The following is a 136813-nucleotide window of genomic DNA, read 5'->3' on the forward strand; positions in this document are numbered from 1 at the left end:
TCTCTCTGGTTTTCGGCGTTCGGGGAGAAGGCACGGCTGGGCTGGTGCTCCTGCTGGAGGATTTCACTGCAGTCCAGCCTTGGGAAATCTGCCATCATCTGCGCGCTCTGGAATTCTGAGCTTCTCTGCCTCCTTGCGAGAGCTGGGCCAGCCCTGCCCCGCCGTGATAGCTCCATCAGTGCTGCTCATCTCACTACACAGTGATCCTGCACCCCCTGCCCTGCTGGGACATTCTGCCACTCCACAGCTACCGAGACTTTTTTTCCACTGTTCCCAGCTTGGTGCTCTGAGGATCCTACAAAGGCACCGAGACCAAACTGCCCTGGGTTTTTGTGAAGCAAAGTCCTCGAAGTTCTTGGTACTGTTTTTGTTATCAATGCTGTAGTTGGGTTTTTTTCTGTTGTTGTTTGTTTGCTTGATACATACCAGTAAAGAACTGCTATTTCTATTTCCAAAATCTTTTGCCTAAAAGCTTTTAACTGAAAAAATTTTAATTGGAAAAGGGTGGTGGTGGTGGTTTACATTCTCCATTCCAAGGGAAGCTCCAGCTTTCCCTGGCAGATACCTGTCTTCCCAAAGCAAGACAATGTGCAATACTGCATGAACTTCTTTCGTTTACATAAAGGATCACTCATCTCTGAAATGTCTATTCATTTGTCTCTGCTTTGTTACTTCTGTGACACAGTTCCTGGGCTTTTTAATGGTTTGGAGTGGTTTCTTCTACAAACCTTGCCTTCATTTACTGCTTTCTTCTACAGTAAGATCAAAATCTCTTGGTTGTGATTTTTTGCCAAGATACTCAGTGTATTTCTTCCACCAAGTGTATCCTGAATACCACAGCTGGCTTGAGATACAGCTGGGATACAGGTCCATAGAAATAAGACAAGCCCTGAGGATCAGCTGTGTGTCACAGGTTCTCCTCGATAAAGGTCATTAATGGAGCCAGTCCTGTATCCAGGATGTGCTCCTCTGGGGCTGTGCTGCCAGCCTGGCCTGCCCCAGGGAGTGTCACCCATTGACCAGCTGCAGCAAGAATGAAACCAGCCTGGCATTCTCTGAGGCACTGAGCACAGAAGCAGTGAGAGGTCAGGTTGGGATTGCTTTGGGATTGCCTGGCCTTGGCAGCAGGATTACACCCTGACCAAGCCAGCGTGAGGAAGAAATGCTTCACCCTTCCCTTGCAGTTGGGATGGCAGAAGTAATCCAAGAATCACAAGCTGTAAAAAGAAAGTTTATTGTAAAACTTGGATCACGAGATCAGAGAACTGTGAACAAGAACAACACAGAGGCAGAGGAAATGAAACACTTTCAGTCAAACTTCTGCCTTTGGTAGGGATTTCCTTGCAGGTAGTTGCTCCTGAGTCCTGAGACTTCCAGTGGCTTTCTGGGTTTGATGGGGTTTGTGCAGTTCCACAGTGGCCCCAGGGTGGCTTCCCCTTCCCACCCCTCTGGTGCACAGCTGCTGCCTCTGCTGCCTGCTGAAGGCTCCAACTGAGGGCCAGTGGCTCCCAGGGAAAGAGGCTTTTCCCTGGGCCTGCCTTCAGGAGAGCCCACTTGATCCAAGGGAGCACATTCCAGCAGCTGGAATAGGAAAATAGAAGGGCAGAAATCTATAACACAACGTAGTCTTCTACCCTCTCCAGTAAAGTGAGTGCAAGCAAAGAGCCCTTCCAACTCAGATTCATTGTGGAATAACAGTGCAGATCCTGGGGTCTGACACTGAGATTGTCCTGCTGCAGCTCCATGTTCTTACTATGTTCTTTGGGGATTGAAAGTCAGGGAAAGAACTGCAAACACGTTTCAAAGCATCTTGATGTGAGCAGTCAGTGAGGAGGATGGCTGGTGTGGGGGATGTCAAAATGTACTTTCAAGTCAGAAAGTGACAGTTTTTCCTGTAGGATTCCATTTTCCCTTCCAATGGCCACAACATGCTGTGGTATAGATTTTTTTGATTGAGCAATTTTTTTTCCCAGTGGTAAACCAGGCTATCAGTGTCACTTACTCAAGGACTTCAGAGAGCCTTCTCCATCCTGCAGCTGAAGGAGAGAGCCATGAAAGGCACCAGTAAAGGAGGAATGATTCTGCCTGAAAGGACACAGCAAGAAGCATAAGTCACACAAGGCCCAGGGTCCCAAGAGCCACTGAAGCACATGGGCAGAGCTTTGGTGACATTCTCTGTTTCCTGATCACAGCTCTGTTTTCCTGGTGCTACCTGTTTCTGCTGCTGGCTTTAACTTTCCTGAGCAGGAAAAGCCCTTAGGCATAATTTCCTACTGTGATCAATCTCCAAGGAAAAGAGGCCAGGGCACGGTGTTGCCATTCCCTGCAGGTCACTCTCATACTTCTCACCAGCTCCTTCACAGGTGACTGTGGGTTTCATTGTTCTGTTTTCTGTCCAGCTCAGCTTCTGTGTGACTCTGTTTTTCAGACTTTTCTGGTCTCTGCTGGTCTCCATCCTGTGCCCTTCCCCAGCAGATCTTAAATGTGATGCTCCTTCCCTTCCCCACACAGGACTGTGGCTGATTTTATGCCCAGAGCTGTGCTGCTGTTGGATCCTTTCCCTTGGGCTGATTCCCATTTTCCCCTCACAGGCTCAGGGATCCCGTGTGCTCTTGGAAGTCTGGGACAGGGGAAGGTTTATCTACATCCACACCTGACTTTGTCCTGTCCATTCTGGCAAGGAGTGGGGTTGCCCTTCCCTAGCAGATCCCAACCAGAAATCTGTGCTGCCTTTCTCCTGTGGCTGCAGGCAAGGCCAGGCTGTGGCCAGGTGGGGAAGGGTCTCCTCATGCCTGGGCGGGGCTGGGAACAAAGGGTTGTGGATGGATGTGACTTGCAGAGTCAGGATCTGCTTGGGGTCACCCCTGGCTCCAGCTTGGGACAGTGCCTGCCTGGAAGTGCCACCTCTGGCATAAGACAGTCCCAGACTCCTCCTGTGTGCCAGTGCCAGCTCTTGCAGGGAGGATCCATCCAGGCTCAGACACAATCAGGGGTAGGCTGAGCTCAGCCACGAGTCTGGAGAGAAGCTGCAGGAGTCCTTGGGAGCAGAGATTGGGCAGCTGAAGAGAAATGAGATACATCCCATCCACATTTCCTACAGGAAGCTGAGGTGACATTCCTGCTTGTTTTTAGCTCTCCTTCTGATGCCTTTCTGACATTGTTGCATCTTTTTCACACATATTATGTGTTGTTGAGGATCCAAAACAAGGTGCAGTTGCTACTTCATCAAATCCAATGACCATGCAGTCATAGTCACTATAAGGTCTGGTTATACTGAACCTGATCAGGGGAAATAAAGTCAAATCTGATTACATTCCTGGCATGCAGTGAAAGGCAGAGTGGCACCTGGCTGCTAAGCTGTGTTACTGCCACTAGGACCAGGAACTGCCTTGCTGGAATCTCCCTCCCACTCCTCACTTTTTTTTCCCCACATCTCCACAAAAGTTTCTAGGCAATGCTTTCCCATCTAGACCTTCTCCTGCTTTGGTCCCTTCCAGCCAATGGTGCTGACATTACCCTTTCTCTTGTCCCGGCCTTCTGTCTACCTCCTTTCCCCAGGGAACTGCATCCAGTCAGATTCTCCCTTCCCCAGCAGAACTACAGCTGTGTCCTGTCTTGCCATCCTGATGGGACAGGCCTGTGTTCCCTGAAAGGCTCCCTTTCCTCGGCACAGGCACAGACATGTGCTGAAGCAGCTGGACCTCAAGGAATCAGGTTCCCCCAAACCACAGTCCCTGTTCTCCCTTGGGCTCTCTGCTCTTTGCTCTGGCTTTGGGACTTTCCTGTTCCCAGATATTGCATGGCAGGGACTTGCTGGAATGAGCTCACATGTCTGGGTCATGTTTCATGTTGTTGATCCACTTCCACTCCCGCTCCTTTTGAAAGTATGTGAGACCAAGTAAGTAGTACTTATATTTTGATTGTGAGAGAAGGTAACTCTGGAAAGGAAGCCAACAATGGGAATACATGAAAATGACATTTTCTTTACCAGAAGCACGGAAGGCTCAGTTCTAAACAGACTTCTAAAGAGTTCTAAACAGAGACTGGAGTGTGCATCCAGCCACAGCACTTCTGCCCAGAGCTCCAGAGGATTATTTTCTCCATTTTAGAGGCCCCTTATGAATATAACAAATGTAATAATATACCTGTGGAGCCATTATAGGTATAATTTGTAATTTAACAGGTGTGACTTGATACCTGGGGATGCTTTTCCCTTCTGATGGAGGTGACAAAGCCTCTTCAGGCTTTGCCAAACAATGGCTCTCACAAAGAAGTGTCTGTTCAACCTCCTTGGCCTGTGTACTAATTCCCTGTAAAACCTCAGCCAGTTGGGCAGGGAGTTTGCTCCTTCCCATGGGATCAGGCCTTGAGAGCTTCAGGGCACAGAAGCTTCCAAGCCCCAGGACACCCCTCCCTGTGCAGGGCTTTGCTCCCACTGCCAGGAGTGGGGTGTCCATGGCTGGCAGAAGGTCCCAGAGCCCAGGGACATACATTGTGACAGGAGCAGGCACAAGTGTCACTGCTCAGCCCTTGGCCAGGCAGCTCCAGTCCCCTGAGCAGCTGCCCCAGGGAGTTGGGTCTCACCAGCTCTTTCCTGCTGTCAATGACCACCAGGTCTGAGCCCATGGCAGCGCATTCTTCACGGAAGGCATTCCAGTCTTTCTCTTCTATCTCTGGAGAAAAGAAGTAGCATTTTCTCCCATGTTTTTTCCATGGCGGGGGGCAGCCTGCAGAAGGGAAGAAGAGATGTGGAAAATCCATGTTCACACCAACCAAAGGATGCCATGACAAAAGAGAGGTCAGAGAGGCAATTCCAGCCACAGAAATCCCTGTATGCTCCTGCTGAGAATTGTCACCAGAGCACTAGGGATTCTCCACTGGCTCTGGAGCTGATACCAGCTCAGAATCACCAGGCTGGAGCCATAAAGGGAGCAGCACAGCAAACATGATCCACCCTTTCCCATCTTCGCTCAGGGTGTACAGAGAAATGCTCGGGGCACAAAAGCAGCTCTCAGATTCCCAAAGTCTGGTTTGCCTGATGCAGAATTGGGCAGCAGAGGTGCTACTGAAAGCATCAACAATTGTGTGCATTGCCAGGCAGGGCAGTGGGAGGAGCAGAGAGGGAGAGCTGGAAAGAGGGATGGGATTCAGGGAGACAGGGCCTGCAGGTGACACTTTGGTTGGGGACCCAGCAGCTCCTGAAGAGTGGCATGGAATTGCACTGAGGTCAAAGGCTGGCAGTGGAGGGGCCTTGGGAAAGCAGCACAGGCACATTGCCCATCGTGCTCCCTGCAGGGCTAAGGTACCAGAGGGATTGTTCCTCCTGTCCCTTCAGCCTCAGACTGCTCTGCTCTGGCAGCAGAGAGGCATCAGTTCTTCCCTGTGGAACAGGAATGCAGAGCTGAGCCAGCAGTGGTTCCAAAGGAGGTGCAAATGCAAACCCTCCATGGGCTCCAGACCTCATCCTGGGAGTGTCCCGGGGTAAGGTTTGTATTCCTGACATGGCAGAGGGGTTGTTTGTTTTCCTTCTGAACAAAATCCCGATACAGCCCCTTTTCTGTCCCCCTTAAGAGTTAATCCAATAGGCTTCTGGCAACTCCCTTTGGAATGACAGAGGATTGCCTACCTAGTGCCTCCTCGGGGATGAGGGACAATGTTGTTGAGCCGTTTTGGCTGCCTGCAGTTGGACCATCTAGAAACAAGAACACAACTTCTGCTTGCAAGGAATGACCACTACATGCACTGTCAGAGCTCTGCTGGACCTCTCTGACCCCTCCTCACCCAACACAGAATGCAAACTCTCCCTCTCTTTGCTCATGATTTTACTATAAAAATCATTAAATGGTCATGTCACATTCCACTGAGTAAAAGGCAACACTTTGGTTCGTTTAAACAAGTTATATCTTAATAACAGTGTATTTGGCATAACAAGACCCTCTGGAAAACTCATACAAAATTAAAATAAAATCAAAATGCAACAGTTTTTATTTGGAGCACAAGTGAAACCTGTGTGCCCTTGAACTTAAAATCTACCTTAATTTCATTTCTCAAGTTTGAGCTAGATCTCAAGTTTCTTAGGAGTATTTCTTCAGGTCTGTAGCTGTTCTGAGCCAGTACTGAGCCCCACAAAGGAACTATAACTAAAGCCAGTCCTGGATCTAAGTCTAAGGACTCCTCTTTCCATGTTAAAGCTGTATTAAATGCAAATTACACTTTTTTATTTTGTACTGCTTTATTATTTGTTTTTAATTTGCCCCACCCTTTGCTGTTTGACATTTTATAAATGTCAGGGCACTGTCAGATATCAAACCTGAACTCTTTGCATTGAAAAAGAAGAATGAGTTGCCTCCCTCAGCTCTATTTTTTAAGTTGCAAGGATCAAAGGCTTTGCGATGTCTTCCCTGTGTGCATCTCTGAGCTAGTGGCAAACCCTGGGACTTGGGAGTGATTGGTTGTGGAAGCTTCTCAAGCTTTCTCAGCTATCAAAGGATGGAAATAAACAAGGAAAACAATCTGAAATTTAAAAATGGTTAATTGAAAACATTTAAAGGAAATACCAAATGGATCTATTAATTCTTCTTCTAATGGAAGTAAGATGTTTTCCCCTACAAAATATTATTTCTCTCTTTATGTCGCTCAAAATATGTTATGATCTTAAGCAAACTCCTTTAAGATGTGATCTAGTTGCCTCCTTCAAATGAACTTTAATTCCCAATTATTTTAAGGTTTTTGGTGTTATGGACATCTTAGTTTCATGATACAACCTCATCACCTTGTGGGATTCTCACAGTTAGCAATGATATTACTGGTAGGCATTATCAAATCTCAACTTGTTTATTCAAAACATTTGTATAATAAAGTCTTTGTCATTTGAATGTTGTCAGTTTTTCATTTGGACATTGGCTTTTTCATCTGTTGGAATTTTAGACTTTCAAACCACTCGACTCTTTTACAGATTTCCTCTTACAAGCCATGGTTGGCTAAAAACTGTTATCCTTTGCCTTCAGACCAAACTCCTGTCCCTACTGGCTTTATATGTCATGGCTTGGACATCAGTCAGTGGGAGAGAGACACAAATTAATTGCTGTTATGACAAGACAACAAGACAACAAAAGAACTTACATGTGATTATTAAATATACAGCCAGGACCAGTACAAGGATGATCACCACCAATATAGAAACACGTTTTCTGGAACAACAGCTTTTACCTACAGAGGGACAGAAAAAAAAATAAAGATTAGGACAACAGCTGGACAGAAGCACTTTTCCTCTGCATTCCAAGGTGCCCTTTTCAGGCTCACACTGGGAATCTGGGGCGTTCCAGATCTCCAGGCTGGAGCCAGGTTGAATGTCCTTGTGCTTCCCCACTAGCTCTAGTCACCTGTGCTCAGGGAAACTGAACAGATCCCAACCTGCCGTGGGTTTGAGGAGAGGTGAAAAGCAGGAGAATGCTAGCAATCAGTGCCCGCCCTCTGCTTCCTCATCTCCTTTGTTCACTTTTCACTACTGCTGGGGACAGGAGCCTGGGCTCGGGGGTGTCTGGCCATCATGTCCTTCTGTTCCTTTGCCAGGAAAGCCAACACGTGTTTAGGGGCACAGAATGCAACACCTCAGCTGCCCTTGCTCTGAGTGTGGAGAGCCTCCTCATGGTTTTGTGTCACTGCATGTTCTGGGCATTAGGATCAGCCCCTCTCCTCTTTTTGTTTAAATTCCCATCACTTTATCAGTCAGTTAAAACTCACCAGATGATTTGCAGTTTGCTGCAGCATTTGTGTCTTGGGATTTCGCTCTCACTTCTGCGTAGGTACAACCTGAGCCTGGGAACAAGAACAGAGCACAGAGAGAGCTGAGAATCAACTTAAATGAAACAAAAATTACTGAAATTGTGAGAAATGCTGAACACAGGACAGCAACTGGTTGATGTAACTGTGGTTAACTATGCACAAATTATATTTTTTCTCCATTATAGGCACTGATCTCTGTTCTGTGGTGACCAGGGTCAGGACCCGCGAGAATGGCTGGAGCTGTGTCAGGACAGGGTCAGGTTGGATAGCAGGGAAAGGTTCTTCCCCCAGAGGGTGCTGGGGCACTGAACAGGATCCCCAGGGGAAGGTCACAGCCCCGAGGCTGCCAGAGCTCAAGCAGCATTTGGATAATGCTCTTACAGATGCACAGGGTGGGATTGTTGGGGTGTCCTGAGCAGGGCCAGGAGTGGACTGGATGATCCTTGTGGATCCCTTCCAGCTCAGGATATTCTGATTCCATGGTCCATGGTGATATTTTTAATCTTGGAGTACTTGCTATAGGCAGGAACAGGTCTAGTTTCTCTTCAAGACAGACAATATCAGAGGGGACAGGGGCACACACTCGCATTGTCAATCTTGACAAAAGAGGAGGAAAATGCCAAGGGTGGCCTAAGGTTGTTCATCCAGACGGGAATGGTGAGAAAGACTAAAATATCAAAGCCTGAAAACTGCAGATTGTGCTAAATTTGGAGGTGTTTGAGATCATATCAAAATTAACAAGATAACATGGAGAATAGTGAAATCTATTCTATCATCTGTATATAATAAATACAAACCAGTGGGGAAGAAAACATACGGAGAGGAAAGAAAGATCAGAGGGAGATAAAAAGTGGGTAGAAGGTAAAAAATAGGATCATGCAATATTATAAATCTCAAAGTCATCGTGATATACAACACTGAGCTCCCTGGGTTCTGTCACTGTACAGAGCTAGGACAGAAGCCGGGGTTTTGAGCTCTTTTCAGAAGATGGAGACGACATCTGAGAAATCTTGTGCATAAATTCAGTGAACACATATAGAAGAGTTCTTAGAGGTTTCCCCGAAAGGCACAAACAGAGAAACATAAAAATGTTACTAGAAATCTATCAAAATTTTGAATAGGAATAACATGGAATAACATTTAACATGGGTTAAATTATAAGGAAAATGGAACTTGTAATCAAGTGGCATCTATTATGGTGAATTGAGCCCTGATTTCATCTGCTGAAAGGGGTTGTAAAATCCCATTTCCTGTGGTGTTAATAACTCCATCCATCTGAAAAGAGATGGAGAGGGTTCACTCTTTGTGCAAAAGACAAGCACCGGATGGCAAGAAATAATTTCTGTCAGAGTGAAAGGAGGGTGAGAAAGAAAGGAAAGAAAAAAGAAAATTAAATACAGAGACATGAAGTCTGTTAAATACAGACTGTACAAAGTCTGTTAATTTTTAGGATGTACTTTTATGCAGATATTGCAAAACCAGTTAAAACATTTATGTAAAAATTTTTAGTGCATTAAGGAAAGATAAATCATAGGTGAGAATTTTACAAAGTGTTTGATCCTAAATCAGACTAAACCTGTCCATGAAATATTTCACACTTGTGCATTAAACAAGGATTTTGTACAGCCAGAGCAGGGGAAGCCTCCAGGCAATGCCTGCTGTGCTGAGGGAGCAGGAACAGCTGTGCAGGAGACTGCTGCAAACACCAGCAACAGCAGCCATTCCATCCTAAGAAGTTTGCTACATTAATCTCAGTCTGCTGGGGGACAACAGGCCTAGGTCAGGAGTAGTGGATGTTCAGCTCTGGAATGGTCTCCAAAATGGATAAAAACTACTCTTAATATCACACCAGAGATGCTCCCTTACACTTGCACCTCAGCAAGAGAAAAGTAGATCTTATAACAACTTGCCTTTGCAAATATATCCAACACTATCTGGACAGTCCGGCTGCACATCTTCCCAGCACTGGTCGTCACGTTTCCCTTGTGCTCTTTGGGACTTTGGTGCTCCAAGGAATGCTCTTTTCATATGTGGGAGAGAGACTGGAGAATGCAAAGAAAGCTCAGTGCTCAGCATTGGACCTACCTTGGACATCAGGGACCATCAAGATTCTGGGTCTGGTTGATTCAGGCAAGTTCAAGTCAGCATAAAGGACATTTTCTTCCATTCTTGTTCTTGCTTCTTGTTTTTCCTTCTCTCGGCTGATCTGAGAGTGGTGCTCTGGGCTGGGTATGACTCAGAGGTCTCTCCTCTTCCTAAACTTCAGGAGGAAGTTCTTGACTCTTCCGTTCATACATAAACTTTTAATAAGAAAAGAAGTCTATTTCTACATCACCTTTTGATGGCACAAGGTTTTATGTCAGTAACATGAAGAAATATAAGCTATGGCCACTCTGAAGTCACCTGTGTTGGGAAGTGGCTCTGGCATTGGAAGAGTCTTGAGTTCCCAAAGCTTCACACACACACACACACACGCACACGCACATACCACTTTGCCCTGCTGTGTTCTGAGCACTGTGGGCTCTGTGCAGGTCACAGACATTGTCTGCTTCTCTACAAGGGAGTTCTGGGGGCAAATGGGGATTCAGAAAGGGGGATTGGTCCAGCCTGTTTTGGGAAGTGCAAAAGGTGCTTAATATGCAAAGGCAACAACTGGAACAGTGCAGCCTAGACAAAACAATCCCTTGGCTTTCCAGGTTTGTCATATCCCTCTGGCAGTTTGGGTCAGCTGTGTCCCTTCTCAACTCCTTGTTCACCCCTGGCCCCCCTCAGTGGTGGGGTGGGATGACAAACAGAGGACTCTCTCACTCTGTTTAGTCTCTGCTCAGCAAGAATTAAAACAACCCTGTGTTCTCAACTCTGTTCCAGAACAAATCCAAAATATAGCCCATACCAGTCACTATGATGGAAATTAACTCTATCTCAGCCAAAAGCAGCCTAGGGCCCTAGAATTTAAGAAGGATGTGAAGGTCCTTGAATGGAGGCTCAGAGGATGGGAACAAAGCTGGAGGAAGTGTTGGAAGGAATGTCCTGTGAGGAGCAACTGAGGAGTCCATGGTTTGTCCAGTTTGCAGAAAAGGAGACTGAGGGGTGACCTCTTTTCTCTCTGGAGTCCCAGCACAGAAAGGACATGGAACTGTTGGAGAGAGTCCAGATGAGGCCAACAAAGTCTTGAGACATCTGTCATGAGGAAAGTCTGAGACAATGACATTTTTTCAGTCTGGAGAACACAAGGCTTTGGGGTGACCTCATTGTGGCCTTCCGGTGCCTGAAGGGAGCTACAAGAAAGATAGAGAGAAACTCTTCACAAGGGCCTGGAGTGTCCAACAGGAGAGAATGGCTTCATACTGACAGAGAGTAAGTTTAAGTTGGATATTAGGAAGAAATTGTTCCCTGTGACTTTGGTGAGGCCCTGGCACATATTCCCCAAAGAACCTGTGGCTGCCCCCACGCCTGGAAGTGTCCAAGGTCAGGTTGGATGGAGCTCTGAGCAACCTGGGTAGTGAAAGGTGTCCCTGCCCATGATAGGGAAGGTAGAATGAGATGATCTTAATGTCCCTTCCAACCCAAACCATTCCATGATTCTATGCTTACTGTATTCCTGTCTTTACAGAACTGTAAGACATTGCTTTTCTGATTTAGAACCAACTATGGGAAAAAGCTGAGCAGTTTTTAATAAAATAAATGCTAATTCTGATTGAACCTATTTCTTCCACAGAGAGACAGTTTTCTATTGTGGAAATATTCTCTCAGGGCCATCAGATCTGGACACACACTCTGATGCCAGTGGTAATGACAGAGGCTTCTTCAAAGGGCCAGGGATGTGTTCTGGTATTCCGCGCCTTATGTCCATAATCAGAGGCCCACAGAAGCCAAGCAAACGCCAGCTGTGTGAGACAGGGAAAGGAAATGAAGTGGTTTCTGCGGTAGTTGATGACTCAGAAGTTTCTACTGCAGTCAAATGAAGGTTTCCAGTGGCCCTCAGACCTGACAGGGAGATGTGCCCAGAAATTGTGCTACAGGCAGCTGAAGTACTGAGGCTTAAACAACAGACCCTGACTGATGCCTGAACATCACGCCTTGAGCCAAAGTTGCCTCTAGATGAACCTTCAAACCAAATGTTTTCTATATATAAAAATATAAATATATAACCTAACTATTGTTGTATATGCTTGTTTATTGGCAAAACATGTGTTTACCTTTCCAGATCCAGGAACTGGATAAGGCCACATCTGGCCTAATTAGGGGGGTACATAATCAAAGACAACTCCCTTGGTTCCCCCTTGAGCCCTGGCCAGGCTTTGGGAGAAATCCAACAGAGGAATGATACCAGAAATTATGTCAGCTTGTTAGAGTTTAAAAGCTGGGCTATTATCACTACAAAGTCGGGAACCATTCCGCATCTCCTCTAAGATGGAATGGGTTGCAAAGAATCTTAAAGATCATCTTGTTCCAAACCCCTGCCATGGGCAGGGATACCTTCCACTATCCCAGGTTGCTTACAGCCCCATTCAGGCTGGCCTGGATGCTTCCAGGCCAGGATCAGCCATAGCTTCTTAGGAGAACCCAAAGTATTCTGTGATTTTTCAGCTCCACAAAGTCTTAAGACTTTTTTTTCATTCACTTTTTTTTTTTTTTTTTTTTTTTTTTCTACTAGGGAATTGCATTACTAACTTGCCAGTTGTAACATGGACTGAGTGTAGGAAACATCCATCGAGTTCAATCAACTTTTTTGCTTTTTATTACTGATTTTCCGGAGTGACAGGCACATGACAGCACCGATCCCACAAATTTTGCCATAAAAATAGTGCCCCTGTTTCCTGTGGAATATTGCCTACGCTGATCAGCAGGTTCTGCTGCATCTTGAGGGAGTGCTGACTGTGTGGGCCGCTGCTGTTTGAAGAAGGAAGGTGCAGTACCCCACTGAGTTGGTGATTTGAACTCCATTTGACAAGGATGGTGCACGTACCATGGGAGGGGGAAATTAAAAGGGGGCTCCAGCTCCCCTTGTAAATCATTTTATGTGATACTGAGGTGCTGCGTGACTTAATACTGGAGATAGCACACGGGGTAGTTTGTATTCTGTTTCTGAGCACTTAGCCACACTTTTCAGCATTTAAATGTATGCTTATTATTTCTCTGTGGTATTGCGTATTTCCAACAAAACTATGATGGGGAGCAGTAAATACCTTTAGTAAATTAGAGATATTTTATTGTGGGTCCATATGGGTGGGACAATGGCCCTGTAGGTCTGTTAATAATGTCTGAGATGTCTGTGTTAATAATTCTGCTGCAATTCATTAGCACCTGATGAATTTGGCTTCCTAAACTCTAGCTAAGGGCATGGGCAACATCTGACAGCATTTTCCTAACAAATAACCCCTTGCACTTACACTTCACTCCTACTCTTGCCAGCTCTATTTCCATGTTTCCAAAACCAGTCATGTCCATCTTTTGGCCTGTGCATCCCAGACTCAGTGTGGCCATGACCAAGAAAGACAGAAGGGGAGATTTTTAACATACCAGGCACTTGTCCAATATTTACATTGTGAAGCCTCAGGTCAGAGATGAAGAATCTTCTGGGGTCAGTTGAATCCAATGGGTCTCTGTACCTCATCAAGAAAATAGATTTGGTATAGATTTCATTATAAGATCCAAATTCAAATATAAGTAGTCTGCAAATCAGCCACTCTGAAACAGATAAAATATTTAAAATGAAATATGCATTATGAACGAGGAATGAAGTAAACACTTGGAAGACTAAGCCTCCTTTGTGAAAGCAAGCTGTTTGGGCTGGTTTTCACCCCTTGTCAGATAATGACTTCTTGGTTGAAGTAAAAAAGAAAATTAAAACAAAACCCAAGGGTATGAGAGAGGGAGGCTTAGAAGGAAGATCTCAAGTTGAAAACATCACTTAAATTCCACTTACAGTAAGTAAGATGTCTTTCCCTCAAACTATCTGTTCCTTGGGTCCAGTGGATGTGCTTGACAAAATCTGAGCAAATGTGGATTTTTCCGGATTTGATGTGCTTGCTTACTGTATCCAGACCTAAAACAATTGGGAGATATTTTCTGATATGTAAAAGATTTGAAAAAACCTCTAACTTTTGGTGGGACCAAAATTATTCTCTAATATAAACAGTTTCTGCTAGCAAGGAGGAAAACATCATTGTTAACCTTAAATATGTTTTCTGAAAATAATGGAATGTTTAATACTTTTGAATCAAGCATTTCAATTTTTCCTTTCAGGATGTTCTTTTAGGAGAAGTTAAATGCTTTGGATTTTTTTAAACAAATAAGAGGTTTTTCTTCTATTTTTTTCTGCAGTGATTCACAGCCAGAAGGTCCCTGTCTGGGTCACAGTGCAAAGAAGATTTAAAAAGTGGTTATGACAAGAAGCATTTTGTGACCAGCTGATGACCATAAGGAAGGCTGGGTACCTCACTCCCTCCAAAGTTCACCCATTTTTAGACAAATGTTGTGATATATTTTGTGCAAAATATATTTTACTGTTATATGAAAGAGGAACTGAAAACAGCTGAACAAAGTAAACCCACTGCAAACTGGCAAACACTTCCCTGGTATAAACTCTTTCTCTCTGTATGGATAAAATTAAGCTGCCTGTTTCTCTTTTATAATTAAGCAAAACAAACCAATAGCCTGGTTTTTATTTAGCAGCCTTGGTGGCATTTTTCCCTCTTGAAACTCCAGCTGCTTTAACATCAGGCCTCTATCCTTAGTGGTTGCCTGACAGTGGAAAAAAAACAAGAATTCCCAAGTATGTCCTATCCTATGCCTGACATATTTAAGTGTGTCAGGGCCTCACCACCCTCACAGGGAACAATTTCTTCCTTATGTCCAACCTAAACCTCCCCTCTGTCAGTGTGAAGCCTTTCCCCCTTGTCCTGTCACTCCAGGCCCTTGCCAAGAGTCTCTCTCCATCTTTCCTGTGGGCTCCTCTCAGGCACTGCAAGGCCACAATTAAGTGACCCCCAAAGTCATCTGTTTTCCAGGCTGAAAAAGTCTCAATTCTCTCAGCCTTTCCAGGCTGAAGATTCTCAATCCTCTTAGCCTTTCAATATACCTTTTTTTGACATACTTGGAGCATGACCCTTGGTAAAGGGAGATTGTGGTGGTTTAGCCTGAATGTGAAAAGGGGGAATCTGTTCGACTTAGAGAGAAGCAGATGATGCCATTTCGGAAGGCACCTCCAGACACAATGTCAGGTCCAGGCAGCTCTCCATGAGGGCTGAATCCAGATGCCACCCAGCCAGTTGTGTGGATGTGCAGCTCAACCCCATCAGCTCCTGTTCCTCGTGGTCCCAGCAGAGGTAGAACATGCTGGAAGAATCCAGGAAGGTGGGGAAATGCAGCAGTGGAGATGCAGACCGGCCAGAACAAAAGCATGGGAGGAACAAGAGGAAGAGCATTCTCTTGATTCCTGAGAAGAACATCACCCTCATCTCTGCAGTCTCTGAGTCTTGCTGATACCTGGGCAGTTATGAGAAGCCCAGTTTATATGGAAGTGTCACAGTGCTGGGCCTGTTGCCAGGAAGGAGGGCTGGAACCCAACTGTTCCACATACTCAATTTAAAATGTAGGAAAGATCAACACTTTACATAACATGCCCTGGCACCTTGCCTGAGTGAAACTGTACTAAGCCATCTCATATACATCTTTAAACATTTTTAACAGCTGTTTTGTACTAGAGAACCAAAACAAGGCAGCCAAGTGTTTACCTCCTACCCAGTACCCCTCAGGGTGGGTGAAATGTTGGCTCTCCTTGCCAAGGAAAAGGGGCTCTTCTGATGAACTTGTCTTGCCATTGCAGATTCTGAAATGAACCCTGATTGTGCCACTGTGGTGGGATGGTTATGGACAAATTTGTTGGAAAGAATCTAAGTCTTAATGCCATAGCTTATCAGAGGAAGCTGTTGTGGCACATGGAAAGGGCTCCTGTAATAAGCAATCTGGAAGAGCAGAATAAGAAAAATGCTTCTGTTCATTGTGCTGTACCTTGGTGGGAGTGAGTCAAAGGACAAAAGTCATCTCAAAGGAGAAAAACATCATCTCTTGTGCTGCCTGAGACCTTTCAGTGTAATGACATAAAACCAAAAACCCTCAGCAGGCTTCTGACCAGTTCTGCCAGGAAGTGCCTTGTTCATCATCTCCAATTTGCCCAATTGCATAATCCACTACAAAACTTATGCCAGATCTGTGCATTTTGGAGGACATGGTAGTTTATTCCTATTAACTTGCAGGGAAAATGTGGAAAAGCCATTTGTATTATTTTTCTGGGGCAAGCATTGGAAAAACAGATGAACAACAGAGAAGGAGAGTTATCTCTGATCTGATCCTCGGGGACAGAGTTTAAATACATCAAATTGCATACAGATTGCTTGAATCCCAGGTCATGTTGTTGACGGTCCTGCTTTAGACTGCAAGTGTATTTATGGTTTCTTATTTCAGTTCTCTAACCAAATGCTGACTTTTTTTACACTGTCTGCTCCAGAGAGGCTCAAGACTCTGTTTTTGGGGAGAACCAGGGCTGAGGGATACAGTAATGCAAATTGAGTATTTGAAGGTTAGGACAGCATGGGGATATCAAACCTGAGAGACTTTGGCCCCTCCAGAAGATGAACCAAAGACAGAATTAATCATGAAGTGGGGAGGGGAAAAGGCAAGGGAATCTGCATTTTGCAGAGCTGCCCACATGAGAAATTTTCATTATGGCTTGTTCTCTACTTTTAGGCAGAAAATCCCTTCCTCACATGGAGAAGAGTGTGATATTGGAGGATGCAACTGAGACACTGCTAGAATGTGCAACTCTCCTGGAATTACAGGGAAAAGTGGTGTAGCTGTGTGACAAGGATTGGAATTGCATGGTCTCTTGGGTGGAACAGGATGTGGTGGTGTTTGCATGGCACTGCTGAGGAGTGTGGGAGAGATGTGCAGGAGCAGGAAGATGACACAGATTGGCAGTGAGAAGTATGCCAAGGAAGACTTTAAAATTATAGATGACCTGAGAAGAGGGAGGAAGATAAAATCTGCTTCCTTTAAAAAACTAAATGCTCATACAGGAGCCAAATGTGAAAAGAAAGAGGAGAGTCAGAACCACAGGATGCAGTGGCACTTCTGAGTATCTGCCTCAGGCAACAGACAGAGACAGACGGGAGAGGAAAGCAGTGAAGTTTCCCTGAGTTTTCTCTCTGGGGTTATGATGATGTGCAACAAACTCAGGGGATGAAGAAGAAGGAAAATGCTATGCCCAGTATTCTCAAAACAGCCCTGATTGTTCCACTGCTGAAATCCTTTGTAGGCAGCATACACTCCCTGACTCACAGCCAGCTTCCACCCCACGCCTCCCCAACTCAGCAACTCCGTGTTGCGGTGCAGGAAGTAGCAGAATCCTGTTATATAGAGCCAGTTGAATTGTTGCAATCTTCACAATATTTGCATTCTGGGGAGGTTATTTAACACCTCTGTTCTTTTAGGACAAATTTTAACAAAAAAATTCAACTTAAAAAGAAATTTGGTTTAAAAATGTCTGAGGGCTGATTCCCAAATAGGTGTTTAACAGGGTGGTAACTTGAACCTGTTGTAACTAGGCTAAAAAATATCCTTACATTCAGTTGCTCTCTTCTTTGACAGTCTTCTTTCCCATATCTGAATCCATCCCAGATTCTCTTTATTTCAAAAACCTACAGCCCTTGTGGAAGATGGTGCCAAACTGACTCACCTTTTGCCACACATCTGCAGGGCTGCTTCTTCCAAATCCTATGGACCATATGGGAGCAGCAGAAGAGATGTAAAGCTCCTTGTTGAATAACACATGCAATCTTGATGGAAAGAGAGTTGCATAAGGGATTTTTTTTCACAAGCTGCCTCGTGAAAGGGCTTCACCTTTGCTTAATGTAATTTCTCAGATCTCTGGGCTTGTTTATCCATAGCTGTGTTGTACAAATCCTCCTGTTCCAGGAGTTGTCCCACGGCAGCTGTGAAAAGCCCTTTCCTTCTTCACAGCCTGAAAACCTGGATGCCCAAAAAACCTAAGGATAGAGGTGGAGATTCTCTTTATAATAAGTAATTTGCAAAGTGGGTTAGCAGGGACAGATACATCAGCATGTGAGGGATTATTTACTGAATGGGGAATTGTAGATTCTTTTTCCCCTTTCCCCTTTTCAAGCTTTAAAGGGACACCAAAAATACTGTTGAAGGCAGGGGCATCCCAGGTGATGGCTAAAGGGATTTTGGAGCAGATATAAACAGTGTCTATGCAGCCATTTCTTGGACAGACTTGTCACTTGAAAGCTCAGAGTACTGGGAGCACAAAGAGGGTCAAAGATGAGCAGTTCCCAGGCTGACAAATTAGCTTTACTTGTCTCACATAGCAAATAGGAGGACACAGGCACACCCAGACCTTCAGAAATTGATGCCTGCTGGTAAATCCTTGCATGGTAGACCAGGAATAATCAGGAGAGTCTCTGCTTTTGAAGGCCACCAATGTAGGCTCTGCAGTGACTGTGCATTTGAGATATTGCAGTTATACGCATGCAGCCTCCCAGGAGCAGTGAAGTGCAATTATGCAGAAAGCATTCATTGCCAGAAAGGTTGTTATTATTTACAGACAACAGTTTTGTAATGAGGTTTCAGAAGTGTTCTAACAGCTTGGTCACTAAGCCTTTGTGTCCTCACAGCTTGATCCCCTAAAGATCTCTATCAGACATCCTGTAAACATCCACTGCTGCAACAGTGCTGGTCCCTGCATATTCTCTTCAACTCAGTGATGTGCATTCCTAGAACTGCTCCATACTGTGATACCCCTCCCAGTTTTACACCCCAAATCACTTATGTGTGCTGTAAAAATGTCCAACAACTGGAAGACAGAATCATAGAACCATGGAATGGTTTGGATTGGAGGGGACCTCATCTCATTTCAACCCTCCTGCCATGGGCAGGGAGACCTTAGACCAGACAGACAGGCCAGTGTGCAGAGATGGACAAGAAAGCAGCCACCTCATTTTCCTGGCAAACGTGGTTAAAAAATGGCAATACTTAGAGAAACAAGACATGATGCACAGATTGGGTTTCTCAAGAAAGCAAATCATCAGTGCTTCTTTCCACTGTGAGTCTGCATCGTGAAAAGTCTGAGGGTGGCTCAAGCTGAGCATGAGTCAGAGGATTCTTCTCAGCATTTTGTAGGTTGTTCTCTTACACAGAGAATTTTTTATTATTTCCTTTCAAATGGCACAGACATGACAATGCTACCTGTGTCTGATGGATCTGAGATGGGAAACATATATGGCTATGAAAATTCAGAATTTTAGATGCATATAATAGGCTTAAGCAGGTGAAGGGGAAACAGAAATATATATGGTTTGTGTAATGGTTTTTGCAAAAGAACAACTTGTAACAGCATATAGAACATAACTTGTTACACAGGAAGAACCAGTAACAGTGCACGTAGGAATTCAGTTGCTAGGTAAAAACTATTAAGATAAGACGTATATTGTGAAAATTCAGTAGAGCAAGACTTGTGAAAAATTGATAAAGCAGAAAGCTATGACCTGAATCCAGCAAAATCGGGCTCCTAATCTTTGGCAAGAGCAAACTGACCTGAAAAATAGCCAAACCTGCACTGCACCTGCTCAGAAGTGAAGGTCAACCAGCAGACACCTGAAGAAGATGTCAGCCTTCCTCCCAAGACCCCAACTCACACCACCAGGAGGTGTGACAGCTAATTAGAATACCAAGTGAGAGAAGGCAGGGAGGTGTGGGTTTGTGGGATCAATGTGTATTTAAACCTGGGCCTTGTCTCAACCAGCTACACATATGTGGTGGAAATACCCCTCTTCGTGCCAGCTGGAATAAAACATACCTGCTTTACAATTCCTAATTGTAAAGTCTTTATTCCACAACACAGATCTACTTGTTTCTGCAGAGGAATGTGAAAGCAGTGATAATATCTTAGGGCTAGATATTTCCGCCAAGTAATTTCTATTTATTTCTGTCATCTCTGAAAAAAAATCCAATCGTTATCCAAAAGAGCCCTTATTAGGAAAGATTTTGAAGGTGAAGATCACCATAAAGGCTGCAGGAATTAAAACAGCAGGTCAGCAAGGAAGGGAAGACAGCAAATTGATGTCAGCTACAGTGAAATGCCACCCACCTTCTCTGTGGAAGCATGATCAAACTGAATTACAGGCTCAGATGACTTTGCCACTTTTCCCTCAACACTGAATACCTTGGAAAATCCATCAGCATATGCCTTGAGAAATAATATGATGATGCTTACTACAAAGAACTCCTGAAATATACTAACTGTCAAGAAAACATGGCTCCAGTACACAAGCCCATTTATCAAATGAGGCTTACACCTTCATTAGGGTGACATCCATTCCAGGCATCAGGGGCACTTCAGTATAATTGCTCCCAAATTTTGCCTGAGGTAGAGCAGACAACAGCCGAATGCAGAGTTTCAGAATCAGATATTGTAACTTGGGGTAGCCTAAGCAGTGAAGGGAATCTCACACAGCAGATGAAGAATGAGCAGCAACTGCACCAAACTTGTAAATTATAGTTCCAAGGGTCTAAGACATGTGATGAGGGCTCTGTCCACACTCTGCAGTGCATGCACCTTGGCTGTACTGTGCCATAACATGGTGCAGTACAGAACTCATTTTTCCCAGTACCTCATTCTGCTGACGAATGGGAATGGGAGCATTTTATGGTCTCCAGGAGGGTTCAGCTGCAAAGGAGTCTCTCTGAAACAAGAAGTACAATTAATTCTGGCACTGCAAGCTGGCCTGCTTGTCAAGAATATCTGCAGCACAGCAGGGTGGTATTTGTCTGCCAAAATACCCTTGTAATTCTCTGCTCAATTGCCCTCAATAATGGGCTATTCCCCTTCTTGGGTCACTCATTTTTCAGGTATTTCTTCAGGAGTCCCAGTATTTGCCTGAAGCTGAGGGGATGATCACAGCAGTCCATTTTTCATAAAGTGACTTCTACCATTAAGTGATTCAGCTGTACCTGTCAGGTGGCTTGTTTACTCCTGTAACACTGGAACTGTTTGAGGACCATTTCCATATTTCCATATCCTTTGGATTTTCCTTTTGCAAAAGAGCCCGTGGGAGTTTGCTGCTATAGTGACTCTAAACACCTCTGTCCCTTGGGGCTGCTGCAGTGTCACTGTTAAAGCAGCAGCTGCTTTTGGTAGGACAATTTTCTCATTATTCCTTTCCAACTGATTTTCTATCTATAAGCTCCAGTAAATGCAAGAGGTGTGATGAGATGGGTGCTTTACAAATGCAGTGAAAAGATAGCCTGTTGTTCAAAGAGCAAAATACCTAAATTAAACACATTAAACATGTAAGCCATAGGGATCACAGAAATTTGTTTGGGTTTTGTTGGATTTTTTTCAGAGTATTAAGTTAAACTTGCCATGAAGGACAATTTTCCCAAAATCAAACCAGCTTGCTTTAATACATTCTTCCTGTTGAGTCCCTGCAGAAATGGGCCCAGAATACCACCCTGCTTTGTTGTTGCTAGAGAGCTAAAGAGCATAATTTACATTTCTAAATCTGCTAGGAAGGTGTGACAATGGTTTCCATCTAGCAGCTTCACTATAAAAGAGGAAGATGGAAAAGGAGGAAAATGAGGATGCTGGGTTTGATTGCTCTTGGATTTTTTAATACATAAGTAAATCCAGTAATCTTACCCATGACTTATGCTGCTGTAAGTAAAGGAATTCAGATTCTTCAGTCAACACATCTGTTTTTAGATCCAGGAAAATATAAAATTCAAAAGTCTGTTATAACACCAAGAATAAGCCACTCTCCACCTCTACAGTCTCCATTTTATTGCTGCTGGTTGTGAAGAATCTCTGATGACAAGGATGTAGATGAGGAAAAGGAATGGTTCTCAAATTCTGTTTTGGTTGACTAGATGATTTCAGGGTAAAAAGAACATTAAATATACTTACAATGTGCACAGCCCATGAACAGACAGATATAGCTTATATTCCTGAGTACAAATAATACCTACAAAATATACTAGGTATGCAACTGAGCCAATCATAGCTTGTGCTCTGTGTTACTTAATTGGTGGGAAAAAAAGAGAAGTTTTTGGAAGAGCTCTTTCGCCACTGTCTTCTGCTTGATCATATCTAATAGGCTTTTCCATGTGGTTTTCAGAATATTTCTCTGGAATAGCATACTTCCTTGTGTTCTGCACATCACTTTCTGCTGTGCCTGTGAAGGGAGTCAGTCTGTCAGCCAATTCACTTCTCACTTTGTCAGCTGCATTTTTCCAGAGATTCTCTGCAACAATAAATCATTAAAATGAGAGGGTTAAGACTGCAGACTCTAAAGAGCAGGTGAAATACAGGATTGACACAAACTCCCAGCAAATCAGGTGGAACTTTTCCCAGGAATCTTACAACCCCCACTGCTGCATTCTTTTGCTCGGAAAGTGACATGCACTGTGGTGTGGTGTCAGATACTCTTTTGCTCTCAGCAGGGAAAAGGGCTTTCCATGTGAATCTTCAGCACTTTCAGACTTCTTGCAGGCAGCTGAACTAAAACATAAGGCAGGCAGCTCTACACAAGTGAGGAATGGTGCCTTTACCCATCCCATTTCAGTGCCCATCCATTACCTCCACACCTTCACCTCCCCTTACTCCAGGCAGAGGACACTAAACACCAAGAAACACCAAAACACTGATACAAATGCACTTAGTTCTGAGGCAGAACATGCTTACGAATAGTCTCTCTCCTATTTTCCAGTGCAGAGAATGAGCCATCACTCATCTTCCTTGGAGCCTGCACTTTCCGGAATATTTTTGGCTCCTGGATCCACGCGTGTTTCATTGCTTCATCAGGAGTCATGCGCAGGGAAGGCTCCCACCTTAAATCCACGGGAGATAAATCGTTACTCAACTGTTTCTATCTGAAAATTAGTACAAGGCAAAAGATTCAGCCTTTTCTTTGAAAGTCAGGTCACGAGGACTTGTTTTGAAACAAAATAATTTTATCTTTTTATCCCAAAGCCAAGGAAAAATCTTATGTGATCTTCTCCATCCTTCAAAACCTATTTACGTCAGCACTGTGCTGATCAAACCCTCTGCAGCATCAAACCATTTAATATATGCAGTTCCCGGTTCTATTAGGGTAGGGATCCAAAATTCCTTGTTTAAGGGTTGGTTTTTTCCTCCACTGAAATTATTTCCTGAAAATTCTGATTCAACCAGCAAACCAAAATGGATCAATGATTCATACAGACTTGGCAAACAGAGAACACTGAAAGCAACCTTCTTGTGAAACAGAGTGGGATGATTTTTTCTTCCCTCCCCATGTAACCACAAGTTAGCAGTTTCTTTAGAATTTCTTTAGGAAAGTGCCACTGAACTGCTAGAAAGAAATTTGAAGTCACTGCTGAGAAGACATAGTAAAGTGTCAATAATAATAGTTGTATAAATAATGCCATGTGAAAAACAAAGCCCCAAACACCCCACCAAAAAAACCCCAAAAAAGCCAAAACACATCAGATACAAAGATTTTAAAGGCACAAAGAAGGAAAGCAAAGTCAAAACTAGCTTGTTGCATATACTCTGAACTCACATTAAGCATCCTTTCAAAAAGTCCAAGAAACCAGCATCATGGGTGTTCAGCACTGTGCTTAGATCCTTGGAGTCTGGGCACCTCTTTTTCCCCTTGCTGTTAGTTACAGACTTAGGAAAACCTTTGGAATCTTAAAAAAAAAAAAAAAAAAAAAACCAAAAAACAAACAAACAAAAAAAAACAACCAGCCTCAAAAAATTTCATTAAAAACCTTCACTAAATACTTTAAAAAGTTGCATAAACAGTATCCATGTCCATCCCACTAACTCCAGTTTTGCCCTGTTGGATTGATAATCTGCCAGAACTGTGGCAAGGATTGGTTGCATCCTTGAGACTGCACACTACACTTTATTGGTTTGTTTGCTTTAAGCAATTTCCAAACCCAAATTATACAAAGAGAAATGACCAATGTAAATTAGTTCCCAGAGCCCACTGCATTCCTTTCAACAACACTATTTTTAAGGAGCAACTTCTCTATCACTTTGGCAATTAGAGATCCAATCCATAAGACATGAAGAGCAGAGCTCCAGCTTCATTTATAGGCCTCATTTTATCCTTTCGCTTTTTTCCATACCTCTTCCTGAAGTACTTTTATCAGCTAGGAATTAGCTAAAGATCTCTGTCCCTACTCTCTACCAGTGCTACTAATTAGTGATTAACTACCAGGGAGGGATCCAGCAAGGACAAATGATCAGAAGAAATTACCAAAGAATGTTCTCCTCCTTGATGCAGCCTGGATAAAATCAGCTGGTGGAAGACCCAATACCTTCATAAAAAATGAATTCATAGAGTTACTTCTAATTTCATAAAGATACGCAACAACCATCAGGTGAGATGTGCATTTTGACCTCTATATGAAAAGAAGCTGAATGTTGCAATTTACTGTGAAATGTCTGTAAAATACTTCCTCTTATTGCAGAGGGAATCAAGGGATTCTTTAGTGCTGCCTGTACACATCTTTGTATCAAAAATAGGCAGAACCAGGGCAGTGATTGTCCTTCTCTCCATGGCACTGGCGAGGCACAGCTCAAATCCCACGTCCAGTTCTGGCCCTGTCACTTCAGAAAGGACATTGAGGGGCTGGAGCATGTCCAAGGAAGGGGACAGAGCTGGGCAAGGGGCTGGAGCACAAGCCTGATGAGGGGAAGCTGAGGGAGCTGAGGGGCCTCAGCCTGGAGGAAAAGAGGCTCAGGGACTTCTGGCTCAAAGAGCCCATTTGGCTGCATTAAACCTCCCTCTGAAAGGCCAGGCTGTAGCAAATCATACTTCATTATTGCTGAAGTTTTCTCCCTGTTTCTGGTGGTGCAGTTTATCAAATGAATATGCAAACCAATCCCAAAGTTACCTCCATGAGGCAGGCAAGTTGGTCAGCTTCATTTTCCCCTGGGAACAGCGGGTAGCCTGTGTAAAGTTCTGCTATGATACAGCCCAAGCTCCACATATCCACAGCCATAGCATAAGGATGACCAAGAATCACCTCAGGGGAGCGATAAAAGCGGCTCTGAACATAGGTGTACACTGGATCAAAAATTAGACAAGCAGCAAAATATCACAGTTGGGACTGAAATGTCAACTGCAGATTTCACAGAAAAGTGGCATATGTTCAGGAATCAAAATCTGCCTATCCACGGATTGCTCACATAGGCTCTGGAAACATTTCTAATCCCATCCTGAAAGTAATGGGTGATACACTTTCCACTGTTCTATATAGAAATTGTTCTTCAACCAGTTTCACTGAAGGAAATTGTTCCGCTAATGTTGTGATTCAGTTTATCCATGCTCATTTTCCTATTCGAAGGTTTTTCCATTTGCATCAATCAACAATTCCTAAATTAAAAGCATCGTTCTCATTTCCCTCCCTGCGGTATTTATACAAAAAGTATCAACTATAATTTAGCCATCTCACAGAGAAAGGCTCTCTGGACCTGACAAACTTCTTGATAAATGAAATATTTGGATTATCCTCCTAAATTTGTTCCAGCTAACCACTCCTGAAAGTGCAATTCTGATTTCAACGGGAGTAGACGAGCTGATCAGGCTTGGGATAAAGAAAAAGAATGGTAATATCTTACTTGTCTCTACCAGTATTGCTCCACCACCAGTGGCTGAACAGTTCACCAGGTTCTAATTAGGGGCATAGGTCAATATATAAGCCCAATCCAAGAAATAGCTTTTCCACACTATTTAAAATTAAGAAAGCTTATTAAGAAAATTACATCAACTTGACTTTTCTGCAAACCTCTTTGGTCTTCATAGCAGCTTGATCCAAAATCAATAACTTGACTGAACCTTGGCCATTGTGGTATAATAGTATGTTCTCCTAAAAGAAAAAAAAAAAAATCACAGGAAAAAGAGGGGTTTAGTACCATATTAAGTTAGTGAACACTTGGGAAAATCAGAATGCAAATACATTTACACTTCTCTGCATAATGAGAGCTTCAAAATTCCACCTCTTTTGGAATGCATTTGCTAACACAAGGAGGCAGTCAATAATGTGCAATGTGCACAAACAGAGGAGGGATTTGGAAGATACCCAGGCTGCAGGTGAGCCACACAGGGCACCAGCAAGCTCCCCCAAAACTCAGGGTTGCTTATCTAGTAAAAGCCAAACTGCACTGACTTTGTGCTGTGCTGAATTAACCAGAACCACTCTTTGTAGGCAGAGAAAGCCCCTGGCCCAGGAAGGAGCCACCACTCCACAGTTCTTCCCTGCACTGCTTGCTCCAGACTCTGTGTCAGCTCACATCTCCCCACCTGTGTGATGCACAGGTCTCAAGGGAGGGAATAAATGAACAAGGCAGGGTCCAATGGATTCTTAGCTGGGTGCAGGTGGGTACAGGACTGGGTTCCTGCAATTCAGCTGGAGAAGTAATCCTTAAACAGCTAGCTCAGGGACATGGGCACTGATGAGCAAACACAGCCTTTGGCTGTCTTCTGCAGAGCTGAGTTTTATCCTCATTAAAAGTCTGCTAAATGAAGGATTTTCCTTCTCCACTCCTCAGGAGACACATGGTTACCTCTATCAACCAGTTTTACAGTGATTATATGTCAGGGGCTTTGAATGACTCAACACTTCCCTGAACTGAACAGGTGGATGCCAAATAATGATGAAGTGGTTTCCTGGTAATTAGCTCATAAGGAAATGCTTCATGTGCCAGGAAGAGAACTGCTACTGGTGAAAGTCAAGGCAAGGACCTGACTTCCACAATCCAGGTGCTCTTGGTTCTGCTAAGGGAGGCAGCATCCCCTCTCTGCAGCTCAATATCCCTTTGTGCTCATGGTAGGACTCTGTCTAATTCTGAATCACTCACAATGCAACAGAGCTGATCAAAGCTGGAAAACCAGGACTGACTGGAAAAACAGGTTTTGGAGGCAGTGATTACTTAGCATAAAGGCCAGAGAAACTCCATATTCTACCTTATGCTGAGAAATATCATAGGAGGCAGATGGGATAACAGATGTGAGTTTCAGGGCAACATAAATTCATGAAAATGTACAATTTTCATTGTACAAATGAGAACAAAATTGTCTTTTAGTTAACTCACTGCATTTTCACTAATATGTTGCTCTATTTACAATACAGACTACACTAATTGATGCTGCCAATGTCATTCCTTGTCAGTGGCTGCCTGGAAACAATTTCCCATTGGGTTAATGTTTTGATTCAAGATATTTGGGTTATCTTGCAAGCCTCTCCTCTCACTACAATTGGTCTGGCAAAGGTATTGGCAAGACAACGGGTACAGACAGTATGTGACTTCTCAGAATTCTAAATCGAGATATATTTAGCAAAGTGAGAACAGAATTTTATCCTTAGCATTTTTACCTGAGAACTTTATTTCTTTATTGGTTCATTTGCCCTTTTGAAAAGGAAATAAAGAGAAACTTTCACCTGAAGTGAAAATATAATTAAAATCCTTCAGAAATCTCAGAAAATTTAAATCTGTTTGACAGAATTCTTTTGCCATGTACTAGGCTACTTAATTTTATAGTTATGCCTAAGAAATTAAATAGACTTAACAGGATAACCTGAAACAGGCTGCCATATGAATACTCCTTGCATTAGAACATCCCTCAACTTGAAATACTTAATAATTTTACAATTACTTCCCTTTTTCTCTAAGAAAAAAAATTACCTGAATTTGATTCATATTTGCATACGTTTTGGCAACCAAATAATCTCATTTAATGCTCGGTGAATGAATTGAATCAATGGCAATAATCAGTTGACTGTAGCATGAACGTAATCTGAAATAAACTACAGCTTCTGTACAACATCATACTGGGTTTTAGGGTTTCTCCTAGACAGATCCTCTCAATCAATAAGAATGGGATAAGCTCATTTATTCTGTACAGAATACCAGGTGATGAAATGATTTTACTTTACAGGCTTCAGATCACAGTGAATGATTCTTTCCTGGTACAGCACTTGTCAACATCTCAGCACACACCGAGTGAAGTGGCGAATCAAAGACAGGCTGAAGCCTTGGAAATTGTTCTTTTTGATCAGTTCATACAATTTATTCTGTGGGGGAGGAAGAAGCAGCAGACAGAGAGCAATAAGAGATTGGGGAATTTATTTTTAAAGGTATGATTAGTTTCCAGTGCATTAAGAGCTTGTCTCCCACATGGAGGATTCATGCAGAGGAAAATAACAGCTATTCTCCTCCCTGAGAATGCTGCTCTGCATGTGATATTCACAAACACCTCCCAGATCTAAAGCAGATGTAAAATCACTGAGCTTCCTTGCTAAACTCTGCTGTTAAGCAGCTGTGCTGATTTTCATCAAGAACAATAATAATTCAGGAACCGAAATAAATTTTCTTCTGTCTCATTCTGCTGTCATTTCTCTTTGCTTTGGCATCTTGAGTAAATAACTTCTGTCTAAAGGTTTTTAACCAGCATTGAATATTTCTAGATAATCCCCCCATCAATTCAGGTCTCATTTGGTTTTTATATCTCTCCTGTGACCATCACATCTTAGCTCCTTCCAGTAGCCCTGCCCAGTAGCCTGGAGAAAAGGCAGCTCTAGAAGATCTCACTGCAGCTTTCCAGTGCCTTAGGGGGCCTATAAAAAGGAGGGAGAGATATTTTTGATAGTGATAGGACAAGAGGCAATGATTTCAAACTGAAAAAGGAGTAGGTTTAGATTGGATATTAGGAATAAAATCTTCCCTGTGAGAGGTCTCCTCAGCACATGTCTGCAAGGACATGACCAGCTGGAGCTTTCTGCCTTCCTCACTGCAGTGTCCACTGGTGACAGGCACAGCCACTTCCTTTGGAATTAAAGTTGCCAAGACTTAATGAAAAAGATCACAAATCAAAAGCTTTTCACTGTATTTTAAAAGCAATGGAAATTTTACCAGACAAACATTTTTCTATGACAACCAGTCTTCAACTCCTCTGTAAAGAGCTAAAGATAGTGGCTATCCCATTTCCTGTGTGTTTCCATAGCAGCTTTCAGGAAAGACTGGTCTGTGTCTTCTCTGGAGAGGAGTCACCTCTTAGCCTATGTGCCTGTAAGTGACAGACTCTCACGCAGCAACACAAGGGATTTAGGTTTCTTTGGGACCAAGCTGTCCATATGATGCTGAATCTTCAGCAGGGGCTTAGCACATGCAGCAATGGGGGTTTTACTCTAAGGCCTGGGGAAGTTTGGGTAGCCTGGATTATTCCAGTTTAATTCCCGTTTGATTCCCTGATTACAAGAAGGCTGATGAATAAAATGATCTGACTTCTCCAAAATTCCTCCTAAAATGCCCTGCAGCAAAGATTCATATAAAGCAAGATGCAGTTTTATTTTTAAATAATTTGATAGTATTCATATTTATATACCCTGAAGTTTACCAGTCCTGAATTTACTCTTTTCCTCACAGGTCTTTCGGGGAAGAAGACTTCAATACTCAGCACAGAAAATAAGGGTTGGATCATGTCATTGCCCATGTGAAGTCTGAACGTGGCCTTTTTCAGTTCACCTTGGGTGATCAAAGGCTCAGTTATGCAGTCTGTATTTAGACAGCGTTCCTTTCTAGCTGCCAATTCTTCTAAAGAAGACATAAAAATTAAATCTTGTAAGGCACAAGTTCCACAATTCTCCCCAAGGTGTGTGTAAAGGAAAATGTACTTTACCCCAGCAGTTCAAAGGAGATACAGAAGTGATTGCGAAAGTAGAAGTACTCCTTCATGTGGATGATATTGTGAGTATCATCTTTGTCTTTCTTCAGCAGAGCATCAAGGATCTTCACTTCTACCAAAGCCTGGCTGTGAAATCTGAAATACCACATGACACAGGGATGGTGACATCAACTCAGGGTAGCATTTGTATTTCTGCAAATGCTACAAACACCACAAGCTTACTGTAAGCTCAGCAGGTGCTGAGCATTATTAAAATGTTTCCTTCAACCCTGTTAACCACTGTAATTTCGATTCCTGATGGTTCATTCCTAATCTAAATACACTGGCCTTACATAACACTTCAGGGTACCTAATTTGACTTGTCTGAAAAAACCTTTAAATGAAAAGGTTTCCAGTGAGCATCCAGACTAAAATCCTGCTGCTCTCAAGTCTATAGGAGTGCTTCACTTTCCTTGAACAAGGCCATGTTTCACACCTACCACAGTCAGACAGTGGTTTTGAAAAGCATCTTTACACTTAGTGTTCACTGAGGGGGAAAACGGAACAGCTGAACATCTGTTCCACTGACTCTGCTTCAAACTTACAAATTTGTAACCAGCCACTTAACAGGAACAGGTTGCTTAGGACCACAGTGTAGAATTTTTCATGTTCAAGCAAGTGATGGGTGCCTTCCAGCATATTCCTGTGGTTTTGGAGCCTTGTGGGGATGCTGCCCACTCTCAGTCCTGCACAGCTGGTCACCTGCTTGTTCACATTGCCACAGTTTGCCTCTATATAACAGGGATGACTGTACTGGTTTAAAGTCAGCAGATCTCACCTTTTCTTATTCCTTATTATTTTCAATGCCACTAACTCATTGGTTTTGTGATCTAGGCATTTGGCCACCTGCCCAAACGACCCTTTCCCAATGACCTCCAAGACTTCGTAGCGGTAGGCAATGTGGTCATGTAAAACCTTCAAAAGAACACAGAGTTCAGAGTCAAAGAGTACAACAAATTCAAAGAGTACAACAAAAAACAGGCTTCCAAGTAGCCCAGGTGTGTGTGTGAGTCTGCTGTCCATGACAGATGGTGGGTTAGCTGCAAGTGAAGTCTACATCAAATATGGGTAATAAGGAAAATCCCAAGAGATGCTTCCATAGCCCACCTACCTTGCATCAACCCTGCATAACATGCAAAGTGAATTCTCCCCTGAGCTCTAAAAGGCATGTTTTCACTATGTGAATATTTATCTTCTAGAAACAACATTAATCTCACAGACAACACTTAAAGTTGGCATAAAATCACTACAGACTTACTGAGCTCAAAAGGAATACCATAATTTTTCCACTTACCTTTAAGTAGGAACCATGCTCATCATCATAACAATTATTATTCTGGGTTTCAGGCAAACCTTCAATCTTTTTAGCTTCCAGGCCAAGAAACCAGAGCTCTGTATAATTGAAAATTTCTTTTTGCTCATAGACTGTTAACTGGTTTCTAAAATTTTTCAAGGCTTCTAAATCAGAAAACAAGAACGTAAAACCAAAAATCAATAAAATGTCAGAAACCTGATGGCAAAGTGCTTTTACAACGGAACATTTCACAGTAGAGCACCACTTTGAGCAGGTTGCTGAGAAAAGCTGCTAGAGTTCCATTCCAACTAAGATTTCTCTGCTTCTACAATTTCATACAAATTTCTATTTTTTTTCTGTTGTGCAGTATTAAGATCAATACAGCATTCATCATCTGTCAGCAAGACTTTTAAGAGAGCTTAGGTAAAAATTATTTAATTGTGAGGGAAGTTATTATATAGATGTTTTTGAAAATCCCATCTGTTGTCTATCTGTTCCCTCAGGCTCCATAACTTACATGAAAAGTTACATTTTTATTAGTTTGACTGTCCTATTTATAAAATGTCAGTAATGTCTAGTTAACCAAAGCTTTCAAGTACTTGTTTTTCTGATAAAAATCATCAAGCTCAGATGCCTGAGGTTAGGAATTAAATGGAGCCCAAATCTGCTTTTCTCCTAGTTCTGATTCTTCCTGCATAGAATTTCAGCTGCCCTAACACCTCCACTCCCATCATTTAAATGTGGATATATATTCAGACAGGAGCATTATAAATCAATGTGTTGCATGCATATGTGGGTGTTTTGTTAAACAGTGGCAGATCTCATCCAGCAATGCAGGGATGCTAAATCATTTCAAAGCAAAAGGCCAGTACTTTTTTTTCTAGACTCCTTCTAGAAATAGATTAACTCTGTCAGAAACTTTCTAGACCTGAGAACACTCCCAAAATGCAATTTAGCCCACATCAATAAAATGGGACACAAGGAAGTGGGAAAGGGTTTTATCCCTGTAATAGAGTACTTCTGTCACCTACCCTGCCAAAGTCTTAGATTTGCTCCACCAAAAGAAATATACATTCTTTTTATACTGCATGTTTCTCTTCTGTATTTGTTAGTCAAATCATTCTCCTCTTAGGTACCTCCCCAAGCTGGATAATTAGAAATCATTGAGTCCCATCCATATTGCTGTGCTTTAAATTGTTAAATATTTCAGCAGCCATTTACATGGCACCTCTGGTCCCTGAGCGTGTCCTGACTGTACACACTCCTCATCTGTGCAAGCAACCTGTCACTCCAGTCCTTTCAGTTTATCCAGAGATATTCTACCTGAAGCTGTCATAGGCAGTTTGACCCCAATGCTGGTGCTCTCCAGTTCAGATGGTTCTGTATGGACTCTGGTATCACTCTCAGGAAGACTGTCTGGAAGGCTAAACTGGGGAAAATTGCCTTGAGTTCCATTTTCCTGCCAAGCACAAAAAAAATTAGAAATTAAAATCTGCTATATTCACAGACACAAAGCCACAATATATTCATTTTGGATTAGTTGAGTAATCTCTATGTCAATTTTGTGCTGAGACAGAACAAGCTTGGGCACCAGAAAACCCTGCTTATTCATACAGACATTCTGCCAAAAGCACTAAAGGTTGCTGGACCATAGAAAGATAAATCTCATTAAATGAGAGAAGGAAGTTTGTCTTCCAGATCATTTAGTATAGAGACTTTCTAGAAATGCTACCTTTACCAATGCTGGTCAGCTTTTGAGGGCTGTGGAACAATTCCTCTTGGAAACCATGCCAAATCAAATGAAAGACAGGATGCTGATTTGAAATAACCAATATAGATATGCCAACAAATGGTGTCTGAATGACTTGGTTGTCTTCTCTGATGGAGTGATTGGCTTGGCCAGTGGGAGAAAAGCAGTAGCGTCATGGACTTTGCCTTGAGCAGGGCCTGTGACACTGGAGCCCAGTGAGTGGGAGATGAATTGGATAAATGGATAATAATTTGAGCAGCCTGCTCCAAGTTTGCTTTGCTTGTAGTGAGAGGTTGGGCCAGATGTCCTTCAGAGGTCTCTTTCAACCTAAAAGACTCCTTAATTTATTTATTTATTTCTCATCCTTTGAGAAAGTCCTCATAAAAGTGAGGCTGGATGGAGACAAAAGAAGCTCAGTGTCTGTCAGTGTCAGAAGGGTACCAAAGCCATATTCAAAAACCAGCACACAGTTGCCAAGACAAGGAGAACCGGACAATGGGATATGGACTAACAAGTGGGCAAGCTACATCTACTATGTCCTTGCAAAAAGTCCTGACTGGTACCACTTCAATACAAGCATCTTGGTGCTCGGGGGTTTCAGTTAAGGATGTGTGCAAGTAAAAATGGGTTTTTCAAAATGAAGCATCTTTCCATACTTGTGTCTAATTCTGACACTTTTTCTTTCTTATCCCACACTCACACACTTGTGACAATTTGCCACTGACACACAGTGGTGCTCAGAGAGAGGCTGGTTCACCAGGCAAACGAGATGCCCAGGAGTTTTATAACTCACCTGAAAAGAGGGGATGACAGTCTGCAAGCTCTTATTTGCTATTTGAGACAGGCTGCTCTCAAAGGGGGGAGGGTTTGCAGTGTCTGCAGCCAGACCATGCTTCACTTGACCTTCCAGATGTGGGAGGGAAAGGACACGACTGACTCTCTAAATAGAAAGCACAAGGAAATGTCACGTAACGATCCAGCAAGTAGTTCTGTGACACACCTATGAACACCAGATGGATTTATGGAAAATGTGTGTGGTTTACTGTGACGGAGGGTCACACTTGCGGCTGCTGTTAGGAGCACGAAAGGAGAAGCAGGCAGCAGGAGGTCAAGCAGGAAAGCTTCTACTTTATTTTTCTGACTTCATATTATATACATTTTACAGACAGGTCAAGATTGGCTACACAGGTAGCCACTCTTTGACTTTGCTGGTGAACATCACCAATCATCTTTCTCCTCCTAGATAGGAAGAATGTAAACAATTCTAATAATATACATAGTTTACTTGAAGCTGCATGAGAACAAAATGCAAAGTGAAAAGCAGGCAAACTTGAGGCAACAGTTTACTTCTGACACCTAAAGGCAAAGGGGAAATGAGCGGATGCTAAGGCAGCTCCAGCTGTACTAATGGGCAGCAGGAGGTTGTCTGGGCAACCCAGCACAATTTAGGAAGGACATTCCTCACAGAACACTTCCATCCAGCATCAGAGCAGTGATTGCTTCACCTGCAAAGGGTGGTTGGGTTTGGAAGCCCAGCGCCATTCCAGGCAGGAGGACTCTCTCAAGTAGGGAAAATAAAGCCCACATGGGGTAATAAATAGGCATGAAGTGTCAATGACAGAAAATATCATTAACTATTCCCAGTGGCAGAAGAGGACTGCTGCCAAATACTAGGGGTGGAAACAGTGGGAAGTCTTCCCTGCACTGATTTATCCATATTTCCTACCCCCTCATTTCCTATCAAACTCCGTTTGACTGGGCCCCTTTGTTGCTCTCCTTATCAGTGAGGAAAGGCAAGCTCTCATCAAACTTTGCTTTAAAATAAATGCTTATGCTCATTTAAATAATCCAGGATTACTAGTCCTTCCTGACTTCTCCCATTTATTATTTGCAAAACACTTCTATATCATTCGTTAATTACAATCAGTCATTTAAGGGCGCAGTTTATGAATGTCTTGTGTTTTATCAATGTCTCGAATATGTCAAGTCAGAGAAGTCACACTCTTAGCAGCAAAGAAAAGTCTGCCAGGTAGACTATTTCTTTGGCAAATACTAAAAAATTACTTTAAATAGATCTGAAATAGATCAACTGCACACTGTGAAATGCAGAATGAGGTCCAGAGAGCTAAAGCTACACCCACATAATCCTGTGAAATTTTTCTCCTCGGGAAGCATAGAAACTATTTGACAAGCTTTTGACAAAGGTGAGGTTTGATATTTTCTCAAAAAGCAAAGAAGCAATGCTCTCGAGCCAATCAATTTCAGTGAGTAAGTCTTTTATTCCATAATGTGGAATAGCTTTAAAAGCTTAGAACTAGGATTCCAATGGACCTTTCCTGAAACTTCAAGAAAAAGGTGATGTGGCAGAAGAAATGCCTCAAATACTACTGAACACAGCAAACCAAAATACTTGCAGGCATTTGGGACAGTCATGCATCCACAGGGGAAATGGAAGAGGACAGGGAATAGAGGACTTGATTCTGCCCATATTCATTTATAATAAGAGATCACTTTAAAAACAAGCATTGAGGTATTTTTGAAGTCAGCTGAAGAGTCACATACCTGATGGAAGATTCTGTTAGAGCCCAGATGATCCCTCTCTTGAACAGTCAGCTGAGACTGAGAAAAAGCATCCACGTGGGAAGACTGCAAACATGAAGCAAGGCTTTAATAAAAATTATTTTGGAGGGGGAAAAAAATGGAATTCCTGCATGGTTTTTGTGTTTGCCTCCTTTTTAGCAATGTCTGTGCCAACACAGGGTGTGAGAGAGGGCCACAAAAGCTGCTGAAAATCCATTTGACTCTGGGAATACCTCCCTCAGCTGAGCAGCTGATTTGTGGGCTGGGGCAGAGACAGTTTGTTTTAATGCCTCTCAGATGCTTGGTGTGCCCCTGTGCTCAGCCAAGGGGAAGGGGCACCTCTGCCATCCCTAAATATGCACTTGGAAGCTGAGTAGTGAGTCTGCTTGGAAGGCAACTTTACACTGCCTCAGGAAGTAGATTGTGAGCCCATACATTGCTAAAAGCAGCATTAAACTGATCGGCTTGTAGTACAGATTTTATAAAAACAAAATCAGCATTTAAATTTACTGAAATATAGAAAAAACTTCATTGGCTCCAATGGCCAGAAAGTATTAGCAACAAATAGAAACGAAAACCCCATGGGGAAAGTGCTAAGCAGCTCACCATTTTAAAGAATTTGCTGGTGCTTTCAGCAGTTTTTAATAAACATGCTAAGTAGCATTGTACATTTCTGCCCAATAACAAACTGCAACGAAATGAAGAAATCTTTAGGATAATTTAGACCATGAAAGCCCCATGGCCAAAGCAGATTGGATCTCTGCTGTATAGGCTGGAGTGAACCCATTTGGTTTGGTCAAAGAGGCTCCTGAAAGAGTCTGTGGCCTGGAAGAAGCAAGGACAACCCAGATTAGATGCAGCACCTGTGCCAATACACTGCAGATATCCACGTATAGACACAGATATAGACAGAGATAAATGTAAATATATATAAGCTATAGTGGGTGAGGGATGCTTGCAAACTGATCCCATACATAGACTTGACCTTGATAAAGGTAGGGCACATTAGCATTGCTACAAACAGGGAGATCAAACTGAACATACCTTGACAATGGCTCTGGCACATCCTGCTCTGAACAGAATCACAGACTGGTTTGGGTTGGAAGGGACCTTAAAAACCAAGCAGTTCCAACCCTGCCATGGGCAGGGACACCTCTCACTATCTCAGGTTGCTCTGAGCTCCATCAAACCTGGCCTTGGACACTTCCAGGGATGGGGCAGCCACAGCTTCTCTGGAAAATCTGTGCCAGGACCTCACCACCCTCACAGGGAAGAGTTCTTCCTCATATCCGATCTAAACCTGCTCTCTGTCAGTGTGAAGCCATTCCGCTTGTCCTGTCACTCCAGGTTCTTGTCAAGAGTCTCTCTCCATCTTTCCTGTGGGCTCCCTTCAGGCACTGCAAGGCCACAGTGAGGTCACCCCAGGTCTCTTCCTCAGGCTGAACAATCCCAATTCCCTCAGCTTTTCCTCACAGCAGAGCTGTTCCATCCCTCTGATCATCTTGACGGCCTCCTCTCGACTGACTCCAGAAGCTGTGGCATATCCATCCTTGCATACACACTTAGATTAGAGACTCTAAAAGACTTTTCCAAACTAAATATGGATATAAAACTCTGTGTACAGATCTACCTGAGCACACGGAGGACATGCTGCCCTTTGACAGGTTCAGCTATCTCACATCAGCCAGGAAGGCACCACTCAAGCTGGGCAGACCAGCTGGAAACTGCCCTTGAGATAACTGTGCTCTGTGTATGCTCTTCCTGTTCACAAATATTAAACAAACCCCTCTCCAAGGGCAAACCTCAGATTTAGAACAGAAACAATTCTGGCTTGAGATGAAGGACCATGGGGGCTGCGAAGCACAGGAGAATGGCAGGAAAGGAGTAAGTACTAAAACCTGTCTTTGCTGGACACAGTAATTCCCATCTGTGGAACTGGAGATCACCTAGCCAGGGATAAGGGATAATATGCTCTAAATCCAAAATATTCCCAGTGCCAGCCTCAGCAAATACCACAGAAGAGGGCCAGTAGACTATTGCATCCTAAACAGGAGTGTCCTAGAGCACAACACAGTTTGCTCAGAGCACCGAATATCCTTGTATGAATCTCTTTAGATGATGATTCCATGGAAAACACTGCCAGAGTATTTTTACAGAATCTACAGACAATCTTCTCATGCAATTTACACATCTTGCTTTTCAAGGGACGATCACATTTTTTACAAAGGTGAATCTGGGATACACATTCAAAACTCTACTAATTATATCAGCCCAGCACTTAGTAAGACTGAATTTTAGTGCATGTTATAATTTTTCCTCACACTTCATCCATACTTCATTCCCAGCAAGCTATAATTTGCAATTTCTGGAGCTGATGAAAATACTACATTTCATTTAAAGGTAATTTCTTAACTGCTTCATGCTTTTCTAGCTACAAGTCAATACAAAGCCAGGATTTTACAGAGAAAAAGCTATCACTGAAAACCAAAGAAACAATGACTTCACGTACCTGTGCAGACTGCAGAATCTTCACTCCAAAATGGTATTTTATTTCTTAGCAATACTTTTAAAAAGCTAGGCAGTTTTGTCTATATTATTAAATTTTTTAGAAATAGACTTACCAACAGAGCATGAAACATTTTTAAAAGTCTTTAAAACTGAGCAAGAGCTAAGGAAAAAAGGTGAGTGAGCTCCAAGATGTGCCACCAGAATTTGGAAACCCTTTAATTTCCATTCAGTGGGGAAAGATTAACAAGATTTTAAGGTGGACATTTCTCCTTTACAGTAAAAAAGCAAAATCAGTCCATGCCTTTTTCTAACCATGGAAATCTGTGATCCTGATCTCTCTTTCTCAAAACCTACTTAGTAAGGATTTATTCCTCTTTAGGCAATTTATTCAAATAAAATCAGTAAGTGGCCAACCTTCATAAATTCCCCCAAATGGGTAAATAACAAACTTCTATTTGTAGAAAACCTGATTTGTGCCTATGCCAGTCCTTGTGGCTGAATGGGGAGCAGGTGGATTTATTGGACAATCCACACAGTGGCTTTATTGATGGTCTTGATTCAGATGACCCAGCAGAGCTGCTCTTGCAAAAGCCTGGAGTTGCTCTATGGGCTCTGCAGCTGAGCTGTTGTGGCTGGGTTCGCTCTGGCAGATGCACTCCAAAGAAAAACTGCAGCAACTGTTACTATTCCACTCCATTTCATTCCTAGTTTCCCTGCTCCTGTGGCACTCAGCCTTGTCCTACAGCTCCAATGCTGCAATCCCAGACTATTACCTCCTGCTATTCCAGCCCTTTAAATCCTGGAACACCTTGCTCATTCCAGTTACCACCAAAGAAACAGTATGAGGTCCTCACCCACCACCCAGCCCGCAGTCACAAAGTTTTAGTTTTACAGCATTCTGTAAAATCAAACATCATGACACACTTCCATAATTCTCAAAATATCAAGAGTCATTTTTCAGTACCACGTTAACCATAGAAATCAGAAATGCATTAAAATTCTGGAATTTTTTAAATACACAACTACATAAAATAAAGACCCCCATTGTCTCCTCATTCACATAGGCATTCTGTTCCCCCATTCTCAAAACTGAACAAAATCTGTAGAATACATGGAGAGAATACAACGCAGGTGCTAAATCATGCAATATATTAAAAAGCCATAGCAAATACACTCTCTCACCCAAAACACAGTAGGAACACAAACATTTTCCCCACCTTGTCAACTATTTCTGTCAGCATTACTGCAAGAGCTGTTAAGTGCAGGATAGGAGCTGTTTATTCCATTCAGCGAAGGCATTTCAGGAAGCCCACCTTCATCTAGTCAGAGCATAGCAGGAGCAGTTCCATGCACAGTGCCCTAAGCAGAAAAAAATGGATAATGCTTCTGCTTGGCTTCAGATTTAAATTTTTCTCCCGGAAATATGCCAGTGACTATTAGCTGCTCTAGTATTCTTTTGGTGGCCATCTGTTCCCTTTCTCAGCCTCCTTCTAGCCAAATATAATTTTCCATATTTATCATGGCAAGTCAGTAATAAGAAAGACAAATATAACAGGATTGGCTGTTCTCCTTGTCATCTCAGTCTGTTCTTTCTCACTGAGCTCATGTGCTTGCGAAACCAAAAAACACTTGAACTTGGATTTTGTCAAAATTTGTCACAGCGACCTTGCTATACAGTGAGCAAAATCTCTTCAGCAAGACTGACATACTGGAAAATGAAAATTAATTAATTCCTCAAGGGTTGGTTTCTCGTTGGGCATTATATGTCACTTAATGAGGACCAAACTGTGGCCCCTTGGTCTATGGTTCTTGAGGGCATTGGTACAGAGCTGCTCTGCCCTGTGGGATAATGAGTGTGTGGATAATGAGACAGAGTTTAGCTGCCCTCCTGTCTTTCCTCTTCCTCCTTTGGACACTGTACATGTGTGACAGGGCACTGATGGAGGTGTCCCTACTCCCCAGCTGTCTTAGGGGAATATCTAAAGCAAAAAAACCGTGTGGTCTCCTCCTTCATATAGCCAAAGAATGGCAGTTCCCTGCTGGTCTGAAATCTGTCAACAACCCAGAATAGTTCTACTTTCACTCAGAAACCAGGGTTTTCAGGGAGGAAATACATGCTCACCTACTGAAGGCTGCTGCTTTTACAGATGCTGCTGGAATGGTCTAAGGACAAACAGCCATTCTCTTTGCATCCATGGTGGTCTCTGCAAAGCCTTTCCTGATGTAATTGCTGGGCTGCATCTTCCTAAAAGGCACGTTTCCCCCACTTCCATCACTCCCAATTTTCCATTCATCCAGGCTTGGCAACCCTCTAAGCAACAAATCCTCCCCAGTATTATAAACCTCATGTGCAAGAGAATTTTTTCACCATATAATCACTCAGGCTGTCGTGCCAGCAGGGAAGGCATGTAGATCATGGAGTCCTAGAATGGCTGGGGTTGGAAGGGACCTTAAAGCCCATCTCGTTCCAACCCCCTACCATGGGCAGGGACACCTTCCACTATCCCAGGTTGCTCCAAGCCTTGTCCAACCTGGCCCTGAACACTGCCAGGGATGGGGCAGCCACAGCTTCTCTGGGCAACTTGTGCCAGGGCCTCACCCCTTTCACAGCAAAGAATTTCTTCCCAAAACCATCTAAAGCCTCAGTGGGAATCCATTCCCCCTTGTCCTGTCACTCCAGGCCCTTGTCAATAGTCTCTCTCCATTAGCAGCCCCAAGATAGCCTCCATAGAAAGAGTGGAATACAGATCTGCCATGTTTCAGCCATCCCCCATTTAGAAGAACATCTACTTTATTTTCTTTACTTCCTTCCTTTGCAATGTTTTCTCTCCTCCTCATTTTATTACATTCTTGTAAACATATTCAAATTTGCTGTGATAAGTCACACAGGAAAAACAACCTTCAGGATCATTCTTTTGTATTATCTGAAGAGGAAAAACTAATTTTTGATGACATAAAATATTGAATGTAGTTTTTCTCCTCCATTTCTCAACAATACTCTCAAAGCAAGAGAAACTTGCCAGGATTCTTACTAAATTTCAGTCCTGCTACACTGAAGTAAAAAGCAGTACATAAAATGTTTCAGCTATAAATTTCAAGGGAGCTTTTTTAAGTTTGAAGGAAAGATTTATGATCTTTGTAACTACTTTTTTAAATTACCCACTCCTGAAAAGACATTTAACTAATGGAGCTAAGTGCAATAGTACATAATTCCTTATGGATGTGATTGCTGCCTGTGATCATCACACACACAACATCTTTAACAAATTTGTACGTTTGGCAACATCTCCATGAAGTGGAATAGTATTAGTGGTAAAGGAAATCAAAGAGCTTTCCCTGCAAACAAAACTCCATGCATCATGGAGTGGGAAGAGGATTCATTCCATCTTAGCTAAACATTCAAGGTAAAAAATTTTTCTGTGGAAGCCCTCCCCATCTTTTTATTGCCTTGTCTTGAGAAGGAGCCTGTTCCAATAATGTAGACTAGATATCCCAAACTTTTACATCCCTAGAATTAGATTAGATTAATTCTACTCTTTATAGCATTTATTCTGCTACTCCTGCACTTCAGTCTTCCTGATCGAGTGAGGGCAAAAAGCACAGAGGAACAATGAACTGAGCCTTGTCTCAGTGCTGTGCTGTAGCACCAATCCAGGCTTGAGTAGTGCCACAGGGAACATCCAATGCTGCCACTGCAGGCTGAACCAGGGAAGATAAATACCAAATTCCCAATGTGAGTGGTATTGACAGAAAGCTTCTTAAACCACTCCTGCTCTATTTGCTCTAATAATGCATAGGAAGTATGCTTTTTGCCTTTTGCAAAATCAGTGCAAAGGGAATGGGTGATTTAAGGTTTTGCATACATATACTTGGGCAAAGAACCCACCAGATTAACCAATCAGTCCAAGTCTGATAGAAATAGAAAAGCCAGTCATGGGTTCTGGCTCCTTTAGAATGTTTCTTCCACCGAAGAGTGCACAAGCTTGGGATATTATAAACTCAAGATTGTAACATTTAAATAAATTGCTAGTAAATTAGCTCTTTAAAGTTTATTAACAATTCCTATCACAGTTAAGATCTGCTCCTTCTCCTAGAAAACAGAAAAAAAAATTACAATGCTGTTTGTTCTAAATGTGCTCAAAAGCTGGATAAGAATCATGAATTCAGTTTTACATAGGAGAGAATTACGGCACTGTGTTGCTAAGGACATAATCGCTAGAACCTTTTGAGATAATTCCTAACATCTGAGTAAGTGTACTTGACTGAATTCAAATAAAATTTGGGGACATGAGGATTTTCCAAACAGCTCTCTCACTGTATAAAGCCAAAAGGACCTCAGCAACATCATAATTTCTAGAAAACAGACTGGGCAAAGAAATGACAGCCCAGAAATCAGTGCTCCAACTGATTTCTCTAATGCATCAATCTGTTCTCAGGACTATTCCAAGAACAGAAAATATGGTTATTCCTGGACTCACAAACTGAAGAGGAATCACATGAGAAGCAGGAGTTGGACATGAACCAGATAAGTTGATTTAAATCAAGTGGGGTGCACAGAAGAATGTAGATCTAGATAAGTTGAAAATTCATAGGCACATAAAACCCCCAAATTTAATAGGTAAATCTATCATAGAATATCTTGAGCTGGAAGGCACCCACAAGAATCATCCAGCCCAACTCCTGGCCCTGCACAGATGTCCTAACAATCCCACCCTGTGCATCCCTGAGAGCGCCGTCCAAACATTCCTGGAGCTCTGGCAGCCTTGGGGCTGTGACCATTCCCTGGGGAGCCTGTTCAGAGCCCCAGCACCATCTGGGGAAGAACCTTTTCCTGATATCCACCCTAACCCTCCGCTGACACAGCTCCAGCCATTCCCTGAGGTCCTGTCCCTGGTCACACAGAGCATAGCTCAGGACCTGCCCCTCCTCTTCCCTCCTGAGGAAGCTGCATAACTGCTGTGAGCTCTGACCTCAGTTTCCTCTTCTCCAGCTGAACAGACCAAATGCCCGCAGCTGCTCCTTGTGTGGCTTCCCCTTCTGACCTTGACCATCTCCATGTCCCTCCTTTGGACACACTCTAGCAGCTTTACATCTTTCTTATTGTAGCACCCAAAACCACACACAGTATTCAAGGTGTGGACCCCCAGCCCAGAGCAGAGTGGGACAATCCCCTCTCTGGCCCTGGTAAGCTCATTATCACCATGGAAAAGGATTTTTGGCTTGTTTGTCAAGCTCTGAAAGCTTTGTAAAACTTCCCTTTAAGAAAGAGCTACATCTGTTTCTACCCATTTGCAGGTGAATGTTATCCCTGTGCTGCTGAAGTGGAAGCTGGAGGCGATATAGGAGACCAAGGCCTCCAGAGCTTGTGTAGCCCCTCCTATATCTCCTAAAAACCTCCCCAAATCCTATTGACATCACACATTCACCTGTCTATTCAGATATGCTTCCTAAATAATGCTTCTGAGGAGGAAAACCAGGGAAATCATTCCCCAGCCTCATCACTTCAGAGGGTTACACTGTATGAAATCAGTACCTCAGCAATGAGTGACCATTCATAGCGATTTTTCTCCAGAAAGTCACTTCAAACAAAAGCATCAAATGTCAGTTCTAAGCTTAGAAACACATTATAAAAAAAAAGGTAAGACATTTGGTTTCAGAGTAATGCAACTCACCGTAAGTATTTCTAAAGAGCATTTTTCCCCTCTAAAATGAAAAATAGACCAGCTGTCTATGATATACATATATTTATTAATATACTACAAGCCTTTCACTTAAACCTAGTTGTGAAAATCTTTTTCAGTTTGAAATCTTTTGCAGACCTCTATGTACTCTGAGATTCTATAAATTAATTATTTGCTTACTATTTATGAGAAATCTGTAAGATATCCCTGTAATTTAAAATTGTTAATTTCTTACCTTTGCAGCAATGGTAATGATACTGCTTTCATTAAAAATTGCCATCATAAAATCATAGATTCATAGAGCATCCTGAGCTGGAATGGACCCACAAGCATCACTGAAGCTCTGCACAGGACAGTCTCAAGAATCATACATCTTAATTCTACTTCTCCAAAGAAATTTAAATAATGGTTAATGGAATAAAACATCATATGGAATTGATGACAGATGATACAACAGACCAAACTATCTTCTTTCTACTTATTTCCAGTTCCTCACAACAGGTATGTCACAACCTAATACAAACATTTGTACATCAAACAATAAAAAATGCCAACCATTATTACCTTAGGCTGGACTCTTTTATTTCTTCTCACTTGTAAACAAGAGTTACTGAAGAAACTGAAATCACAGCAGCTTTCATTGCTCCTTTCCTGCTTTTCCCACAACGACAAAGCCCTGTGTTTTAAATCTGTCTCCATTAAATAGTTCTCTTTGTGATTTAAACCTGACACTGCAGTTAATCTGATCCAACCTGTGCCCCTCTGTGAATAAAAACCTGGTCTGATTGATGATTTTTAGGGTGAGCTGGTTGGAATCAAGTCCCAGGTTTTTATCGTGTTCCCTAGCAATGACACAAACCGATTTTAGCTGAACTGAGAAGCTGATGCTCTATGAAATCTTTGAGGACTTTACACCCAGCACAACATGTTTGTCAATTAGGCTGAGCAGCATTGCAAACTCATCCCTTGGGGTGCCTCATCTGCTTTTCTTCCTTCCTTCTGTTTTATCTTGTGTCAAAGGCACAGCTGCAACTTAGTCATCTGATCTGAATGTGGAACGAGTCTATGAGGCAAACAAGGTAATTCCCAGTGAGAATCTCAGCTGTGCCCTTTGGCACCACAACTTCCTCTTAGCACTGAACCCTTGACAATGTTGAAATGAGCATTTCTAGGTAGTCCTGTCTCTGCATCTAATCCTCTATAGACTCCTTAGATATTCCAGCAGCAAAATGCTTGCAGCTGGAGCAGCCTCAGCTTGGAATATTAAAGGAACTGACCTCGGCTGTCTTTTATTCAAGTATTCCTGACAGACTCCATGGGGAAGTATCTAATGCTTAGTCTCAGTTCCTTATTTTCTTTACTCTTCTTATGAGAATGATAAAGCAATTAATATTAAAAAATAGACAAAATTGCAGACACAAATTCTACTAAAGTGAAAAAAACCCCCACAGAGTTTAAAAAAAAAAAGAGGCGCAATGCCAGCCTTGAAACAATAAAGCCACAGTGGATTTGGAATTAAAAAAGCAAACAAGCAAACAACAAACAAAAACAAAAAACAGAAATAAACACATAAAAGAAATCTTTAAATCAGCTTTTCTTTTTTAATCATGGCATGTAGATTGGCCTGGGTTGGAAGGGACCGTAAAAGATCATCTACTCCACCCCTCTGACATGGGCAGGGACACCTGCCACTATCCCAGGTTGCTTCAAGCCCCATCCAACCTGGCCTTGAACTCTTTCAGGGATAGAGCAGCCACAGCTCCTCTGGGCACCCTGTGCCAGGCCTCACCACCTTCACAGGGGACAATTTCTTCCTCATATCCAATCTAAATCTGCTCTCTGTCAGTGTGAAGCCTTTCCCCTTGTCCTGTCACTCCAGGCCCTTGTCAAGAGTCTCTCTCCATCTTTCCTGCAGGCTCCCTTCAGGCACTGCAAGGCCACAATGAGGTCACTCCAAAGCCTTCTCCTCTCCAGGCTGAGCAATCCCAATTCCCTCAGCTTTTCCCCACAGGAGGAAAACCAGTTTGATGTGAAAGTGCCAGTGAACCATCTAATAGAAAAGGCATATGACAAATGTAGTCAGGACAAGTGGATAAATACAGGAATGAACTTCAGGTCTGTAAGTGAACTGTCTAATTGTTACCAGAAAAAAGGGGAAAAAAAATCAACCAAACAACACAATAACAACAACTGAAAAAAGATGTAAGCCTGTGGCTTCCCAGCATTTTGTGGCTCATGAAAGAAATCACCTCTCTCTCCAAACCTCACTTCACTTATAACCTCAGGCATTACAATGGCAATTACATGGCTCCTACTAAAAATATATATAAGGACAGTACCATCCATAGGTTTTTGAACAGAATTAAACCCAAATCTATTTATTACATGGAAACATGAAAAGACAAGATGCAGCTTCCAGAGCTATCCCTGTGAAGCTTTCCTCTATACCAGCTCTAAGTGTTTTGAATGGTTCTGCTCTTGCAAGGGCTGTATGTGAAGCCCAGGGATTTTGTTTAGGGAGGTTGGATGGCCTTCTGCTGGAATCTACTTTTAGCTCTTGCAAGATGTACATTTAGCTGTACAGGACAAAAGCCAGTTTTCAGGAATGCTGCAGGCTGTTGAGCATTTCAGGAATGCAGGTGCATGACTGGTGCAGTGACTCACTGCTGTCCACTTCTTCCCACCCCCAACCAGAGGAGAGTATTGGAAACCCCAAGGATTCAGCTGCTGTCTGCATTTCACATGCTGTGTGCTCAGATATGTATTGAATAACATGCTTGGCTTCCTTCTCTCCAGGCTAAACACTCCCAGCCACCCCACAGGACTCACTCTTTAGGTATCTATCTCAGTATCTGCATACACTGAATTTTAATATGGAAATCTCAATATATTGACAATAAATGGGCCAAGAAGTCCATGCCTGGCACACGTGTATTGCCGTCATTAATTAAATAGTAGATTTCAACTACATATTATGCCTCACTTTCTCTTTGGGGAGGAGGAATTTGTCAGAAATCATCCCTCAGTGGTGTTTCATGAAAAATATATATTTATTAAAAGAACTTTCCTATTATTTGTAGAAAATTTTAATAGTACTCTGCTAATATGCATTATAAATTCTCAGAATATCAGGGAGACTCCAAAGGAGAACTGCTTCATACACATTATTGTACAAAGAATAATTAAAGTAGAGGATCTGAAGCAGTGGCTTCAAATCTAAACAATTCTGTGACAATGATATTGCAGTGTCACTCTCACCATACCGACCCTGTGTTTTCAGGTATGTTACCACAGCCTCATCTCACTCTTTGCATAACAATACTCACTTTACATCCTGTGTAAGACCTCCCTGCAAACTAATGTCATCATCAGGACAGTAATCAAACATATCACATGTTAAAAAATGCAAAATTTGATCATAAATCAATTTTTTCCTCTGTAGACTCTTCATTTCTTCTGTGTAGAGGAGCTACTGCAGTATGTGCTGGGTAATGTGTCTCTGGAAGATATGGATGAAAATTTGGGAGTTAGGCAGTGTTCCCACTTACGAACAGGCTGTGATGTGTGGAGGACAGAATGCTTCCCATCAACTTCAATAACACACTTCCCCACTCTTTTGGGAGCAGCTGGAAAAATCTGCCTCCAAATTTCTTTGGCAAGAAAGATGAATCGAAGCAAATGAGGAAAGGGGAAGGAGGAGCAGATCTCAGACAAGCTCCAAAGGGGACATGGCTCAACAGGGAATGTGTTCTCTATTATCATTTATTATTGCAACCTCACTGGGGCTAATGAAGGTACAGAGCACAAAGGTGATGGATGAGGAGAATCAGACTGTTTTCCATACAACACCCCCACTACAGCAGAGGTGGAAAAAACATCTCCTACTGGCCATGATTCTTCTTAAAACAATCACTCCCAAACTATTCAGTGTTACGTATCTTTCTTGCTGGTTGAATGTTCCCAGGATCTTCGGCAGCTCTCCACATTTGCAGCAGCTCTGCAGGTAGCCTAACTGCAGCCAACTCTGGGTAAATATATCTCATCTGCCTTTGATTTATGGGCAAGATTGAACCTTCCTAGAATAGGCTTTGTGCAGGTGGAAGTGCAGGTGGAATGGGTGGGAGCACCAGAACCCATCCACGTGGCAGGAAAATGAGCTTAAAAGGGTTTCACTTATGATCTTTCCCTCAAGCAAAGCAGCTGGCCTGCCTTCCCAAAACCTGTAGCTTCATGGCTACATCTCCACAGCCAAGGGAACATTTTTTACAAGGGAATTGAGTTCTACCTAAAATCATTGCAGGACTTCTATATATGATCAGATCATTTACAAGAACATGGAGTGACAGGACAAGTGGGAAAGGCTTAAAATTGAAAGGGAGGAGGTTTAGATTGCATATTATAAAGAAAATCTTTCCTGTGTGGATGGTGCTGGGTACTAAAATGCTGTATCCATGTGTGAGAACACAGAAGGTTCATCATAACACTCATAGAAGGGTTTGGGCTGAAGGGGTCCTTAAATATCATCCAGTTCTACTCCCCCACCATGGGCAGGGACACCTGCCACTATCCCAGATTCCTCAGGCCCTGCCCCAGCCTGGCCTTGGACACTTCAAGGGATGGGGCAGCCACAGCTTCTCTGGGAAACCTGTGCCAGGGCCTCACCACCACTCACAGAGACAGTGACTCCACCACCTTCCTGCACAGCCCTTTCCAATGTCCAATCACTCTTTCTGTGAATAAGTTCTTCCTGAAAACTGGCCAACTGCTGCCTATCTGCAATACAATTCAATATGAAAGCACCACAGCATTCTAAGTTACTGGGAAAGTTCCATTTCTGCCTCCATCTTCTGGGATCTATGTAGTTCTTCTAATTTTTGTTGTCCTAAATGCACTACTTTTCCTGACTTAGATATGCTGGGCAAATGACAGAAAAAAAGGATAAGGCTAGAAGGGACCACCTTGTCACACCCTGTTTCAGCAGGGTCATCCCAGCACAGGATTGTGCCCACACAGTTCAGGAATATCCCCAGTGAGGAGACTCCATCCTCTCTGGACAATCTGTTCAGCTCGGTCACTGCCCAGGACAGAAGTTCTGCCCCATGTCCAGGTGGAACCTCCTGGGCTCAGTCCCTGCCCGTTCCTCTGGTGCCATTGCTGGCCCCCGGAGCAGAGCCTGGGCCCTGCTCGGAGCCCTCCCTGCTCACAGGGACACCCAGGGCTGAGGGCCCCTCTCAGCTGGGGCTCCTCTCGAGGCTGGACAGCCCCAGCTCCCTCAGCCTTTCCCTGTCAGAGATGCTGCGGGCCCTAAATCATCTCTGCAGCCTGCGCTGGCCCCGCTCCAGGAGCTCCCTGTCCCTCCTGTGCTGAGGAGCCCAGGGCTGGACACAGCTCTCCAGATGTGCCTCCCAGGGCTGTATAAGATTTGCTCATTCTTACATTATTTTGACTTACAGGCAACTCTGTTCCTATGAAATAGTGACAGAGACTCTGAACCCCACTCACAAACTGAGTGAAAAAAAATCAACATTTTTTACCCAGGGAAGGGCTAACTTACGCAAGAAAAATTATAGCAAACATCTGGAAAAGAACTGTATGTTAAAGCTTATAACTGAATTAAATAATGCAAAAAATACCTACTAACATTATAAGTCACTGACCTGTGAAAATGCATTAGAGTGAGGCTGTGTTGTTGATAGTACTTGATAAAAGTTAAGAAGGTTAAGGCTTATTAAATTCCTTTCTGTTTTTCTATTTTTTGATATTTTGCTCACACTTATCATCTGACCCTTTGATATGCAAACACGAGTGATAGCCACATAGCTCTACTGCACTGGAATAATAACTTGATGTTATTATGCCCCCTAATGTCGACTTCGTACATAGCTACATGTTGCAGCAGTCCTCTTGTTAGAAGGCAGCAACGAGCCAAGACACAGGCTTCTTGTTTATCACAGCATGGAAAGGGTCCTGGTTTATTTCCCCTTTACAGCTCAGCCATCCTGACTCCAACTATTCCCAGACTCTGGCTGCACCAAGCTCCTCCTGTAGGTTTCCTTTGCAGCCTCTGACTGCTGGTGATTCCCTGCTGAACTATGACTGCAGGTATGAGTTTGCAGACTCTGATGCAGGCTTTTACCCAGCTAGACTGTGACTGCAGGATCCAACAACAGGCTCTAACTGCAGACCCAGACTGACCTCACAGCAATGATTCTCTCCCCTCAGGATCCTTCTTCTTCATCCTCACATTCACAATCTTCCATGATGATTCTCCTCTCAGCAGCTAACCTAGTCCCTTTTATCACACTTATCTTTATTGGATAGCTGTGACTCATCAGGGGTGAGGCTGTATTGGATAATTAACATAGCTGTTACTCATCAGGGACAAGGTCACCTGCATTCCCTTCTCCTACAGCTACAGACTTCTAACATTCTAAAAAATATGCACCTATCTACTAACCTTTATGCTGGGATAGGCTTCACAAGGTATTTCGGAAAGAACTGCCTGATTTTAAACACCCTTTAGAATCTTCACCTTAATAAATCCTACAAAGATAATAAAATGAAAGCAGATTTACACAGACTTACTGGAGGTAAAAAAAAAAATAAAACACCCAAGTAATCCTCAATCTGTTCAAGGAGGCAAACAGAATCTGTCATCTTTGGCTTCTATATATGGTCTATCACCAAGCAGATAATATCATCTGGGTTTCAATCAGTTCTATTCCCATGATTTCTTTTTACATTGGAGTATTGTAAGAGTCCCCAAGGGCTGAAAAAGAATGAAAAGTATGAAGAAGAATTTGGTGAAGGCATTGAGATGCCTGAGCATTCAACAGAGCTTTAATACACTAAGGACCATGTAGACTCTTCTACACTCAAGGCCAGTTAAGGTCTTTCCATTGCTCTTTCCCAGCTGAGGCTAGAAAAAACTAACCTTTAATTTTTGAGTTACATTCAACCACAACAACAAAACAAACAAACAAACAAAAAAAACACCAAAAACCCAAACAACAACCAAACAACAACAACAACAAAAAAAAACAACAAAAAAAAACCCCCCACAAAACAATGCTCCAAGTCTTCATTTAAATGTACACAAGTGTTGTATATTGGGGGTGTGAGGACAGATTCAGCACAACAGAAACAGCCTCGACCAACAAAAAGTTCTTTTTTTTTATCACAGCTTTTGGCTTCCTCTCAAGACAACAATATCACACCTGAGTGGAGACAGACCAGAAATTCATTGTAAGCAGCAGGACAAAGTGTTTTTAAATGCAAAGAACAGGGTTTTGTACAGAGGGTCACCAGAAGTGGTAACATCCTGTTTTCATCTTTGTGGCTTGCACTGATACGCTTCAAGTCGGCTGGTTAATTAAAGCTGGCACAAGAAAAGTGATTTGACATGAAAGGCAGAATAAATTTATCTTCCTAGAGCAAATTACCCTCAAGCCCCTCTGTTGGAAATTAAAAGCATTTTATGGAATTCCTGCTGCAGCTGATCTCAGGAAATGGCATTTTGGGCATTTTTGTTTCTATTAGAAAAAGAAAAGGAAAGATTTGTTTTCCTTATTAAATCCCATGTCGCTGAATAAGCATTAAGATACATCTTTATTATTTAGCCACTTTAAAATACAGATTTTTATATTAACAGGAATATCTGAGAATAACCATATATGGCTTGGGAAATTAAGGTTTTGGACCTTTTGAATTACAGAAGGAAAATATCACACCCTTAGGAGTTCTGAATCAAAACTAAATTCTATTTTCTTCAGAAATAATGAAAGCTGGAGCAGTGATCTTTGCCTTACAATAACCTGATTGATAATGCATCAAGAAGCAAACAGACAACCAATCTGCAAAAGAATCAGTGGAACCATTAACAGAAGGTTTGCAAAGGTTAAGGTACCACCCGAAAGATGAGACGTTCCAGAGGGCCCTGGACAGGCTCTAGAAGTGGCCCATGGGATCTCATGGGGTTTAACAAAACTGCGTGCTGGTGCTGCAACCTGGATCAGAACAGCCCCTGGGTCAATCCAGGCTGGGGATAAACAGATCCAGAGCAGCCCTGGCAGGACTTGGGAGTGCTGTGGGTGAGAGCCGGCCCTGCCCAGCCGAGTGTGCCCAGAGCCCAGGGCAGCAGGGAGAGGGGATTCTGCCCCTCTGCCCCACTCTGCTGAGACCCCCCTGCAGGGCTGCATCCAGCCCTGGGCCAGCACAGGAAGGACAGGGAGCTGCTGGAGCCAGCCCAGAGCAGGGACACCAGGGCATCACAGGGATGGAGCAGCTCTGCTGGGAGGAAAGGCTGAGGGAATTGGGATTGCTCAGCCTGGAGAGGAGAAGGCTTTGGGGTGACCTCATTGTGGCCGTGCAGTGCCTGAAGGGGAAGCCACAGGAAAAGAGGCGAGAAGAGACTTGACAAGGCGCCTTGGAGTGACAGGACAAGGGGGAATGGTTCGTCATACGGACAAGAGGAAGGTTTAGATTGGACATGAGAAGAAATTGTCCCCTGTGAGGGGTGGTGAGGCCCTGCACAGGTTGTCCAGAGCAGCTGTGGGCTGCCCCATCCCTGGCAGTGTCCAAGGCCAGGCTGAATGGGGCTCTGAGGATCTCACATAGTGGAAGGTGTCCCTGCCCATAGCAGAGGGCTGGAACTTGATCAGCTTTAAGATCCCTTCCAACTCAGCCATTCCATGAGTCTATATACTCCTTTGTTAATGCATCCCTGATTCATGAGTAATTACATGAGAAATGGATCTGCTGCCATCCTCTGTAATCAATAGGTTTAGATAGGAAATTACCAACACTGTGGATTAGTAAAAGCTCAGTTTTCACTAATCAGTAACAATCACTGCATTGCTTTACAAAACTCCCTACCTTAGCATGGTATCATGCTCCTCAGTGAAGCCCCAGGAGCTCCGAGGAAATTCTTCATTTTCTGAGCCTGACTAATTCCAGTAAGAGCATACACAGCCAAAAGTATCTGCCAGACTGCAACCAACAATTAAAGTGACCTTCAAAATTAATATATTCAAGGAATACAGTGAGATATTACAAGAGTTTTATTTTAGGGTTTTTTTTAAAAACACAACATTCTAAAAAACATTTCCCTGGTTATCCATATTGCCATAGTGCTATATAGACTATGTTAATGCCAGGAGTTTAGATATTAAAGAATTAAAATTATCAAGAACAACATCTCTAAATATAATACATCAAAAAGCTGGTGGCCCAGATGCCACTTTGGTTAAATAACATTATTATTCAGTAGCAATTAAAGATGCCTAGCAAGTAGCAGAATAAAAACTAACATCAGACACATCCATAACAAGAGTCCTCCAAAATGGATGATTCCAGGATGCTGCCCACCTTCTGTTTATCAGCAAAGCCCTTTCCACAGTCTTTTCCTCTGTGTGGCACTTTGTCATTGACCATTACCTGCTAGTAGCACTGGGATGGAGAGGTTTGACTCTTGCCAGCCTGGAGAGGCCAAGGTCTAAGGCAGTGAGTAGGTGACTTAACAGGAACACGTTTCGCAGAGGCATTACTGCTTCCTGATGGAGCTGGGGATGATTTTAAAACAAAAAGAAGGTATTAGAAGTTTAAAGGGAAAAACATATCATATGACTCTTGTCTTCTAGTAATTTTCCTAGCAGGACAAAAGAAGCATTCTGAAAAGAGTGAAAAAGGTCTGAATCACAGAGGCACATAGAAATCCCTCCCCAAGGATTCCTCCCTCTGGGAGCCAGTGCAGCAGGAATGGTGCACAGGTTAATTACCCAGTCACCACTGCAGCTGCACTGGGCAACTGTTCCCAGTGTCCTGGGCGTTTTCAGGCACGTCCACAGAGAAACACTGAACACAGCTGTAATGGGGAAGCTAGGACTTGAGGGAAAGGAGCCAAACAGAGAAAGACCCCATGTACAGAAAAGAAGAGTACATATGAAGAGAAATCAAAATAATCAGGAAGTCAAGGCAGCAACATACGTCAACTCCTTGAGAAAATAAAGCTTTTAAGCATTTGCTTTATTAGAGTAGCTAAATACTCCAGATTTTTTTAGTATTTTTTGTTAGAATGGATAATAATTAGCACATACCAGAGATAAGAAAGCTCTAAATAAGAGAGAATGGACACGAAAGGATCTTTTCATTAAGCTCTGTCCACAGTGTGGAAAATATTTTATAAGCCCACGCAGATAAAGGAATTAAGGATAATGCTATAAAAGAAGCATAGATATAGCTTTTCTTCCTTTCTCTCTTTTTAAGTCTCTCTGAAGAAAATCTTTATAAAATGTATATAAAGGCAAGCATTTTCCTGGAATAGTTTATCTTTTTGCTTGCTTTTAGGAAAGACTGCTAAAGTTTAAGTCAGCTTAAGTCATGTGTCTATAGCTGCAGCCTCAGCCATACCTGGTGGTGTCCATTTAGGCTTTCTGTCTGTGACAGGACTTGATGCATGCAGAGGCCTCCCAGCTGCTTCTGAGGGACTGGACATCACCTTCTGCCTTGGCTCAGAGTTGTGTTCCCTTATCCAGGAAGGAGAAACTATAGGTGATGCTGAGATGGGAAAAAAATTACTTTAGAAAGATGCTCTTTAGCAGAGAATCCTCACTTAAGATGACAGATCACTGCACAGCAGAAATAATGAGGATGGTACTAGACTGTCCCATTTTGAACCAGTAAATATTTACCCAGACACCTTGCCTGTTAGGGAATGACAGACATGGATGCAGCTTGCTCTTCCAAAAGACGACAGTCACAGGAAGGAAAGAAGAGAGCTACTTGCTTTTTAAAATAAGCTAAAACAAAGCCAACAGTGAAAGCTCCAACACCTCATACTACTCCAGAGTCACTGTTTTCACACAAACTCCAGAAAACAATTGGAAAAATGAACAGATGATCTTTAAAGAGATTAAACCTTCCCCGACAACAAGGGCAGAAGGAATTTCTCCTGACATACAAATGTAGAGAAGCAGTGACATTTTGCTGGTTTGGGAGTGAGTAAGTTCCAGTGTGTAAATTTAGTGTGAAAGTGCAAATGAGATGTCATGAGTATGAGGAGATAATGCTTCAGTAAGGGGTGAGTAAGGGAAAATGCAGAAAAAGCAGCAAAAATTTCACTAAAAATCCAAACTAAATGTAAGGCATTACATCCAAAGCATATCTAAAGAGAGTTTTAGTAGAGAACTTACTGGGTACAGACTCTGGCTCAGAATCAATTTCATGGGCTCTGTCATCACTGGCAACCACCAATGACTTGTGCTGTGCTGGAGCTCTGGTTGCTGCTGTTCTTTGCCTTCCATCACCCTCAGGTACATCATCATCCATAACCTGATTGACACCTACAAAACAGAAAGTGGTTCAATCAGCTCAAATTCACAGTAAATCCATTCTCTTCCTCTAAAATAATTTGGTATTTGAGTCCCCAGAGTTCATTTTGGTGATATGAAGTTATCCTATTCAGAAACATACCACTGGCACTTGTTTTCATGTGCTTCTCATTGTATTTTCTCATTGTCAAATTTATCAACATTTATCTGTAATCAGGCTAACAAAAAGAAGACCGAAAATTCAACAATCCACAGGTTTGCTCATTTTAAGACTGGACCAAATTTTTAATGAACGAATTGACACATCCTTCAACCTTTATTTAAGATTTTTTTTTCCATATCAACAACAAAATAAGAAACCAATGGAAACAAAGAAGAGATAAGCTACTTAAATGCTTTCTGTGAAAAGACTGTGAGAACAACTTACCTAAAAGTTCACTGTCTACACTGCAGCTGGAAAAAGGGGATCTCCTCTGTGTATTTTCTGATTCATTATTCTTACCTGTTTTCAGACCCAGGAAAAAATGTAATATTACTATACAAAAACACATTATAAAAAGTAAAAAATATTAAGAAATTAAAATAGCTGAAGTTTTTTATCTGTCTCTAATCCAAGTATACACTCGTAAGATCTTATAGAAGAGTTACTTCTCTTACAGAAAAAAAAAAAACAACCCAAGAACATAAGAAAACAGGCAATACCTAGAAACTCTCTCTTGTTATGACATCTTGAAATAAAATATGATTTTCAACCTATTTCAGTGTAAAGAAAATTGCCATGTTCAAATTCACTGCATATAAATAGTGTTGAATGGAACTGTAAAGCAACCTTGTTCTTCTGAATTTTGCACTTCTTGAGGATTTGCAGATTTTTCTTTGACAGATAAGGCTAAGGCAACTTCCAAATCTCTTTTATAAAGTTTGTCATCCAAGGATAACCTGGGGAAAAAATGCCAACATGTTAAATAATAAAACAATTATATGAGTGTTATAGAACTATTCCTGGCTCAGTAAACTCTTTAAAATTGAGATACTTGTGAAGAGATTAAGATTTCAATACATTATTTATAACATATTGTATAACAAATATTACATTTTGAAATTATTTAGACGAAACACACTAATTTTTAAAGTACTCTATACTTTAAAGCATCATGATTGCAAACAGTGTGTATGTGCATATATGTAGATACATATATCTATATATGAGCTATTAACTGACATTACTACAGGAAAAAACAGTGATTGCCTTTGCTTGAAATGACACACCAAAACGTAATATTTAGACACAACTGCTAATAAAAATTAGATTTCTCTTTTGCATTGACATTCAATCTTCATATCTTCCTTTAAATATGTTCTTTTGGAAGGAATCAAACTTGTCTTTATATTTCTCTGGTTTAGGAGTCTCTAAGAAACTCAGAATTTTTCGAGTTATTTGAAGGTGCATCAATCAGTAAGGCTTAAAATCTTTATTACAGTCATGTATTAGTTGTTTGTTCTCAGCTTAAAATTCTAGGGGAAAACAAACCCAAATATTCTCATTGAAATCCAGTTTTACACAGAGTTTACCACAACATTTCTTACCTCTTATTAAGTGTCTGTGCCTGTGATGGAGTCACTTCTTTAGGCTTTTTTGGCTTCTCTTTTTTCTCTTTCTTTGACTCCTTGAGCTGTGTTCTGGATTTTTTGCTTGAAGGTGCAAAGTCTTCATCTGTTGGGAAACAGCAACAAGCTCTCATGAGATTTCCTACATTCTTAAATTTCGCAATTTTGATTGCACACTGAAAATATATCAACATAACCTTTCCTGGAAATCAATCCTATTTTGAAAGAACACAACTATAACTACACTGTCCTTAAATGTATTTAAAAGGAAAATTCAACAGACCCTCTTTTACATGTGCTTTTATGTAAGACGCAGTGATTTCAAATTCTTGATGTACAAGAATATCCCACTTACCATCATCTTCCAAATCCCCAAACTGAGAATAATCAACCACTTTCTTGTTCCTGTGGGAAAAAAAAACCAAAACAAAAAACCCCCACGATTAATCCCTCCTGACTGAGCATCTTGATTTGGTAACAGTTTTGGGTAAATAGTGTTTTACAAGGGAAAAAACAATGTATGTTCAGGTGGACAGAACCACAGAATCGTGGATTTTCCATGAGTTGGAAGGAATCCACAAGGATCATCCTGTTCAGCTCCTGGCGCTGCTCAGGACACCCCACCAATCCCACCCTGTGCATCCCTGAGAGTGCTGTCCAAACGCTCCTGAAGCTCTGACAGCCTTGGGGCCATGTCCATTCCCTGCTCCAGTGCTCCACCACACTCTGGGATAAGAATCTTTTCCTGATGTCCAATCTAACCCTCCCAGGGCACAGCTCCAGCCATTCCCTGGGTACAGAGAGCAGAGATAAACCTATAACCAGTGCAACTGTACACAATGGATTATTAGGAATAGGCTGTAGAGTTTTTTTCAAAAAGACTTCACACTCTCTCTGGACAATCTGTTCAGGGCTCGGTCACTGCCCAGGACAGAAGTTCTGCCCCATGTCCAGGTGGAACCTCCTGGGCTCAGTCCCTGCCCGTTCCTCTGGTGCCATTGCTGGGCCCCCGGAGCAGAGCCTGGGCCCTGCTCGGAGCCCTCCCTGCTCACAGGGACACCCAGGGCTGAGGGCCCCTCTCAGCTGGGGCTCCTCTCGAGGCTGGACAGCCCCAGCTCCCTCAGCCTTTCCCTGTCAGAGATGCTCCGGGCCCTAAATCATCTCTGCAGCCTGCGCTGGCCCCGCTCCAGGAGCTCCCTGTCCCTCCTGTGCTGAGGAGCCCAGGGCTGGACACAGCTCTCCAGATGTGCCTCCCAGGGCTGGGCAGAGGGGCAGGATCACTCCCTGACCTGCTGGCACTGCTCTTCCCAGTGCACCCCAGGATTCCATTGGCCTTCCTGTCCCCCAGGGCACTGCTGGCTCATGGAGAGCCTGTTGTCCACCAGGACACCCAGGTCCTTCTCAGCAGAGCTGCTGGCCAGCAGGTCACCCCCAGCCCGTGCTGGTGCATGGGGCTATGCCTTCCCATGTTCAGAATGCTGCACTGGCTTTCGTTGAATTTTAGACACTTCCTCTCTGCTCATCTCTGCAACCCGACCTAGGTTCCTCTGGAGGGCTGCACAGCACTCTGGGGTATCTATCGGCCACTCCTCCCAGCTTTGTGTCATCTGTGAACTGCTGATAAGACACCGATCCCTTTACCCAAGCCACGGATGTGCAATTTAAACAACACTGGGCCCAGTGTTACCCCCCTGCAGGACTGCCTCCAGCTCTAGGATCCCAGCACGAGGACAGGGAGCTGCTGGAGCCAGCCCAGAGCAGGGACACCAAGGGCATCACAGGGATGGAGCAGCTCTGCTGGGAGGAAAGGCTGAGGGAATTGGGATTGCTCAGCCTGGAGAGGAGAAGGCTTTGGGGTGACCTCATTGTGGCCTTGCAGTGCCTGAGGGGAGCCCACAGGAAAGATGGAGAGAGACTCTGGACAAGGGCCTGGAGTGACAGGACAAGGGGCAGTGGCTTCACACTGACAGACAGCAGGTTTAGACTGGATTAGGAAACAGTTAGGAAAAAATTCTTCTCTGTGAGGATGTAGAAGCCCTGGCACAGGTTTTCCAGAGCAGCTGTGGCTGCCCCATCCCTGGCAGTGTGCAAGGCCTAAGCTGGATGGGCTCCCAGCAACCCGGAGAGTGGAAAGCGTCCCTGTCCATAGCAGGGGGTTAGAACTGGATGGTTTTGAAAGTCCCAACCCAAACCATTCTACGACAGAACTCCGGGGAACATCACTACTGCCAGGCCTCTAACACGGCGCCGTGGCCGCTGATCACGACCGCTCCGCTGGAAGGGAAAGGGGCCACCCTGGAATCCCCGAGAGGCCCGAGGGGATCGGGGAGCCGCCGGCCCCTCAGCCCCGGCACACGCACCTCCTGGCCGGCCGCGCCATCCCCGCCGCCGCCGGCGCCGCCCGGCGCGATGGCCACGGAGCAGCGCCGAAAGTGCCGCCGCGGACGCGCAGCTGCGATGACGGGCCGGGGTGGGCGGAACATCCCGGCTCCCGCTTCCCGGGGCCCGCTTAACCCGCGGCTGCCCGCCCGGAGCCAGGTGAGTGCGGACGGGGCCGGCCGGCTCCCGGTGCCCCCGGGCGCTGCCCTTCCGGCGGAGGGAATGCGGACACCGGGAGCTCCCCGCGGCGGGGAGAGGGCGGATGGGTCCCGCAGGCCGTGTCCTGCCGGCTTTGAGCCTGCGATTTCAGGAGCGGGACGCCTCTTTGGAACAGGGATTCGTCCCTCGCTCCCTCTCCGCCAGCTTCCTCCCCACCTCCTCGCCGCGTCGGGCAGCCGTAGAAAGAGCGTGGTCCGGTTTGTGTTTCCCAGGATTTCCCTTCCAATCCCACTCCCAGAGAGGCCGGGACACCGCCTCGCATCAATATTGGTCGTCCTGTGATGTTTGTTTTGAAACGGACTTGTTTCATTCCGTGTCTAACACGTATGTTTGTTCACAGAAAAACCCACCCCAAAACACCCATACACCCCCTTAACCCGTGAATTCTGCTGTAGAAATTTTTATCTTTCTTGTTTTTTCTTCTCCTCGGGGTGTGGTTTTTAGCACTGGGAGGGTTCGGCTGGAGCAATGTGTCCAGCTTTGCAGGTGATGTTCACAACAGAGGGATGTGAATGAGCAGAGGAGCCCCGTGGAGGGTAAAAATACCAGCACAGTTACCCCTGCCTGTATTTTCACTCTGTGCACAGCCTCCTCCTTGCATCTCTTTTGGCTAATTTTTAATGCAGGTTAAAGAAAGACAAAATCAGTTCTTTCTAAAAATTGTTGCAAACATCTGCTCCCCCACCGCCCAGGCCTTGCACCTGCAGAAAGGAGGAAATAAAAACTCTATGCACTCTGCAGGATTTCAGCTTTTGAGGCATCCGTGACAGAAGTCAGGGTGTTTCTGTTAATTTTCTGTTTATCAGGATGCCCCTCTGCCCTGGTTTTGCTTTTAAGTCAGGAGATTTGGGCTGTAATTTTTAAGAGCAATTACCCAAATGTATATATTGACACACTCAAATGCATTTTACAAGCACTTCATATTTTGGAAACTGGTATTTATGCTTCAATTCCAGATGCATGTATTTGGAACTCAAAACTGAGTATCTATGAAAATTTGGGGGGTTAAGTATTTTTGTCTGTTAATTATTAGCAAAACTATGGCTTTTCATTACCAATTTTTACTTCTGAGTTTACAGAAATAATTCTTTTTACTTCCTTGTTACTTTCATTTCTGTTGCAGAAAACAAACTCAAGAGGATGAAGCCCAATAAAGGAAAAACTTTCACTAGAGAGAGAGACTATGTCTACAAATTCAGTGCTGGAAATGAACATTTGGTGCTTACCGTGCCTCTCAAATTCCCCGTGCAAGAGAATATCAGTCATTTGCATGGACGTCTGATGGTTCTGCACAACCTGCCATGCTTTATAGAAAATGGTATTAATTGATTTCTTAAATTAATCTCATGTATCCTTGTCCACAAGTCTCTTGAAGCTTGCTCTAAGAAACCAAAATAAGAGTGTTTACTGGAACAGTGTTTACAAAATTGGTTTTTAAATACCAAAACATCAGAGAAAATTACCGTCAGGGCGAGCAAGTGCTAGCAAGGAAAAGGCTTTCAGGTGAAAAACTTTACTTACAGGTTTCCTCGGTGATTACTGTGTTCTGTTGATGGAGCATTTTTTTTTTCTTGTTGTAATAGACTTGAAGCAATCTCTTCATAAATTTGTAGAAGAGGAAACTATTAAAGATTATGACAGAGAAGCTGAAGTGGCTCTGGAAGCAGTGAAATCAGGAAAAGTAGACATCAACCAGCTGGCAGATACTTGGGCTAAAGCTTATAAAGAGGTAAGATTAAGGCTGGAAGGTTAATATTCCTTTGTGAGAGTATGTGTGTGTGTGTGTGTGCAATCACAGTTGTGGGCATGAAATGTTACACTAAATTTCACTGCAATTCTTGCAGTTTTCTCTTTTTATCTGAAAGTGAGCATCAGGTCTTCATCCTAGAAGTTCTTAGTCAGACTTTTCTTGAATTTAATAGAGTAAAAAGATAGAAAACAGAGAGGCAAACTGTTCATTTAACTGTTGATACTCAAACAAAAAATAGGCATAAGGCTTATAGTGGCATAGAATTAAAGCAAGAAATAATGAAGTGACACTCCTATCCTAAATCTCAGTAACAGCAATTAAGGCTAGAAGAAGAAAGTGTACAATTGAGAGAGACTTTTCAGTTCATTTTTTGAGTTCATATGACTATTTCTTATTATTTAGGAAGGATGAGGCTTTAATTGGAATAATGTCTCCAGTTTGACGTGGGATCTTAAAAATAGTGAAGTGCAAAAGAACTGGAGGAGTCCTAATGAAGAGAAAAAAAGGAATGACAAACCTGCATTCTTTGAGGAAAAGTTTATAGGAATTTAATTTGCTTCTCATGAAATACAGAAAAATGTGAAAAATTCCATAAAAAGCTTGCAAAACTGGCATTCATGGGCCATTCTTTGTTCAATAAAAATAGCTTTCCATATATCAGTGTTGTTGATTAAATTCTTAGTGACATCAGAGGTTAGTCATCCTTACTAGCAAAGCATTTTTGTTTGCACAGCTGGTGTTTTGGGCCTGATCTACAATTCATCAGATGCAAATATTATTATGGATATTGCTATTCTTTCCAAGCTGGTATTGTGTGAAAACTGGTAATTCCTCGCTGTAGTCCAAACCTTAATGATTCTGACTTTAGTTGCTTTGAAAGTGAAAAAATAGTAGAGGAGAAAATTGAGAGCTAAGGAAGAATGCAGAAAGGTTAAATTAGGGAAGATAACTTATGTATGGTAAAGGCTGTGTGTGGGCCCCCATGGTTTTACCTCACCATTATAAGGGATCTTTATATGTCCGAAGAGGTATCTTTATCCTCTAAAATCTCTTTCATTTTCTTTAGACAACATTAGAACATGCCAAACCTGAAGAAACCAGCTGGGATGAAGATTTTGCAGATGTTTATCATGATCTAATCCATTCTCCAGCTTCTGAAATGCTGTTAAACCTGGAACACAATTATTTTGTTAGCATCTCAGAATTAATAAGTGAAAGGGACGTGGAACTGAAAAAGCTACGTGAAAGGTATTACATTTCTAATTTTTAGGTTTTCCTCTCTCTTGTTCAATAGGAATACCTGCCACTGGGTGTATTAACTCATAGGACAACATATGTAGCTTGAATTTGTCTGTGTAAACCCAAAGTCATTAAACACTGGCTAGCACAAGAGTATGTAGAGATTGGGCAAGGGGGAATGGAGTTAAACTGACAGAGAGGAGGTTTAGATTGGATATTGGGAAAAAATTCATTACTCAGGGTGTGGTGAGGCCCTGGCACAGGTTGCCCAGAGAAGCTGTGGCTGCCTCATCCCTGGAAGTGTCCAAGGCCAGGTTGGATGGGGATCTGAGCAACTTGGTCTGGGGAAAGGTGTCCCTGCCCATGGCAGGGGGTTGGAATGAAATGAACATTCAGGTCCTTTCCAGCCCAAAACATTCCAGAATTCTAGGATGTCATTAGGGTCAGCTACCTTATGTTGATGGCCTTCTATTATTTTCAGTGACTGAGGAGAATATAAGTCTTGACTTCCAGAAAGTGTTGAGTTTGTGTCTTGAGTTCTGGAGTAAGCTTGTGTAGCAGCAGGTGACTCCTTTATCCACAAGAGGGAACACGTTGAACGTGGATTTTTCTTTTTGTGCCACAGTAATTTCAGTAGGTCTGGTTTAGCATTCTGAGTGGCAATATTCCTCTTGAGCTGTATATGTTTAAGCTCACATTGGACAGTTCATACTGTGATTTCTTCTGGACTGAATTGTACATATTTCTAGTTTGAGGGTCAATGCTGCCAGTAAGGTATTAGCAAATCTTTTTGCTGCTCATTGCCTCTTCTCAAGTGTGGATACAGAGGAAAGAGCAGTATTGTTGTATAGCTCAGGTGCAATGTAGCTGTGTATTGGCTCTGCTGGAATTTATGTATCTGTTGGAATTTATCACATCTCTATGTTGGTGGCAGCTGAGACTGTCCCAGATGAGGGTAAGTGGTGCTCTGTTTACACAGAAGTTGACTTGAATGCCTGACCCTTAACTCCAATTTGTTTTGTGGATTTTCATTGCTAAATCTGTGGCTGTTTATTCTGTCAGTGACAAACACCAAGTTTATTGTTGTATCACAGCAAAGGATGTTCTGCTGGCCAGTCTTCTGAAATCTGCGTTTGCTTCTCTTTCAGGCAAGGAGCTGAAATGGATAAGGTGATGCAGGAGCTTGGAAAGTCACTGACTGACCAGGATGTGAATTCCTTAGCAGCTCAGCATTTTGAGTCTCAGCAGGTAACTAGAATATGTCATGCACGTAATCACCTTAAAAAGAACACCCACACCACTCAGATTATCACTTCTGTCCTGTCAGGATTTGGAGAACAAATGGACCAATGAATTAAAACAGACTACTGCTATCCAGAAGCAGGAATATCAGGAGTGGGTGATAAAGCTTCATCAGGACCTAAAGAATCCCAACAACAGCTCAGTCAGGTATTTAATTCTTCTGTGATGCTTAATTCCTCTGTGATGCTTAATTCCAGCTGAAATAGTTCAAATGATTTGCATTTTACATAATCTTTTAAATAGGACATTGTAGTCGTATTTATTATTATATGATCATATCTATAAATAATTTACATTGGATAATCAAAGCATATCAAAGGCAAATAGACCATCATAAACAAATATGTGTAATTTTAGGAGTTCATTGTGTGATGCTACAACCTCTCTGTACCAGAGTGTTGTAATGCTGTCAAGTACAGCTTGACGTGAGTGGAATTTCCTCCTATTTTGCCTTTCTTTCCTATGTCTGTCTTTAACACTGTTTTACAAGGCTTTTTGTTACCACCCAAGCATGTTCTGGAGAATAATGGTACTTGAAAAAAATGGTAAGAATGGTTCAAATTAACAAGCCTCTTTTCCTATGTGTATGTCACTGGATAGCTGAAAAATGGTATTCTTTTAGTGCGAACACTTGTGGAGAGAGTTGAATGAGAAGCTTTCCTCTGTTTGAGGAAATGGCGGGGAAATTAGAATTTGTAAATTGGGTGGGGTCCTTACTCTTTATCACTAGTACATTGCTACTTGGCAGTTGAAGTCAGTAGAACTGCTTGCAAGTTTATAAAAGATTTTTGGAGGTGAGGCACTTTGAAAACAGAGAAACTTTTCACTAATGCAGAAACAAACTGGAGAGATGCTGATGTATTAGGAACAGTACTTGTATCACTACCAGACAGCTGAATTTAGGGAAAAAAAAACAACTGATACCTGAAATGTTTCCTGGTAGTTTGAACACTGTGGAACATTTGATAAGGTGGTTTTTAATCTTCCATTTAGTGTGAGAAGGAGAAAAGAAGCACTTTATCTAATAACCTCATAAATAAGGTTTTGTTGTAAAGAGGCTGAGGAGAATTCTTTTTGTTTTCCTTTTATTCCTGCATTCTTACTATGCTATAACTAGGTACTGTGACTTATTTTTATTTCTCAGTCTTGGAATGCTTTACAAATGGGCCAAGTAGTGTAAATCTAGCAGTGGAGTCTCTTCTTCCTGCTGCCAGGAAGGCAAAGGTGAAACCTCACGTGTGGAGCTCATGCTCATAGGTTTGGTCTGGCTTCCACAGGCCAGCAGAGAAAACTTGGGATAACTTTCCCAAAGTTGATGGTCTTGAATAAAAATTAGGATTGACTTTTTGGTACTTTTCTCATTATTTTAGTGATGAAATTAAAGTTCAGCCCAGCCAGCTGAGGGAATCTGTGGATGGAAATGGGAGAATCTATGAAGAGCAAAGGCTGTTAGAAGAAAGCTTTACTATTCACTTAGGTAAGTGGAGTAAAGCAAAAATCAGGTGGTAATAAATAATGTATCCAGTTACACATTTAACTCTCAATGTGTATAATGCATAGTTTGGAATTGTTTTGTGTTTGTTCTTTACACATGAAAGAGAACAACATAAACTGTATCAAGCAATGTCTGAAGAAGGTGGAAATCTTAATGGAAAACATTCTAAAAGCAAATTTTTATCCACTTTGGTTGAGTGACTCATGTAAAAAAGCATAGCAACAGCAAAACATATTGCCTAAAAAAGATGCTTTGGCTTTTCTTACATTTGGTAGAAAAATGTGTTTACGAAGTTCGCTTCCCATGATCAGTTGACAGCAGAATAGATACTTGAAATTTGTATTTTCGTTTGTGCAGTGGAATCTTCTTGTGTTGTTTTGACCATGTTATGTTATTGCAGGAGTGGTTTAGGTCACTTAAAAAATCACCAGCAAAGGCACCAGCCAAAGCAGGTTTGATACAAATTTGCAAAAGAGCAAAAAAGTTCAAAGGCAAGGTTCACTCTATCACTGTATAGATAAAACACAGAGAAGAAAATTGGATTACAACCAAATCAAAAATGATTTAGGCAGAGATGGGCAGCAACAATCCTCCCTGTATCACAAACTTGGGAGTTTGCAGGCTCTGAGAGGCATCTCTGTCAGGGAGATGCTGGTGCAGCTTGCTGTGGTGCAGGAAAGCTCCAAGTATATCCCTTAGGACCACTGTCCATAGGGTCATAAGATGATTGCCTTGAGTCATTTGGGAAATGTTCATCCTCAGGTTGAATTGCTGGAGTTTCCAAAACTCCAGCAGCAATGGTGCTGTTCCCCTCAGGCCATGGGTCAGGTAGGGGATGTTTCCAGGGGCTGATTGATGATCCCTTCCCCTCCATGCAGCTTCCACTTCAGCCATGCAACAGTTCCTGGGATGCCTCAGCACCCAGCTCATTGCTAAGGCCTAAGCAGGAGTTCCTGGGCTTGTGGAGTGGTTCTGAGGAGGGTGGGGAAGGATATGCCAACACACATCATTATTTCATCCCTAGCCCTGCAGTATTCCCCAGAATATTCACAGAAAGGGTTGGAAGGGGCTGCCCTGGGAGGTTTGGAGTCCCCATCCCACTGAGTGCCTGGACGTGGCACTCAGTGCTCTGGACTGGTGACGGTGGGGACTGGGCATAGGTTGGACTTGATTCTGGAAGTCTTTTCCAACCTTAATAATTCTGTGATTCTGCAGTGGGAATAAGGCTCATTTCAGGCACAGACAAGCCTCACTTTGTGAAAATACTGTGTTTTCATTGCTACTTTGCAAATTGCTGATGTGTCTGTAAAACTGAATGTGTGGCTAAGAACTTCCTCTGGGTGTTACTGGTTACAGCTCCCTTACAGATCTTTAGGGAAGCACTTTGTGCTCTTGCGTTTCAATCCCAGTCCAGAGTTTAGTCTTCCACTGGGATTAAGCCACGTGTGCTCTGTGCAGGAGCTCAGCTGAAGACCATGCACAACCTGAGGCTGCTGAGAGCTGATATGTTGGATTTCTGCAAACACAAGCGCAATCACCGCAGTGGGGTGAAGCTGCACAGGCTTCAGACTGCAATGTCCCTCTACTCAACTTCCCTCTGTGGCCTGGTGTTACTGGTGGATAACAGGATCAGCTCATACAGCGGCATCAAAAGAGGTGAGCGTTCTAATGGGAGGTGTCATGTCAGTAAAAATGAGTAAAATAATGAATTAGAATCAAATCTTGTCTTCTTTCACAGAAAAATATTCTTTGTAAAGTTAAAATTCAGTGGAGGCCCTCATGTTTTGGATATGGTACTGCAAAAGGGTAACAAATGCAAAAAGAGACATGGATGAAGATGGGGGATAGTGTTGTGGTGTTCTCTCTCATCTCTTCCCTACATTTTGTGTCTGAGTAACAAAAATCAATACTGGAGAGGACCCTTCGATACTGATTTAGACAAATTCATTATAGGAGTTTCTAACTCTTTAATACCAGATTATCACACTGAACCTATCTGCAAAAATGAAAAAGAAATATGCCCAGATTTAAAAGTGATAGGAAAATATATAAAAACACCATGTGCTTTTGATACTGTGAACTCCATTAAAATGAACAATAGGAATATGACTCCCTGGCTCCTGGAAAGTTGGATTAATAGGCATTTTAAGTGCATATCTTTTGAGTAAGTGGGTACTATGATGGTGTTTTCTGTCTAGGTTAACCAATGAAACTTCTTATTCCTGTTTGACTTTTCCTCCTTCATCTTGAAGTTTAATGCCAAAATACTCACAGTTGGAATGTTGTTTTTTTTTACTATTACTTGTCATTATTCTTGCATGCCATTAAAAAATTTACTGTGGTGGCTGATATTACCTGGAAGCTGTTGGAATCAGGCTTGTAGCAAGTAGGAAAGGGAAGTATACCAGGAAAAACTGCAGTTGCATTTGTGGTGTTGATGGTTTCCAAGTTGTTTAATTTTAACAGTATTATTTTGCACTTGTATTTATTTTGCAGGTAGTTTTTAAAATGTTTAAATATTTAAATGAATAACAAAAGGAGAAGATTTGGGTTTATGCTAAATTTTAGGTAATGAGAGAAGTCAGACATTTAAATAATGCCATTTAACCCAAAATTGCATCTTCTGGCCACCAACTAGATTCTGCAGCCACAGTAGAGGGGAAAGTATGGGACCATGTCACAATTTGTCAAATATAATCTCAATAAATTTTGGAAGAGGAGTCCAGTAGGGCTTTATCTGCTTTTGGAGAGTTTGCCTTTATAGCTGGATTTACTTGATCAGTAGAGTAGAATTACATAATGTTACTGAGCACAACCTCAGGACATGCATTTCAATCTTATTTTTTTCCTAGATTTCGCAACCGTTTGCCAAGAATGCACGGATTTCCATTTTCCTGGAATCCAAGAACAACTTGAAATTGTCCAGAAGGTTGTACTTAAGGCCAGAGCACAGCGTAGCAGCAAGACAAAAAGACACCACGGTCAGTGACAACCAAAATTACGCTCCTTGAAATAGAACAGTGGTCAGCTGCATGTTTGTGGGCAGGGCAGAGTAGATGCCACTCTTCTGCAGTTGTTTCATCTGTAAAATGGAGTGTTTGGGTTCATGAAGAAACTCAGTGAAATTCACAGGGAGAACATGATGTTCAGGTGGTATCTTTGCTGCTCCTTTATAATGAATCCACATATAAAAGTCATATTTTAACAGCATGGGAAGTACATCAGGCCATTCTGCTTTCCTAAACTGCAGCAGCACAAACTTCATCTGTCTTTACCTTTTTAATGCCATTTACACTTAAATCTTTAAACGTTGCAGAAAAGGAGTTTTGACGTTTCCCCCTTTCTTTATAGTGAATGCTGAAAACCAAATAGCAAATTGCCTAAATGTGTATTTAGCTTTTTAGTGCTGACCAAAGCTTTGGGAATGGTTTTCCTTACAGTTGTGTTTGCAGATGGCTGGGAAATACTCTGACCACATGGTATTTAGGACATCATGAAACTTTGTTTTCCCTGCAAAGAGCTACTTACGTGATTTAAGTGCATCAGGAACAAATGAGTACACAGAAAAACAAGTTCCCTTAAGAATGTGCGTATTGCTGCATCTCAAGGGTGACAGCTGGTTTTGTGCTGCTGATTTATGCAAATCTCTTAGGAACAAATTTGTTTTATTTTATTACATTACTGAAAGAGTAACAGCAAGATACTGTGTGGTTGTGGGGGCAATTTCCAAAGTTTCATTTTATGTCTGAGAATATAATGTTTGCTTTTGTCCAAATGAAGAAATATCATAGGATGGTAAGTGAGAAGGGCAGTGATTTGAGGTAGGATTCAGTTTGGGGTGTGTTAAAGACAGCAAAAACACTTTTACCCATCCCCCTTGCATTTTGAGGACTCTATGGTAACTTCATGGTCAAAATTCAAGCCAGATATCAGTACATGAAGCTTTTCATGCGCAAGTGTAATTAATAGAGGATATGATTAATATTTTTTCCATGTGTTCATACACAGAAAACAAAATCAATGGGAATGAAGATAAATTGAAGAATATCGAACGAAACCAGTCGAACATTTTGCCGGGTGAGTTGTGTAGCACTGACCCCCTCTTCCTGAAGCAAATGGTGTTTCATACATCCACATTTTTAGCTCTAGAGTCAGAACATAAATTATAAACTGAACCCGAGCTGACCTCAGTCAGAGGAGAAGGATGTTCCTGTGGCTGAGGCAGAGAACTGGGTGTCAGGACATCTGGTTTCTATTCCCAGCTTCACCACTGCATCACATCTTTTTGCCTAAAATTTTTTTTGGAATTTGAGGGTGAAAAAAAAATATCTTTGAGCATCCTGGGGAAAAGGTGAAACTTCAATACTATCAGCTAATTTTATTTTTGAAAATGGATATAAGTATATCACTGTTATAGTACAGAAAAGGATTTTTGAGTGGATTTTTTAACTTTGATAAATTCCTCTCTCAGGGAGAATATCTTCTGTGTATGTTGTGGTGTTTAGTAAGGAAAGCTGCTGTGGAATTTGAAGATGAATATGCCGTTGGAGGGGGTAGGAATTAAGTCCATACAACCCGTGGTTGAGTGAGGACTTTCGAAAGTTGATTTCATGAGTGCCTTAAATTTTGTTAGTGGGAGCGGATTATAAATCAGCTTGGATCAGATAAATCCAGGTGTGTCTTGCAGCAGTGGCCTGTTACTGCTTGTAGATAGTCACTGCTGGGGATTCCTGCCTCTTTAGCAGTCATCCAGAAAGAGTACAGACCCATTCTGCAGCTGTTCCAGTTCAAAGAAAGGATCTTAACTTCAGTGGTCAGTGGGAATAGGTTTGAAGGAAGATGTTTATTTGTTGACTGAAACAGTGGGGCATTGCACAGCTGCTTTTCCCTTGACTGTACTGTAGACTTTACATCTCCAGTGCAAAGGAATGATAGAGAGACATGGATTTCACAGCCTCTCACCTTTGATAAATTAATGCGAAGTCTAAAAATACGCCCAACAAGATGTCTTGGTTACTTTTTTCAAACAACAAAGTAACTCACCTTCTCACTACTCTGAATTATTTTAAATTCTAATGGTCACTGATCCCTTTGTGTTCTAGTGCCCTATCTCAGTTGTTATATAACCCACTATCTTTTTCCACAGGCTCTGTGCATCCTTTATTTGAGCCCATCCTTTTTTGGCCTTTCCGCCTCCCACATCTGTCTGCAATTCCATGCTTGCATTGTGTATTTTGAGTATTGCACCTCCTCTGGGTTTGTTTTTCTGTTTTGTGCTATATAGAGGTCATATCCTGTACTGGCACTGTTATGGTTTATTACACCATGTGGCCATGATGCCAGTGGAACCCATCAAAGCAGTGGAGGGAGTGTGGGATGGATGTGTAACAGTGACAGTCCAAGAGATTTTAGATCTCCTCTGTATGTCCCCATTTCTGCTGTACATTTGTATTTACCTCTTATCTTTCTTACATTGCCAAACAGTTGGATTTCAGCACAGATCACTACCATGATTTCTTGCCTTCCTGGTTTGCCTTATTGTGCAGGAGAGTTCTACATCACACGGCACTCCAACCTGTCAGAAATCCACGTTGCCTTTCATCTGTGCGTGGATGACAACATCAGGTCTGTGAACGTCACCGCTCGGGACCCGGCCATCATGGGGCTCAGGAACATCCTCAAGGTCTGCTGCACACACGACATCACCACCATCAGCATTCCCCTCCTGCTGGTGCATGAGATGTCAGAAGTAAGTGGATGGAAACATTTGGGCTGGTTTTATATCCTTGGATTTTTGCAAAGGGGGTGTTTCATGCTGATTTAGGCCAAGTGGGATGGTTTTCCTCACTCACAGGCTTTTGCCACACCACATGGCACTTGTATTCACATGGTGCCCCAAATTAAGGAGCTGGACCAATTGAAAACATCTCAGCCAGCTGAATCACTCGAAGTTTTTATTCCCACCCATCCTTTTGGACAATTCACTTCCTGGCTCCAGCTCACTGCAGGTGTACAAGTATTAATAAAAGATGGGACTACACAACTGGAAGCTGTTGCTTAGAAATTCTACCTTCAGAGTTGCTGATGCAGTAGTGATACCAGATCCCCACTTTTAATTATCAGTAGCTGTAAAACATTAAAACTAAGTTTTGGGACCAGCAGAACTGGAAAAGCTTGGCCTAGAATTCTGTAAATCTAAACACCACCTTTACCTTCTGTAAATGTTCTACCACCTCAGCTGTACACAGGAGCAACCTTCACTTTGAACTGTCTCCTCCTTCACTGCCCAATTTCTGTCCCTGTTTCCTCTCTAAGTCCCCTCAAATACTGGCTGGTCAAGAGGCAGCATATTGCTGATGCTCTTTATGTTCTTACTTACTGTGCTGAGTTTTGTATTTTCTTCTGTAGAGGGACTCTGATGTAGGGCTTGTCTCTCAATCAGCTGTAACATTTCTCAGTGCACAGCAATTTAAAACTATTAGCAGCCTCTTTTCTCTGTCACAACTGGCTCACAGAGAAGAAAATAGGTGGGAAGGCAGGGAAAGAAGCAATGGGCAGGGAGTACAGCCCAATGCCTCATATCCTGAAGAGCTTGAAAGTCTGTAAACTTAAAGAAATGAGAAAAAGAAGATAATTCGTTCATCCATGCAAGGATATCAGTAACAATTAGTCTATTGGAGGAATTTATTTTAAATAACCCTTTGATTTTTCAGTTGTGAAAAATCTAGGGTTATTTAAAATAAATTCTAGGATGAATTTATTTAATTAATACATCTAGAATCTAGGATGTATTTCCATACGTAAAAGTAGACTTTTAGGAACAGATGAGATTATTTCTGAAATTTTTCATCTCTTGTACTGGGACATTTTTTTCCACACAAATACAAGTAATCAATGTGCACGACAGCAGCCTGGGTGACTCATGGGAACCAGTTGGTATGTTTCAGAAATTTATTAAATATATTGACCTTTTTCTTAATCAGGGTGCCACCTGATTATATTCTTCTTCTTTGTTTCCTTTAAACATGGTCAGTTTTAGCTTCTGTTTGCATATCTGTATTTTAAACTTCAAATAAAACACACGATCAAGCATTCAACATGCTTTGAGATGTGTGAAACTGAAGAACTATCGTCTTGTGTAGTGCTGGATTCTTAAAAGGTCCTGGTTAAACAATTTACCTTTTGTATTAAGCTGTAAGTCTTTGCAGAAGGGCAACTCGATGGTGTGTGTTTAGGCACAACGGCTTTGTATGACTTGCATTAGCAGCTTGCTTATTACAGTGCTTGGCAGCTGGCTGACCTGATTTGAAACACACAAATCTGTAGCTCCTTGTTGAGGGAAGAGTGAGTAATGACAGATTTCTGAAAGTTACCCTGAACTCAGTGCCTTTGGCAGCCACAGTTCTGACTCTGCATTTACCACCTACAGAGGAACATTTTTGTGAGGTGGTTAACCAGGAGCCCAGCTGCAGAGATGTTTCCCTGCTTCCCTGGGACAGGCATTCATTAGCAGTGTTCTCTGTGCTTTTCCCAAAGGTTTTCTCCTAATGCAGATGGAAGAGTGGTGTTTATAACCTCACAGAAGTAATCACAGTATCACAGACTGCTTTGGGTTGGAAGAGACCTTAAAGCTCATCCTGTCCCATCACCTGCCTTGGGCAGGGACACCTTCCACTATCCCAGGTTGCTCCAAGCCCCATCCAGCCTTTCCTGGAATATTTCCAAGGATGGAGCGGCCACAGCTTCTCTGGGCAGCCTGTGCCAGGGCCTCCCCACCCTCACACAGAACAATTTCTTCCTCATATCCCATCTAAACCTCCTCTGTGTCAATTTGACTGTATTGATCTCAATAAAGCCATTAGATTTTATTATTATTTCTATGAAAAAAAATCAAGAATTCTGTTTTCTTTTGTTTTTCCTATTGCAAGAACAACCAAAACAGATCTCTCTGGTCTGATCATTAAGTTAAATGAAGGAAATAAACTGGATTTGAACCTGAGAGAGGCAAAAGCAGGCAAGTTTGATTTCAGGGCAAGTGAGGTGTTACTGTTTGATCACTGGAATCTGCCATAAACTGGGGAATGAAATGGCTCTTACAGCAAGGCATTGCTAAAAATGCCAGAGCTAGCACCCTCCCTTGGTAGTTTCAATATTGCTGTTATCCACACAGCAACAGTGACAAAAATGTGCGTCTTCAGTCATCTCAGTCCAGTTGTCTCTATTACCATAATTTTAAAAAAAAATTAAAAAGTAGAAATGTAAGGAGTGTAAGCTGTGTAACAAATATTTATGAACACAGTTTATGTCCATAGAGAGGTTACTGATGGGTGTATTGAACTAAGATGTTTCTCATCTGAGTTTCCTGCCTTTAAATTTTTATCTGCTCATCCAGTGTTTAGAATTTGCACAGATCCACTGTGATTTAAACACCTTCCTAATTCTTGCTGAAATTACCCATTGAAATTTGGTTTGAAATATTTTTCCCACATGATGATGTATGTGGACTTTGCTGTTTTAATTACCTGATTATGACATGGTTCTGCGAAGGCCAAAGCCTTAAGCAGCCCCATGTAGTAAGCCTGTCACAAATAAAATGAAAATAAAATCAAAAGGGTTGCAGCATATCTTTCTAATCAGTGAAACTGGTCTCCCCACCTCCCTTTTTTTTTTTTCTAAATGAATAGAAGAAATCTTAATTTGACATAATGATTGCATCCTAAAAAGTGTTGAAGTATCTCTGCTAGTGAAAAACACTCAAAGTTCCAGGTGTTTTTTTTTTAAACTTTCTTGAATTCTGTTATCCAAAACTCCTTCTAAAGAGGTTGGCTATTTGCTTTTCTGCTTTCTTATGTCCTTCTCTGTGTTTTGAACCGGTGCTTAGCTGATCCTCCATCATTTCCACACCAGAGAAAATGCCTGGTAACATGGTGAATTCATGGGTTTGTGAGGATGGATTAGAATTGAATCACTACTTTGTCATTTTCAGTTATTGTGGCTTACATGGAGCAACATTCTGTTATTTCCCTAAGTGCCCACAAAATTTAACTTCTCTGTTCCTCTAAAATAGTCCAAGGAATGGTGTCATATCCTGCTGTGTTGATCAGTCCTTTTTAGGCTCAGTTCCCATTACTGATTGCTCAAGGTGCTCCTAAGAGAGAACTTCTCTTCTGAGTCACTTGCTTTTTACTAAGCCAGAGCAGTGATCAAAACCAACAATAAACCTTACTTGTGACAGAAAGCACACATGGGAAGATGAGTTATAATAAATACCAAGTGTTGTTTCCAGAATGCTTAAAAATTTAGAAAGTCAAAAAGCAACCACAACAAAAAAACTTACAAACCCAAGCTTGTCCAGCACTGGTGTGTCTGATTAATGTGGTGTATACCCTAAAAGCAGCATGTAGGGTTGCAGGGATTTACATAATGAAAGCTTCATGAAAAAATATTTCAAACTTACCCTGTTTTTAACATACAGTGTATTTTGGGGGAATGGCAGGAGATCCTCCCACCTAAGGAAGAATTTCGGCTTTCAGCAGTTGTTTAATGAAGCCACACATTCAGTTTATCAGTTGTGTTATCACTGGGCATTCTTAGATCACCTTGCCTCTCAAATAACTTTCTTTAATCCTGGAATTAGGCTTTCTGATAAGATCAGATTGCACTGTGTTTAACATTGCAAAACAGAGGCTGACTTTAGTGAATAGAAAGCTATGTAAAGCTTAAGTTTGAAAAGGGACTTAGAATGCTAAATTGGTTTCCATGTCTATATTCTTGTATTCAGAGTAGAGGGTGCTTATCTTCATGTTGAAGAGTACAGCAGAAAGAAACAGATATTGTTTTCTTCTTTCTGAGAAGTGTTTGCAGTGAGTCATTCTGTCTCTGATAGAATTACATCATCATGGTGTAATTGGCTTTGTAGCATACAGCCAAAAAACATTTCATGAACTTTAAACTTAAATTATTTAGCCCAGTGCTTGTAGCCATATCTTAAACCACTGTGGTTTTTATGTCCTGTTTTGCTATTTAACTTCAGGTAAGGATTTGCTGTTGGTACCTGAAACTCCTTTATCAGATGAAGATAAATTTCGTTTGTTCTCACTCTGACCATAAATGCATCTTAAGGGAGAAGGGCTTCTTCCAGTTCCAGTATTAGAGAGAAGGTTTTACTGAAGGTTGTGGGCATGCCAAGAAACCTTAAACAAAATCAAGAACAGATAGGAGTCATCATTGTGTTACTAAGATGTGGTCAGAGCCTGCCTTTGATTTGCTGAAGCATGAACCAGACAATTATCAGTTGGATAGTAGACTTTTTCTGGAGCTCCACAGGGGAATTGAACAGCCCAGTTTCCAGTGGGTTCAGCAGCATTTTTATTCAACATCTCAGCTTAAAAATGTGTGCTATTGTTCTGACACTGGCTCTCCTAGCAAGCAGTAAGGAGTGGTAGTGCTTTTATGGTCACCTGTAAGACATGTACACCTGCCTAGAATGTTCTGAAAACAAGGTCCCAAATGCTGCTTAAAAATTATATTTTAGGGCAAAAAAATTATTGCTTTTAATAATTTCATTGCTATTCTTGCTGGTTAGATCTGTGGGGCATTGAGGCTTTTTATTTCTTCATTTTAGGAGATGACCATTCCATGGTGCCTGAAGAGGGCAGAGCTCGTGTTCAAGTGTGTCAAAGGTATGGGAGTGGAGCTCCAGTGGGATCTGGGGACCCAGTCCAGAGCAGGGACGTGAACTCATTAAAGGGCTGCAGCAGCTCTGCTGGGAGGAAAGGCTGAGGGAATTGGGATTGCTCAGCCTGGAGAGGAGAAGGCTTTGGGGTGACCTCACTGTGGCCTTGCAGTGCCTGAAGGGAGCCCACAGGAAAGATGGAGAGAGACTCTTGACAAGGGCCTGGAGTGACAGGACAAGGGGGAATGGCTTCACACTGACAGCAGGTTTAGGTTGGATATTAGGAAAAAATAGTCCTCATGACTCAGCATAGTTTTCTGTCTTTTTAAGTGATGTTTTTACTTTTTGCATTTTTGTATGCTGCACTTAAATAGTTGAACCAGTCACTTTCTTTTAACCACCTGCTTGAGGAGGCTCTTCTTATAGTAGTTGACCTTTAGTAGTTCACAATGGATATGTCATCCACTTCTATTAAACAAGTGTTTTTCTGAGCATCCTTATTTGCCACGAGAGGATTTCTGTGGCCTTTGGTAGTTCATCACTTGAGCAATAAATGAGTTCTGAGATTTTTCCCTGTAGAATCATCATAGAATCATAGAATGGTTTTAGTTGGAAGGCACCTTGAAGAATCCAACCTCCTGCCATGGGCAGGGACACCTGCCACTGTCCCAGGCTGCTCAGAGCCCCATCCAGCCTGGCCTTGAACACTGCCAGGAATCCTGGAATATTTTCAAGGATGGAGTAGCCACAGCTTCTCTAGAAAACCTGTGCCAGGGCCTCAGCATTATCACAGGAAACAATTTCTTCCTCATATCCATCTAAACCTCCTCTGTCAGTGTGAAACCATTCCCTTATGTCCTGACACTCCAGGCCCTTGTCAAGAGTCCCTCTCCATCTTTCCTGTGGGCTGCCTTCAGATGCTGGGAGGCCAAAGTGAGGCTCACGCCTGTTTCTCAGTGAAAGGAAGCCATAGAAGGAACTCCTGACACACTGGAGCAATTCTCACTTCTGCTGTGTATCACTGTGCTGCACAGTAGGACTGATTATTCTGTCCTCAGTATAGGTATTCTGCAGAACTCCTCATTAGATTTGTCTACATTTGATTCAGATTGCCCAAGTCTGATTTAAAGGCAGTTGAGAACATCCCTAATTAAGGTAGTTCAAACCCTACTTGTGTGTGAAAACTCCCTCACTGCCTGGTCATGCTGTAACTGCTGGGGGGTATTGCACAGTAATCCAGTGTCAATGCTGGTTTTTTAGGTTTCATGATGGAAATGGCCTCATGGGATGGAGGAATTTCTCGGACTGTACAATTCCTGGTACCACAGGTAGGTGAAGCCAAAGTCATATCTAACCTAGGAGACTCCTGGTAGAAAAAAGTCACCAGTGTCAGCAGATCTAGTTGTGATATTTTTGCTATTGCCTGCCCCTCTTGAGTGAGTTTAAATTAATCAATCTGGTTTCATTTCCTTGCCTATAAAAGAGGAATAAGGGTGGGTTTATATTTTTGAATATCCAGTAGTATTTTCTGAGAGGATGCTAAAATTTCAAACTGGGAAGTTCACCTTTACAGTGATGAACCTTTGAAAAAGATAATTTTTGCTGTTAATTACTCTGATGGGCTAACCTTTTGTTACATAACTTGAGTTGTTTATTAGTCATATTGTCTGACAACATGGAAAGCTGCAAAGCAGAAAGCTCATCATGCTTCCACAAAAACATTAATTTCTCCAGGTATTTTAAGGTAGTTCTAATTTAGATTCTGAAAGTATTTAATTTGGAATTCTAGCTGATCTTCAGAAAGAGGAATTTATCCTAAGATGGCCAGCACAAAGCTTGCTCTAAAAAGCAGTAAAAGTAGAGGTATGTTAGGAGAGGAGTAACATGTATTTCTTGACAAAGTGGAAAGCTGCTGAGCAAGGAGGAAGCCACAAATAAATTTCAAAGTTGAATCTAGTCCTGAAATGCAGAGAGCAGGAGTCCTATAAATAAGCAGCACTGTCCTGTTTATGTTTGGCAGAAATGATCAATCCCTGGAATGAGAAATCTACTGGAAATGGACATGTGGATATGTCAAATAAATATACAGCCAGTATTTTTGGGTCAATCTTTTAGCTGGATTCAGTAGAATTATAAGACACAGTTTGAAAATTATTTTAGTTGTCTTCTGAACAGCAGCAATCATCTTAAATACCAAGAAACAAAGTTGAGAGAGACTTAATTCTTCCAAACTACAAAAATCCAAAGCTTACCCATGTATTGGTTTATTTTCCAGACAATTTCTGAGGAAATGTTTTACCAGCTGAGTAACATGCTGCCACAGATCTTCAGAGTATCCTCCACACTGACTCTCACCTCCAAGCACTGATTTCTGTGGGGCACTAACCTGTATCCTGCTGGCAGAGGATGATATTAAGGAGATTCTGGACTAGGATGTCTCTTTCCTGTGGACTGATGACCCCAAGGTGGCATTTGTTGCAATTTCAAGAATCATGTTGTAATAAAAGATAAATGTTGTCTGTAATTGGCTGGTAGCAGCTGATTTTTGCCTCTTGCTTTGTTTCTACACAGGATTGATGATAAATTCCTCACCTTTATCTGAAAGACATTCAATATAACTTGTATGAAATCTACAGAAATATGTAGATAGTTGTCATACATAGGTAGTACCAATAAGAGCTTATGCTAGAAATGGGTTCTACAAACATTTTCTAAATTCTCTCATTGACTTTTAAAATAATATGGAGCACATCAGGTGTTTCCTTAGAATAACCAATGAAATTGTTATAGTGACCACAGTGATTTTACTGCTACAGAATGAAAGACTTGAATCAAACATTTACCCTGTTACATTTTGTAGATTGTGGAAGTGTTAAAAAAATCTAGGTAATATACACTTGTGACAATAATTAGAAATTTTAAAGTATTATTTCTTCCTTTTTTTAACCATGTTTGCTTTTTGCTTTATTTCCAAACTTCACATTGACAGGTTTATCATATGACCAACCTCATAGGAACACTAAAGTGTTCTGGACTCTGTTATACAGATAAAAATTGCTGCTTATTGATTATTAACATTTTATGACTAATCAGAAATGCCAGGGAGACTACTCAAGATGCAGCTATGAAATTTCTTGGGAAAAACTTAAATTCAGTCAAAAAAAATCTAACCAAACCACCTGTGCATCCCAGTGATGGGGGATAAGGGGGACATTGGGAACTGCTTTTCCCTCATCATGGACAATCTTGGAACTCAGCTGTGGACCCAGGAGCTGGAAGCAGCCCTTCCATGGCCACAGGGAAAGTTCTGTCTGGAACTGGGATTCTTGGGGTTGCCAGAACCACTGAGCTCACAGCAAAGCAGCTGTGGGGGTAAGGGTTCCATGTAGTAGGATTTCCAAATCCACAGCTCTGGTATGTGGGAATCATGGGGTTCCTGGCAGACCTGGCTTTGAATCAGAAGCCTCTTCCTATGTACTGCTGAAATTGTGCACTGGAAACTGGAGAACCTGGAAGCCAATTAAAACCCAATTTATTTTCTGTCTTCATAGTGATTTTAAAAAAAATGGTTTTTAGCTTAATCAATGCAAAGATTGGAAAGTTCTGTTTTGGGGAAGCTGCATAATTTTAAGTTCTCACGGAGAACCAAAGAAATATTCACCACTTCATGATGATTATAAAGTCACTGTGTAAATAACAGACTCAGCTTAGTATTTTTATCAAGTCTTGCATGCTGCAGGAAGCCGTGTAAATGACCCAGCAAACATCTCTTGCTGAACTGTCAAATACTTTCTTTTCCACTGCCAACAGCTTCTAAAGAAGAACCATGCAAGTAATGTGACCTAATTTGGTGTTCTAGAAAAGAAGGATGTAAATTCCTCTAGAAGGATCTGGATTAATCCTGTTACAGCTCATTTTACATTGCTGGCCTTAAACTGAAATCAAACTCTGATCCCAGAAAAGCAAGTGCTCTAACACTATTCTATCTGGGAAAGGTGTGGTGGCAGAACTATTCCTTTTTAGAAGTCATAAGGTTTATCTGTGTGTGAAAAAGATCTTTGTTACCTAGTTATATTAGTTTATATTTTCCTTCAGTCAGTAAATCTACCAACAAGGAACACCAACAGTTCTTGAGCAAATATCTTGCTTATACTTCTAGACTCTTTGGTAATAAAAATTATGTCTGGTATTTTTGCCAAAGCATGAAGGCTCCATTTAATTTAGTAGCACTTGAGTAAAACTGCCACTAATTTCTAGGAAAATAACTCAGCTTATTGCCTTTTATTTTTGAAATGTTTGTTCTCAGTCCTCAGCAGATTGCAACTTAACTTGTCATTAGAAGAACCAGTTGGTCTTTGATACTGAAATGAACAAACCAGCACTAGTGATGAGGTTTTGGGAAGTCAAAGTGGAAGGAATGATACGGGAAAACTATTCTGCTTGCTAAAGTGTGAGCCTTGTAAATGCTGAATATGCCTGCCAAAGGGAATCTTTGTCTGGAGGAGCCATGACACAGCATTTAATATTCCCATTTTTCATACCTGTTCTCAAGGAAGTGGTGCTAACAGCAGATTTTTAGCTGTCTTTGGAGAAAAGCAGAATACAGAGATGGGCTGACCTAAACTGTACTTTCTGTTTGGTCTGTGCCTGGCAGCTGTAGAATACAAGCTGCAGTTTATGGCTGTAAAGCCACCTTAGAAATTCTGTTTCAGTCATGAAAAGCTATGCAAGATTAAGAGGAAAATGACTTAATAGCCATGAGGTTTTCTATTTGTATATGCAGTGCAGATTCCTTGGAAGGGTGACAGTATTTAATGCCTTGAAAATGTCGTGTAAAATTATACGCATGGCTTGAATCAAATAAAAAATTCTTGCCACTGGGAGAGATGAGGATCAAATGCCATTATTTAGCTTTTTTAACTTGCTCATGGTGACTACTGTAAACTGCAGGTGCCCCTTTACAGAGTCTGAACTGAGGTTATTACAAGAAAAAATGCCAAGAGACTGAATTTGTCATGGATACAACTTAGTGCCCTTCACCTCTTGTCACCTGCTCTGCAACCTGTGTCTGTTTGCTTCTATGGGAGCTGGTGACAAACAGGAGGAGAATGCAGGCAATTAAACACATACACAGACCTTGTCCTGGCCAGGTGCCTCTACACTGCTGCCATGCCAGAAATGTCACTGTTAGAAGGTGGCACTGCCCAGACAGCTGGGAGTTGTACCCGAGGTCCTTTCTTCTGCAGTAGTTCACTCTGGACAGCAAAATCTTAATGATGAAAGAATTATTTTATAACTTGTCCTGTTGTATGAGAGGTGAATGAAGCCACAAGAAGGTGATTATGGAGAGGGATATGTTTGGGAGGAAATTATCACAGAATGGTTTGGGTTGGAAGGGGGCTTTAAAGAACATCCAGTTCCATCTGAGAGGATTGAGATTGCACATTCTAACCCATTTCTGGTATTTCTATGAGCTTAAAAGTTGATGAGTTTATTGCATTTGAACCTCATTTTCCCCTCATTAGAGGAAAGTTTAATTTATGCTTGTGTAGTATTTTGAGCATTAGTCTTTCATGCCTCATTTACTGTTATTTTTTGCCAGTGCTATACCCAAAAATACAGAGCTATTCCCTGGTATTCACACCAGGTCAGCTGTGTAAAGAGATGCCTGTCCTCTTCTTGTATCTTTGCCTCATGGAGCTCTCAGGACTGACCATGAGTGCTGCATAAAAATAAATTTATTACTTCATACTATATACTGGATGGATAGAAGTCAGTAGCAACCACAGGACTGTTGTCCTATGGGACCACAGAATTAAAAGAATATGTTATTATTATGTATAAGGACAAACAGTTTTATTTCTAGTTGCATAAGTTGAAGGGCTTGATTTTATGATATCATAGCATTTAAACACCAAGGTGTAATCTTACCCCAACATTTAGAAGCAAGTTCTTTTAAAGATTATTTCTTCAAGATCAGGCAGGATTCTGGTTAAAGAATGGTGATTTCTAGTTCTTTATTTCCTTTCCCACTTCTGTCAGAATGACCTGCAACGAGAATAAAACAATGTTCACCCTTTTTAATAAAGGTTCCAAAAGAGAAAAGCCATGGAAATGAATCAACTAGGATGTGAAGTCAGTGTTGCAAGCTCTGCCAAGTGCAGCTTGGAGAAGATGAGACAGCTTGATCTAGCAAAACTTCCTCTGGGCACCCACTTTCCACATGATGTATGTTTTTAATTTGTGGACTTCAGTTCGTGATGCTCAGTTCTGGTCTCACTGGTGAGTTTCTCTGCTTTCAGAACAGACATACAGCAGTATTTTCAACCAGCCCTGTGAAGGGCTGAGAAAAGGTGGAGAAATATTCTCTGCTGGAGTAATTATCTATGCCAGCTGGTGGATGGGGTCCGCCGCTTGGGACCCAGAGAGCCACAGCCACCCCAAAGGATGTTGCGCTAGAAACAGCTCTTTGGGGGATCAGGGCGCTCCTCAGCTGGGTAGAGGGGCTTCTCAGCATCGGGCAGAGCAGTGATTTTTCAGCTCAGTGATTTCAGCTTTCAGTGATTTCAGCTCAGTGCTCTTAGCTTATGCCTCAATATCCTTCCCTGAACAAAACAAGGTTATTGTGTCGTGTTTGTAACACACGCAGAAATATGAAGTATCTAGTATCAAATATTCTAAGTAACACAGGAAAACCTCCTAAGATCAGTGTTAAATCATGCAAGCACTCTGCATGGACCAGCACACAATGATGTGCTATATCTCACTTCTCAGAGGAGCCATGGTTGGTATTGGCATCTTCCTGATGGCTGTTGCAGTTCATAATTTCTTCTAAATCTTCACTCCAGTCACTGAGAATGCAGCAAAAAATACCACAATAGAAAAGGCACCAACCTTGTGCAGTCTGTGGCCCGCAGGATGTGATGTTAGTTTTGATTGTCATCCTGTTTTTTATTTTGGCATTCACCTTCTGCTCTGTGTGTTGCTTGTGTCAATTCCATGTTTCGTGTCAAAATCAAGTTTGCTGAGTTACTCCAAAATTACAGAGATGTTAACTAAGAGCAGAATTTGGCCTTGTGTGCCCTTCCAAGGGTGCTAAGTTTGAAGAGATACACACAGAGCAACACTGGCTAAATGGCAACTGAAGGCGAATATGAAAACCATCTGTAAATATTTAAAGGATGCAAAGACTAAAGAGGAGGCGGGTTTGGACTGCATGTTCCAGTAAGAGTTTCAACTTAACTAACAGGGATAAAACTAACAATGGAAAAGGGGGAAGATTTAGAGAAGCAGTATTTCTGAAAACTTAGAAATCAGTCTCACAGTGTACAAATATTTCTCTTGAGAATGGAGTGATAGCCACTGTGTCATTTCCAAGATAACAGGAGGATACAGCTATGCCTTTGTGGTGTAAAGTACTCTTAAGCTGCCCGGGAGATGGCAGACAGGGCGTCATGTCTGCCTTTCTGTTTGTTCAGCAGAAACGGGTTGATTTCTCCCTCCCTCTCTTCCATCTTTGGGAAGCATGTGGATGACCATCTGGGTCCAGACAGACGTGCTTCATCTCCTGTTGGCTTAATAAATTGATTGATTTTAAATCTGCCGAAAGGAGGATCCCATGGACAAAAACTCAACATTCCTCCAAGAGGTACCTTCCATGAAAGACAAAGCCTTGGGGGAAGAAATCCTTAAGTTAAATTAATTCAGGTTGAGATGAAGGGTAAAGAGAATCATATGCTCCAAGGCACTATCAGCTCTTTCCTAATGGGCATTTCTAAAGGCTCACTCTTAACAGTGCCAAATACCATCAGAGCATCTTTGAGATCCAGTGGTTTCAACAGGAGTTCAAGGCCCTTGGCTCTAGGCAGGAACAGACCCCGTAGATATCAATTTAGGAGTATCTTGAACTGGGGAGTTACCAGAGTTGAAGCTGGTTTGGTTGTCTCCCAAAAGTCTTATTTTAAGCTCCTTAAACTGAACCATAACAGCTCCTGCCTGGCATAAATTATAATCCTCCAAAATGCTCTGTACTCTCTCATGAAAGTAATTTATAGTGACTGCTTCAACTCTGTTCCAAAGAGCAGTTTTAAATCCCAGCAAAAATAGCCTTAACCCAAAAACAGGGTCTGCTTCCTTCCGCCACTCCTTGTGTGTGCAGCACCCAAGTTATCAGAGTGCTCCAAGCCTATTCCCACAGCGGAAATTCTACCAGCACAGGCCAACCAAGCCTCCCTTTTTGAGAAATGAATCTCTCTCCCTGCTCAGCAATCAAAGATGGAAATTGCAGCGGGTCATTGGCAGAGCTTGGCCACAAGCTGGACCAGCTACACAAGAGGATGTGAGTGCTTCTGTTGAGTAGTTGTTTGGAAACCGCTGCCTGACCACCCGTTGTTATCTTGGATGTGTTTTTAGCCATTTTAGGCACTTCTCTCTTCCCATTGGAAGTGGTTCTTTCTTTCAAGCAGTCCATAAATTATGAGAAAGTCATGCAAACTGATGTTGTTACATGCAAAATGGCACACACCACATTTATATCTTACTTTTGCTTACAGTGGGAAATCTCTTGCTGCAAGACAACAACAACATTTTCTAGTTTTTCTTCTCCCCGCGATTATTTTACAGCGGGTAGGTATTTATGGATGAGGACAATCAGCCGCTTTGCCTGGGTGTGAGACCCAGCAGATGAGTCAGTATCTCCTGATGGCTGAGAAGTGGTGTCGCCCAGGGGTCTGTAATGGGACCAAGTCATTTTCGATGTCTTCATCAATGACATGGACAGTGGGAATGATTACACACCCATCAAGTTCGCAGATGAAGCCAAGCTTTGGCTTTGGAGGGTGCAGTGACACACCTGAAGGACAGGATGCCATCCAGAGGGATCTGGACAAGCTCAAGAAGTGGCCCAGCTCTGGGGGCCCAGCACAGAAAGGACATGGAGCTGCTGCAGTCAGTGCAGAGGAGGGACACCAAGGGGATCAGAGGTTGCCCAGAGAGGCACAGGTTGCCCAGAGAGGTGGAGGATGCCCCATCTCTGGAAACATTCAAGGTCAGGCTGGGCAGGGCTCTGAGCAACCTGATATGTTGAAGTTCTCCCTGCTCACTGCAAGGGGGTTGGGCTATGTGGCCTTTAAAGGTCACTTCCAGCCCAAACGATTTTATGATTCCATGAAAAAGGCATCAAGAATTTGGAAGGGCAGGCTCTGTACAATACATAGTGGAGCCATGTCTTTCTTGTATTTTCTTCTTTTTACTCGTGATGCTCTCACAAGTAGCTCTTTAGAGAAACATTGCACCCATTAATAACTGGCCTGCTGGATCACCTACTTCTGCCAAATCCATCTTAATTTTTATAGTGGAGTCATACACAGCCAGACCTGACAGACACTTACAGAAACAAAGGGCAGAAAATATAAAGCAATCAAAGCGAGGTAAAAATGGGCCAAGCAGGAGTGGTGTAAGACCCTTTAACTTCCTGTTTGTGTCAGGAAGACTTTAATATAAAGTACAGCAACCTAGAACCTATTAACATGTTTCCTGCAGCCAGTCCTTAAACTGGGTCCTCGAGGTAGAGATTACTGTGTCATGAGCGCCATTAATTTTCACAACGTTATTTCCATGAGAGGTTATTACACATTAAATTACAACATTCCCATGAATCCAGGCTTCTTGTAACAGTAGGAGAAATGGTGGGCTGGAGAAGACAGCTGGGTTTGCACGTGGTCTATGTCAGTTTACTTAAGCAGAACAATTTTACTGCTGCTGGGGGAATGTAGCAAAAGGTCAGTGCTGAAACTCCACTAAAGTAAGCTGAGCACACATTCCATCTGCCAACATATGCTCACTCCTTGCTTGATCAAAAAGGAAATTTCAGAGCTCTGCTGCATGCTTGCCTTGACCCTGCTCCACACCGCCTGTCCAGTGGGCATCAGACAAACCATTCTCTAATCCTGTGTGGAATACGCGTTCTGCTGAAAGGATGCTTGGAATAGCAGCAGAGCAGCAGCAGCAGCGTAATCCTAAACTGGGCCTGTGCACAGGGAGAAGTGCAGGACAGCATGGAGAGGGATGTCAGGAGAAGTGTTACATGAATGCATGAAATGTGTGGGTTTATTTCCTACTCCTGTGCAACCATCACAACCTGACCCTGTCCAGATGAGACTCATCTTTGCAGGGGAAAAATAAACTCAACATAGTCATTCAGCTCTTGCATTTTCTTTGCCTGTCTTCTTCAAATGTTTCATCTTCTGGAGTCTGCCTGATCTGGTCAATGTCAGAGGAAGAAATTTGTACTAACAACATGCACGAGGAGCTGCACTAACTTAACTGGACTGTTAAAAACTGCAGAAGTGAAGCTCTTATAGCTGCAAGAGCTTTTAGCTGATTTAGAGCATGCCCTCATAACATCACTTGATAAAAATAAGACTTGGGCTTTTTAATAGAACAAATTACTTACACTTTATATTTAACCTTGGTCACTGTTAGAGCTATAACTGGTTTTCAGAATATTTTAGGAATCTGATCTTGATCTTCCATATGTTAAAAACCATCACAACAAATACCTTACACTGTGGTTCCTCACAAAGAAATAGCAAGGTGGCTGCAGCCTTAAACACAAAAAGTGTGCTTTGGACTCAGATTTGCTACTGTTCAGAGTGACTACTGGAAATTATCATTTCAAGGCAAAGAGGGAGACAGCCTTGAACCACAGAAACTCACAAACCTGCATGACTTTTGTACAGAGGGTACTGATGTTCTAGTTACTCATAGCTGGCTCTTCAACAGATCCCAGACTCCAGGGGGAAAAATGGTACCAACTCACTGGAAGCAGAGGATATTTTGACACAGAGATATGGGCTCCTTTCTGAAAACAGGACTTGCAGTCTTTAAAAATAATATGGAATGACCATTGCAATCAACCAGATTAGAGCTGCATTTACTCATCTCCCATTGTCTTTGGGATGTGCCTTGGGAGCAAGATTCAAGTCCATTTAAGTGTATTGTATAGTCATGGATTATGAGGAAAACATCTAAAATCCCACACAGAAAAACGTGTGTAAAAAGATGAGGCTAAAGAGAAGAAACCAAATCCACTTTTTTAATACTGTATTTTACCATTGTATTTCACCATGTGTGATGACCACAAAGAACCAAATCACAATGAACAATAATTTGGAGAGTGGAAACAACATCCTGCATGAATGTGGCAGGCATTTGAAGAAGAATCCATCACTACCCCCATATTAATTTATGTTCCCTAACCTGCAAGTCTGCAGCTGACAACAATAAATTGTAGGAAAAGCTGATACAATGAGGGTAGGGCTGGCATCCAGCTGGCCTCTCAGAAGCTGGAATAATGTCAGGATTCTTGTGCAGCCTGGCATTAAGAAATGCAGAGCCTTGACCCTGGGAATACATTATTGCTGGCAGTAGTCCAGGCTGGGCACTGATTGACTGGGGAGCAGTTTTGCTTTGAGAAGAGGCTGGGGATCCTGATGCAGAGAGCTGAACCCAGCTGTGCTAAGTTGTGGTAAGGCAAGACTGTTGCCTCAAGTTTGCCTGCTTTTCACTGTTTGCATTTGTTTCTACACAGCTTCAAGTAAACGATTTATATTTTTAGAATTTATCTATTGTTTACATATTTCTCCTCTGGGAGGAGAAAGATGATTGATGGTGATGTTCACCAGCAAGGTCAAAGAGATGGCTACCTGTGTAGCCAATCTTCGGCCTGCTTGACAGAAGTATTTAAGACGGAGTCAGAAAAATAAAAGAGAGCTTTCCTGCTTGACCTCCTGCTGCCTGCTTTGTTCTTTCGTGTCCCTAACAGCGACACAGACTGGGCTGTATTAGCCCAGAGGAGGCCAGGAGGTCAAGGAGTGAGAGAAGGGGTTATTTCCTGTCACTGGCACATCTGGTGTGCTGTGGTCAGTTTAGGGCATCCTAGCACAGGACAGAAGTCAACAGATTGGAGGAAGCCCAGTAGAGAGCCCCAAGGATGCACAGGGAGCATGCTGAAGGTGTTCAAGCAGAGGCTGAAGGTGTTCTCAGCACCTTCTGAAGGATCAAGAGCTGTTGATCTAAGCTGTTTGGAGCATTTTTGACTGAAGGAGAAAAAAGCTTCTGTTTGCATTGTAAAGATGCCTTATGAATGAGATCCTGCCTATCATCAGGGATGCAATTCTGTCATCCTTCTTTGGAAAATTCAGAACATTGTGTCATGAATGCATCCCTTCTTCAAGCACAGATGATGCCAACAGGGTGCAACCCTAACAGCTCTGTGCAGGAACAGTGCAGGTCTCGTAGAATGAACAGCGTGCAGTGGGAACGGGAAGAGGGTGGCAGAAGAGGAAAGGAGGAGATGCCCAAACCACAATCCTTTCTGTGGAAATTATACTACAAATCTCAACTGCTTGAATGATGAATTACAAGCTTTAGACCTTCAGGTGTTGCCTGCCACACGGGAAAAAACCCCAACAAACTAAACCAAAAAAACACTTGAAAAACACAGGAAAAAGTTCAGATGACTGCACAAAAGGCTTCAGAATTCTTTGAAATATGAGAGGATCCAGACTAATGGATGAAGAACTGACAAGCAAGAGAGAGTCCTCAATTAAGCTAATGGTGCACAACACAAGGAAGACACAATTAACTTGCAAATGACAGAAATTGCCTTTATCCTTCTATGGGCATTACATAATTTGATCTGAATAGTTCTATGGTCAGGAATCACACAGAGGTCAGCTGGGCCACTGGACAGAATCTCATCACCAACAACAGTAAAAGCAAGGGGTTTTTAAACTTTCCTGCTCAAAATGGTGCTTGAATGTGGCATTTAGCATCCCCGTTACTGCAGTAATGAGAAAACTGTGCACAAAACAAACAAACCAAGTTAAACATGTCCCTTGTCATTCATCTCTTCTAATAAATAACACCAGGCAGATCACTGTGGGGGTGGTGGCTGTCACTTCTGTTTTCTTCAGCTCAGCCTTTTACCCTTGGACTGCCTGTCCTTGTGGAGTGGGAACAGCTGAGGAGGTGATGAGAGAAGCAGTGTGGGCTGGTGGGCACATTACCAGGTGGGAAGTCACAGGTTTGCTGTGGAGTCACCACTCTGTTTTCTGACAGTCATTCCCATTTCTGTGGGACATGGAGAGGGAGGCCTGGCCAGCCCTGGAGACAAAGAAGGGCATATTTGACTGTCTCTGTGCTTGACATACCCTCTCCAGAGAATGAGTTCAGCATGTATAAGCAGTAAACCAAGATCTTTTTCCAAGCAAACTAGGATCCACCTAGTCCTAAATACTCCAGAATTTCCTGTGGAAGCAGATCCTTTTTCCCACCTCCCTCCAAAAAGAAAATTGCAGGAAGCTGTTCGGTGATTTGTGCTTGCCTGTAAGAAATTGGCCTGTGAAATCTCAATGAGAGATTTCCCCGTAGAGAAATGGGAAGAGAATTATTTGAGATGACTGTAAGTTGTTAAATTTACACACTCCCCTACCCAGGTGTGTCTGAGTAACCTAACCTGGACCTCCTGGTGTGTGACAAAATGGAGGTTCCTTGTTAATATTTTGGCTTCCTCATGACTTTTGATGACAAACTATGTCTGAGCTGGTCTTGTACATGCTTTAGGAGTCAGCAGCTGCAATGAGGGGATAGTTTTGGGTCAGAAGTTTGCTTGCTTCAGCCTCCAAGAGCTCATCAGCTGCCAAGGCTCTTAACCAAGATTGCTGTACGTTCTCCTGTTTATTCATTCTGGGGATCAGTGTGACAACAAATCTGCCTCTCTGTTGGGTAATGGGAAGATAAATAACAAATACAGTGTTCTATAACTTTTGTCATCCTCCTGTTACCAGAGCTCACATTTTCTGCTGATTAATCATCTATTCTGTGGTCCTGTCCAAATTAGCCTTGATGCCAACAACACCCTCTTCAGTGTTACCAGTTCTACAGTTTGGTGGGATCCTTGGGTGTTAATACATCTCTGCAACCCTTGCTCTGTTTTTGTTTTTTTTCTGATGCTTTCAGGTTGTGATTTCATAAAAGTCCTGGTATCTGTGTTACAAATCTCTCCACGCTGGCCAGTGAGCCCCATTAACCTAAAGATGATCAGATGGGGCTCCATGGTTATACTTGGGCTTACAGATTTTTATGCAACTTGTCCAGAGTCTGCAACACCTGCCCTGCCATAACAGGCAGATTTATCACCTGGAAATCTCCCTTCTTCACTGTCTACCACCAGCTTGGGTCTTTGCAGGCAAAGTCCATCCTTCTGTGTTTGAATGAAAGATTGCTGTTTCCAGGGCCTTAAAATAGGGAGGGACTTCTAACAGGTTTGAAAATGTAACTTAGTACCCTAAGTCATCACACGTTTTTTGAAAGACGTGCTCTGCATCCATATCATGTTACTGCTCAGCTGCAGGACTTTTCTTAGACTATCTGAAAGTGGATCTGAACTGCTGTGCTCCAAAGAGGGGTTATTTTAATATTGTGCTGAAATACTGACAATGAAAACTTGTTGCTTTAGTTAGGCAGTGAGCACTGTCACTCTGGGTCTTAAGAGTTCAAGTAAGCAGAGTTTGATTGCTGAAGTAAATTTTTACCATTTTGGAGTTCCCAGGGCTTATTTTACTGCAGATGCTATTGGTGTCTCCCAAATTTCACCGGGCACATGAAGCCAGGACAACATGCTACCTGCAAATCAGAAGGTTATACTGTGTTTTCTGGAAACAGTCACTTCATGGGCCAAGAGGACAATTTTAAGCAGTATGAAAAACCTTTTAGAGCAAACAAGGCTTGCCTAATTGAATCAGAAGCTCAAGAATTTACATGGCAGTTCAGATGGCAATATACAGAAACTCAGCAACCTGCTGGCCACAGATCCAGCTGGAGAATGCTTCAAGACTCATTTCAACTCTGCTGCAGGATTGCTGAGCAGTACAAGACTGCAGAATGCACTTCATCTCCCAGCTGCACATACTTGGTTTGGGGCCAGACACCAGGACTTCTGGTCTTGAGAGGACCAGGTGTCCCAGTGAAATCACAAATTTTAGCTATTTTGTTTGGTTTACAGATCAGGCAAGAAAAGTCATGAATTTTTGCAAACAGGTGATCTGTGCACCCTTTCCATACAAAATGCTGTCAGATGGACTTGCTCAGCAGGAAACTGCTGGAGCAAGGCTTGTCCCCTGGGTCACCACAGCCTTCAGCAGTCACTTTCCAGCTGAACTGACTAAAAGACAGGGCAATGCATCCCACAGACTTGTCAGGAATTATCTTTTTTTTTTTTGTTTGCTTGTTTTGTGTTTGACCACTTGGTTTTACTGCTAGGATCAAAGATACTGGGATGAGACACAGTGCACCCCACAAAGTGTTTCTTGAATGTGTGCCATCAGGACACCTTGTGGGGAATCTGCAGTGGCAGACATGCCAGCAAAAGTTAGAGGAGCTCATTTAGCCCATTTAGCCCATTTGCTCTGAGAAGCCTGATGAATGACACATAAAGATGCGAAGGTGATTAAAGCTGAGGATGGAAATTCAGCTCTGTATCCATTACACTTGAAAAGTTCTCTAGGGGGAAAAATAAACAGGAAAGAAAATATTACAAAGCCTGTTTTTACAGACAGTGATGGCTCTGAGATCAGGCAGTGTTGCCAGGAGTCACATGCATTGGGAATGGACAGGTTTCAGACTGCAACACAAGGAAAACCGGGAGATCAGTGCTCCATGCCTGTAACAGCGACCCTGGGCTTTGTTTCCCAGTGATGCTGGCCTCTCATGAAGACTGCAGCTGTGATAAGAGGGTGTAAAACACTAGAATTATTTATTCCTAAAAATAATATATGTGTTTTGCATAAATAAAAAATCATCAGATAAAGTAGAAAGCAGGAGAAAAAAAGATGTGAGGATTTTCTTTGTCAGCAAAAGATATCCTTCTTTTGGCCACCACCCCAAGCCTGCCAGAATTCAGGGAGTGTTTGGACAGGGCTCTAAGGCACAGGGTGGGATTGTTGGGATGTCCTGTGCAGAGCCAGGTGTTGGACTTGCATGATCCTAATGGGTCCATTCTAGCTCAGGTTATTCTGTGATTCTGTGATAGTCAAAGTTCAGCTTCAGCAAAGGCACAGAGACCTTGAAGTGTCACTTGGCACAAGTCAGGGCCCAGCCCTGTGGTTCCCAATTATTTTATAGCTACGCCTGTCTCCTGAGAGCAATCAATATTCACATATATCACTGACTCTGACTGTTCACCTGCCTCAGGGCTGCCAGGGGCTCCCCTTCACCTCATGGGGCTCATGCTGGGGAGCTGCAGTGTCCCAGCCCTCTGTATTACACCTCTGCCAATGTGAAACTCTGTCACGCTGGGTGTGCTCGGTTTAATTATGCTTCCAGGTACTCTCCTCATTAGCAGATGATACAGAACATTCAAGGCCTATGCTATGAGAGGCTGACAGACATATTGACAAAAGTATTTGTATAAATCTCAGCCATTTTCCTCTGACTTATGCCTGGGTAAGTTCTGTGCAACTAAGTGAGATAAAAGCCCAAGCTGTCCAACTCCAAAGGAGCTGAAAGAGCATTAGTGGAAAATGAAGGGAAACAATTAAGACAGTCTGAGCAAATGGAAGGGGAGGCAAATTAAGATGGTCATAAGTTATAAAAATAGTGAGTATTTGGGCTTGAGGAAATGAGACAGTGAAACACTGGGAAGCTGTGGCCATCTCACTTTTAACACGCCACCGAAGTCCTTGTCTTGCTCCGACAATTACAATTGCTCCCCTGCAGGAGGAACGCACCCTCCCCAGGTAAATGTGATTACTTGGAAGTCACCTCAGTGAAAAATAGGAAGGCCTAATGTTCCCAGTTACATGTCACTGCAAGATCAATGCTCAGCCTGTGTGCCCTGCTCAGCGGAATTCCGGCTGGGATAAAACCAGTGGGAGCTGGGGCTTCTGTCCCTGCTGCATGGCTTACCTCTCCTTCAGCCAGCCAGGAGTACTCCCTGCAGACGTACAGACAGGAGTTAGCAGGTGGGTTGCTCAGTAAGAGGTGCCTTGGCTTTGCAGGGTGTGCACAAAGAGAGCTGAGGCCACCTCAAGCTGATTGTCCCCGAGTATTGAGGTGCCCTGACAAGAGTATCGAGGTGCCCCGACAAGCACCCGCCGATCGTGCCACCAAGGAAGTGGCTGCAAACCTCTCATTGCTCACTGATGAGCTCCAGAACTGTTTTTACACCTTCCTCTCTAAATAAGGAAGCTGCCTGTGAGGCCTCTGACTCCCCGACCAATTTGACTCCTTTGCTTCCCACAGCCAATGAAATCGCACTCCTGCCTCCAGTCTTGGGTGACAGCACTCCAACCGCAGCAGGCAGGGAGGATGGCAGGTTTGTGTTACAGTCCTGGCAGCCTCACCTTGGGCAGGCTGTTGATGTCAGAGTGATGATGTGGGCAGGGACAGCCCCTGCACTATAAAGATGGCTCAATCAAATATAACGGAGGCTGCCCAGCGGGAAGCAGGATCTACAAACCATGGTCCCCACCAGTTGGACTCCTGCTGGCCTGTCTCTGCTCCCAACCCAACTGCTATCAGGCTTTAGTTTCAGGTCAGCAAGCTCTATTTGCTTTCCAAAAATAAGCCTCTGCCACCATGCTGAAGGGAGAAAAACAAGAAGGGCGGTATTTTTAGGGCCATTAATTCTGACCACGTGCCCAGGAGGTGAACCGGATGGCCACGGCACAAAGACTTCTCATCACTATGTCCTGCGACGCCAGCGCTCAGCGGACGTTGCCGGCGTTCCTTCTCCTGGGTTTGCTAGCCGGGATTGCTGCCACGCACCCAGCTGTAAGCAGAACTAATGGCACATTGCTGGAGAGAGGATGGCAATCTCTGCTGTCCAGGTCCATGGCTGGGATGTCAGGGGAGAAGGCAGATGTGAACTGGGAGAGTGACTATTTGCTAGGAATCAAGAGGCAGCGGAGGCTTTACTGCAACGTTGGCATCGGGTTTCACCTTCAAATCCTCCCAGACGGAAGGATAAGCGGAGTTCACAATGAAAACCAATACAGTGAGTTGCATCCAGAAATGAAATAGAATAGATGTCACTTAATTTTCTGTGAACTCTAGTAACTACCCTTCACAGAGTGCAAATGTTATGACTTGATATTATTAACCTGTGCTGCATCTGTTGCCCTTTAAAAGTCTCTGGGATCAATAAACATGAGAACTCTTCAGGCTGAAATGTGGCACAAAATACTTAGAAAAATTTAGATAGAATTTATTTTTACCTGCTGTGCTGCACAGATGAGAAAAGACAAACCAGGTCGAAAACTGACTCTCTGCTGCATTTTCTTGCTCTCATCTTCTCATTTGCCTTTTGAATCCAGGAGGTTTTTGCTGAGTCCAAAGGGCCAAAGTATTGTTCTTGAATCCCAGCTGACCAGTATTTTTGGGACACTCAGTGTGTCCCATGGAAGGGGTTTGCTGGTCCTGGTTTGCTCATGCTTGTGGGTGCTGTTCTGTTGCCCTAAGAATTAAGGAAAGCATTAGTCATGTGGATTTGAATTTCCTGTAGAGGGCAGTTGCTAAAATCTTTTGCAGCAGATGTCATGAGGGACCTCAAAATGCAAGCCACACTTTTTAAGGCTCAGTAAAAAAACCTTTTGTTAGTATAGCATATAACTATTACCATTTCTGGCATAGCATAAAAATAATTTTTAATTGAAAAGGTCCAGAGTTTGGCAAATCAAAATAGTCTGATAGAGCAAAAGGCTTATACAGAATGTGATTCTAATTCTAGAATAATTATTTGCAAATCCTGTGACATGTAGGAAAACCCAAGATCTTCTCTGTGCATATTTATTTTGCTGCATTAGGGATATAATTCTTATAAAGAATATATGACAAGTTTGTTAGGGTTTAAAAAAATATATATCTGAATTGCCTTCCATTAGCTGTAGATTCTGTGATAACACTCCCGTTAAACTTCATGTTTTTCAGGTCTCTTTGAAATATCCACTGTAGAAAGAGGTGTTGTAAGTCTGCTTGGTGTGAAAAGTGCTCTCTTCATTGCAATGAACAGCAAGGGCAGGTTGTATGGCACGGTAAGTACAAGTAGAAGTAGTTTTTCAGTTTAAACAAAAAAGGTTTTGATGTGGTTTGTATTGGTTTAGTGTTTTGCTTTGTTTGTTTGGGTTTAGTTTGTTTTGGTTTTGTTTGTTTCAGTCTTTTCCTTATGGAAATCTCTGATTACAAGCAGAGAAAATAGCCCTGGTGTTACAGGGAGCCTGCCCAGCCTGCTGTCATCAGTGCTATTTAATGCAACGAGCAGAGAGGCTGTTTCGGGGCTTGGATTTTAAAGCTTTCCTGTAAGACTGTACAGGGGACACCTTGCAGAACATATTCTGCAAGCAGTACAGATTAATTAGATAGCTTCTTCTAAGGTCACAGGGCTGCAAACACATTGTAGCAAAGCTGAGCCTGGTTGATTCCATCCTGCATTGCACTGTGTGTAGGAGAGACACAATTATAGCTATTTCCAACAGCTACTCTTAGTAAAATAATGACCACATGCTCCCTCCTACCAAAAACAACCACACCATCAAGAATAAATAGGATGTCTACCCTACAAGGTCAACATGTGTGGCTGGGGTTATTTTAATGATCAGTTATGTGGGATCACTTGCAAAGGGTGAGAAAATAATAACTATTAACAATGGTATGCAAATCATACTGAAACACCATCATCCTCATCTAGATGATTTGCTATCTAAATGCAGTTTAACCTCTGAGATGTGAGCAACACATCTCCAGTCCCAACATCTAGCAGAAAAAAGTGCTTGTTAGGACGTAGGTGCATTTGAAAGAGGCTGGCTCTGGGCAATAGGCAAAATCAGCCCATCTCAAAGCAATGAATGGCACTGGTTGTATCAGTCTCTTTTGCCAAGGAACAGCAGAGTCCTTTCCTTGGAATAGCTGTAACTTCAACAAAGCATTGCAGCTGTTTAAAAGAATGCCAAATGTTGTGAGGAACCTGTGGCCATTACTAACCTGACTGATTCCTTCTCACACTCATAATGACAGTAGGACACTTAAAGGTCCCACTTCAGGAATATTCTTTCAATCACAAGTGATCAAAAGCACCTGAAAAGTGCCACAAGTCCAACTGCTTTACTTAGCTGGGTCTTCCTAAAGGAGCGCAGGGTCTGGCTTAAGAAATCCCTTTGATTTTTCCCCCCACTTTCAATACAGTTTTGTTTATCTTCAAAGACACTTTCAAAAGCTGTAAGAGATGTGCATTTTCCCTTGCATAGCACAATGCTTTAAGGTAAACTCTTATCACACAGATGCCCAAATAGAACTGCATTGGTGGCATTTCATGTGCCAGACATTTGAAGTCAGAGAATTATTCTGCTTTCTCTTTTAATTTCCTCTGCATTTGTCTCGTGCTTGTCCTTGCACCACCTCTCCAGATAACTCCCTCTCTTTGAATTTTCACGTTTTGACATGGAGAGAAATAAAACTATTTTCCCAGCTTAGAACCGGCGGCATAGTTAAATATTGCTAATGGTTTAAGAAAGAAAAGATTTAATGCTAACCAAATCTCTTATTCAAGCAAGCAGATGTCCCTGGACACTGCTGTTTGGAAAAGCTCTGAAGGTTTCGACAGCCAGCTTATCACTTTGTTTTATAAATGACAGAACTTCTGGCAGAGGGGAGATCTTAAATAAAACTGTTGTTTGGGCGAGAGGGTGAGATGCTGACAGAAATCATTACTTGCAAATAAAATGAAGAAATCCATGATTTATAATGAATTAACTCGATCTGCCACAGGAAATACACAGTCCATTATCTGGACAGGTGGCATCTGAGTTCATCTGACACCAAATTAGCACCGAGGAGGGAGATTTATTGTTGGCCGCAGTGGCTGCGGCACCACCTGTCGCACACTGCAACGAGCCCTGGTGTAAAAACGTGAGGAAGAAAAATGACCTGCGCCTCGGTGGAGTATTGATTGTACCTGATTTGTATCCCCACCCCTTCCTCTTGCTGTTTTCCTTAGTCTGTTTTCCAAGACGAGTGCAAATTCAAGGAAACCTTGCTGCCCAATAACTACAACGCGTATGAATCCAACGTTCACCGCGGCGCTTACATAGCCCTGAGCAAACACGGCAGGGTGAAGAGAGGAAACAAGGTTTCTCCTGCCATGACAGTGACCCACTTCTTACCAAGAATATGAGCACCAGCAAAACAGAAGATTAAATCCCAGGACAAACTCTTTCATTTTGCACATGGGGAATAATCTCCCAGGTAAAGTATTTATACTGGTCATTCAAAAAACAAAAAGAAATCTCTATATGTATGTGTATATTTGGATAAAAATATTTGTATTAGATTAATCATATAGCACATGTAATACGATGTTGCTGCTCTTCTACTCGGTACAAATTTTACATGGCTTTGTGCCTCTTTTGGTGCTGTACAGAGAAAAATGCAAGCTGGAGTGCAAAGGAAGTGTTCAGAAGATGTGGAATGGCTGTGGGCAACCATCTAATCAATCATAGGTGATCTACTAAATATTATTTACCTCAGATAATAACCTCTTAGTAGTGCGCTGTTTACATATCATGGGCCAAATCACCCAATGATTTTGCTTCACCAGAGCTTCAGGCAGTTCACTCCATCTGAATATCTGCCTGCACCCCCTCTACTGACTGTGTCCTGTCCTGTAAAGTCCTCAACCTGTTTTGATCATTAAGTGCCAATTCCACAACTGTTTTTACACAAGCAAACTGTCTATTCCCGGACCCCCTCTGTCTCTGAGGGGATTCTCCAGGGTCTCCTCACATGGACTGGTTGGCAAATGAAGACCTACAATCAATTTCCCATGGGAAGTGCCACAGGATAAATCACAGATGGGTACCAAATGCAAAACTGATTTGGAGCTGAGGATTTTGACTGGCATTTTGTGAGCTTAGTTTAGACTTACCTCCAATATAGATGTGTACATCTTTAATATTAATATTTGTATATATATATATATAGACATGGGATGACTGAGTGTGCATCTATGTAATTACATACTTTTAATGAATGAATCATCCCAGTCTCCTGATGCCCAGGTGCCTTTATATAAAAGAAAAGAAATATTTAAAGACACTCTATTTCATTTACCCTGAATGTTGTTAATCTCTAGGAACTAGAATTGGTCTGTGGGGTGCATTTTATAAAATATAAGAAATTCATGGAAGCTTCCAGTGAAGGGTTATTTTAGAAAACTCTGTGTTTAATTTTCACTGTCTTAAGTATATTTGATTCTTCTCTATCATACCTCCCTGAGGTATGAAGGACAGAGAAAGAAGGAGGCTACACAAGCATACCTTCCCATGTTGGGAGACAGGAATTCATGCCATAATTCCAATTTCTGTCACTTGCAAAGCATCAGTTTCAAAGACAACACTACAAGCTGTATGAAACACTCTTCAAAGCTCTCCTAGAAGCTGTACAAATGGCACATAACCTTGCTATTTTGACAACCCTTTTCGAGATCACCAATGAAGCTGCATTCTCCATGCCTTTGAAAGAGTATTTTAAGAGGCCCTAAGTCAATAGTCACTATAAATGTCAGTTACCAGAAGCCTTGGGATTCCTGCATTGGTGGCGTGCTCCTAAATTTGAAACTAGATTCGATGCAATGTCAGAGCATGAGCATTTTCAGCATAGATGGACCATGCTGCTGCAGAAGTGAATATCTGAGTGCAAGATTATCTCCCACGTCCAGCCAAAATGGGGCTATGTCCAGCCTTGACATGCCATTCTATTTGCAGGGGCTGTCTATTCGTGATGAATTTGAGCCTTCTGACATGCATGAGAGACACTGTCAGGGCCAGATCCTCAGCTGGAGTAAATCAGCCCAGGAAAACTAGCAGTTTATAGCTGCAGAAGATTTGGCCCAAAGAACACACCCACAAGGATATACCCACCACCACCATTCCCAAGAAGCTGTCAAGGGAATCATTCTGCAAACAAGATATCGTTTTCCAGCATCTCTAGTGTGACTTCTACTTGAATTTATCTGGTTCAAATGTAAGTGATGATCACAGTGTAAATGAAAAGCAAAAAAAAGTGGAATGCTGCTCACAGTACAGGAATGGGATGCTTTGGAAGGAAAGGAATTGAAAGGAATTGTTCTTCATTTTCTGGTCTTGCTGTATTTCAGAGAGAAGCCAAGATGACACACTTTGTTCACCCACAACGTGTGCAGCAGTTTGTTTTGGGAAAATGTGCATTTGAAATGAAAAACAGGATGTTTTGAGTGGGGAAAGAGTGGGTGAAAGAAAAGTTTGGAGGGTATCAGGCAGTACATTGGCCTAGAATCCCTTAAGGTACAGAGAGTTGTGCTGAAATACATTACCTGGCAACCTGTATCCTGGTGTTATATTCCTAATTGTCTTTGAAAGGAGTATGGAAGAGTCCAGGGATGTAGAAGGAAACAGAGTTCAAATGCTGGCACACGTTTGTTTCTGATCACAGCTTAATCCAGCATCCTTATGAGAAGATAAAGTCTGTTCCCTCTGAAACCAGGGCAGCCTAGAGAAAGTGATTGTTGCCAGGACTGGTAAGCATTGGGACAGTGGGCACAGAACGTGTGAATCAGACTCACTGGCTCCATTTTGCACACACTGGTCAAGTGAGGACAGGTCACAAGAAGTCAGGATGAGGAAATGGCCTCAAGCTGTGCCAGGGGAGGTTCAGGAAGGATTTCTTCACTGAAGGAGTGGTCAGGAATTGGAACAGGCTGCCAAGAGAGGTGGTGGACTCACCATCCCTGGAAGTGTTCAGGAAATGACTGGCTCTGCTCTGGTTGACAAGGTGGGGATTTATCAGAGGTTGGACTTGATGATCCTGGAGGTGTTTTCTGACCTCAGTCATTCTGATTCTATAAATCTGTTTAGTCACAGCCTGCTAGGCTGAGACTGTTCCAGACCCTTCTGGATGCAGTTTTGGTGGGCATATGGAAAGCCCCATCAGTCACTCTACTGAGTTACTCTTGACATCACTGCTTTTTTTCCTCATTACACCTCAATGCTGGCATTGATCAACCTGGAAATCACCACTGAAATCAAAGAAGGGTATGTGACTATGTAAAAAAAGCTCATGAAACTAAAGGGATTTCCCAAATCAGGGCCAAGTTAGGAACTTCAAAACATATCTCATCTCAAGTATGAATTAACAGGGCTTATGTCATGGGTTATGAGCTTTGAAAGCATTGCTGTGAATGCGCCACACCAGCCTGTCATGCCCACATTCTGCACATGGGACTCTCCTGTGGAGTTGATGCCTATTTTTACAGTTTCTCCTTCCTTAGGCAAACCTCATAACATTATTAATCCATTTAATCCACCCCTGCTAAAAAGCAGATTTGGCTGGAACTGAATCATGTTCTTAAATAAATGTATTTTTCCCAGGCATGCAGACATAGACACACACACAGTGGAAAAGCAGAGTAATATTTGTATACCTCACTAACTATTTCAATTCCAAGATTTTATTTTGCACAGTAAAATGGTGCCAAAGTTCTCAGATTACTTTTTTTTCTCTAAAATATACCTCATGTTCTGACTCGATATGGACTCACAATTGAGACTGTAAATTTGCAAGAAACACAAAACTGTCCAATCAATTGTTTGTGAAATTGCTTCTATTTTTATATGTATGTGCTGCGCACAATAGTTTAATGTATTCGTAAAATAAAATTTTATACATTTTTGGTAGTGTTTTGACTCTAAATCCCTCTTAACATTTCATTTTCCCTTGATTCAGAAATGCTGTGGTAACTCCTCCAAATCTAGTTTTTGTTCACCTCTAGAACCAGAGTATGTGTTGGTACACTTCAAATTTTTGTAGACTTTACTGTAATTCAGATTTCTTGCCTGGGAAGTGTCCAGCATCCTGGGAGGCATGGGCACTTCCCATGCTCCCTTCCCACTCTGTGCTCTCAGCTTGGGGGATGAAAAATCGCCCAGAAATTTTGGGGGCAAGAGATGGTGGATAAGCCTCACACCTCAAAAAGAATAGGAAACATTTTGCTGCATTTACCTCATTTTCTGCTTCCTCGCAGGTAATTTGAAACTTAATAATGTCTCTGTTTCTATGGAAGTATTTAGATGGGAAAGGACTGTTGAAGGGCTTGAATCCAGATTCATAGATGAGTGCAGGACCAGCTTCAACGCTAGGGGAAGATGTATCAGGAAGAATCCCATCTACCCATCTCCGGCAACAAGCCCCTGCAACAGCTTCATGATTCATTAAGCTGTGGTTGAAACTCTGGATAGCAATTCAAAGGGGATCAAACACACACAGATGTCTCAAAAGGGTCACCAGAGCAGCCCATGCTTTGCTGAAAGAGTCTAAGAGGGGTTGGCATCTTCTCTCAGGTCCTGACACAAGACACATCAGTCCTGTGCATTGACAGAAAGCATCCCTCCTGCTGGAGATAGCTCTTACCAACACAAATGCCTGCAGAAATCTAAAGGATTCAGTACCATGAAGGGAAAGGAAAAAAAAAAACGGAAAACAGAAGGCTTTCTGATAGCTCACACGTACAGGATAAGCTCAGGTGCAGATACACAAAGCTTGGTGGGAGACACAGGTCCATGAACTGTGTGGCTTCAGTGCAGGCTGAGACCACATCCAGAGCAAGGGGCAGCACCAGTGCCAGTACTGGGACCCAGAACACCCCCTGTGCTGGGCTGAGCCCCCAGTGTGGGCAGCAGGGGAGGGGGGATTCTGCCCCTCTGCTCTGCTGAGACCCCCCTGCAGGGCTGCATCCAGCCCTGGGCCAGCACAGGAAGGACAGGGAGCTGCTGGAGCCAGCCCAGAGCAGGGACACCAAGGGCATCACAGGGATGGAGCAGCTCTGCTGGGAGGAAAGGCTGAGGGAATTGGGATTGCTCAGCCTGGAGAGGAGAAGGCTTTGGGGTGACCTCACTGTGGCCTTGCAGTGCCTGAGGGGAGCCCACAGGAAAGATGGAGAGAGACTCTTGACAAGGGCTTGGAGTGTCAGGACAAGGGGCAATGACTTCACACTGACAGAGAGAAGGTTTAGATTGGTTATGAGGAAGAAATTCTTCCCTGTGAGGGTGGTGAGGCCCTGGCACAGGTTGCTCAGAGAACCTGTGGCTGCCCCATCCCTGGCAGTGTCCAAGGCCAGGTTGGATGGGGATCTGAGCAACCTGGGGTGAGTATTGGCAATTTAATTAAAGATATACTTATAAAAGGAAATAAACAGCCCCACATCTCTTTTGCATTGGTTTCTGAGGCGCAGGGGAGTTGTTTGTTTTACTGTTGGCATTTGCTGAAGACACCCTGCTCTGCATCAATTTGAGCAACGAAGGAGACAATTAGGTCCCAGGTATTTAACTACAGGTGACTTTATTCCTTCAAAAGATGGCCTGACTGCAAACTCTTGTGCTCCATGTTGGAATCACAACGACTTGCAGAAGCTAAGAGGACATTTGGTTTCCTTGTCAGAACCCAAGATTAAAGGAGGAAGTAAGAATCTCTTCCAGCTGCTGGATGACCAAGGAGACCCAGGCTAAGATAAGACTCATAAAACTGGGAACCTCAAGGTTTAATATTTGTAATGCAAACTGGAATTGCAGTGAACTGCAGTGAGCAATCCTGGCTAAGGAAATAGCTGTCATTGGAGAAAAAAAATTATAAAAACAAACAACCAAGTATGCAGCCACAAGCAGAGATTTCTTTTTTCTCTGCAGCCAAGCTCTGCATCCAGCTCAGTCCAAAAGCATGTTTGTTTTGGAAGCCATAGGCTGCTGAAAAGTGTTTGGCCAAAATCCAAGGGGCCAATAAGTCCAGATGAGCTGAACAAGCTGTGTCCTTGGATCATGAGATTTGAACATATTATTCAGTCCTGGATCTCATGAGCACATATAATTCTTAGTTATTTTTTTGTCACAGGGTGTGGACCAAAATGCCTTGATTAGGCCTAATTTTTTTCCCCCTCACAATTAACTGTTTACAACTCACAATTTTATTGTATATTTTCATGAACCATAGCTGACGGATCTGGAATAGCTTCTCCAAGGACAATGAGACCACACCAACTTACGTCAAACAAGAAATCATTAGAGATGATATCGAAAACAACACAGTTTATAATTATATTTGTTTCAGGGCACTCTGGAGAAGAGCTTCCTTTCCTTTTTTTTTCCAAATGAGAAATGATCCATCCTGACTCATTCCAGGTAGCTGGAGCCTCACTTTTTTCCTAGAGTTACTTTGCCTATGACCCAAGCCCAGGACTCACCGGTCTGACACAAATCTTCCAAAACCCCAAATTATGCAAAAACCAAAAGAAGGGAATTAATGCTAATCAGCACAGGTGTCACTCAGTGAAATCAGGAGCACTTTAACTATCTCAGTTATCCACTGAGGGACAAGCCAGCTTACATCTAACCCAGGGTCAAAACACAGGTGGAATGTCTTCAAAGTCACAGAGAGGAGGGTTTGATTGGATATGAGGAAGAAAATCTTCCCTGTGAGGGTGCTGAGGCCCTGGCACAGGTTGCCCAGAGAAGCTGTGGCTGCCCCATCCCTGGCAGTGTCCAAGGTCAGGCAGGATGGGGCTCTAAGCAGCCTGGGCTAGTGGCAGATGTCCCTGCCCATGGCAGTGGAGTTGGAGTGAGATGGGATGTGAAGTCCTTTCCAACCCAAGCCACTCTATGATGACAGTGATTTTGCAAAGGCAAATGTCTACAGAAATAGAAGCTGTAGGAAAGTGGATATGTATGGAGCATGTCTGGGTGTCACTTTCTGTAAATCTTGAGTAAATCTGCACACCAACTTGCAGATTTCAAAATAAAAAAGCTCATCTCCAATGGGATTTTTTCCTATACCCCTGTAACAATCAACATGCAGGTCCACAGGCCACCTGGGTGACTGGAATTTCTTGTGTATGACATTTCTTATGTATGTTTGCATTCTCCACAACCTCAGTTCATTCTGAGATGGTCACTAACTTGTCATGAAGGTGCTACCTTGAATTCATTTCCATTCTTCCACCAGAAGTGGACACTGCAGGAGGAATCAACCATGGAGCAAAAGGTCAAGAAGTGACACCAGTGTTAGAGAGACATACTCATGTTGAAGGTAGGCAGATGGGCTAACCAGCCTTCAGCATGAAAGAAAGTTCATTTGGCATAATGGAAAGGATAATAAAGAAGATTCTTTTAAAGTTAAAAAAATAATTAAGTTGCATCTCTAAATTTTGAAAAAATTGTCAGCAAAGAAATCTTTGCTTTTGGGGAACTGAGCAGTTTGATGGGAGTCCAGAACTTCAGTAAAGATAAGAAGAACAGCCTGATTGACTTATTTGAAAGAGAATGCATTTCCCAACCAGCCCTGGCACGGCAACAGCTTGTGACAGCTGTGAAAATGGCCAAAGATCATTAGGGCCCAGGTGCAGGATCAGTGTCCCAGCAGCTGATGAACCTTTGCACAATGTGACTCTCAAGTTCCTCCTTGCCAGCAATGTGGCAGGCTGAGAAAGCAACATGAAGAACTATTGTGTCTACACTGAAAACAAAAAAATTGTAGCTGCACATCTACCTGAAAAGACAGTTTGTGAAGGAAAACCTGAATCAGGGACAGAGTTCAAGACATATTTTTTCCATATTTCTGTTCAGTCTCATAAATCCTCCTCAATGTGCTCTCTGTCACAGAAATACCTCAGAAAACAGAACCCAGCTTCTGAGCAAAGATGAGCTAACAGAGTTTAGCTGAAAAAATTAAGCCACTGTTACTTGTCTTGCCCTGCTTCTTACAAACTTTGATCTCCATGTTTCTTTAAAGCACTCCAGAATCATAAACTGATCTTGCAGTGGCTTAGGGAATCTTTCCGTTTTCCTTGCATTAGAAACACTAAGGACAAGGACAATGTTCGGTCATGACTTTCTTCACTTATTATTTAGGCTTTTGTGTTAAAAAAAACCGATTACTCTTAAAACTTATAGAGAGCAAAGATTTCTCCAATGAAGTTTTAGTTTCAAAAACATCCCACAAAAAAATAAGTCTCAGAGCTAAAGAGCAACATCTGCAATTGCACTGAGGCAGCTCAAACCATATCAGTCATATGTTCTGCTATTACTGTCCCACAGTAAAAGTGCCCTTGGCTGATGATGATGTCTGCATATTTTGTCTTCTTGCTTCACTTCATCCCCCTCTCCTTCTTTTCATTTTCCATTCCTAATTTCTTTAGCCTAAGACTTTTTTATCTCATCTTCAAGGAGACAGATCTGAGTGAAACATGTGAAACCAAGAGATTGGAGTAAGTCTAAAATCAGATTACAACGAAGTTGATTATTGATCCTTGTCTTCTGCCTAACAAGGGAAAAAAAAACATTTAGTTTATTGGAAACTGTCAATGAATGTATTGGCAGATGTTCTTGAATCCTAGAAATACTTAGATCAGAAGGGGCTCCTGGATGTTTCTAGTCCCAGCTGAGATAACAATGTTGGGAAATAGGCAACTTTACATAAACCAAAGAGTTTTCCCAAAATTAAACCATCAGTCTGCTTTTAGGCACTTTGAAGTGTATTACAATAGGAGATGCATGACTGAAGTGACTTTCTTGTTGAGGCTGTGTATCTGTGTCCCCAGGATTCCTTAGCACCTGGAAGCAAGCACACAAGAAGAAAGAAGACACTTTCTCAGGCAAGACACACAGCTTGGGCAGGCAGGTCAGCAGGACTGGGTGTGCACGGGGCAGATTTCAGAATCCAGACAAACTTCAGGCCTTCCAAGCCTCAACACCAAACCAGAACATTTTTCTTCCAGACCTGAGGGAAGCCCGCAGGAAAGATGGAGAGACACTCTTGGCAAGGGCCTGGAGTGACAGGACAAGAGGCAATGGCTTCACACTGACAGAAGTGCAGGGTTACATGGGATATTAGGAAGAAATTGTTCCCTATGAGGGTGCTGAAGCCCTGGCACAGGTTTTCCAGAGAAGCTGTGGCTGCCCAATCCCTGGCAGTGTCCAAGGCCAGGCTGGATGGGGCTCTGAGCAGCCTGGGATAGTGGCAGGTGTCCCTGCCCAGGCAGTGGGGTTGGAATGAAATTATCTTTAAGATCCCTTCCAATCAGGCCATTCTGTGATTCTATGATTTTTTTTGAAACTGAAGGTATCAGCAGCTCTCACCACAAATTGCACCCATCCTCTCTCCCACAACACCTAAGAAAACTCAGACCCCCTTAAAACTACAGAAACACTCTCTGTTCAGAAAACAAAACCTTTTAGGGACTCGTTCTGCTTTGCCTGGGAGCTGTGCCAAGGATTTCAGCTGGAGGAGGAATGAGGCCCTTCATTTCAGTTCATTAGAGCAGGCACACTGCAGAAACTGCTGGTACATGCTGCGGTCCCGAACCCAGTGGGTTGTGCTTACCTCATCTTTTTCACGTAGGTGAGCTGAGCCAGGATGTTTTCTTTAGTCGTGGGCAGTGTGACAAGAATGGGGCCTCCAAATAAGGTCACTCAGGATGTGTTTAACAACACCGGGTGAAGTCTGTGGCAAAGGCATCTGCACACATACACACACACATACAGAGCATCCACTGTACATTCCCTAGGCTCAGTGCGTCAGTATTCCTAGAATAACTGCTGGAGAGGCACTCCACCCTTGTGCTTCCAACACTGGGGGTGTGATCGTCCCAGAGCCACTTGTAACAGTGATTTTAAGGAAAGGGAGGCAGAGGGACAGGCCCTTGATTTCCATGACCTCTTCTGAAGGGATGGAGTGCAAAGGAAATTATTAAGAGCAGAGGTGGTTTTGAATCTGCCAACCCAAACTCCCGTGTGAGCTGAGCAGCAGAGCAAGAGGCTTCCTGAGGCCAGCACAGGCACTCAGATGGCACAGAATGCTGCAAAAGGGCAAGCCACCCACCTGTTTAAATATAAGTCAATATGCTTTATTAGGCAAGAGTGCTACAGGTGCTGCTACGTGATGAAAGGAACTCCAGCACTATGAGGGGACGTGTAGTTTTACTCGTAGGAGAATCTTGGAGGGCAAATCCATTAGACTGAGTAGAAATAAAAAATTTAACCTGCAGATTTCTGATGGTCCACAAAGCCCTTCCAAAAAATAACTGCAAGTCACTTGTAGTAACTTAAAGTCTGTTGTAAAAAGAAGCTTGACTTTACCTTGTGAGTCCTCTCCAGAACTGAGGGGATAAGCAGTAAAAGAAAGCAGCACAAGGGATGACATTTAGCTGCTGAGGATTTTACAGAGTTGGGATTGCAAAATGACCTAAAGCTGAAACTCAAAGCAGTCAAAAAGGGGGAAAGTCAGACATCAATCTGCTCCTGTGACCCTCAGTTCCTTTTATGTACACTTTTGTAGTTAAATGATGATACCAGGGAGGCCTAAATGTCATCTGTGTTCCAGCTGAGGCTCCTGGCCCAGGTGAGTGCCCAGAATACCTGGCTAAAGCTGAGCTGAGCTGCCTTTGGAGCAAGGAGCAGGAGGCAGCAGGAGCAGGCCTAGGACAAAGACATGGTAGGCAGGGAGGGAAGTGAGACTCACTAAGGGCTGGAGATCAATCACAGAGTTACAGAATGGTTTGGGTTGAAAACGACCACAAAAATCATCTTGTTTCAAGCCCCTGCCATGGGCAAGGACACTTTCCCCCTAGACCAGGTTGCTCGACGACTATCTCGAATAAATTTCATCCTGAAAGCTGTGCTCTGTCTTATCCATCTTTTCCTTTAATCTTTTGCTCTGGAGTGAGGATTTCCTCACTTTACCTTGCTTCCTGATGTTCACAATAGGTGGTAGCTCCTCCAGTCTGTCTCCCAGTTCCTTTTCCAGGATATGTCTAAGGAGTGCCCTGCATCACTCTGGCACCTCACACTGGCTGTGTAGCACCCCTGCAGTGGGAAGTGAAAAATGTGGCAATGTGAAATGGTTGTGATCTTTAAATTTAGTTCCATTTTTTCCTTTTATTTCTCCCTATAACAAGCAATTTCTGTAAATTATCAGCAATTTCTTAGCTGAGAACTGAGAGAAAACATCTCACAGATGAAACCACAGAGCAATATAGAAACCTGAAAAATCAATACCAACTCCTGTGGTAAAAATTGCAGAAATATTGTTATGGCTGATGCATCAGCATAACATGCAAGACAAGAAAGGTTGTCATAATTTCTATTATAACAGACTTGGCTGAAGGAATAAAGCAGCTTGCACACACCTGGCTACCCCATCAACAGGTGGATGGGTAGAGGATAAGTGAAATACCCACAGAACGAATAAATGGATCAGCATGAAATAAAAAAGACATGGACTCTAAAAAAACCCAAAAACTCACAAACCCCCACGTTTATGGGTTTATAGCAAAAAATTTTATAAAAAGCAGAATTTGTATTACCATTCTCACAAGCAGGGACTTAAAAAATTCACTTTTAGCCCAGCAGATTAAGCAGAACTTAGTTAAGTCTGTATTTTTCCTGACGCTGTGGGAAACTTTAGAAAATGCCAAGCAATTTAAGCTTGTAAAAGTAATCTTTGCTTCTCTGACTATTATAAAAAGAGAAACAGATGCTCACAACTGGCATGTGCTTAAATGAGGTTGAAGAAATTTTTCAGACATCTGAGAATGTTTTCTGTGCCATCAAGGCACTGGAGAAAGATCAGATCAGTGCATGCTGGCAAGCACAGCAAAATGTCATGGTGAATATGAAAGATCAAATAAAAAAAACCTGCAGTCACAAAAGAATGACAGAATATTCCAAGAGGGTACATTTCCTCTGTGAGACACTTTTGCAACTGAGGTATCAATATCCACATTTCCATAGGAGACTAATCAAGGAGGCAAAGAAAAAAAACAGAACAACCAACCAACCCAAACATTTGTTCTAAGACCACAATGAAAAATACGGGTGGATAATTTCAACAGTAAATATAGATATTAAAAAAAAAAAAAAGAGAGAGAGAGCAAGAGAGAGAAGAAAAATTAACTCTGCTTTTCTTCTAAGCTGCCTTTTAATTTAAAGCATTTCAGATGTTATAACCAGTAAAACATCTGAGACCTGGATTGTCTTTCAGCACAGCCAGCTTTACCAGGCCTGATCAGTTTAAGATCTGACCCTTATACACTTTGGCTAAAAAATGCTGTCATTTACACAGGTGAATATACTCTGACGCAAGTCTCTGGATTTACACAGGTGTGGCAGAAGAATTTGGCATGATTTTACTAATTTTAAACAATAAAAAACCAAAATCAGATCCACTTTTGCAGTGAGTTACAATTGTATCAGTCCATTAATGTTATCAACCCATTATATGGTGATGGTACAGCTCCACATGTTGTTAATAAAACTAGGAATTATTTATGCTGTGTCCAGCTAGAGACTGAAACTGAAACTAGCACTGCTACAGTTAAAATGCTCGGGTTTCATTAAAGAAATATTCATTTATTGTTTGGTACTTTTGTCAAGTTTATATTAAATTTTGCAAGAAGCCTTAACACAGTCTAGTTTTGGAAACTGTCACTCCTATCATTGATTCACCCACATAAAGTGTCCCACTAGTACAGCATTTTCATGTAATAAATGGAATCATCTTTTTTTTTTTTAATCAGAAAATTTGTTTGTAAAGACCCACAACATTGGCAGAACACCTGAGAAGCAAGTCTTGTATCTTTTTTTTACAAACTGCCAGCCAGATGTCCAATACAAGAGCAAATATTCAGCTTTTAAATGTTTTACACATTATTTTCAGCTGGCTTTGGCCAACTTTAGATTATTTATGTGACTCAGAAGGAAACAGGAGAAATAAAAGGGACAGTTTATTTGAAGTAGGCTCTGCTCATATCAAGTTCCCTTCACTTAAATGGAGTGACACAAACATCAGCCCAACAGGCTTGTTCTGAAACTTAGACCATAATAAAGGGGAATCAGGCTCAGGACAACTTAATATTAACTTTTGGTACATTTGCAACAGAATTTTAGCTGTATTTGATGCTTCCTGTAAATCAGAATGCAGCTTGAAAACGGTGAGGGGAGGTAGGAGTCTGAATAAACACATCTGGCAAAAAAGAAAGATAATTCAGGTCCGAAGGGTCATTCCCTTCAGTTCAAGTGCAGTAGATTGCCCTTCCTGGATCTAACAGTAGGGGCGTGGGAAGCTTTCAGATGTCACAGGGTTGTAGATAACATTTGAACATATGATTAGCTTTCGTGAGCTGTCTTTAGAAACCTTACATTTTTCCCCCACACACCTTAGCCGGAGATCCTTCCCTTGAGGTTTCGGGACACTTAAAATGTTGCTTTGCCAAAAATCAAGGATGTGGAGAAGGTTTTCCTGTGTGATGTCATGTTGCTGCCCTTTATAAGCCTCTGCAGAGAAGAGGGGATCTTGTCTGAGGATTCACACTCCACACACGAGTGGAGGTGAGGAGCAGAAGCTGACCCACCATGGAACGGCGAGCCATTGCCCAGGGCATTCCCTGCAGCTCCCTGCTCCTGCTGCTCTGCAGCCTGAAGGTTTCACTTGCCTTTCCCAACTCCTCTCCGCTGCTGAGTCCCAGCTGGGGCAATGGAGACCACCTGATGCATCTCTACACTGACACGGAGAGGAGCAGCTTCCACCTCCAAATCAACGCTGATGGCTACATTGATGGCACTCCCCACCAAACCATCTACAGTAAGTGGCTTCCTACAGACCTCCATGGGAGCAGGGGAGGGACAACAAGATTTTTTGCTTCCTCACCATCTATAGACAATCCGCTCTTCTCATTAGGCAGGCAGGCAGAGGAGCACAGCCATGGGATGGAAAATACACATCATTATAATTCTCCTTTTGTTTAACAAATAAAATCGTTCTAAAGAAATCTAGTGGATAGGGAATTTCATTCCTTGCCTAGGACAAATAAAGTCCTATGGTTCCTGTAATACCCTGCAAGGAAAAACCACCTGAATTATCCTTCACTTCATGATTTTACCCCAGTTTCTGGTGGAAGTTCCTATTAGAGGTTGGTAATGATATCCCTCAAATGACTACTTCCTACTGATGGTGCTACCAAAGGAACTACACTGAAGGAACTCACCAGAGCATCAGAGAAAACTGATGGCATCCATAAAATCTGTATTTTAGGGTGGAGGGCTGAAAACTACTAAAAGTTTCAATGGGCACAGAACATGGGCATGCAAAAATCAGTTAAAAAGGAGGAAACTATGAAAAAATAGACTGGCATAAAAGAAGTGTTGAGCCTTTGGGGCTCATGAAAAGAAACTATGCCTTAGTATCACTAAAAGGTTCTCAGTTTGTGTCTTCACAGTTTATTATATATTTCATTATTATATTTCAACAGAGAATAGCTTCTTCTTCTTCCTTTGCTAAATGCTTGGCCCAAACTCTTTAGTTAGTAGACAAATGTGGGGAGGTTTAAGACTTAGGGCTCTTTTATCGCTTTTCAAAAATACTTCCATCTTAGTAGCATTCAAATTACAAGTAACTATGTATCATAAAATCAGGTTGTTGTTGTTGTTATTATTACTATTACTATTATTAGTATTATTATTACATCTATTTTAAACACACGGTTAAAAGTCTAAGCCTAGGTAACACAGCTTTTACATAAGTAAAGGATTTTTTAAGTTATAATTTAATTAATGAGGAAAAAGGATCTTATTCTGCTGTTTTTTTAAAGAATTTTTAATAAAACACAGAAATGCTGGCACTGTCTAGTTATTCTTCCTAGATATTTAAAGATTTTATAAAACTCATTTTGGGTGTGTTGGTCAAGAACACACCTAAGGGATTTTAGAGAACAGACAGCAAAATATCACATTTTCCCATATCTGCCATGAAACAAGCATAGAAGACTTTGGAATGGTGGAGCAGGAAAGATAGAAATCAGACAATAAAAGGGGTATTGACAGTGAGGGTGACTGATTTGCTGCCACTGAGCCACCAGACAATGGGATGTGCCAAGTTCTGCACCAGGGTGGCATGGCCTGAGTATGCACAGATCTCCTGGGTGGGACAAGGCAACAGGCACTGAATCAAATGCAAGGAACAGGTCAAGGAAAATTGTAATTCCCACTTTTCCTGGCACCAGTGACATCGCTTTTGGAGCACTACAGCAACCCCAGTTCAAGCTGGATGAATAGAAGGTATTGCTGGTCTAGCACAGGGTTTTCAGGGGCCCTTGATCATGATCTATTGTGGTTTTAGTCCAGCAAAAAGGAGATGTTAAGGGCAATGTAACAACAGAATCACAGACTGGTTGAGGTTGGCAGGCACCACAGGGGGTCACCTGCTCCCACCTCTCTGCTCCAGCAGGGCCATCCCAGAGCACAGGGCACAGGATTGTGTCCAGCAGGTTCTGGAATATCCTCAGTGAGGAGACTCCACAGCCTCTGTGGACAATCTGTTCAGACCCTGCCCAGGACAGAAGTTCTACCTCCTGTCCAGGTGGAACTTCCTGGGTATCAGTTCCTGCCCATTCCTCTGGTGGCACTGCTGGGCACCACTGAAAAAATGCCATAGGGCAGTCACAAAGATGAGGGGGACAAACTCCCCCTGGATGTGGGCAGTGGCAGAACTGAGGGAAACGTCCTCAGACCTCAGATTTGGGACTTCAAAGGGGAAAAAAATTGTCTTTGGGATGTTAGTGCCATATTGGAACAGGGCACCTGGAGAGGTGCCCTCCATCTGGGAGTCTTCCAAAGCCACAGCAAACCTGATTTAGGATGGGCAACAGTCCCAGGTCATGTGGGAGGTTGGTTTGGACTCCCAGAGGTCACTTCCAGCCAGATCATCTGTGGATCTGTAAATGCAGTGTTGAAACGGATTTTGGATTTGATGTTTTTTTTGTTCTGAACAGGTGCCCTAATGATCAAGTCTGAGGGTGCTGGCTCAGTAATAATCACAGGTGTGAAGAGTGGACGCTACCTGTGTATGGACATGAAAGGAAACATATTTGGCTCGGTGAGTGACCTTTCCCTAAGCCTTGAGGCTACTGCATTCTGCTGCTGTGGTGCCCATTTCCCCAGCCAGGGTAAGCCTGGGTAGCTGCAGGTGGAGGACGAAGTGTTAGAGAAGATCTGATACTTAGGTCAGGCTTTGCTTTCTCCTTTGATTGTATTAAGTTGTAGAGCTGACAAAAATCATTTGAGGTCCTGCTTGGGTAAATGAGGAAGGAATTAGATCCAGTGAGGGGCCAATCTGTAGCACAGAGCCATGGGTGGGGACTCTCTGGGAGAAAACAAGGTTTATCATTGAAATTCCTTTGCTGTAAGCATGGACATGCAACTCTGATCTACATATGGGACAGACACAGACCTGGGAGATTAGAAAAACGCCTACTGCAAGATCTCATCCCTCTTTCCCTCTTTAACCAGTGTTTGTAATTCACCAGACTCCTCTGCTCACAGGTGTCCTATTTTTTCCCCTCAGCATTACTTCAGCCAAGAGGACTGTGTGTTCAACCACAGGACACTAGAGAATGGGTACGATGTGTACCAATCCCCCAAACACCACTTCTTGGTGAGCTTAGGCAGAGTGAAACAAGCCTTCTCCCCTGGTATGAATCCACCACCATACTCCCAGTTTTTGTCCAGGAGGAATGAGATCCCTCTGTTCAGATTCAACACCCCCGAGCCCCACAGACACACCAGGAGCGCAGATGTTGATCCAGTAGATCCTCACCAGATCCTGGTCCCACAGAGGAAGACCCCAGTGTTTGGCTCCCCGCAGCAGCAGCCAGCAGACTTTCCCCACATGCCCAGGGAACCCATGAGGATCAACCAGAATGACGTGGTGAACCCCGATGATCCCCATGCTATGATGGAGGCCAGGAGGTACCCAAGCCCCCGCTTCTACATCACGAGATAACTGCGGCCCCTGCGCTCGCCGGGTGAAGACAGAGGCAAAAGGAGCTGTCTGTCACGCTCAGCCTGAATGCCAAGGTGGCTCTTAGAAACCTGGGGGACACTGGGAAAAATTCCTTCGCTTCAAATCTTGTTTTGACAGTAAACTACCGTCTGTAAGTACAAGTCAGATTTCCCTGGCCTGGGCTCTACTAGAAAGAAGATCCATTTTTGAAAAGAATAACACAAACCAAACCTTTTGGGGTCTGAATCACCTTAAGTTTGCATCAGTGAGGAAAACAAACAAACAAACAAAAGAAATCTCTTATATGAAATGGGAAACTGATGTTATGTTACAGATGAACATCCAAGATTCCAATAGAGATAGGGAATCCTCTTACAAGCACCATCCAAAACTGTCCAAGTACAGCAGACAAACTGCCAGGTAGTGTGTTATTTTATTATGTAAAAATTACCATATATGTCATGTATCCATTATGTGAAGGGGCTACAAGGAAGCTGGAAAGGGGCTCTTCATCAGAAACTGCAGAGACAGAACAAGGGGGAATGGCTCCACACTGACAGGAGTAGGTTTAGATTGGTATTAGGAAGAAATTTCTCCCTGTGAGGGTGGGAAGGCCCTGGCACAGGTTTCCCAGACTAGTTGTGAATTCCCCATCCCTGGAAGTGTCCAAGGCCAGGTTGGACATGGCTTTGAGCAGACAGGGGTAGTGGAAGGTGTCTTCGCCCATGGCAGGGGATTGGAGTGGATGAGCCTTAACATCACTTCCAACCCATTCTGTAACTCCTTGTTTTTAGCTTTTAAGTTGGAGCTTCATCCTCCCTTCACCCATATGAATCAAAAAAGAGCCACTGCTGTCACAGGAGCAGCAGACATAGAAAACTGGAGGAATTGACAGGACAACAGGACAGGATTAAAGGGTTCTGTGGGAAAAAAGCAATTTCTGACACTGAATCCAAGCTGACCTTTTGAAAAAAAAAGGAGAATCTCGCTCTCTTTCAAGTTGTTCTCTATCACAGTTCTACATTTATTGAATTCTAGTATCCCAGTATGGAAATAAAGGATCATTAGTTTTGCATATTTCCGATCCAAAGAGAAGTACCAGGATTAATACTAATCAATAGTGTGTTAAACAGTATGACTCATTTTGCATAATACTTAACTCTACAGGTAAAAATTAAAAAATTATGCTTTGTAAGATCAAAAGTTTAATATTTAGACTATAATGAAGACTCTCATCTAGTGAAAATTAGGTTTGTATTTAGAAACGGATCGTTGAATTAGCATCCCTGTTTCTATTCAGTTCTGAGCAGGTATCAGATGCTTTATACTTGGAGGAGTGAAATTACTGTTAATCAGGAGATCTCTAATGGTGACAAAACTTTTTCCCTAGACTGGTTTATGCTTTGAGTAAGTTCACTTTGGAAAAGCTATTCTTGATGAACTCTGCAGAAAGCAGGTGCAAGGTACTGATGAGCAGCACAAAATCCAGTGTGGCAGAGAACTGAGGTTTTTATTTTGTGGGGGGTTTTTGCATGTCAAAACACAGATTCTTCTGCTCTGTTTATTTAGCGTATTTATCATCCTGACAACAATTTGAAGAAGTACACTGCTCCTCAGTGTGCTCGTAGCAACATACAAAAAAACATTAGTTTGGATACTGTTCTTTTTTTCTTTCTCATGAAGTAGTTCACTGAAGCCAATGGAGTTACATCAGTGCAACAAAATCAAAATAAGAACCCTGCTGTGCTTCTTGCTTTCATTTATTTTTTTCTGGATTTAGCACAGCAGCAGGACTGCTGACAGCTTTTAAAATAATCTCTTTTCCCCCCATATTTGTATATATACATGATATCTCTTTATCTACCACATCCAACTTACCCATCCAATTTGGAAAAGTCATAGGCCCTGATTCTGCTCTTAGAATAGCTTTCCTAGATGGTGAGATTCCTAATTAATATAAATACTTAGGAGCACAGGACAAGCCAAATGATCAGGATTAGTCCAAGAGGTCCATCTCTTGGAATTTGTTTTTCTAAAGTTATTGTGGTTTTTGATTAATTTCTGAAGGGAAAGAGTGATTCTAAGGAATTAAGGGAATTGCATGCAGGCAGTCAGTTGTGCTTTTACTTACTTATTCAAAATACAGCAAGACTTTTTTAACTTGCTGTCTATACAGTGGAGAGGTGTGATTTTATTTATGTTCTAGTTTGATATCTTTACTTGATTCCTATACCATTATTCGTGGCTTTTGCTCCTTGAGAGCCCTGGACTTCAAGTATACCAGCAAAGTTTGCATTTTGCATTGTCAGAGGCTCCACAGACCTCCTCCCTAGGACTCTGAGGCAACTGCCCGACAACAACTGGAACCATTAAAAGCTCTGTCCACATTAAATTTTGATGGGAAATATTGGTGGGGTTACATCTATAGACCATCTCTATATTCCTACACTAGAACAGAGTAAGAAGGGTTGCTCACTCTATCAGTAGCCAGGGGATAAGTAAGCTAAGACTGAATACATGGTTGATTTTCCATCAAAAAGCCAATATTTTTAACTATAGGCAACTGTATCAAAACTTAAAAGAATTTATTCTTCAGAGGACAATGCTGGAAATCACCAGCTAGTAAGAAAGCATTACTTATTTATGTCACAGTATTTATTTATTTATTTGAGTGGGTCTTAAATCCCACAGAATATTTATAAGTATTTATAATAATGTATTATAAAGACTATAATTCCTTTTATAAAAGTACCAATAAACTTTTCCATTCTCCCCAATTTCCTTTTATAAAAGTACCAATAAACATTGATGTTCTCTCCAAATGGTGGATTCTGCATTGTCTGTTCAAGCTCCCCCTTCCAGAAGTACTTAAGAGAACAAATAAATGGTAGCAGCAGTGTCTGAAAATGTTTGTGTGCTGCTGTTCCCTGTGACCTCCAGCCTTTGAGGTTTCCACTTCCTAGGCGTTTCATGCACCCCAAATATAAAAGTTCTGTGAAAGACGATGAGAAAAACTGTGTCCTAGTAGGTCTAGACTGACCATGAAGAGATCTTAACCTCTACTGGGGAAATGCCTTTTACAAGCAATGGGAAACCACAGGCTGGTCAGTTCAGTCCTGCTGGGAATTATATGTGATCCTGGCACAAAGATCTCTGATAAAAGATACTTGGTAAATTAAAAGCTTCTGCAAGGAGGGGTCTGAGTAGAGCCCAGGCTCTGCTCTGGGGGGCCCAGCAATGGTACCAGGGGAACAGGCAGGGACTGATCCCAAGAAGGTTCCACTGACATGAGGCAGAACTTCTGTCCTGGGCAGTGACCAAGCTCTGAACAGATTGTCCAGAGAGAGTGTGGAGTCTCCTCACTGGGGATATTCCAGAGCCATCTGGACACAATCCTGTGCCCTGTGCTCTGGGATGGCCCTGCTGGAGCAGCAAGGTGGAGCAGGGAGGTAGGACCGCATGAGCCACTGTCAGGGTCCAGCCCGACCCATTCTGTGGGTACATACAACTCAAGCAATTGTAAAACTGGAAGTTCATTTCCTCCTCTGCATGCTATTCTGCCCCGCTTAGTTATTGATTATGTCTTCTCACTAGTATTTCCCCATTGCTGTATTTTTATTTTAAGTCATACAAAAAATTGCTCCCTAAGGGACTTAAATACCATCTTTACTCCAGCTCAGTGCTTGACCTTGGACATCACTACTTCTGTGCCCACTCATTTCTTGCATACCTTCTGCACCATGTTTTTTCTCCTAAGCAACATTTATCTTTTCCAGCTGAGCTGATGGTTTCCACTGTGGCATTAAGCATTCAGTTAAGATTCACCTAGATCATAATTCATTTTTCCCTTGCCTATACATTAGTTACTTCATCAAAGAACTACCCATTTAGTCTAGTGTGAACTATTTATGGTAAAAGCTCATTTAATTAAATTACAGATTTCATTTACCTCTCTTGTCTGTAATTACTTTCTCCTTCAAAATTTGTTGCACTAACCATTATTTAAATTTCTTTGGAAAAAGAAAGTGTGTGATTCTTGGGACTGTCCCATGAAGAGCCAGGAGCTGGATGCTGATTCTTGTGGGTCCCTTCCAGCTGAGGATATCCCACGATTCTAAAAGTAGTTTTGTGATTCCTGCCCTTCTGAAATCAGACCTCCTTTTTTCACCTCAGCTTTTAAATTCAGTAAATTCAGTTTTCAATGGCCAGCTCTTCCAAAATACATTCAGGACTTTTTACAGTCAAGTCTGATGCACTACCCTGCTCCCATTCAGCTATGGCTGGATGACCAAATTGAGCATCAGAAGGAAAGAATATTACACTCAAAGGAGTTCTGTTTGGACCTCAGGTGGATTCCTTTGGTGACCAGTAACAGCCTGCTCAAGATTCCTGGGTTTTATCCCAGTATCATCCTGTGCCTTACTCTCTGTGCCCTCGGGAGCCCTGCTGCCAGCCTCTGGAACTCAGGTGAGTAATCCACTGCCACATGGGGTCCCTGCACCCCAGGAAGCCCAGGGCTGTTTGCAGGTGACAGCAGAGGTGTTACACAGGAGGCTCTCCTGAATGGCACTGGAGTCACCACACACACACAGATCCCCCACAGTGGCTCTGCTGTATCCATGAGAGAAGCAGCTCACAAATCACTGTGGCAGTACATTTGTGCCCATGCAGCTGCCATTTGCCTGGGATTACAAAGATCCAAAAATCTCAGGCTCATGGCCAAGCCCTCAAAAGCAGGACACATCTGGGGGAAATCTGACATATTTTAAGTCCAGGCATTTAAGTGGGCTGTGGATCTGAGGCAGCCAAAAGCTTGGATAGAGAATGCATCTGATTTAAAAGAATCTGTTCTAAATGGGAAGGAAAAAAAAAAAAAAAGAGGGGAAACCCTCCTCCTATTGTAAAGGCAGCGCTATGTCTGGAAAATACTGTTCAACAGAGATCTGTGAGTGTAGAGAAAATATTGCTTTAGAAGAAGGAAACTGTGGTACTACCAGCTCAAGGAGAGGCAGACCTGTGAGGAGATGGAGCCAGCATCCATTGCAACTACTGAGTAATCCCTCAAATATTTATGTTGTTACTATTCCTAACAGACCCATCTATTGCTGCAGCTCTCCTTTCCCATGATCCCAATAAACTGCACCGATTTACTGCACACATGCACAAGAGTCACTTGACTAAAAAAAGATTTAGTCTCAGTGTCGATGTAAAAATTTAAAAAGAGGGGTACTACACACAGACCTAAAGAAAACAGCTTTTAGAATTAGCTTTAGAAGCTTTCAAAATTAGTGACTTTTTAATGCAGAGGGAAACATGACATCTGACATAAGGAGAAATAACAAGTGCAACTATTTTAGGGCAGGCTATATGCCCACCTAGGCTGGTGCCCTGTCTCCAGCAATGTCAAGAGCAGATACTGAGGGAAAAAGTACATCTGGGCAACTGCAGGACATTCTTGACTGCTTGAACTCCCTTGGCCATTGGCAGATGTGTTTTACAAAGTCTGAATTGGGAGATTCTGATGCATTTTCACTGAAAAATGTGGCTTCATTAAGATAGGAGCTGTTTAGAAAACCTTAGTGGTTTCATCCTTTGGTGTTTTTCCTTGTTAGGCACCATGGTACCATCTATTTGCTGTGTTAGAGTTACAAGAGGAATTTGGTATCAGTAAGTTAAAGAAAACAATCACACAGACAGGTTTCTTTGGCTGGATTTAAATTTTAACAACATAAAAATACAAAAAAAAAGAAGGTAAAGCATATTATAGAGCAAGTATCAAAAATCCCTCTGGGAATAGTGTGATCCAAGCAGTGCTAAAGCACTTAACAAAGAAGTAGATGCTCTCCTAAGTTATGGCATCATCAACAAGAACAAAACATTAATTACCTGCTTGAGAGCAGGCAAGAATGAAAAAGAAACCTTTTAAAGTGAGAAGCACCCCAATCACTGGTGTGTTTTGAAGTATTTGATGAAATGACAGACTTAGGGAGAAAACCGTGTCACATCTCCACTCATCCTCTGGCATTTTCAACTCCATTAGTCTGGCTCCAAGAAGAACTGATGGAATGACTGCCAAAATTCAGGAGATGGCAGCTCCAGGGGAGTTTCAGCGGTTTAAAGCCCTGACAGGAGAATTCCCTGCTATGTAAGTGGCCTGCCTGAAATAAACTGGCACTACCAGGGACAGGCAAATTCAGAATGAACTCCTGCCCCACTCTCCTACCATTAACTCTGTTAGAAGTCATAATTAAAGCTTTTCTATCCTCATTGGCTGTGACCACCAGTTCAGTATTGAGGAGCCTTCTAGGATGATGCATTTCACAACAAACTTGAGGAGGCCACACAAAAGTCATATTCCCACTTTATCTTCCTGTGAAGACTTATTTCCTTCAGTATATTGAGAAGGAATTATTTTATTACTGAAAAAGAGCTTTGGACATTTTTAAACAATGTCACCCCTAAGAGTCTTTTTCACAGTAAAAGACCAGGAAGGAAAAAAAAAAGGAAGTTATGTGATCTGAGCAAAGCTTCACAGGGTAATATTAAGAAAGATTTTTACCTCAAAAGAAATACAGATGAAATGGGAGTTCTATTCAGGAGCCTTTAATTTTTTATTTTTTAACAGCCTTAAAATATGCAAATGAAGAAAAAATATGTGAATCTTATAAATAACATAAACCAGATAAGCTCACACTGTAACACCACAAACATCCCAGTGGGGAAAGAATGCAGTATTAACACCAACAATCATCAATCAATCAAACTTGCCTCATTCTAGGCAAAAAAATCATAGAATAAGTGCATGACTGCAGCTGACAGAAGGACTCCAGTCAGGAACAACTCACCCCAGAAAGTTCCTTTTCCAGAAAAAAAGACCATTACAATGTGCACACGAGGTTCCTCATCCTGCTCACAGCTAAAAATAAATACTCTGTGTTTGTGTACAGTGCTCTTTAACAGAGATCTCAACAACCTGAACAATTTCTTAGGAAATACTCCTGGCGAGGTAGGTTTATCATCATTCCCCCTTTACAAATGGAAAGGAGACTTGCCCAGAGTCTCCCAGATATTCAGTGTCAGAGTCACATCCCCTGGCTCTGCACCAAATCTTTCCCACTAGGCAATGCTCCTTTCTAGGTTCTACTATTGCATTCAAAATTTTATTTTAAGACAATATGTATGTTTCATATTACAATATAGCATTTTGTAATAAAACAAGAATACAGTACAGCTCTGCTTTGAGGTACCACTCCCCTCCCCAACCCCTTCACTTGGAGGTAACCAAAATAAGTATGGAGTAATGCAAAGTTGTTTGAAATATGTGTTGTAGGAGCAGATATGCAAGTGACTGCAAGTATTATGTTTCTGAGAACAGAGAATATTTGTTTTATTTTGCTACTGCCAACTTATACTGGGCACTAGGACCATGCAAATTGTAGTTTTTGAGACAGCAAGCAGTTGCATGTCTCCCTTTTTGCAGTTTAGTGTCAGCAATTCCAGTCAATCCCAGTCATGACTACAGATACTTTCCCCAAGCTTAGCAAAATTGTGATCTAATCCCACTTTTCCCGCAACAGAGACTCTTAAAACACTTTTGAAGCTACACATTCAGCTCCCACATCCACTAAGTGAGAGTCTTGGTTGAGACAGACACACGTGATTTTGGGTTTTAACAAATTCCCATTTTCAAGTTTTATAATGAAATGACTGACTCCAGTATTGGGACTGACAGAAGACAGCTGGGACTTGGTTAAATTTTCTGGTAAGGTACAGTTGAGATCTGAAACAAAATAGCCAATCCAGTTCCTCATGTAGGCTCCATGACTCACCACCAAAATATTGGCATCTAATACGGTGGAAGATCCGCCGCCCTCAGAGCTCGTCTCTGCCTCACTGCAGTGGTTTGTCCAAGGGAAAACAAACTGTTCTCCAGATGTTCCTGAGCTCCTGCCTGGTGCACCAGCCTTGTCGTGCTCCTTCTGCTCCAACTCAACAGCCAGCTGGCAGAGGAACTCAAAAAAATCCCTTGCACGCTCTCTCACCTGCAGGGAAAGGCCGGAAGGGAACATTGTGAAGAACGAAGAGATTGTTGCGAAGCAAGCATGGATCTGGCCTTTCAGAAATCTGACACGTAACTACTTCAGTTAAAAAGAAGGATTTCTCACAGACAAAGCCAGTGTAAGTTACTGACTGCTGAGCAAGCTCCTCTGCGCTCCAGAGAGCAATTGCTATCATTCTCCTGTGAGACAGAGTTTCATGAGGAGTCAGTCTCAAAATCCATACTTTAGTTATAAAGAGATTCTCCACTTGGCAGCCACTGTTATCAGACCAAGTAGTATTTTTTAGCTTAGAGTATATCTCTGGTTGGGCTGAGCTCTTGGTGGGAAGCTCCCAATAGCTGCAATTGCAGTGATAAAAAAGCCTAGAAAGCAGGGCATAAATAAATACCATACTTCATCCAGTGTTTCTCCTCCAGAAGGTGTGAATGAAGGACATTGCTCTCCAGCATCCTTTGCCATAGCCTTGAGGTCAGCCAAAGGCTTCCCTTCTGCAACCCCGTATTTCTGTAAGGGAAAAAGGGTGTTTGGCAGGATGTGTCAGCTCCCCTGTGCCCCTTCCAGAGGCTCTAAACAGCTCCTCACAGCTTTGTTTTCTTGGATTCCCAAGGCTTAGCTACCTCTTACATTTTATCCCAGTTTTGGGCGAGGAAATATCTTTATACATATGCTTTTAAACAGCAGATATATACATACATACATACATACATACATACATATATATATATATGTATAGATATATATGCTCAGTAGACAAATACACTAAGAGCAGCTTCTCATTTAAAGCACAGACATTCAAAACATGACCCTCAGCCTGATGTTCGTGAGGAGATTTTTTTTTCTTCCACTGACACTCATCTCCAGCATATAAAATTCAAGTGTCTTTGTGACTGAGGTCACAGTGCAAGTGCTTCTGTATGTAGTCCTTCACATAAGGATAAATTCCATTTTCTTTTTGCTTGCAAAAAAGCTACAGAAAATTATTTTTCACATGTAAGAAACCAGTATTTTCTCTGAAGACCTGTGAAGTCTTCAGAACAGAGGATGGATCCATCTTCAATTCAGAATTTTTGGAAAAGACATTAAAAAAAGGAAACAAAACCACACAAGTACCCTTGCAATTAAAAATAAATCACAATTTCCCTGGCTGATTTCAATGGAAGAACTGAAATTGCTGAGAGAAAAACAATTCAAACATGAAATGCTACAGTTACATGCTGCTCCTTAAACACTAAATCTTACCTTATTTAAAGCATTAAAGCATCATAGTTACAACACTCATCACTTAATTTTGGCTCTGCTTCACCATTCTGCAAACAATTTATTGTCTCTGCTGTGAATAGTTCAGTTTCCAGTGATTAAAAAGACATCAAATAGCATTCTCACTGCTAAATCTACCATTCAATAAGCCAAGATACTCATGAGCAGGAAGCTACATTTTCGAATTGTTTAATATTTGATAAATTCTTTTAGCACTTACTCTCTCTCGCAGTCTTGCATCATACTTGATTTCCACATCTTTGCAAAACCTGTTTTTCCCCAGAATGGCAGCAGCAGTCTAAAAAAAGAATATACACTCACATCAACTGAACAGAGCATAGATAGACTACCTTACACCACCACAGCCAAGGTGAATCCCAGCAGCAGCATCCAACAACCCAAAACATCAAAACAGAAAATTTTTCAGCTAGCAGTCTGGCAGAATTGGATAGATGGCCCAGGCCAGGCCATAAAAATAGAAAAGCTGCAATCTTCTGGCAGTTCAAAGTCCAGAACAGCTGAAGGCACAGCACCCATGAGATGTGGGCAGCAGGGTGTACTGGGATAAGAACCATGTCTTCTCTTGAGTAGAACACAGAGCAGTCATATCCACACATTCTTTACCTGTAGTAATGGGCCAGACTCACAGTTGTGTTTACTGAAACTGATGAGTTAATCCAAATGAAAAAACATCTGACACCTGTCAGGCTGCCACAGGCAATCCTTGGGGCTGGAAGAGACCTCTGGAGAGCACCCTGCCAAGGGTGCACCCTGCACCCCTGGAGCAGGTGACACAGGAGCATGTCCAGGTGGGTTTGGAATCTCTCCAGAAAGAGACTCCAGGCCTTCCTGTGCAGCTGTTCCAGGGCTCTGCCACCCTCAGTGGACAGAAATTCTTCCACATGTTGAGATGGAACTTTTTGTGTTTTAGTTTGTGTCCATGGCTCCTCATCCTGTCCCTGGGCACCACTGAGAAGAGCCTGGCACCATCCTCTGACACCCCTTGGAGATATTTATATGCATTAATGAGACCTTCTCTCAGTCTCCTCCAGACTACCCAGGCCAAATTCCCTCAGTCTCTCTACGTAAAAGAGATGCTCCAGACCCCTCATCATCTCTGTGGCCTCCACTGGGTCCTCTCTGGCAGCTCCTTGTCTTTCTTGGGAAGCACAGGACAGCTGACCTGCTCCTGGTCCTTACACGCACCCAAAGGCGAAGGCTGCGCTGGCTTCACAGACAGTTTGGGCTGTGCAAACATCCACACCCAAGCAATCTGACATTTAAAGAACTCATTTTAAAAATGCTCCTTGGATCCTGGCACAAATAAGCAGCCTTGTTGTACGACTGGCACATTTAATATATTGCTTAGGACAAATGTGGTCTTGGACCTTTAACCTTCTGTCAAAGAATAACGCAGAAATAAAGATAGAGTTGAATCCACTTCCTTGTGTGCACAGCACAGCACAGTTATTTGTATGAATATATGCGGGAATTTTTTCTTTTGCACCAGAACTTGTACATTCCTCCCATACTCGAGCTGTGAAGTGACAGTGTAGTAACAGGCCCTTCATAAAACTGCAGCTGCCAAGACAGGGAGCTCCAACTACACGGAAACTTCAGCTTCACACATCTTTGAGAAAGCTTTCCCAACATCTGGACAGCTTGTCAAACAAATGGCAGAACACATTTCCTGTATGTAAAGTAAAAATTCAGGTCTTGCACATTAGGAGAGTGCAATTCTGAAAGTGCTCCTCATGGAAAAGGCTGTCTCTAATACAAGAAAAAAAAAAAAAAAAAAACCCAAACCAATTCCCATAAGGCAGGCACACGGCACAGACAGTTTTATGAAAGTTAGAAAGCACTGTTAATGTTTTAAAATATCATCACTGCCATTCACAAATGTAAAGGAAGTGACTCAGGCAGCTATTCTGCATTTTTAAAATATCCAACTATTGCACTCTTCCCTCCTTGTCTCTTTTGTTTTCTGCTTAAGTTGTGCTGCTACAGCAGTTTCTGGAATTGTGCTGCAAAACTGATGAGCAATGTTGATGGTACATGTTTCAAGGAAAAAAGCAGAAATTTAAACTGCATTTGGTTGATCTGATTTACAGCACAGCTTCATAGACTTTCAGCAGGAAAACACAGCAAAAAGCAAGCAAACAAGAATGGCTTACCAGTTTCAATCACTTACATGCCTCTTGAAATCACAGAATTAGTAACAGAAGAGAGAATTAAAGACAGGGCCTCCACAGGAGAGATGACCTTCCTAGAACAGCTGATCTCTTAACTTTACAAGTTTTGGTTCCCTAATTTTAAGTATTCCATAATCCTGCACACAAGATCACATGTAATCCCATGTAGTTATTTTTCCTCTTTATTTCATCTATATTGTGTATTTACTGCATCAAGGCTAGAGGTGTGATATGCCTGAAAAAATCCAACATCTCTGCATTTAACGATCCTTGTACTAACTTCACACCAAAACTTGGCCTTGCCTGCACTGGTCTGCATTCCTCAGAAGAACACAGCAGGCAGCCACAGTGCCTGGGACAGCACCACAGTGCCACAGCCAATCTGGTCTGCTTCTTCAGAGAAAAACAAATTTCTGTCCATGATACCTCAAAGCCCCCACTACTCCTTTAGCAAGAACAATGCCCATATAAAATAATGGCAAATCATGGAATCATGGACTGGTTTGGTCAGAAGGGACCTTAGAGATCACTCAGTTGCAAACCCTGCCACGGACAGGAACACCTTCCACTATCCCAGGCTGCTCAGAGTCCCATCCAACCTAGCCTTGGACGTTTCCAGAGATCCAGGGGCAGCTTTTGGCTCTGTCACTGCATTATCTTTTTGCATCATCAACAGTAAATAAATGCCAGATTTGGAAGCCAGTTGCAGCCTCAAGAAGCACTTACTTGCTTTGCTCGAAGGAGGTCACTTGAAAAGACATGGGTAAACTTCACATTACTGAGAAATGACCCAGCAGCATCTGCTTGCCTGAAACCAGTTGCAGAGAGTGGCTCATCCACTCCTTGACCTACAAAATAAAAATCCCACAACATTAAGACATGCGAATTTCAGACCATTTAGCAGCTGACCAGGCATGTCAGCTAACAAAGAAACTGCCCAGTCACAAGAAAATCTTTCTCCTTTAGTAAAGTAAATCATTAGGAAAAGTCACTGCTCTTCTAGTCTGCCCTAAACTCAAGTCACACAAATTTAATGATAAAAAGGAGTAAAGTCTAGGAAGACAGAAGGATCATAATCGATAAGTACATTAATCTATACCTTTGACAAACTTGAACATAAAACAGAGACCTACATTTAATAAATGTGACCATTTTTAGAAGGGTCAGTGGCCGAGTTCCTGCAAGAGGTATCTCACAGCTGAAACTTGATAAACAGGTTTGTTTAATGTAAATAAGAAAGAGGACAACATCGCTGAGAGAATGAGATGCAAACACAATCTGTTGTGGTCTCTTCCTCTCCACCTCAGACACTGACAGTAATGCCCACGCAAGCTGGAGCAAATCCAGTTGGAAAGCAGCAAATCTCCCAAAAATTGTTTCCAGCCAAAACATCTGTGAGAATAATTGGTCACAGAGCTCCAGGGCAGTGTTGAGAGAAGCAGCACTTTGGAAATCCAACCTGAGTTGAACAGGTGTGCTACTGCTACAGCTCAGAGTCTGCAGGAGAACCCAGAGCCATGGCAGAGTGACAAACGTGTAACAGATTGCTACATCCACACCTTTTACCCATCCCAGTTCTGTAGGAAGCCAGAGCGGAGAGAGTGAAACTCCCATCAGATTCAGAACAAAGAAAATAAACTATTTTCACCCAGAAAATGCACAATCCAACAGCAAAAGACAGGACACCAAAAGTCCAGAACCTGAGTTCTGAGCACCACATCTGTAATTCATCTGAGACAACTGACCCCAGTGTGCTGGTAAAGGCCTTACACCTCTCAAAACAGAAGAGGCTTGCTCAAAAACAGAAGCTATGTTCTCTGTACACTGGAGAGGAACCCACTACACAGCATTTGACCCAATTAAAAGACATCATCAATATTTTTAAGCAAGTGAAGCAAGTGAAGCAAGGGAATATTCTTTAGTTGTTTTATTATGAGCATAAATCTATGTTGCAAGACTTATAAATGGCAATGTCACAGAGGGAGGAAAATCTGGAAGGACAATTCTCCTTCACAACATGAAGTACTGTAGAAAGCTCATTTATTCAAAGTACAACCCCAGCCTTGATTTTCCTACAGCAGACATCCCAGGCAGCTCAGTGTGTTCAGTTCTGGGTGTACAAGCCAGCAGCCACTAAGGTGAAGTCCAATTTCAAATGTGTCTAATCAAGACTGCCTTCCTAGAAAGAGCTGGGATTGAACAATTCAAGCATTTAAACAACCTTTACTTTTCATTCTCCCTTACTCTACTGCAGGTTTTTACTGCAAGTAACAGATTCCCTTCTTGAGGCAACAGCCTCCTTCACATTAGGATCTTCATCCATTCTTCTGCAGCTCCTTTTTCCAGAAGCCCTTTTCCCAAACTTCATATTACTGGGATTTAAAACAGTGCTAAGGAGTTCTTAGTAAAAGGTGTTGCTACCATTTTATTTGATTACAGGCAATATATTTTTTCCCTGTGTAGAAAAAGGAACTCTTCTAATACTCCCGTTAAAAACACAAAATGCATCAGCATCTGTTGATATTCTGTGGAGGGTGATTTTAAATCTTCTGTAACATTATTAAAGCCATGCCCCAGCTTACACATAAAGTCTCTGAAGGTTTACAGTATTATTGCTTAACAACATCTGAGCAGTTGGTAATAGAATTTCACCATGAAATCCTAACTCTAGGATCTCCATCCTAACCAGCTAACAGTAATTCTTACTAACCTTGCAGTATCTTCTCCTTGTTGTATCTTGTTTCTCCACTGAAAGAGATTGTAAACAACAACAAAAATTAACTTGTCATAATTTTAGTGGATTTTCAAGAACATTGTTGTATTAAATACCAACAATAGACAGCAGCACCTGAATGTAAAAAAAAAAAAAAAAAGACACAGTGCCGCACAAACTATTTTCACAACAATGTACACAAAGATTTTATAACAACAAAAAACCATTTTCAAATCAATTCCAATCCTGCTGCCATTTTTTATTGAGACAAAGCCATCTGGAATAAAAATAAGACAAGTGATTTCTTAAATTTATCATAAATGCAGCACAGTTTATCTGTAACAACTCCTCCTCCGTGCTGGAGAAAACAAAGCTGCAGGAAGACTCTGGAGCCCTCTTTTGACAAGCACGTGTTCACAGCTGGTTCTCTGAACTTTACAGGCAACCAGTTCGAGAAATTATTAAGGGTAGCAGCAGAACTGCACACCTGGAAGAAACAGAGCCTAGGAAGTCAGAGCAGAAGAAATCATAGACTAATGGAATGATCTAGGTTGGAAAAGACCTTGAAGAGCATCCAGTGCCAACCCCCTGCCATGGGCAGGGACACCTGCCACTGTCCCAGATTCCTCAGAGCCCCATCCAGCCTGGCCTTGGACACTTCCAAGGATGGGGTAGCTATAGCTTCTCTGGAAAACCTGTGCCAGGGCCTCAGCACTCTCACAGGTAACCTTTTTTACCTGATCTAAACCTGCTCTCTGTCAGTGTGAGACCATTCTCCCTTGTCCTGTCACTCCAGGCCCTTGTCAAGAGTCTCTCTCCATCTTTCCTGTGGGCTCCCCTCAGGCACTGCAAGGCCACAATGAGGTCACCCCAAAGCCTTCTCCTCTCCAGGCTGAGCAATCCCAATTCCCTCAGCCTTTCCTCCCAGCAGAGCTGCTCCATCCCTGTGTTGCCCTTGGTGTCCCTGCTCTGTGCTGGCTCCAGCAGCTCCCTGTCCTTCCTGTGCTGGCCCAGGGCTGGATGCAGCCCTGCAGGGGGGTCTCAGCAGAGCGGGGCAGAATCCCCCCTCCCCTGCTGCCCACGGGTCTTACAGTAAAGGAGAAAAAAAGCTCAGCTTTCCTACAAATTAAAGAGTTTTCTCCTAGCAGCTTCAGGAAGCTGAAGCTACTTGGTTCAGCCAGCTGCAAACCCCTGTCAACAGAGGGGGATAAAGAGTCCCCTTAGGAATTCCACCCAAGTCACAAACCACCAACTCTTTGAGGTTTCACGGGGAAAACGTTCACACCACCATCCATAACCATCCCTAGCCTTGCCCAGCCTGAGAGCTTTCCCTCAGCTTCCCCCTGCCGCTGCCCGTCACCGCGGAGGGGAGCGGCCCCGGGGCACCGCCACCGCCGGGGATGCGAGGCCGTACTCACTGCCGCACGACCGTCAGCCCGAACCGAACCATGGCGCAGGGCAGCTCGGGTGAGCTCAGATGTGCCCAGGTGTGCCCAGGTGTGCCCAGATGTGCGCAGATGTGCGCAGGTGAGCGCGCCTCCCACAGCCCGCACTGCGGCGCCGCGCGCCTCGCCGCGACGTCACGTCCCCGCCCCGCGTGCCGCTCTGACGTCACCGGAGGCGGCTCCCGGCAGGAAAGGAGGATTAGGGAAGGGTTTGTGCCTTCGTGCGGCTCTCTCCCGGATGGTAGGGGACAGCTGGCCCTGCTCCCACGCCACAGGCGAGAGGGAGCCGCCTCACGGGAGGCTCGGGTTGGACACCGGGAAGAAAGAAATTCTCCCAGGGCTTATGCAGCGTTCAGACAGGGCGGCGGGGGGGTCGCCGGCCCTGGTGGCATTTAAGCGCCCCGTGGGTGTGGCGCCTGGGGACAGGCTTCAGTGGGTGGGCGTGGCAGCGTCAGGTTTACACCTGGACTTCCCGCACGCTAAATGGTTCCGCATTCTCACTCTGCAGTAGCGATCAGGAAGCTTTCACCTTAAAACTCTGGGCTTCGGAGCATCTCATGACGCTGGTGCTAAGGAAACTTCCTGGTCTAAGCATCCCGGAGCCACTTTGAGTGACACTCGCAGCGCCTGAGCTGGGACTGAAGCCCCTTCCCAGCTGCATCCCTCACAGTCGGACCAGCTTTCCTTACCGCCTCAATTCCAGGTTTGCCTTACCAGTGTGTCAGATGTCCACGTCTTTAAAATACTTCGATTAAGGTGCCATTTCTAAATAACGAAACAGGTGGCCTCCCAGGACGGGCGCAGCGCAAGGGAACTTTTAGACCCTCACAGATTAAGGGTAGGAAAGTCTGGGCTTTCAGCTCCTGCCGTGACTTTGAGTGTCCATCCCCTGCCTGGTGCCACAGGGCGATGTGCTGGGCGAAGGGCTGGCAGTTCCCAGGCTCTTGTCTCAGCTGGGCTGCTCCGGTGCTCAGCCTGCAGCTCCACTGCAGCTGCACCCCGAGCTCCCTGCACCCAGCGCGTTCCTCCACACCGGGACCAGGGGACGGACCGAGTTTGCCCCTTTGCAGAACACAGAGTACTCGATGATGTTCAGTCTGGTTACATCGGCTCACTTAGCACTGATTGGCAGCAGCGCTTTGCTCAGAGTAATAGCAATACATCGATACTCACAAGTCAGAGTTCTCGGCAGCCAAATCACACCCCGGAGTAAGCATCAGCAAAGGCAAGCCGATTCCAAGGAATGATTTAAAGCAGCAGTATCCAAGGCAGAGCAGTGTGAAGTGTCAGCATCCATATCCAGCTGGGATCACACTGGTCTGTCCTGCAGAACCCACAGAATCACAGAATGTCCTGGCTTGGAAGGGACCTTAAAGATCATCCAGTTCCAACCCCCTGCCATGTAGGCAGGGACATCAACACTGTCCCAAGTTGCTCCAAGCCCTGTCCAACCTGGCCTTGGACACTTACAGGGATCAAGGGGCAGCCACAGCTTCTCTGGGCAACCTAGAAATTCTTGCCGGTAAAATGGACAAGGTAACACAAGAAGTGATTGGGACTCATCCTTTTCACCTCAGGAGGCTAAAGTTTTATGGTTTACTTTTATGGCTTAATGTGATTAACCAAAATATTAGTTGGTCAGCTGAGTGTATGCCTTTCTGGATTTCCCAACTGGATTCAATAAATGCTATCTAAAAATATGAGAAATTCTTCTGGGTTGGCCAGAGGTCTCCTCAGTTTCAAACTGGTTTGTGCTTTAACACCAAACACATTCTAAATGAAGACCGAAACATAATTTGTTTCATTTGATAGCTGTTTAAAGCAGATGCAAAATTCAATATTTAATGCAACAGTTGTGTCAGTCAGTTTTGGTTTCCTTTTTTTTATCTTCCTTTAGCAGCGTGGCGTTAACCTCAAATTTCTGCAGTGCCTCTCTTCCACAGATTTCAGAACTGATGTTTTCAAGAGGTGACACCAGAGACAGTCTCACCTGTAAATGAGCCAGTGCCAGCTGAATCAGCTCTGACCTATCTCTATTATATCATTAAAACAACTGTGTTTTGCTGCAGTGATAAAACTCCAGCTGTGTCTCACACGTGGTTTTGAGAATCAAGTCTCAAACACGAGCCAACACTGTTAACATCTCTTCTCTTATGAGTGCATGTTTTCATACGGGTCCCTTTGCAAAAGTGACAGCCCTTCAGGCAAAGTTTGAGAGAGAGACTTTGTCTGAAGTCACCCAGTTTGGCTTAGTGAGAAAACAGCTTGGAAAGCCTGTACCTTCTGGTTTAGAGCCTTGTGGCTTAGCTACTAGATTAGTTTTCCCTTTTCAATTGTCATTTGGGATCTGATCTTGCTCCTTGCACTCACAAATACACCCACAGAAACCTTGGCTGAATTTCTTCAGTTCTGTGCCATTGCACTTCTCTGCCTGTGTAATGCTCCTCTGAAGGATGTGCTGGCCTGAAGAGAGGCGTAACCCTGGCAAATTCTACACACTGATTGTACTGCAGATAAGGCCTCCAATTGCGTCTGCTGGAGAACACAGTTCTTAGAATTTAACTCATGGCAAAGTGACTTCGGGAAGGTTTAAAATCGTTTTTAAGCTGATTCTCAGTGCGGTGTAGGGGCTGCGAGCAGGGAGCAGAGCCAGCCCCTAGGCCGAACACCTTCCCTGTGCAGGAGCTGTGTCTGCGGGCTGTGCGGCGGGGCGGGCGCTCAGGTGGGAGCCCCGCAGGTGTTCCTTTCCCGGCGCGGCATTCCCGGGATCGTCCCGGCGCCCTGAGGGCGGTGCGCGGGCGCCCCCTGGCGGCCGCCTCCCTTCCCACAGCCCTGGCCTCTCCCGGAGCACGGATCCCGGCCTTCGGGACACTCACACCGCGCCTTAGGCACTCCTGGTGCAACGCTCTGTAGCGTTAGGCCAAGGCCTGAGACCTAAACCTGGGGGATTAAACATCGCCATCAGCGCACACCGGAAAGATCAATACTTTGTTGTGTCTAAGGAGCAGATCCGAAGTAACTGGAATAAAAAGCTTCTTGGAGAAGCAAACAAGCTGAATTTATAATCGTGGAGTCATGGGTTATCCTGACTTGGAAAGGACCCATAAGGATCATCCAGCCCAACTCCTGGCCCAGCACAGACACTCCAACAATCCCATCCTGTGCCTAGGAGTGTTGTTCAAACGCTTCTGGAGCTCTGGCAGCTTTGCAGCTGTGACCATTCCCCGTTCAGTGCCCCAGCACCCTCTGGGGGAAGAACCTTCTCCTGACATCCACCCTGACACAGATCCAGTTCCCTGGGTCCTGTCCCTGGTCACACAGAGCAGAGCTCAGGGCCTGCCCCTCCTCTTCCCCTCCTGAGGACACTGCAGGCTGTGACGACTTCTCAGAGACAATGTGAGGAAGCTGGAAAAATTGAGATATATATTTTTGTTTGAGTGTGGTGGATGACAATGCTGATTTCATCCCTCATCCTACAGTTGGTTATGTCCCGCTCACAGCTTCGTTCAAGTTCTGAAAACCCTCATCAGAAAGGTCAATCTATTGCTCTTCAGGGATGCTTGTGAGTCCTGTCAGATGAACCAGAGCTTTTGCTCTCAGTAGAGTTCCTGAGTAATCTGAGGAGCCAAACACAGCCGGTCTGCTGACCTTTCCCTCTCTCCTTCACTGCTCTGGCCTAATTCTTCCTGCAGTTTCTGCATGTTGCATTTTGGAAGAGCTCAAAATAACAACCCAGTTTATTTTTAGAGAAAACTCAATAGCAAGATCAAGCTAGCACCACATCATTTCCACAGAAGGACAGGCATTTAAGGAGACAGACATTTTCCCTTTTATTATTTTCTTCATTGCATCAGCTCCTTTCTCTCTAGCAGGTTGCATGAGAACTCAGTGTTTTTTCTTACCTCAGTGTAAACACCTCAGCTTTACTCACCTTAATTTGTAATTCTAACAGGTCTTGATTGAATGCCACTGAGGGATGCCTCAGCAGAGCACTGACCTGATGTTCTCCCTGGCAAGTGTCCTCACAGAGACTCTCACAAGTTTCAGTGTTGTCTCCTGGTTGCATCAGCAGGAACATCAGTTGCCCAGGTGGGATGCAAATCACCTTTGAGAACCCTTTTAAATAGAATCATAGTCACAGAAGCACAGGATGGGTCAGGTTGGGACCACAGTGGAGCATCTGGTACAGTCTCCCTGCTCCAGCAGGGCATCCCAAAGCACAGGGCACAGGATTGTGTCCAGACAGCTCTGGAATCTCCCCAGTGGGGGAGACTCCACATCCTCTCCAGACAATCTGTTCAGGGCTTGGTCACTGCACAGTTCCAGTCCCTCACAGGCTCCAAGTTGAGCCTCCTAAATGCCAGAAATTGCTGGTCATGTTGTTCAGTGGTGGTCAGAGAAAACCCTGGACTTGTGATGTTTTAGAATCTCTACCTCTGATGCAGATAAGCTGGGAAATGTGGGACTCACAAGACATTTGGCAGGGAAGTCTTCAGAGACTTTCCCTAAAACCACAGGTCCTAAGATCGTGTGATTATGACTACAAAGATCTGTATCTCCTGATCCCCAGCCTCCTGATTTAATCCCTATTTTTTATTCATTTTTCATTCATTCATATTAATTTGATAATTCATATTTCCATCCATGATTTTTTCTATTTGCTTCTGTTTATTTTTCTTTGTATGTTTCTTATTTTAGCAACATTTGTTTTTTCCTTTTGAATTTTTTTCCTTCTTCTTGTTCATTTTATCTTGAAGTTTGTCTTTTGGGTTTTTTTCCCTTTCATTTATCTTTGGGTTTTGCAGTATAACTCACTTTATGATGATGTTTCCCCAGTATGTCTGCCCAAATGCCTCATTCTTCAGGGTCTCTTTGCTCTCCCCAGGGGTGAAAAAGGGCTGGAAATTCAGGAAAAAAACTGCTACTGGATGGCAGTGGAGGAGAGGTCAAGCCAAACACATCGCACAGGAGTTTGGTCACTTCACAGCAGGCATCTACAAGCAGATGTGGGAGAGGGAAAGGTTAAGCATCCTGCCCTCTTGGCCACAGGCTGAGGAAGCAGACTCTGGACAATGGAGTCATTTCTTCCCACTGGCCTCACCACAAATCCCACTCCTTTTACTCACGGTTTCCCCAGGTTTATAGAAAAACAATCTGATTTTTGCAGTAGCATTCCACTGCAACAAACAACTGAGGGGAGATTCAAATCGTATTTCAATCGATGGCAAAAATGTGCACTCCATGTGGCTTTTCACCAGCTCTATTTGATTCTCACAAAATATTTTGATCCTGCAATTTACCACTTTTAGGACTTTGTTCTCCTTGAATCTCATGGGATTACATGCCAGAATTTGCCTATTCAGTGGGAAGGCAGCTACATTTTAGAGGCAGGCTCATTCTGTGTCTGCAGCCTTCATTTTATATCCCTGCTAACACCACCTATTCAGATCAGAGACTTTAGAATCATATCCCACCAAGGAAACACCACCATGGAGTGAGTGATACAACCGAGTTCACTAAAGGAATAAAAGCAAGGCAAGTAAATTTAGGTCAAGGTGAGTTTATTGTCCATACAGCATACCTAATCCCGCCAAAACACTTTTCTTAGAACCATCTTTAAACTAGTCAAAACAATAGGTTATTAATAAAAATGACAACACTGAACAAAGACCTTTTAAAAGGCAATCAAGACTACACCGTATCAGAGTCTTATCCATCAAAAACAACCTCGTGTACTTTCTAAATACTTTTGTTTACACTGATGTCTACTACCACACTTTCTAGCATCCCCTGACCACATAAACATCCACACCTCTTAAAGAGCACATTTGTGAGAGAATAACGTTGACTTGATATGGCATCACACTCAGTAAAGCAAAAAAAAAAACCAAAACAAAACAAAACCAAAAACCAACCAAAAAAAAAAAAAAAAAACCAGAATAAAACCCAAAAAAGTTTGAGAACAGAAACTGTGCAACCGAGAGTGATTTCTGAGGTACATGAGAACATGGTAATAAACATAGTGGAAAAAATCCAGTGGCCAGGTGGTTTGCTGAGTAATTAGGAGCTATCCGATTACTCAAGCATAAATCATCGACATTGACATGGGATTAATCGTTCTTTTTCTCTTTCACAAGCATGTTGGAAATACAAATAAATACATTATGAGGTGCTCCTACACTATAGTAACAGGAAGGAGGAGAAGATCATCAAAGTACCATCAATAGGAAGCTGAGAGAGAAAGGCTTTTAGCAACTGTACCAATCCTTTGGCATTTAAGGAAGGCAGAATCAGTAACACATTTTCTATTCTTTTTTTTAATCAATCAGTTGGGAGGTTTATGACTTCTGCAATTTGGGGGCAAAATCTCACACCTCATTTGCAGTAACAACACACTAACATCTGTTGAAAGAGAGTATTAGGCAGTCATTTTATTCTGAAAGCTGCTGTGAAAGCACTCAAGTTGTAGGGTTTGCAGCCTTCAAACATACAGTACGCTGTAACCAGAGGGTTGGCACCTGCTGAGCACATCAGTGCAGCTGAGGATATTCCTCACCCTGATGGGGACACACACACAGACCCACCAGGACCCCACGGAGGACTGGGAATGCTGAATGGTGCTGCCCCTTGCAGCACAGCTCGCCCTCACCCTGCTGTAGAGGAGCTGACCATAGAGGTGGCCCTCAACCCCTGCCCCTTCAGTTCTTCAGAGGGGTGACACTGTGGGATCAGCCCTGTGTTCCACAGCAGGGATCACCCCTGTGATCCCATGGCCACTGTGGGACCAGGGTGTGCAGGAGGTTGGACAAAGAGCAGGGGCAGGCACCCTAAACACAGGTCCTGCCTACACCTGGCCCAGGGCATGGAGCAAACCACGCCACCATGATGGACGCACTCAGAGAGGTCACCCCACCACCAGGACCCTCTGGCACAGTTCCCCAGGCAGCCATGGGGCAGGGCTGCCAAGGAATGATCTGACCTTGATCTGATCTGATCTGCGTGTGGCTCTGCAGTCTGGCTTCAAAAACATCAGCTACTTTTTTCCTCCAGGACAGACACTGCCGCAGAATTCTGGGTGCTCCCAATGAAGAACGTCGAGGTGGGAAGCGAGGCCAAGGCTGTGCCCAGCAGCAGCTTTGGAGAGGACAGACCTGCTCACCAGTGGAGAGCCAATGCATTTTTTCCACTATGAAAAGGATACCAGAGACCAAAAAGGAGCCAGTGCCCCGCCTCAGCTGCTTGCAACCTCTCCCCGGTGGGTCCCGGGGCAACCAAACTGTCACTGTGTGAGGTATTGTGAAAATGGGAACTATTTCCTGTCCAGCAAACCTGAGGTAAGTATACCATCTTTGCAGGATGTGATCAGGAAGGAAGGAGATTGAAAAAAAAAAAAAAAAAAAAAGGAAGAAGAAAGAAGGAAAAAATAAAATTAAAAAAAAAAAATCATGAACACGCTATTAGGGGAAAAAAAACCTGTACAGGGCATTTCCAGTAAATCAAAGAACTCATCATATCTCCACTTAACCATCTACTTCAGGATTTGAAATTTAAGCAGTAAAATAATATATTATAAAAATGTTTATAAAATAGCAGCACACTCAGTGAAACAATACAGCTAAGTACTGTTAATGTGAATAAGAATGAAACAAATCATAGCTTCTTAGCAGCGCAAAAAAAAAAAAAACAAACCCAAAACCAAAAAACCCCCCCAAAACCAAAAAAATAACAAAACCTTAGAATCTTACTCCATTTTCTATCCTCATCTAGCCAAATAGGCTGAGTCCATACATATAATATTCTTCGAAGTAGGATGTTCTTTCTAGATTTTCGTGTTAAAAATGCAAACATTAACATT

The 136813-nt window shown here is 42.8% G+C and overlaps 7 protein-coding genes across 7 annotated transcripts; 3 read left to right on the forward strand and 4 right to left on the reverse strand.

The window, feature by feature from the left end:
• Positions 1 to 2592: 2592 nt before the first annotated feature.
• Positions 2593 to 9983, reverse strand: LOC136361629 (C-type lectin domain family 5 member A-like). The gene is made up of 7 exons (XM_066319677.1): positions 9871 to 9983; positions 7744 to 7818; positions 7123 to 7209; positions 5627 to 5692; positions 4585 to 4727; positions 3829 to 3938; positions 2593 to 3279 (listed from the first exon to the last, which is right to left on the reverse strand). The coding sequence occupies exons 1-7, from the start codon at positions 9950 to 9952 to the stop codon at positions 3129 to 3131; spliced, it is 714 nt and encodes a 237-aa protein (XP_066175774.1). The 5' UTR covers positions 9953 to 9983; the 3' UTR covers positions 2593 to 3128.
• Positions 9984 to 21623: 11640 nt separating this feature from the next.
• On the reverse strand, positions 21624 to 39277 carry DYRK4 (dual specificity tyrosine phosphorylation regulated kinase 4). Its single transcript, XM_066319678.1, is given in 16 exon segments — positions 21624 to 22106; positions 22547 to 22692; positions 23406 to 23535; positions 24111 to 24171; positions 24751 to 24923; positions 25645 to 25683; positions 25686 to 25725; positions 27793 to 27930; positions 29495 to 29498; positions 29535 to 29675; positions 30358 to 30494; positions 30874 to 31037; positions 32197 to 32332; positions 33417 to 33563; positions 35186 to 35269; positions 38929 to 39277. Coding segments are annotated over 16 exon segments (1791 nt in total). The 5' UTR covers positions 38953 to 39277; the 3' UTR covers positions 21624 to 21879.
• Positions 39278 to 52479: 13202 nt separating this feature from the next.
• On the reverse strand, positions 52480 to 58759 carry RAD51AP1 (RAD51 associated protein 1). The gene is given in 9 exon segments (XM_066319679.1): positions 52480 to 52883; positions 52885 to 52952; positions 53800 to 53946; positions 54582 to 54731; positions 55147 to 55221; positions 55549 to 55658; positions 56307 to 56433; positions 56683 to 56732; positions 58688 to 58759. Coding segments are annotated over 9 exon segments (807 nt in total). The 5' UTR covers positions 58708 to 58759; the 3' UTR covers positions 52480 to 52823.
• Positions 58760 to 58790: 31 nt separating this feature from the next.
• FERRY3 (FERRY endosomal RAB5 effector complex subunit 3) lies at positions 58791 to 77910 on the forward strand. Its single transcript, XM_066319681.1, has 14 exons — positions 58791 to 58865; positions 60049 to 60243; positions 60509 to 60654; positions 61742 to 61923; positions 63063 to 63162; positions 63242 to 63363; positions 64587 to 64693; positions 66170 to 66367; positions 67564 to 67692; positions 68720 to 68788; positions 70258 to 70460; positions 75336 to 75393; positions 76647 to 76714; positions 77662 to 77910. Exons 2-14 carry the CDS (start codon positions 60066 to 60068, stop codon positions 77752 to 77754), a joined length of 1653 nt encoding a protein of 550 aa, XP_066175778.1. The 5' UTR covers positions 58791 to 58865; positions 60049 to 60065; the 3' UTR covers positions 77755 to 77910.
• A 15003-nt stretch (positions 77911 to 92913) lies between these two features.
• On the forward strand, positions 92914 to 98501 carry FGF6 (fibroblast growth factor 6). The gene is made up of 3 exons (XM_066318521.1): positions 92914 to 93444; positions 94377 to 94480; positions 96439 to 98501. The coding sequence occupies exons 1-3, from the start codon at positions 93105 to 93107 to the stop codon at positions 96613 to 96615; spliced, it is 621 nt and encodes a 206-aa protein (XP_066174618.1). The 5' UTR covers positions 92914 to 93104; the 3' UTR covers positions 96616 to 98501.
• Positions 98502 to 109867: 11366 nt separating this feature from the next.
• Positions 109868 to 113291, forward strand: FGF23 (fibroblast growth factor 23). Its single transcript, XM_066318522.1, has 3 exons — positions 109868 to 110096; positions 112282 to 112385; positions 112854 to 113291. The coding sequence occupies exons 1-3, from the start codon at positions 109868 to 109870 to the stop codon at positions 113289 to 113291; spliced, it is 771 nt and encodes a 256-aa protein (XP_066174619.1).
• Positions 113292 to 119874: 6583 nt separating this feature from the next.
• TIGAR (TP53 induced glycolysis regulatory phosphatase) lies at positions 119875 to 129078 on the reverse strand. The gene is made up of 6 exons (XM_066319682.1): positions 128932 to 129078; positions 127511 to 127548; positions 125527 to 125648; positions 122829 to 122906; positions 121745 to 121855; positions 119875 to 121333 (listed from the first exon to the last, which is right to left on the reverse strand). Exons 1-6 carry the CDS (start codon positions 128961 to 128963, stop codon positions 120875 to 120877), a joined length of 840 nt encoding a protein of 279 aa, XP_066175779.1. The 5' UTR covers positions 128964 to 129078; the 3' UTR covers positions 119875 to 120874.
• Positions 129079 to 136813: the final 7735 nt, after the last annotated feature.

This window comes from Sylvia atricapilla, chromosome 5, assembly GCF_009819655.1.
Source record: "Sylvia atricapilla isolate bSylAtr1 chromosome 5, bSylAtr1.pri, whole genome shotgun sequence".
In the NCBI taxonomy this organism is placed as follows: Eukaryota; Metazoa; Chordata; class Aves; order Passeriformes; family Sylviidae; genus Sylvia; species Sylvia atricapilla.

Coding starts and splice junctions, on each gene's coding strand:
- LOC136361629 (XM_066319677.1), bottom strand. CDS start 9,952: ATGGAAGAAAATGTCCTTTATGCTGACTTGAACTTGCCTGAATCAACC. Junction 7,819..9,870: donor GATGGTCCCTGATGTCCAAG/GTAGGTCCAATG, acceptor TCTTGTTCCCAG/GCTCAGGTTGTACCTACGCA. Junction 3,280..3,828: donor ATGAAACATGACCCAGACAT/GTGAGCTCATTC, acceptor TCCCCTGATCAG/GTTCAGTATAACCAGACCTT.
- FERRY3 (XM_066319681.1), top strand. CDS start 60,066: ATGAAGCCCAATAAAGGAAAAACTTTCACTAGAGAGAGAGACTATGTC. Junction 63,163..63,241: donor AGCATTTTGAGTCTCAGCAG/GTAACTAGAATA, acceptor CTGTCCTGTCAG/GATTTGGAGAACAAATGGAC. Junction 70,461..75,335: donor TGGTGCATGAGATGTCAGAA/GTAAGTGGATGG, acceptor TCTTCATTTTAG/GAGATGACCATTCCATGGTG.
- FGF6 (XM_066318521.1), top strand. CDS start 93,105: ATGGCCACGGCACAAAGACTTCTCATCACTATGTCCTGCGACGCCAGC. Junction 93,445..94,376: donor TCACAATGAAAACCAATACA/GTGAGTTGCATC, acceptor CATGTTTTTCAG/GTCTCTTTGAAATATCCACT. Junction 94,481..96,438: donor AGGGCAGGTTGTATGGCACG/GTAAGTACAAGT, acceptor TGTTTTCCTTAG/TCTGTTTTCCAAGACGAGTG.
- FGF23 (XM_066318522.1), top strand. CDS start 109,868: ATGGAACGGCGAGCCATTGCCCAGGGCATTCCCTGCAGCTCCCTGCTC. Junction 110,097..112,281: donor TCCCCACCAAACCATCTACA/GTAAGTGGCTTC, acceptor TGTTCTGAACAG/GTGCCCTAATGATCAAGTCT. Junction 112,386..112,853: donor AAGGAAACATATTTGGCTCG/GTGAGTGACCTT, acceptor TTTTCCCCTCAG/CATTACTTCAGCCAAGAGGA.
- TIGAR (XM_066319682.1), bottom strand. CDS start 128,963: ATGGTTCGGTTCGGGCTGACGGTCGTGCGGCA. Junction 127,549..128,931: donor GGGCTGACGGTCGTGCGGCA/GTGAGTACGGCC, acceptor AATCTCTTTCAG/TGGAGAAACAAGATACAACA. Junction 125,649..127,510: donor CAAGGAGAAGATACTGCAAG/GTTAGTAAGAAT, acceptor TTTATTTTGTAG/GTCAAGGAGTGGATGAGCCA.